This window comes from Akebia trifoliata, chromosome 10, assembly GCF_017979445.1.
Source record: "Akebia trifoliata isolate Shusen 1 chromosome 10, ASM1797944v1, whole genome shotgun sequence".
Lineage (NCBI taxonomy): Eukaryota > Viridiplantae > Streptophyta > Magnoliopsida > Ranunculales > Lardizabalaceae > Akebia > Akebia trifoliata.
The window spans coordinates 2,643,314-2,787,492 of record NC_141384.1 but is presented as its reverse complement, the minus strand read 5'-3'; the positions used below and the strand labels follow the sequence as shown (position 1 = coordinate 2,787,492).

The window sequence follows — 144,179 nt, the reverse complement described above, 5'->3', positions numbered from 1 at the left end:
CTCAAAACGAACATGCTCCCCCCACAACCTGGCCGAATCTAGAAATATCTTTCCAAACCCCACATCCAAAAGAAAGCCTACTTGGTTTGCACTCCCACCCCAAAAGATCCTTCAACAATATAATGTGAATATTATACTGTGAATATTGTTGAAGGTTGATATATTATTACTAATATATGTTTCGTAATTTTGCAAACAGTAAATGTTATATTCGCTATAAATAAAAATTCAATTGGAAAAGATAAAATTCATGTCCACTGCAAAGAGGAATCCATAGCATAGTCTTCTCCAATGCGATAAAATGCCAATCAAAGTCTTGTTATATGGGAATGGAAAGAAATTCAGACATAAAACTAGAATCCTGTGAAAATGAAGCAATAAAGAGAACAGAAATCACACACAAAAAACACAAGAATTTACGTGGTTCGGCACGGCAGTGTGCCTACGTCCATGGATCAGATCAAGAACAATTACTATTTTCTTGTCCCACAGTTTACATCTCTAGACATCTCTATTTATAAAACCAAGAGTTGCTAAATACATCTATAGTCCCAAATATAAAAAAAAACCCAGAAAATAGAAAACCCTTAAGAAAATATTACATAATTTCATTTTTTAGTAACCCTAACAAAATTCAGACCAGCAACTCAGCGTTCCACCAGTAGAATACAAGACATTTACACAAAAAAATCCTAGAGTGTCAAAATCCAACATAGGTACTTCACCCTTATAGAAATGCCCATGAGCCATAGATTCTTGCCATAACCGAGTTACTGATCTCGTTAAAAATTCAATAAAAAAAGGTCTCATGGTTTAAAATTCAGTACCATCTCAGAATGTTTCAGCCAATACAAGACCGTTTTTGAAATATCTCAGAATTTTCAGAACAGTTGAAAAAGTATTGATTTTTCTCTTGACCAAAATAGTGCCTCAAGACGAGATTTTAAACCTTGACAGCTACATTTGTACAAGTGGCTGCCAAAACCCTGTTATAGACACTAAGGGTCCTGATTATGCTAAGAGCTCTTCGCCTAGGTAAAGCTTTGACTGAACTATCAAAATTATAAAACAAAGAACGTAAAGCATACCATGAACCAGTTATTCAAGACTTCAAGTGTAGATCTATCCATTAAAAACATCAGGACTCCAAAAACCATCCAATTATCCTATATTCTCCATAAAACATCAATCAAGGTTCGAAATTTCTTCAAATATGTACCCGGTAACTAAATCTTCTCAATTAATACAAAAACAATAGATCCTAAAATTCACAACACATGAAATTCCATTAAATCAACAAACACAACAGCTAATACATATAGATCTTAATGAAATCGACCATTAGAAACTAAATTTACACATAATTAGAAGCTAAAATGGAAACTTTCTAAGATCTATGACGTAACCAACAGGATTTGAGGAAACAAACAAAATATCATCAAAATCAATGAGATCTAATGGTAGAGAGAACCAAATTGATTGATAAAAATAAAAAATTGATTCCAGAAAAGAGATTGAGAAGTACTAACCTTTAAAAAATCCTCGGGTGCAACGCCGGGGAGGTAGAAACAATCTCCATGGATGAAGACTAGAAGAAGCGTTGAGAATAAGACATGATATGCTGGAGATCGATGGATCGCCATGGATATACAGAAGAAAACCTAGAGAGAAAGAGAAAATTAGGGGTTTTCAGGTGTAGATCTATATCAGGAGAGATTTCTGCCTCTCTCTCATCGACATCCAAATCAGGACTCTCTCTCTCTCTCCCTCTCCGCGCACCAAATAAAGTGGATTAAAAATTCTCGATTTCGCTGTTTCGGACTCTCGGTTGCTTCATTTCGACACTTAGCTAATATTTAACCCCACATCGGCCAATCAAATTACCATCTTGCCACTTCTGTGATTTGATTAATAAATGAGAACTCCTATTGCCACACCACTTTTTCTTTGTAACATTCCAGCTTTTACACATAACTCATTCCACCCTACTAAAGATAAAAAGGAGTTATTTACAGATACTCCTCCACGTATTGATTAATGTTAGAGATACCCCATTGGTTTTCAAGCTAATGACATGATCTCATAGACCTTGGATTTGCCTGAGTGACTATCACAAAATGACCTAAATACCCTTATCTACAGCCTCTAGTGGACCTCTTCGATCTTGGATATTGTGACGTATGTCTTGTGGAAAACCCTAGATTTATCCACCCAAAAAAGAACCTTTTTTTAACTTAAAAATTATGTATTGTTCTTGGGATTTTAAACAAAATGAAATCTTAGGATTGAAGACAAGTTTACCTTAGAAATCATTGTCTTTCATACGATCCTAGATCGCAACATGATGATCAAATTACCAAAATAATAGAGTGAAAAAGAACAGATATTGATTTAACTAGAGGCAGATCGAACATCAACCAATTCGAAATGGTCAATCTCCTAAATCGAAAAGGATTTTAATTAATTTTCTCATTCCTCGTAAACATAAAATATATGAGGTTTTTATAGATAAAACAAGCTAATCTTAATTATATTCAATTTCAAACCAATCCCTTCTCCAATTCTAATCGTATCCCTGTTCCTAATTCAAATCTAAACTAGCAATACTACTATGTAACATGACCCATCTTATTATTGTACTTCCTACTCCTGATATCTAGGTACCTATTATTCCACCCCTCTTGAAATCGACCTTGCCCTCAAGGTAAAGTCCCCCAAAATCCGAAATCACATAGGATGCAATCACATTCATCTTAAAAAAATTCTTGTAAGTTACTCGGCTCCTGAACTTGATGATGTCCTCACCAACAATATCCTAGATCTTCAAATCTTGGCATTTCTTCAAAATAGTTGACTTTTTGATCACACATACCTCAAATATGGTTGGAAACACCAAATTGACTGTCATCCAATCTTCAAAAATATCAATTGCATCAATGTTTCCTTTATTCACACTAGATCTGTCTTGTCTTATTACTTCAATATGTTCAATGATGTTGGCATCTTTTTTCTACTCCTAGGATGAGGATTGTAAGGAATGATCTTAAGTCCAATCCTTTAATATTTGATTCAAACCCCTTTACTATGTGATCCTCGTAAATTGCATCTGAATATAGATCTAAGGTAAGACACATGGTTTGATTTCTTTAGATCATTTCTTCGATTAGATGACTACTTCTTTCAAGTCATCATGCATTGACTCCAATATTTCAGTGCACCTTACATTTGACTCCATGATCTTCATCAAAGTGTAGATTCTCTGTAAATATGAGAGATTGATGAACAACTTAAGGCTCTGTTTCGCCGCAGTAAAAATTATTTTATATAACTTGAATTGGATTTTCCTTGATCTTGTGGTAGAAACCCTTAACCAATTAACTTCCACACTGTTTGTCTGACATTTATCTTGACATAGGGTTAGTCTACATGTTTTTCGATATGTATTACAAAATGGAATCTTAAATACTAATTAAAAATAATAAATATATCATTGTCATACTTTGTCAAATCATATTCATTGTCATAACAAAGATTTTTCATAATTTTAAAAATAATAAATATCCTTTTAAAAAATTGATTTTTGATTGATCTACATCTTAATTTGTTTATGTCCAATCTTTGTTGGGACATTTAATTAATTTAGCTTGTCTCACCAACGGAGAGCATAGGCAAGAAAATCTGGAAAGTGGAATCCCACCAAAAGGCTAGGATTCCTCTGTCCCACATCTATCCTTTTCTCATTTAATTGAGAAAACACTTTCCTTACTAACTTAGTAAGATTTGAAATCTTACTAAGGGTCGTTAGGTCCACCTTTGCTTATCACATTGGCCATCCAGCACCATAGCCTAGTAGATTTCATGGAAAAATTCATATTCAAATTAATAATAGTAATAAAATCTATTTTGAGCATCAATGGTGTTGAAAAATGGAAGGCTAACGAACTCTCAAATTTAAAAACAAAATTCAACTGTGAAAAAAAAATATATATATATATATATATTATTTTTTTCAAACTTCCTAAAATTTCGTCCTCTACATCTTAGTGGCATCCGAACATGTTTTTGGATGCCATGATATGAGCTCATGATCCTTAAGAAGATTTAAAATCTTACTGGGTGAAAAGATTGTTCTCACCTTACTTCCTCCAAATTTAAAGAATCCAATGTACAAAGTTTATTTAATAACATATTTCTTCTACTCAACAAAAATCGAATATGAAGAATTAAAATATAAATCAATTTTTAAGGATAATAATTATTTTTAAAATTATAAAAAATATTTATTATGACAATGTAATATAAAATTGGAAAACTATGATAATGAGATATTTGTTATTTTTAAATAGTATTTAAGATTTTGTATTACGATTGCATTTTGTAATACATATTGAAAAGTGTCGTAATAAAACGACACGCTAAAAGGTACGTGATCTATACACGAGTGACGTGGCAAGGGCACAAATCCATAGATCTTTCTTCGGGATACACAAGGAAAAAAATCTACAACATGTCCTTGCCACATCAGTCTTGTACAGACTGCTTATGTTCTAGTGTGTCATTTTATCATTAGTCTATTGAAAAACTTGTAGACTAAACCTATTTTTGGATAATTGTCAAATAAACAGTGTGGAAGTTAATCTAGATAAAGGTTTCCACCACAAAATCAAAGAAAATCCAATTCAAGATACGTAAAACAATTTTTATTGAGGCCAAACAGACCCTTTGGTGGGATTCCATTTTTGAGTTTTCTTGGCTATGCAATTCATGTGTGAGTCCCGCTAAATTAATTAAATACTAATTATGTGCGACACAAACACATAATATTTGGATAATGTATCTTATATCGTGATTTGGATATAGTAATAAAGGAAACAAACACGGCCTAAAGGTCAATTTTGGAGAGTTGTTTGGGTGTCGGGACAAGGGTACTTGGGCTGCGAAGGTCAGAAGGTGTTGTTTGGACTTATTGGAATTATATATGACAAAGGTTTGGATTCTATTATGAGGGCTGGATTTGAGTCTAGATTTGATAGGGCTAAAAGAGTTGGAAGGGATATGGGCTATTTTAGAATGGTGGACTATGGGTTATATAGGTAGATGGGTGGGCTGATTGTACGTTGGTATGTTGTGGTCTTACGTTAGGTGAACTTGAACTTAATTGTATAGGGCCTAACTGGTGAATGGGCTTGATGGTTGTCTTAACAAATGGGTTTGGTACTGTTTCAATGGGTCATTAATTCACACTTCAAGTATTATAAATGAAAGACATAGAGATTGATGATTCGGTACATTTGTCTCTCTATGTTTCAAATGATGGGGGAATCTATATATAGACACATTTATTTCCTCTGTGTTGGTTGATGCTTAGTTGAGGATCTATGTTTCTTTGAAACTACTATTGGGCTAGGAATTGTAGGCCCAATTAGTATGGTCATTTACAGCCCATATGCACTAAATATGGAAAATTTAAAGCCCAATACTTGTATACTATGTTTTTTTTTTCCTGTGGGAATCCCTAGAGAAGACCAGCCCAATAGCATATGATTTGATTCATTTGGTTATAATATTAGGCATGCTTAGTTACCGGGCTGGGCCAGGTTAGGCTCAGATGGCCCCAACTGGATCATAATGTATGTTTTTGTGGCAACCCAGCCCAACACGATAACTTTTATAACTACAGGGCCGAATAATTGTCGGTCGGGCCAGGCTAGGACGTAGAGCTTTCAATTTGGCTCAGCAAGGCCATTTAATGGGCCGGGTTTGGGATAGCTTAGTTGCAGTTGTTGCCTGGCAATCGATAAAGCTATTATTCTTAGTGAGCCAATTATTGGGCCACATGGATGAGCACCCTTTTCTTTCCACATGGATAGCTGAGGTGGCTAACCTAAAATATATTTATTGGACAAGTGGAAAGTATTTTTCCATGTCAGTTCTATACATGGTTTTAAATCTCTTCCGAGATCGAGACGACTCATCCGAGTTGTCTCGGTATCATCCACCAACGAGATGAATTAACAAGTCGACTCAAGGACATGAATCGTTCTAATTCTAAGGCATTTTTTAAAATCTCATCCGAGACAACTCAAATAAATCAGACATCCAGTCTGAGACGACTCGGTCTCGTTCGTGGACGAGGCAAGATGGCAAACCGAGTTGTAAAACCATGGCTCTATATCTTACTATGGATTGCTACTTTTTTTTCCCATTTATTTTTCAAGTGGAAGCCTTGGGCCAATGATTTCAGCATTAAAGTATGGCCCAACCCAAGAACGCAAAATTCCTGAAATCCAAGCCCTTACACCCCCAAACAAGCCGAAAAAACAGACCAAACTGAATACCTTAAAATTGATTGATTATAGGATGAATTATCATTTCGTGAGCTGAATTTGATGAATTTACAATTCTGGCTCACTGTTCATTTTAATTACCAAAATGTAAATGATAATGAATTCGGATGTTTTATAGTGACAATTTCGCTAAAAATAGAGAAACCTGCCAATTTTTTACCGTTCACATTTTGGTAATTAAAATGAACAATGAACCCAAATCGTAAAATCGTCAAAAGTTGATCATGTTTTCATAAATATCTCAAAATTATAATGCTCTCTAAAAGAACAATAATCAAACCCTGAGAAATTTTTATTTCAACAATAAATTTGATCTCAAAATTTAATAAATGCAATTTCATTTCATTTCATTTTAAGCTTGTAAAAAAAAAAAAAATTTATAACATCCACAATAAGTTCCACCAAGAACATTATTGTGTAGTCATAATGGTTGGACCTACCCACTGTTTTTTGTTTGTTTGGTAAAAAGCTGGAACTTCTGTAACATTCGATTTAATATGTAGAAAAACTAATAAGAATTAAGCCAACGTGATCAATATTTTTCTTCGTGATCAAAAGCTTTGAGAATAGATAATTTTTGTATCCCATATTTAAAATTCAAATCCAATGATAAAAAATTTGAATGTACCTCATATCGCACATTCTATATTTAGAAAACATAGATATATTTCATCGAGATACGAGAAAAAAGCATCTATGGCTCTTACACACTTTCACGTCACGATGTGTGATATGAGGTACAATCTTGGATTTGTAGGAATTTGTCATACTTTTGACGACACCAATGTAATTCTATTATTATTATTATTAAGACACACTCCGCCAAGTTTAGTGAATCATAAGATGGTCACTATGTTTTCAAATTGATGACATACCCCCTTTACCTTGTTCTATTCAGGAAGATTTCTTTAAAAATGACCTAATTATACCCTTATTTTTCAACTTTTAGGATAAATTTTTCTCCCCCCAAACCAGTCATCTTCGACTTTTGTAGTAACTTTTTTCCCCGCTCGTTTAACCTTAATATTATATCTCCCAATGCCAAGAACAAGATAAGATATATCTATACAATATGTTCTACTTGCCAATAATCAAGGATTTTCTACATGACTATGGATCAAAGACGAGATTGACTAGTTTGAAAAAAATAAATTAACCTAAAGGTTTAAGAACTTGAAGTCACAGACTTTTGAGGGAAAAATAAAAGATTTTGACTAGAGGTTGAATACGAAGGCATTTAGTTCATTTTTATTAGTTCTTCAATGTAGACGAAGGTCATTAAGGGATTAAGTCGTGGTTAGATTTTATATTCACACAATCGAGATTTCGTATTACTATTAGTAGTAGTAGTAGCAGCAGTGGTAGTAGTAGAAGAAGAAGAAGAAAGAAGAGATTTTATTTTTTATTTTTTTAGTCGTGTTGGAGTGACCTCAAGCTGGAATCTCATATCGCACTTCTTGACATGAAAGTGGATAGGAACCATATGAGGTGCAGTATGAGGTTTGTCATTACAACATTATTATTATTATTATTATTATTATTATTATTATTATTATATTATTATTATTATTATTATTATTATTATTATTTATTTTTTATTTTTTGTCAATCCATTAACCTCAACCTTATAATTAGAGTTGTGATAAATTGACGTGAAAAAACATACGAGGTTAGTGTGACAAGTGCTCAAAACCATAGATCATTTTCTTCGGGATGCACAAGAAAAAAGATCTATGGTTCTATGCGCATGCCATGTCAACTGCGTATAGACCACATCATTTTATCATTTTATTATGATTATTATTATTATTATTATTATTATTAGTGGTAGTAGTAGTAGGGAATTGTTGATAAAACAATCATATGTGGAACTTAAAAGAACATGGAACATAGAAAAAAAAAATTAAAAAGAGAGAATCTTGTTGAACTTTTAACTAAGATAACATGACCACCACAATCACCCTAATTTGGGGCAATGACTTGTAATGTGGGTACAATCATGTCCAACTTTAGGACCATATAACCTGGAGAAATAGAATCTTGGTCAGCTGTTAAATAGGGGATAACATGTCCTCCACACCATTTTTAATCAAAATTAACAGAACCAATGTGTAAACCTATTTAATAAAGATGGTGTGAGACGTGGGGCTAACTGGTCCCCTCACTCTTCCCTCCTAACCTAACCTTAACCCTAACCCTAACTCTAACCCTAACCCTAAGCTAGCTAACCCAATAGAGAAGCAAATCAATTACTAGCATCATAACAAGGTGACCATCATCATTTATTTATGATAGATTATGGTCACGCTTGATATTAATGATTGTCCCCTCAGAGCCACACATGGGGATCATTGACTTCGATACATCTTTGATGAGTGTCGTTTTTCGTTGTCAAGCAGAAACAGGCCTCAAAGCTATTAGGGAATGAATCTATTTAGTCTTACTATACAACGTGAAAAAAACCTATATTTGATAGTCCAAAGTCGTCGAATTTCATAAAATTTGATAAGTCTAGACGTCAAATTTTTCATTGTCAATTTTTTTTTACGGATCGAAATCGTTAAATTAATAGAGGATGGGAGAAATTTGATGGGTATGAGCCATCGAATTGAGGATCATAAAAAATTTCAACGATCAAATGCCATCAAAATTCACTTTCTAAAATTTGTGGGCTTTGACCCCCATCGAATTTTCTTGTTAAAATTTTCAGTTTTTATATAATGTTATAACAAATCTCGAGGTCTTATTTTACACATCTCAAGGTCTTTTTGATGGTGGATGAGACTTAGTAACGTCTCTTTCCCTTACTATCATAGTAAGGAAGGGATTTCTCTTCAGAAATCTACAAATGGACACCTTCACATATAAATTTAGAATAATGATTTTCTAACGCCCTCTTCTAACTTACACCTCTATTAGAAAACCATAGATCATTGCCTCGGGATATGTAGAATCACAAATATTTTTCTTGTGTATCCCAAGGCAAATGATCTACAATTCTCTGACGAGGGTGTATGTCAAAGGAGGGTGACAAATTATCACAACTCATAAATTTAAGGCTCATTTTTTTTTTTTTTGTTGTTGTGAGGATGTTATCCAAGATATAGACAACTCATGTATGATTCAATTATCCAACATAATAATTCATGTGGATTCTACGACCCGGGATAGGGGTATACGGTGACAATATTTGATTATGGATAGGACTATAGTTTAAATTTGCATACCATGTCAAAATATTTTGGTAAAGATATATGATTTGAGTAAGATCGAAATATTAAATATTAATGTTTTCAGAATGTTTTGGAATGTCTCGATTGAGATAGACTTGATATTTATCTCAATCAAATCATTTCCTTTAAAGAAAATTTTAAATCTTGACTACAACAATAGGAAAAAGGGATACGATTATCCTTACGTATGGATAAGTATATTCCTTTTAACAAAAAGTTTTCTACTTATCCAACCTAAGAATTGTTATGTTCAATAAAGTCCCTTCACATCCAAATATAATGGTCCATAGTCATTAAAACCCTAACATGTAGGATTTGGTAAAGCACATAAAGGATATTAATTCTCTAGGTATGTCCTTGAAAAGCTTGAAAACAACTTACTTGATGCCAACAACCAAGAAAAGTTATGAAGATAAGAAGAGCCAACAAATTTGGTGGATTGAAAAGGGCATTTAATCAGTCAGTCAGTTTTCCCCCATTCCATCTACCTCACTAGACGCACAGAAACACGCCCACGCGCGAGCGCGCGCACACATGCAACTTAGGGACCAAAAAGGTAATATAAAGATAAGACGATAATACGGATTATTAATCTTTCGTTACAAACTTCCCAAATATTGTAAAGTTGATAGTGAAAGTGGACTCGTTAAGAATCCATGTGATTTTACCATGTAGGGAGGAGGGTGAGTATTGTTGATCGAAATTTAAAATAAATAAATTTTAAATAACAATAATAAACTTGGATGGATTTATTAATGCTTTTAAAATATCTATATTAGTATAAAATAATAAATTAATTTTTTTTTCACTTTTTAAAAGAGTAACAAAATATAGTACATCAAGATTTTACGGAAGTCTCTAATGTATCGTAAAAAATATTTTATCTAATCTTCAATCAGATGTTTCTAACCTTGCCTTAACCTCTTGTAGAAAATCCTTAACTTTTTCTATCTAAAATTCTATTGTCTTTTACTTCTTCAAAAACCCTATTTTTATAGGTTTGAAGTTTAAAGTAGATAGAATCTAAAGATTGAAGATGAGCGAAAAATATTTTCACTCAAGATGTTGAAGATGATTTTGAGAAGAAAATCAATGATTTGCTATATGTGAAGACAAGCGTTCTTATTTCATTTTTCATTAGTAACGGAGGTTAAGGGACATGTCATAGCTTGAAAACATAAGGAGTATCGTAAATATTAGCCAAAACATGATGAACATTTATGACATGCCCCTCTTGACCTCAATCTTGTCCAGTGTCTGACAAAAAAATGTCCTAAATACCCCATCTTCACTGGCCAAAATTTCATAACATTTCTCCCCAAAACATATCATTTCTAACTTGTCAGATTTTATTTCCTTCTACATTCAAAGCTCAATATGATGAATTTTTGAGTAGAAAAATATAAGGCCTTTAGCAAGAACTTGAAGATGAATTTTAATCAATAATAAATGAAAACTTATCTAAGTTGTTGAAGATCATGGATTTATAGGAGGGAGAAATAATTTTTCTCTAACAGTTGAAGATGAGGGCATTTAGGTCATTTTACTAGCTTCTCATACAAAAAAGAGGTCAAGGAGGTATATCATCATTTTAAAAACATGTATAAAAAAGACCACAAAAAGACCTACAATTGTCACACTAACTGTTACTAATGCCACTCCAATTCCTATATAAATTAGGGATAATGAGCACAAAAGACCTATATTTTTGAAAATATGTATCAAAAAGTTATTTCTAAAAAAATATGGACCTTTAGTACTCAATTTATCAAATATTAGTCTAAAAAGAATTTTTGAAGCGAAAATACCATAAGTACCCTTTCAATGAGTTTTAAAATTTTAAAAAATATGTTTATGACTACAATAATGATGATGATGGAGATGAGTATGATCAACATCAAATTGATTTGGTCTATGTGTATTAAATTTATTCAAATACATAAATAATTTTAAACAATTAAAACATAATTATAAAATTGGACTCAAATGTTCATCGAATTGATTCAACTTAAAAATTAGCAAGTCGACACAAATGAGTCAAATAAAATTATATTGAATTTATGAATAATTTTTAATAAATAAAATATTTATTTTTTATTTTTCACAAAAATATTAATAACTAAATAAATTGGTTAAGTTTTTAATTTTAGCTCCCTATACTTTTATATCAAACACTCTATAGAGTTATTAAAAAGGTATTTCAAGTATTTTTCTTTGAAAAAATCTTCAAAAGATCCTTAATAGACTCATATTTTATTAAGTGGGGCTTAAATAGTTCATATTCTTTAGTAGGAGACTAGTTGGTAGGGGTGCAACTTAATTTGATTTGGTTCAATTTTAGCTCAAATTAAAATCGAACTGACCTACATAGGTCGATTCTCTAAATAAGAACCAGAACCGAATCAAATTCCATTGGAACCAAACCAGACTAAAGTCAATTTGATTCAATTTGGTTCTATAACTTGCCAATATTCAATAAATTGTAATTAACATTTTTTAATGAACAAACAAATGTATAATAAACATAAAATTTCATACAAATAAACCGTTAATCTATCCATAAAAAATCATTAGTTTATCCATAAAAGATCATTAATCTATGTCCTAACTCCTAAAATAATTCATAATATTTATTATATACATATATATTTATTTATTGCATAAGGATTCAGTTCTTGATTTGGTTCGATTCTATACAAGCTTGATCTGATAACCGAATCAAATTGATCGTCTCAATTTTTGTAACTCAAAACTGAATTGCTATTTGTTCCAAACCATTCCAAACCTATTGGTTTGATTTGAATCTTGGTTTGAACTGAACCAAATTGCACTCCTACTAGTTGGTACATATTCTCAATAAAGAGTCCTTCAGAGTCATTTTCCCTATAAATTATTAAAGAATTGTTGATAATTGGTGTGGCAATATTAACTCTCTAATACATAGGCAGGTATCATAAACTATTCATTGACTAATCAGCCCTTGGTCCCAATAGGTCATCAATGCTAGGTCCACACTACCTTTTGTAGAATCTACACCGAGAAAGTGAAGCCAACTCAATGTGGGTCAGTGGGCCCGATACGTGGCATTTCGTTGTTCTTCGGCTGTTCGCATTAGTGTCCTTCGAGAAATCGCCATGATTTCTAAGAGAATGTTGGTGGTCCGTATAAGGGAGTGAGAGAGACTCAAGGTGGGGGTGAACGGTGGGCCCCACATGGAATGAAAAAGAAAACCACCATCTTTAAACACCATCATTATTTCTGTGACTAAGGAAAGAAGGAAGAGAAGCTACAGGACTCAACCCGGCCACGCCCGCGACCACAGGTAGTGACCATGGAAGGATTTAAAATGTCCAAAATATCCTTTTCATTAAAATCAATGTTTTTCAACTCGGATCGTTCTCTTAGCTTATATGGTAATAAGACCGAGTCAACTCGGATCGTTCTCTTAGCTCATCGTACTTTCACTTCTGATAAGTAAAACCCTAGTTACGTTTCTTTGGGGTAATATATTTAGATTAATGATAAAATGACGCGGTTGACATGATAAATGCACAGAATCGTAAATCTTTTTATTTTTGTGTATCTCAAAAAAAAGATCTATGATTTTTTTGCACTTGTCACGCCAATCATGTACGTGTCAGCGTGTAATTTTATCATGACTCATATATTTATCTTTCTTCGATGAGATAATATTATCTGTGCATAAAATCATAGATGTTTCTTACTCGTGTCTTAATGAAAGCATCTATGGTTTTATAGACACATCCACGTCAGTAATGTCTGAAATGATGTCAATTTCAATGTTACTTCAGCATTTTCCTATTTTTTTATATTTATTATTATCAACTTCTAAAACTTTGCAAGATATCATGAAATTCTCTTGGCATTTTTTTGAAATCATGCAAGTCAAATTCAATTCTCTGGACATGACAATTTTTGCAAATAACACTTTTATTCATATGAGTTGATTTTATCTGAATCATTTATATTGATAAAGATTCATTCTAAACTGACTTCTTTTGACACTGCACTCAACATTATACTAACGTAGTAGAGGATAGAGAGCCATAGATTTCCTCGAGATATGAGACAAAAATCTATGGGAGCAATGTCCAAGGAAGTCTTCCATTGAGAAAAGATGTAACTTTAGATAAAATTGAAGACTCGTGCTGTTAGTGACCTTAAGATTGGACCTCATATTACACATCTTGACGTGAAAGTGGATAGGAACTATAAATTTTTATCTCTTGTATCTCTAGGAAAGTATCTATGTTCTCATACACTTTCACGTCAAGGTGTGCGATGTGAGGTCCCATCTTGAGATTACTTCAACATTATTCAAAATTGAATATCTTATGGGATTTGTTTAGACAACCTCTGACTCTTGCAAAAAAAATTGAACATCGGGACGATGGATTTATTAAATCTTAGGGTATGTTTGATTACATGAAAAGTGACTTTCCATGCAATTTAAAATCTATGGAAAAATAGTGGTGGAAAATAGTTAGGGTTGGAAAATCAAATTCCATTGTTTGATTTTACTTGGATAAAATCATAGAAAAAATATAAGAAAAAATAAGAAGAGGGAGAGGAGGAGGAGGGGGAGAGGAAGAAGAAAATGAGGAGGAAGAAGAGAGGGGAGGATGTGGCGGTGGCAGCGACAACAGTGGCGACAAAAATAATTGAGGAAGAAAAAGGGAGAACGTGGTGGTGGTGGTGGCGGTGACGACAGAGGTAAGTAAGGAAGAAGAAGATGATGAAAATGAGGGGAGAACGTGATAGTGGTGGTAGCGGCAGAGGTGAGAGATGGAAGAGGAGAAGAAGAAGAGAGAGAGAGAGAGAGAGAAAGAGAGAAGGTGACAGGAGATAGTAATGACAGAAACGACGATGACGACAAGTGACGACGAGGTTAGTGTGATGATGGTGGTGGTAGGGAAGAAAAATATATGAATGAAAAATAATTGGGGATGAAAAATATGGGTGGATTTCACTTTCTCACTTATATGGGTGGGAAAGTAAAATCTATATTTTTGTGGACTTTTTGATTGGGATGGAAAATGAATTTCCGTTTCCATGTGTGATAGCACTTGAAAAATGTCATTTTTCATGGAAATTGATTTTCCACCCTATTTTCCATGTGCAATCAAACATACCCTTATAGTAATTTAGGTATATATATCCAATCCTTCCATGTTATGGTGAATATTTGAGATATCTATCATTACATACCCATTGACCATGGTCTTCTACGGGATGCTAATAGAAATGATTGGAAATCATTATGATGGAGCTTATTCTACTTTTCAGAATTATTGGTACCAAAAATAATTGTAATAAAGATATTTTTAAAAAAATGTTAATCAAAATAATTAAAGATAAATTAATCCTTTATATTGATAAAACACTGGGCCGACTCCTTCTAAGCATTTTGGACAACATGAGAGATAATCAGTTTTGGGACCAATAATGAAAAATGGAAACCAAATGGTCCCTCTAGGCTTGTGGGGCCAAATGGAAGGTTCTACCATCGGGAAGTGGACCATTTTTATGGACGGTTAGGATCATTTCCTAGTAAAACTGTTTGAATTATTGATTGATCAAGCATGAAATGAGGTGGTTCATGAGTAATGGGGCCAGATCCATGATTGAGTGAATCCCATCTAAGGAACTTAACTAATACGCTTGGAAAAAAGTTGGTTAATGGGGGATAAATAAATATATTTTCTAGGGATTCCAAAATCATAATTATCAACATCTTATAATAGAAAACCCAATTACTAACACAATCATATAGCCTTCTTTTCTGGTTATGAGTGTTTGTGCCATGGTTTAAAAATCTTGATCACGTGGTAGGCATGCGTTCGAAACCTGAACCGTCGGTTTCTTGTTCTCCTCGTGATTTGTGTAAAATGGAATGACAAAGGGTTGAGATTGGTTCAAAGCTTAACTACACTATTGGAGCTTTTTTAATATTTTTTTTCTTCTTTCTAATAAGTACTTTCTACATTGTTTAGGGCCCATCGAAGTGCTTCCAATCGTTAATCTTTCAATCAATTTTGCAAGAATCACGATTACAAGATAAACATTTTGTTAAGCGTTTAGAAAATATTTTTTGATCTAGAGAAGCATTGAGACATTTGGTAGCCTTAAGGAACATAATCAATTTTCAACTTCCCGTTATTTTAATCTCCAAGGGTGGGTGAGATGACCAAGACTATGCCTTAGGAAACAGAGGTCTTGAGTTCAATTCCTCTTAAGAGGGTCACCCTTAAGGATTTATACCAGAAATTACGTAGTGCTTGTGAGGGGAGGGAATTGCACGTGCCTCGAGAATTAGTTGGGTGCTCTAAGAGACCAGATACCTTAGTTTCATAAAAAAGTTAAAAAAATATGTTTCTTCCATTCATAGAAGTTGGAAACATTTCTAGCTGGAAACCCCTTATCATTTAAATACCATTTTTCGCTTTTGCATTGCTTCTCATAAAAGTTGGAATCCCATCAACGAGAAATGTCCTAGGACTGCTTCCAACCACCGTAGAAAGTGAAAGACCGTCAAACTTATGTTCGCAATTTACATTTTTAGCCTCATGTTTTGCAATTTAGGGACCCGAAACGCTTTTAACATCTTTTTTTTTTTAAATACATTTTTAATCTCTTTGAACATTTTAATCTCATTTATATACATTGGTAATTATATTGAAAGACTTGGATAATTTGATAGTTACGATCAAAATCAACAATTACTTTAAGATTTTTTACTAATCTACTTAAGAGATCAAATACATTTTCATAAAAAGTAACGTAACATAAAGTTTCGTTTGATTCCGATAGAAGTTGGAATTCAAAAGCAAGAAAGGAAAACTTTTGTTTCTGTCCCATTTTCAGCTTCTAATTCCTACAAGAAGCAGAAATCCAAACACAACTTATCATTTTGTGGAAAGATAGTTGGAGGAAAGTGAGCCCTAGCATCCAAACTACATTATAAGGACAAGGACTCAACATTTTTCCCTTATTATAGCTCTCATGGAATGTTGGATGGAGGGATAGCTCTTAGGGTTAACAAATTGACAGGAATTGGAACTATTCATCCACTACACCTAATTGAAATTGGAATAATACAAATACATTGAGGACCACAAATAAATTGACTAAACTTATTATTGGGTCTATTAATCTAATGGACCTACATAGAAAATGTCCTAACTTAAGTGACCATGAGACAGTCATGATCAGTCATTGTTGGAGTTCTTGGTATGAAATTGATTGGAAATAAATCCAATCCAAATTTTTATTTCTAACATGAATTCAATCAGTTATCTCTTATTCAATAAGATGAACCCGACTTATGATGAATACATCTGGTGTTGATAAGTCGAAGACATCGACTTGTAAAGTCATGTATTTTTTAATTTTTCTTTTTTTGAAATTGGGGTATTCAGGCCTCTTAGAACACCTGACTAATCCTTGAGGCACATGTAGTCCTCTCCCCCCATGTGCACCAAGTAATTTCTATCTCAAAACCTTTGTTTCCCGAGACGTGATCCTGACCATCTTATTGACCCTTAGTAGGAGAGTTTTTGAATTTGATTAGAGTTTCTTAGAGAATTTTATACTTGTAGAGATTATGATAACTTCTAGAAACATTTGATATCATTCGATCATTGTCATGTGATTCAATCTAGGGGTGCAACTTGATTCAGTTTGATTCGGTTTGAGGTCAAATTGGAATCTAACCGACATAGGTCGGTTCCACTAAATAAGAACCAGAACTGAACCAAATTCCATTGGAATCAAACCAAATTAAAGTTGGTTTGGTTTGGTTTGGTTCCACGGATTGCAAATATTTTATAAATTATAAGAAAATTTTTTTAATGAAAAAATAAATAAAAAATTTCATATAATAAATCACAAATCTATCTATAAAAAACCATTAGTTTATTCATAAAAGATTACTAATCTATGTACTAACTCTTAAAATAATTCATTATAATTATTATATACATACATATATATTTATTTATTTATGGCATAGGGGTCGATTCTCAGTTTGGTTCGGTTCTATACAAACTTGATCTGAGAACCGAACCAAATTGATCGGTTCTCCATTTTTGAAACTCGGAACCGAACTGCAACTTATTCCAAACCAAACCACCCCAAAGCTATCAGTTTGGTTCAGTTCTCGATTTGAACCAGACCAAGATGCGCCCTTAGTTCAATCTACATCACTCATTCCACTTCTCCTAAATTAATATTAAATGAAGTAATGCAAGTTTTCTATCCAATCATTTTATGTTATTTTTTAGTGTTCTTAGAAGTTAGTGGCTTTAATGAGTTGAGGAAACTCTTACAAATGGTTCACAAATTATTTATGAATAATGTTGAAGCGACCTCAAGATTGGACCTCACATCACACACCCTAAAGTGAAAGTATATGGGAACCATAGATGTTTCCTCGAGATACAAGTGAAAAAGCATCCATGGTTCCTATAAACTTTCACGTCAAGATGTGCGATATGAAGTCCAATCTTTAAGTCACTCCAGCACGACTTGTTATTTATTTATTTGGATATAAGTGTAGTAGTATCCTCTAGTATCCAAAGACTATTTAGAGGATCATGGTCCTAACTAAGCTGGCCTTTATTTATTTATTTATTAGAATATAGGTGTAGTTGCATACTTGGTTTAAAATATTGTATCGATAGAATATTTCGGTTAATGAAAAAATCGATATGGTAACGGTCGATATATTCGATACAAACTGATACATTTTTAAATCATTCAATGTTTCATATTGATCTTGACAGATACCAACACATATCGACTGATACATTCCGATATTTTAAACCATGGTAACATCCTCTAGTGTCAAAAGACTGTTTAGAAGCTCCTGGTTCTAACTAAGAAAGGCCAATTTCATGGAGTGTGTAGCAAAGCATTTTGCACTTCATATAGAAAGTATCAAAAAATTTATATAATAAGGTCATCTTACAAGTCCAATTTTATTGTGGTACTCATATATGCTTTTTTACAATGATAATGAGTATAGAATTCTATGAGGATGCTACTACACCTATATGGCTATATCTTAATAAATAAATAATTCTTTCATTATTAGATCCCAAATGGCTAGAACTTTAATCGAGTTCCAATCATAAGTAAATTATAATGGATTTAATCTAATTCTAATACAATCCAATTTTTATTGTAATCTTCATAAGAAGTTGATTCGTTGTATCATGATACAATTTATTACAATCAATCATATATTTCTTTGAGTTACGAAGGTTTGATCTATTACATCTAATACCATCTTCTGGTTTTATTGATTGATAGATGTTGTAAAAAAAATCCATATATAGATATGGTGGTTCACTGCATGTCTATGAAGTCCATCAACGTCGACACGAAATTTTGGATCCCCCAAATGCCCTCACCTTTTTACATTTAAACTTCATATAAACAAGGACATTTTAGTCAAAAATTAAGAAATTTGCAAACCCACATTCCTAAATTTAGGTTGGTTAATTTTTCAAATTTTCAAAATTATCATTTTTATATGTAATCTTCAAATTGCCCTTAATTTAATATATTAAATTACATATTAACTATTTTTACACATGTGTTTGTACATGTCAAGGAAGTCAGCAACGGATTAACTCAGTATCGGATCAGTACCACACCAATACCCATCTGAATTTTTTTAAACATCTACCTGATTCGATCAAATTAATGAATATGTGAATCAAATCCGATCCGTTGCATTTCATCATCAATCCGAAATCATTCCAAACACATGCCTTATTTTTAATTTGTCAATGTTTGAAAAATGTTAAAAATATAAAATCATATAAAATTTAAAAAACTTACTTTCCAACTACAAATATAGAGGAAAATAAAAAAGACTACAATATTTTATCAGGGTGTATTTATATGAAATTAAGAATAATATAAATAATATGTTTGGATCGGATTTTTTTTTTTTGAGGCAGATTGGATACATCCAAATCTGACTCGAAATTTTGAATTCTATCCAAAAATCTGATTTTTCATATTTTTTCAGATTGAATCAATTTGGACATCAGGTATATTTCGCATTATTGCCAACCTACCCTCTAGTTGAGTATAATAGGTGTTGATTATATAGATTTGTGATTCATTTCATATCTTACTATTATATATCACTTGGTTGTGATGAGGATATTTTGATGCATGGAAGAGTATTAAAAGGGATGATTATTCAAATCAATGGTCAGATGACTTGAGTCCAAAAAATTAACAGTTGATGAGGGTCAACTCCATCAACCTGTGTAGTTGGAGAAACACTATAAACTTCCCCAAGAAGAGTAAAAAAGTCAAAATTAAAAATTAAAGAAATAAGACGAGTCAGTCAAACACGAGAGCACAGAACACATGGGCGGAATTAAATAGACAAGGGATGGGATATCTTGGACAATAGGAATCTATACTAGGGTTATTATCGTCATTTAAGGTACGTGGCGTGCTTTAACGGCATAAAACTCCTTAAAGATCTCTGGCACTCTCTGTATACAGTCCCCTACTCTGTATACAGTAATTCACACACACACACACAGACTCTCTCTCTCTCCTTTTCTTTTTTCTGCAAATCGCACAGAAGAGAGAGAGAGAGAAGAGAGAGAAAGAGTGTTTCTGAGACTCTCTGAGCAAACGAAGATAGAGTTAGAGATAGAGAGAGAAGGAAGAAGAGATCTCGAGAATTACTACAAGAGATCTTCTCAGATCAAGAGATTTAAAGCAAAGGCGGCGAGAATTAAAGACAAATACAGAGAAGAGAGAGAGAGAGAGAGAGAGGTGGTGGTCGTCATCATCGTGGAAATCTCAGAAACTAAGGGAGGTACAGAGCAGAGATTATCCATCGCACTAAGACAAATGTATCAGAGCCTCGTTATCTGAGGCAAAACCGGTTTTGGCGAAAACTGCTTTTTTCAGTGTGGTTTTATTAAGGATGGTCAGGCGGTTTTGTAAATTTATCTGTCACACTAGTATTAAAAGAGGGGCAATCAGGACGGCGCGATTGATGGGTAGAACTGATGAGTGTTGTCGTTGGATCGTTTTGAAGGCTTGAGAGTTCTCAAAGAGAAAGAAAGAAAGCGGTTTTGGAGGTTGAAAAGCGGTTCTTCTCCTAGTGTTTGTTGTGGTTTTTTGGGTTTTGGGTTGTTGGAGATGAAGTTTATGAAGTTGGGTTCGAAGCCTGATGCGTTTCAAGCTGATGGCAATTGTATCAGGTCAGATTTCTCTCTCTATATATATGTCCTTGGCTTGGTAGGTAAGTTTCCTCTATGTTTGTTTGTTTGTTTGTGTGTTTTTTGTTTGTTGTTCTAGAGTCTGTTTGGAACATTGGATTGCCATTTTTGCACCAAAGACTCGATTTTTAAGAGTTATTATTGAGCAAAAAATTACCTTTCGTGTTTAAAAATGGTAAAACAAACAAATCTTTAATTTCCCCCTGTTTTGCTAGCTGTTATTGTTAAATTTTTACTACAGTGAACAAAAACAAAAATCATGTTTTTTGGCTTTTAATGTACCTGTTTGTTTTTATTCTTTTAATTTTTTGTTGGTTCTCTGAGTTTGTTAGAGAAAATATGTAGTATTTAGAATTATTTTGGAGAAATTAACGTCAAGATCTAAACTTTGGGTACCTAAGAGAGGGTGATTAACATATTAGGAAGTAAATCTGTGAATTTGATTAAACCCATCTGAGAACCTGGTCAAAATGTTGAGCTGTAACCATCTGTAGTGTTGACTTTTTGGTCCAATTGTATGACTGACTGGATTGATGCTCTGGTGGGGCCTTGGATCTGTAATGTCATGTTAAAGCAGGATATAAATTTTTGTTTGAATCATAGAGATCAAACACCTTCCATAACCTCAAACATTTTTTGCTTATTAAGGAATAGTTATAATATCTGATCCTCATTTCAAGGTTTTGGGCTAGAACTCATAAGGATTTGATTCGTCACATTCTTTGTGGTGATTTAAGAAAATACCCCAAACCCATAATCATCCAGTTGAGTTGGTTTACATTGGAAAACAGTTACGTGTGAGACCCATTTAAAGACATTTTATGGGTGATCTGTGTATGGGTATTATTAGAATTGTCAAGCTTCTTTCTTTATAGAAATTCAAAGGTGTTCGATGTTTCGGGACGAGGGACGAGTGTTAGGTATGATGCCTTGCATTCTTTGTTAGGGCTTAGTCTTCAAGAGTCAAAATCAAAGGGGGTCTTTTCAGAAGCGGGGTGGACCCACGGGGTTGGGGGCAGCACCCCCTAGGAGAATATTTTTGAGGTATATATGTATACTTTTGGGAAAGTTGTCTAGGGTTTTCTGTTTTGGGTGAAAGAAACGTTTTTTTTTTTTTTTCCTTCTCTGCTCTCGGTTTTCTAGAGATCTCTAGGGCTGTAAACTTAAAGGAATATAGTGTGTTTGGAACATAGGTACACTGTTGAACCACATAAATCCTTGTGTTCTGTGTGCATTTTTTGTTCTTGTTGCTGCTTCACTTTTTTCACAGTGAGAACTGTTCTAAATTTGGGCCTGGGTTTGGGTTTTCCTTTAAACGTTGATGAGCGCCGAGGTGAATTTTTTGTTGGTTATAGGTTGTTGATATTTCACTACGGCTGAATTCACTAAATGGGTAATTGTTTGTGTGCAACAGAAAATGACTCCACTTGTCATCGAGGAGTGTTTCGTTTTTTTTACTTTTAAAAGCACCATATGTACCTGGCAAGTGTCTTCTAGGGTAGAGATTGCATTGTATTGGTATCCGTCGTGCATTTAGTGCTAGAAGACCTTTTTGTCTTCCATTAAGAGGATGCTTTCTTAACTTGCAGCATTGAACCCCAGAACCATGTTTAATTTTTGCATAAGAACATGTTATCCATCTACAAATGAAGCATATGCAATTAATTGCAGAAACAAGGATGTCAATTCTATTTACCCGTGATTTCCTTCTTTGCAATGTAAAATTTTCAGTTTATGTTGTGCACCCCAACTTTTTTCTGTTTCCTTTGTCAAGTGAAATTGTCTACCACTATATGCTTGACATAATTTATCTCTACTCATATAGGTACGTGGCATCTGATCTTGCAACAGATGTTGTCATACATATTGAAGAAGTGAAATTTTATCTACATAAGGTATGATTCTTGTTTTAATAGCTCTTCTAAAGAATACAAAATCTGTTTTTCTGAAATGAAAAAATATAATAAATAATCAGCTTGCATGATTTTGAGTTGGTGTCAACTGCTTCCATTTTTTACATGCATGATTTGGATAATGTGCACTTTGCCATCATAAATTGCAGCATTTGCAAATGAGTGGTGTTTTCAAACTTGGCCAAATGACTTTTTGTCTCATCCACTTTTTTTATGCCAATTTTTTGTTGCACCATTTAATTTTGAACCCATCCATCATTAACACATTATTTCTGGTTTTCATCTGATTAGGGAATGATGAATGTAATTTGAATCTGATTTGCAAAAGCCGACCACCAAAAAACTTTGATCAGGGTTATTTTTTATTATCGTTTTTGTCCCTCTAATTCATTTTGTGATTGACGCAAGAAAACTAGGATAGGGTCATTAACTAGCTGAACGTTAGCTGAGACCCAACCAGAAAGCATAATTGTTACTATTCTCGTGGAACGTAGGACCTGCTTTGTGTCAAGGCTGTTCCTATCACTCATGGGTTTGTTAACTTGTACCCCTATAAGATGCATTAAATACACCTCCAAACTTTATTTTCCTACTAAAAACGACGTGAAAAGTTTTTTTTTTTCCTACTGAAAATACCCTGAAGCTGCAAAAGGAGTATACTGTACTTCCTGCTTCTAACTCGGATAGATTTTATTTTCTATTTTTCTAGTATTTAAAATGGGGGTCGTGGATTCCACCCTCTCCAAACGTTCCAAATAAACCATTCGATCTTTGTACTATTATGTTGAGAAGATCCTTTTTATCTAAATCTCGTGCAAACAACTACACCACTACATAATCACAGCTTCTTGCATGTTAACAAAACCCACTCTTATTTATGAATATTGATTGATTTCATAACATGTTCTTATCTTCAAACCTATGTATGTAACTTAAACTGTTGAACCATGCGACCTGTCATTGCAGTTTCCTCTCCTGTCCAAGAGCAACCACTTACAAAAGCTGGTTTTGAAAGCCAAGGAGGACAACACCGATGAAGTTCACATGCTTGGTTTTCCAGGCGGACCAAAAGCCTTTGAGATATGTGCTAAGTTCTGCTATGGTATGACTGTCACCCTCAATGCTTACAATGTTGTTGCTGCTCGATGTGCAGCACAATACCTCGAGATGACTGAGGATGTTGATCATGGAAACCTAATTTATAAAATTGAGGTTTTTCTAAATTCTAGTATTTTCCGAAGCTGGAAAGATTCTATAATTGTTCTTCAGACCACAAAGTCTCTTCTACCTTGGTCAGAGGATCTAAAGGTGGTTGGAAGATGCATAGATTCTATTGCTTCGAAAACCTCTGTCGAGCCATCAAATATAAACTGGTCGTACACTTATAACAAGAAATTAACCACCACAGATCAAATCATTGAGAATGCTGTGAGATTCCAACAGAAAATCCAATCCGTTCCAAAGGATTGGTGGGTTGAAGATATATGTGAGTTGGAGATTGATATTTATAAGAGAGTGATGTTTGCCATCAAAGCTAAAGGTCGAATGTCGGGTGATGTGATAGGAGAGGCTCTTGAGGCTTACGCTAACAGGTGGTTTCCAAACCCCATTGATGCCTTGGGTTCTACTGACGATATCAAACATAAGAAAGTTTTAGTGGAAACAATAATCTGGTTGTTGCCACCAAAGGGTTTCGGCTGTTCTTCTAGTTTCCTTCTGAAATTATTAAAGGTTTCGATCTTGGTTGGAGTTGGTGATGTTCCAAGGGAAGAGTTGGTGAAGAGGATTAGTTTTCAGTTGGATGAAGCTTGTGTAAAAGATTTACTGATTCCTGTGAGATCAGATGAGCCTACTGTTTATGATTCTGCATTGGTGCTAAGCCTTGTGAATCAATTTGTGATTCAACGCACCAAGGATCTTGACTATGTTGAGAAAAACAAGAGTACCGATGATTTTGTTTTAGGGCGTGGGCCATGGCTTAAGGTAGGCAAGTTGATTGATGGGTATCTTGCTGAGATTGCCCACGATTCGAATCTTCCTTTATCCAGCTTTTTGGATCTTTCGCAAATAATTCCCGAATCAGCTCGACCAATTCATGATGGGTTGTACACGGCCATTGACATTTACTTGAAGGTATGTGTTATGACAAGTGCATCACTTATGTTATGTTATTTTATTGTTATGGAAGTTTGACTGTTTAGAGCAGACATCTATATGCTTGCATGAAAGCATTGATACATCTGACCACCACATAGCTCTCTTAGCACATGAGTGGTGTTAAACTGTGGTTGATTGACACCCTCTAGAACACCTCTGCGGCCTAACATAGCCTGAGTTTATATTTAACTCAAATCATTCCATTATGTTTGTATGTTGTTTATCCATGGTTTCAAATCTTGGTTTGACATCTCGTCTAGGCCATGGACAAGACCTACTGGTCTCGGACGAGTTAAACTTGTCTTGGATGGGATAAACCATTTAACTTGTTTATCTTGTGAGATTATGCAGATGTGAGAAAAGCTATGTATATTATTGGACTTGGCCTATAAAATATAAAACCATGAGTTTATGATAAATTTCTTTATTTTATCTATATAATAAACACACTTTATTACCTTTCCTCTTCAACCCCTCTAACTATATTATCTCTTTAATCAACTTCATAATTTTTCATCCTTTTAAACTTTAACCTGACAAAATTTCAATAATACCTAAACTTTTTTTTTTTTTGCTTTTACCCCCTTAATCCCTAAGGACGATACACCAGAGCTAACTATATAGTACTATATAAGGGAGCTTAAATGTTATTAAATTTGCAGGAGCATCCAAATTTAACAAAAATCGAGAAAAAGAATATATGTGCACTAATGGATGTCAAGAAGTTGACGATGGAAGCATGCATGCATGCGGCACAAAACGAGCGGCTCCCACTCCGAGTGGTTGTCCAAGTTCTCTTCTTTGAGCAGGTCAGGGCAGGTGCTGCCAATGCTGTAAATGCCCCTGTAAACATCTCTTGTGATAGTTCTCGTTCAACTACTAACACAGAAGATTGGGAGAAAACCGTCCCTGAAGACTACAAATCTCTCAATAAACAAATGAGTAATTTGAAGGTTAACGACGAGGATTGTCAAAAAAAAGGTAAAAAGAAAAACAAAAAGAGCAGTAAAAGTAAAGGTGGTAGTAGTGTGTTATTATTGCGATCACGTTCAAGGAGGATCTTCGATAAGTTGTGGGTTGGGGCGAAGGGACATAATGGAGAGAATAGGAGCTCAGAGACTTCTGGGAGTTCTCTTAGCCCAACTTCAATGAATCCTGGGAGGGTCAAGTCTTCTGGGTCTTCTTCAAGGCACAGAAGGCATTCTATTTCTTAAGTATTTTGTATTAAAAGCTTAAAAGTGTAAAATAACAAGGATGGGTTGGGGGGGGTTTGTTCAAGCTGATGTATGTATGATGTATGCATGTAAGCCAAAAAGGGTTTAGCTGCAGAGAGAGAGATGTAATTAGCTGCTTTGGTGCCTTTGATGTATTTGGTGGTTATTGTAACATTTGTCTTCTGTAAGTCTTATTTTATTAGATTAGAAAAAACAATCTTCTTTGTTAATTTTGCTTGTGAGAAGAAATGTTGGGGGTTGTTTGTCTCAATCATTATGTTAGAAGTGATAATGTTTGTTGGAATTGGTTATGTTGAAAATAATTTTGATAGAAGTATTTTTCTGAAAAAAGTTTAAGAAACTATTGAAGTTGGAGAGCTGCTATTGGCACCCCCAACTTTATCTCACTACGCTCAAATTTCTTAAATCAGTTACCACACCCCAATTAAAAATTAAAACACACTTCAAACGTTAGAAAGATTTGGCTCAAATTATAATCTCAACATTACAACATGCGATCAAACAATTTCATATAAAATCCTAAAATCTAAAAAATAGAAATCTAATAGAAAGAAAACGATTGAACTTCTATTGGCTCCCAACTTTACTTACTCTCAACCATTTAGTTATATTGTTTATTTTTAATTAGGGTGAAATAAGTTAAAGTAGGGATGCCAATAGAAGCTCTCTAAAGTTAGATTAATCTTTATTATTTTAAAATTTTGAAATAATCTATTTTTATATTTACGAAGTAATTGATTGCATAAGTAATCAAATGCATTATGACAATGATCCGGAGTGGTTGGGCCTTCAAATTTCGCGAGAGGAAATCCCAACCCAATAATTAAGCCCAGGAATGATTTATTGGGCTAATTAATGGAGTAATGTGGAAATACAGTTTAAAAGTCCATGGGCTAAGCCAGCTACATATGCAGTAGCTGTTATGGTAAATATAGGGCCATGGATCGAATCAGATCCAGAACATGATCCATTACATTTGAATCACCCCAGGTCCATATTAAGGTTTTGGAGTTCCAACGAGGACCCAATTTCACAACTTATTGGATCGATTTTGGATCAACCATATAACATTCCATTCGCGTTTGAAAATATACAAATGATGTATATGTTTTTATTACATAACAATTATACTATATTTTGTATGTATTTTTATCAAGTTGTATCTAATTGCTTTTATTTTTCTTTTAACGTTCTTCTTCAAAGAAAAACCTCTCTAATGGAAGACTCTTCATGTAACATGACGGTAACATCGACTAAGGCAACACACAGATGTGCCTTTGCTCCCTTGAGACTAAATTCTCTAAGGAGAGGATGCAAATCTCAAGAGTGCATCAAACCAATGAGCAAAGAAAGAGCCCAGTCGAGACGGGACTATCCCATGAAAACTGGACAAGTCATAATTCCACACACGCATACTAGCAATAGTGGTTAACTTGACCTAACATATAGAAAATTGTATAAAATTAGAGTCGCGATCCATTACGGTGTCTATGTGGCGCTTTTGGATAAGAGAATATACATTTTGAGATGTGCGCACGGCTTGGTTAAGAGTCTGGGGTGTTTAAAACTCCAATTGAAGCGTGCCACATAGACACTGTTCCTATTTAACCTACCAAGGTAGGTAACTTAAGCAAGGCAAGCGTCATCAGACATGCCTATGGTCATGATGACGCTTGCCATGTCACATAAATATGCATACATCACTTATCCTCTTATATCAAGTATTCTAAATTAATTCTATAAACATAGATTTGTTTCAAGGCAAAGATATACGATTCTCTTAATCTTAAATCTAAATTCTGGCAAGTTTTCGACTGACTTGATTACTGAAGTATTTTCACATTTCCCCTGTTCATGAGACGAAGAGAAACCAATTCTAATTTAGATCATGGATTCTATAGAAATTAAAGATTGGATCATATATTTTTTTTTTTTTTGAAATTTGAGAACTTGTCTTTCCACTCGTAAGCTTCCCAAAGAGAAACTTTTCCACATCCATTGAAGGTGGTCGTTTAAAGATCCATGTGAAAAGCTGAGAAAGGGGTGTGTGTCAATCAAGAAAAAGGACCGTAGATGTGTATCCACATATAAATCAGTGACCCATTAAGAGTGGTTCACCACCAAAGAGACAAGTATCCTTGGAGGCATACTAAGTAGTGCAGAAGACAAAGTTCAAATGTGGAAAATATAGTCTTTCCATTTTTAAGTCTCTAATTGAGTGGAAGAGGCCATTTGGGTCTTTTCAATCCTATCATTTAGGTTTAGTCGATCCTATTTGTGTGGCCATGAAACTAATTTCCAAAGTCCACTAAGAAATCAACAAATAACAAAGGTATGGCATTTTAACACACAAATCATCCTAAAAAAGAAAAAAAAAAAAAGTTATGAAACAAGAGAGAAGTTCAATGAACAAAGGTCACGGCCTCACCTAACACACACATATCAATGAAGTATCCTTTAATGATTTAAATGCCACATTTTAAACTTCAATCTATTTGAAATAATAACATTGAAGAAAATACAGTTTATTCTTGTCTCTAGACATCAGATCATAATTGTGAAAGGTTGCTAGTCATGGTATTTGGAGTACTTGGTTGAAGTGGAAATTGACAAAGAATATGGGGTGGGGTATTTATATATACAAGAAATCTGATTTTTAATAATTAAAATTATTATTATTTAATTAGAAATAATTAAAATTCATAAATAAAAAAAAGTAAAGAATTGTCATAAATCTCAAAAAGAAAAGGCGAGTATTAGGGGTGCAACTTGGTCCAGTTCAAACCGAGAACTGAACTAAACCAAATCGATGACTTTGGGTTGGTTTGGAATAAGTTGTAGTTCGATTCCAGGTTAAGAAAATGGATAACTGATCAATTTGGTTCGGTTATGGGTGGAAATTACTCATAGTGAGAAATGAGGCTTATGATAAGCATCTATTTGAGTTGAGCACATAGATTAATGATTTTATTTTATGGATAAATGAATGATATTTTTTTATGGATCAATTAATGATTACTTATTATATGAAATTTCATATTCATTACTTATTTATTTTTGTTTTCATTCAAAATATGTTGTTTCCAAGCAGAACTATTGAATATTTCCACATAGGCTCACTTGTAGGTTGGTGGGACAAATGTCTAGTAAAATCGCATTTTTTGCATAAAATTTTTTTAGTTCTTTTGTTTCCTTGTAATTTTTAGAATTTTTTTTATCATTAAGCATATTTTTGATGAGTTTAGTAACTCGGCAACAGGCGGGATTTGAACCTAGGTCTCTGGTATTGTTGTGCCTAGATCCTAAGTCATACACAGAAACCTGATTATTGAAATTAATCCCTTCTAATACCAAAGCCACTAATTCCAACAACAAACCTCAAAATATCTTGCGAAGCAAATGCAAGTAATAACAAAGAAAATAGAGATACAACCACAACACAAAATATACATATGGTTCACCCACAATGAGATTACGTCCATGAGCAAGTCGACAAGTGAAAATTCACTATTCAAGGAAGAAATTACAAGAATTGAGGTTTATACTTACATCTAACTCTCCGGTGAAACCCATCAAATCTCTACACTCAACTATTGTAAAAAAACCCAACGAGAAATCGATCTCACTCCTATTGTCACAAACCCGCAATAACAATATGTAGATCACCCAAAAAAATCTTGAACATCTAGACTTTACAAGAAAAGAAAAATACTCACATAGAGAGTCAATGTTTTCTCACCTTCTTTACAAAGAGAAAATCTCATTTTAAAGAAATCCCCTTTTATGGACAATAACAACCATCTAAGGACCCTCTTTTGTTTCCCACAAATTAATGACAAGGAAAGTACCTCACATAAGTAGAAAAGCCTATCAACCCTTAGAAATAAAAGAAAGATGATTTTATATCACCAAACCCAACAGGTATCACCACACAAAGACTTTGCCAACTAAGCTAACTGACACTTGCGAATTTCTAGAATTATTACCATGCATTTGCAAAAGAGTCTGGATCCTATGCACCCATGATATTGTTAAGAATCAAAATACAAGATGAAGAGTAATCAGCAATTCTGGGAATGACTTACCTCTTATTGAACAATCTTAGGCTTATAAATAGCCTTTTACAATCTTAACAGAATGAGAAAAATTAGCTCACATTTCCAACTACTCAACGTGATGAGTGCAACTAGAAAAATTAGGAAACACTAAACAAGTATCTTAAAGACTAGGACTTATTCAAACAGAAAAACTTAACTGAATCCCTAAACTTTCTTTTCAAATATCAAGTAGAATATTATATGAAAAAAAAAAAAAATCACCATATAGTAAACATTTCTGTGAATAAAATCCAGGGCAGTGCTCTTATTTTACATTCTAGAGCCGAAAAGATGTGTGACCATCTAAAATGGATTAAATGAAAAGCATTTGATAAGGTGGTAGGATCGTGTAAACATATGTTTATTCCAGTTTTTGAATCTTGACTCCAAGTGAAATCAAAGATTTAAAAACCTACTTTTGTTCACTACCCGATATTCCTATTTTTCCACGTGTATTGAATGTATCCCAATATCATTATAAAATGAGTGATTTTGTAAATTTGAGATATCCTTCCATCCATGTGAACTGATAGAAATGTGGGGTCTCCCCACCTAATCAATTAGGTGATGTTGTTCAATACGCATGGCATCTTGGCACAGATATCAATTCATATTTCGATCTTCAAACTTCAATAATAAGATAGGCACTTAATTTGGTGGCAAAGTGATCATTTTTTTTTCAAAATCATGTGTAGACCGACAAGCTAGTTCCATCGAGTTTTGGGACTGAATCACCTCAAAATCAAATTGAATAGATTTAACTCATTTAATATTCGAGTCAACTCAACGAGTTTTAAAACTAAGGCTGAACGTGAAAAAGAGAAAGAAAGAGAAATGGTGTGGTGTGGTGTGCGGCAGTGCGACTCATAGGTAACACGTGGCTATCAAATAAAACTATTTATCTTTTTTATGTTACTTTTATTGTTCGCTTGGCCGAAAGGATTGGAGACTTTTCGTCCTTTCTAGGTGTGGACTAAATAAGATAATGACACGTGGACAATCTCGAGAATTTTTAAATCTGGTGTTGGTACAAGTGGTCCATACCCTAGCTTCCAACACATGGGTGAGAGTGATATGAACAGAACAACTTTGTTTAGAACCGGAATACTAAATAGAATATTTTTCTAATAATTCGTTTTAAAAATAGCTGACTATATAAAAAGATTTGCCTGAACTTATCATTATCGTTAATATTAAGGTGGCTAATAAGTGAGTGCCACTTGGAGGTATTTAAGAAGAAAAAAAAAGGGGAAACTTTGATTCAGCTAGTTTTTAGCTAAATTCCTTTATTAGATAACCATCAGTTTCATCAAATTTGGAGGGACATTTGAGGGTAATTTGGTAATTTTGCATATGGGATCTAGCTTTGGAACCTTTCATGCTAAGTGAAAAATCAAGTAGATCACAACCATCCATTTTAATAAAGTCTTGGGATTGATTTGACCTTAGTCAATTATTTATCAAATTATTGTAATACGTCAGAATTTATTAGTCCATCCCAAATATTTGGGATAAGGTTTTGTAATGTTAGGATCGAATGGCTCAAGAAACATTGTAATTAGAAAAAACACATAATTTGGATCATTAAATTATAAAATTGTACGGTTGAGATTTATATGTATCTTATTAATGGATATTCAAATAATATCTATATAATAAAACACAATGGTTGACCCCATTCTGTTATAATTTTATATAATATAAAAATTGAAAAAAAGAAGTGAGGTCTACACAATTTTATTATCTTTCCTCTCCTTTTTAATAATACCCTCTTTAATTTTATTATATTTCATCTTTTACCCTTTTAATACCAAATAGGATGCCTATACTGTACACATAAGCAAACTCTCTCTCTCTCCCTCTCTCTCTCTCTCTCTCTCTCTCTCTCTATATATATATATAGGGTGGCGTTCAGAGACTCTCAAGAGAGCCAAACATTTTTTTTCAATGTCTGGGTTAGAGGTTTCAGAATGGGCTGATTTTTTGTGAGGATGATCTCGTTCTCTATGATGAGGAGATCGTCCTCACCAAATATCAACCCATTCTGAAACTTCTAACCTCATCAAAGTGATTTTTAAAAATTTGACAGTCCACAATTCTTCAACTTGTAAATTAGGGTTAGAAGTTTCAGAATGAGTTGACTTTTGGTAAGAATAATTTCTTCACTACAGAGACCATCCTCACAAAAAATTAGTCCATTCTAAAACCTCTAACCCTAACTTGACTATTGCATGTTGTATTGTAATGATCGAGTTATTTATTTTGCACGGGCAATTTTCATGAGTCTTGATGTTGACCCATATTTAATTGAGTTAAATAATTCAACCTAAATTTATACCAAGATACTCGAAACATTATCATCATTGTCTACTTATCCCATGTATTTCTTTGTCAAGATCTTATTCAAAATATAGAGATTGTGACGTAAACCTTTTTTCTCCCTTCAAGTTAAGTTGGAGTAATAACTTTTGTTGTTGTCTCCCGACATAAGACTTCAAATCAATTCTTATGATTTATATTGCTGAGTTGTGATGGAGTGACTTCAATATTGTACCTCATATCACACATCTTGACTTAAAAGTGTATAGAAATTACATATACTTTTTCACTCGCAACTCAATAAAAAGCATCTATGATTCGTGTACACTTTCATTTCAGGATATGTGATGTAAGGTACAATCTTGAGGTCACTTCAGCATTATTTTTATTGTTTCTATCTATTGTTTTAAAACACGTTTAGCCAACTTGATTTGATTGAATTGCAAGTAGACTCGATCTTAACCCGAATAAATCAACTTGAAAACATACCGAGATGGATTAATTAAAAACTCGATTGGATATTATAAGATGAACAGTCACGATTAAAATCCTTTGATCAAAGAAGTATGCTAAACACTTTTTTTGGTTTTTGTTTTTGTGTAAAACAACATTTGAAATGAGTTCATCTCCATTTTACATCAAAAATCACGAGGATCAACAAAAACCACTGGACCCGACGGTCCTGATCTGATCCAATCAGTGACCCCAGCTTTTTCCTCATCTTCCTGCATCGCAGTTGTAAGCTTCTTCATACACCACACATCCTCAGCCCATGAAAACCTTCTCCAATGTGGGATTGCCTCTCTAACTGGGTCCCACCTACCCACCTCAGTCACCACAGCCCCACAACCAACATCATCTCTCGCCATATTATGAGCGAAGGCGCACAGACTCTTCATAAGGCGCGAAGCACCCTTTCCTTCCATGTGTAAACCGTACAAGAAATACACGCCAAAGGGCCTAAACACGTCTGGTATCGAAGGTATCCTAAGCCAAGGCATCCAAACATCCAATACTCGACTTCCTACGCAACAGGCGTATTTTAGCGCTGAGACACCCTTAACTTGAAGCTTAAACACTTCTTTAGTGTTCCATATGCTCAAGATAGCAAAGTTCGTTGGGGGATCACCCTTTTGTGGGTCCCACAAAGAGAGGGATTTTTTGGGCAAAGCCATGAAAGTACCCAAGTTGAGTTTATTTGACAAAATGACATCTATGTCCTTTGTGAAGAACTCTGAGTTGGCAAAGAGTCGGCGGTAGATTGACTCAGCGAGTTGTGGGGCGAGTCGTATTACTTCGACTCCGGAGCTTAAAGGCTTGTAATGAGCGTGTACTGGGTGGACCAGGATTGTAAGTGTGCGAAGTTTAGCAAATGCGCATTTTAGCGTAAAGAGGTTGATGGAGGGCTCGTTTGCGCAGTCTGTAGCCATATATGCGTACTCCGCACCTTTCTGCTTACACCAGTCTTCTAGCTTGGCTACCAGCTTCGTACCGAGACCTAACCTCCTGAGAACAAATTCTGTAACGTTAGTGTGAAGTTTACGCATTTGGTGCATGTTAGCTTATAGAAGTGAATTATTCTAACGTGCGCATACACCTATTTGTTGAACTTTTCTCGATATGACGAACAATATCCTTTCTTTATGGTCGAATCTATCTTATCGTTATATTCAGCACTTCAAATGTTATTGAACGAGAAAAAGATGGTATCTTAGAGAGAGAGCTTTATCTCCATTTACTTTTTCAGGGAATTACGGCCAATTAGAAGAAAAACCGACATTTACTAAACTGAAATAAAGCTGAGAGAAGGCAAAAAGAATCTGGAGAAATAACGGAAGAAGAACAAAAGAAACAGTTGCAAAAACTACAAACCCCATTTAAAAAAACCTTCTTTTTTGATAGATTTCAGCTCGAATTGTCTCAAAAGAGAACAAAAGTTACATTTTTACAAGTGTTTCTTACGTGTTTCTGAATATTAAAAAAAAAAACCCAACAACAGAAACGTAGAAGAGAATGAGATTTAATAAACAAACCTGTAATCAGGCAAGACCCTTAACCCCAAAATGTAAGCAACCTTCACATAGATTGGAAAAACACTCATGGGTTTCTTCCCTTTTGTCACAGTTTTTATACATCCCCTTATCATCCCAACAATCTCTTTCTCTTCTCCATACTCTGCAACCTGCCAAGAAACTGAAAAGTTTTTAAAAAACTGTAATTCGGCGCACGTTAGTTTTTCCCAAAGAAACTCACTAAAATGAGCTCAGGTGCACGTTAGTTATTTATTTGTTTGTTCTATAATTAAAATTAAAATAAAAAAAATTTGAGGTTTACTATTGTACCAGCATGATGTACGAGGGAGAGTGACGGACTCGACAAATCGGGTCGCCCATAAGATCCGTTAAGAGCGAAGGTTTACCACTTGACCCGACTTCGCACTGCCTTTCAACTTCTTCCACAGCTTCTTTGTCTCTCTCCTCATCGTATTCTCTCACTACTACTAACATCTCCGCTATATTTAGCGGAACTTCTGCTATTTTTGGAGATAACTTCGTCATCGAGATTAGGCTTGAGATGATTGGGATTGCGATTGGGATTAATCTCTATTAATGGTTTCTTACACTCTACAAACCTCAAACTCTCTCTCTATATATACATATATCTTGGTACGATTTGTGGGGTTGCTGACGTGGCACGCCCACAATTTTATTAGACTTTATGGATACTATGTCATCAGTCATCCACAAAAACCTTGATCTATAATATGTGGTGTGTACTATTGTAACTTTATGTACTCCAATCCTTATCACTGTCCATCAAACTTGATTTGATGTAAGGCCCACAAATATTGTTAAGGATCACTGAGGATTTAATCTTAAGCCATGGTTATATTTAGCTTTCGAGGATTTAATGTGATATAAGTATATGATATGTGGGGGCCCACCTTGGATTACCACTCTCATCATGTGGCCCACCACATAGAATGTGATGCAACAGATAAAACTGATTGATCAGTAGGTACATCATATATCCGTTATAAATGATTGGTAAGGTTGGCAATATATTCTTGTTTAAAATTTATACGAGAGCTGTTATTAGCACACCAACTTTTACTTATAACACACTGATCTATATGTAAATAGTAAACAAAAGGATTGATGTATTGTAAGTAAAAATTGGTGTGGCAATAGAATTTCTCAATTTTAAAGCATAGCTTTAAAATTAGTTGAGTCGGTTGAGTCGAATTGAATAGATTTTGAGCTGACTTGACCCAAAAAACTCAAAGGGATTAACTCATCACTGAGTTGAGCTGTTGAGTAAAATTGTCTGAGTTGGGCAGTTATCAAATTATAATTTATTTTACAACAAAAATTATTTTTTAAATATTTATAAATTTATATTTAAACATAAATTAGCAAAAATTAAGATTAATTTTGTAATTTTTTTTTAGTAGTAAAGTTTTGTAATTTTAATAGTAGAGTAGAATGAGAAGAGAGAAGGGTGAGTATTATTGAGGCAAATCCACATTACTTTATATTTTCTTAAATTATAAAAACATCCTTAAATACATTTATTAACGGTCGGGATTAGTTGGCTAAGCAATAGTGAAGCAAAACTACAAAAGTGACAGATAAAAATATGAAATACTGTCTATTAAACACAAAATGTTACATGGTATGTCAAGTCGCTCGATTCGAATTTAGGTTCAAGGTTCGTGGTTCGCCACATTAGAATGAGCCCGATTCGTAAGGGTAGGTAGAGATAATTCGTTTCTTGATTCGTGAGTTCATATATATTATTTAAGTATAAAAGCTATAAGTACAATTATAATGTTAAAATGGTCTAAGTTAAAAAAAAAAAAAAAGAGAATAATTCAAAATTTAAATATAAACAATAAAAAAAATATAATAAATTGGTTTGGTCCATCGAACCGATTAAAAATTATTTAGTTCGTTGGACTAAATAGTTGGATTCATGGAATTTAATATTTTGATTTTCTAAACCTACTGAGAACCTAACTAAAATTCGATGGGTTCATTAATTTTACAAATTAAATTCGCTTCGTACCAATCGTGGATCGGACTAGTAGCAATTAATTGGGTAACACATGTTGACAATAAGCATCACAAAAAATATGTGGTCACATTAACGAATTTAATATTTTTTAGGAAAAATTACTTAAAGAACCCTGGCAAAGGGACTCTTTATAAATAGTTCCTAAGTTTTGGACCTTTGACTTTCGATTAATAACATTGGCTATGACACATGAAGAGGTAACCTTACTCTGAAAATTTTAACGGTAGTATAGTATTTGTGTAGCCAATTGTCAACCAAGTCAAAAGTCAAAAAGATAACATCAAATTTAGAAAGTAGAGGGGCTTGTTTACTAATTATCCATTTTCTCAAGGTCAAAGGGGAGTAACTGAATAAATGGGAAAGTGAAAAGTTTGTATTGTAAATAAGGTGGAAAATAGTTTTTCAAAAAAAAAAAAGAGAGAGATTTACCGAGCAAACCCAACTGTTGCAATTTTATTACAAAAACTACGTCGCTGTATCAAGTTGGTTACCTGACCAAACCTTACTTTATAAAATCAGACTAGAATGACTAACTTAGTAAGATTTTAAATCTTACTAAGAGTATTTGGGCCCACATACATTATCAAATTAACAATCCAACACTGCAGACTTCTAGACTTCATGGAAAAACTCATAATAGAAAGAAAACATTCAGAAAAAAAAACCTTTTTGAACTTGATCGTAAGTGTTGAAAATGTATAATTATCGAACCCCTAAATTAAAAATTAAAAATCAAGAGTGAAAATTAATTCTTTTTATTTTATTTTAAAGTTTTTAAAATTTTGTTCTTTTATAACCCAATGTCTTCAGATCATATTTTTGGGTGCCATAAATTGATGCAAATCCACTCCTAAATTTGAATTTTATGATGTAGATATGATCTCCAAGGTTTGCTGGGTAACAAACTTCATAAAGCTAGGTTCCTATGGAGTTGTCAGAAGAACTCCAAAGGAGTTTTTGTAATAAAAGTACAACAGTTGGATCTGCCCAATAAATCTCTCAACAAAAATATTGCAATTATTAGATTAATAATTATACATTTTCCTTGAAAATCGAATTTTAACCTAAAGAGATTTTTTTACCCATTTGGAGAAAAATGTTTTTAAGAAATCTTTTTAAAGTGGCTTTGCCATCCCAACTTTTACTTATTACACCCTACTTTCTTAAATTATTTATCCCACCCCAATTAATGATTAAAATACACTCTTCAAACATTGTGAAGGTTTGGATCAAATTATAATATCTACGTTATAACACTAGCTCAAACAATTTCATTAGATGTTTACAATTATGATTAGGCTCATATAAAATCATAAAAATCTAATCAATAGAAATCTAGAAGAAGAAGAAAAACCCCAACTTTTACTTATTCTCAACTTGGGGTGTCAATGGGTACCCATTTAACTGAAATAGAATAATAAAAAAAAACCCGGTTCCGATTCTCTTTTTATTGGAATCGATTAGAGTCTGGTCCAAAATGGAATCGAATCAATAGGAATCAGTACCATTAAGTTCTATCTAATGGGTACCATGGGTACCTGAATCAATTTATGTTGTCATTTTTTTTTATACTATAGATGATTTAAGATATTTTTTATTTAAAAATTAATGCATGTTCTATGAAAAAAATTCAATTTTTCATAAAAAAAAAATATCGATAGGAGCCTAAAATGAGCTATCTTTTTTAAAATTTATTACTTTTAAATAAGACAAATGTTTATTTTTGAAAAAAAAATAAAAAATCATTTACTGAAGTCTTTAATATAACTAAGTTAATAATTTTGTGAATAATATGCTAATTTTTTTAAAGGAAAGAAGTTTTATAATGATTTGAAATACTTTTTTTCACATTCGATTCTTGAGAATTGAAACTAATGGATACCCTTGGTTTTTGGTAATTTTAGTTCCATTTATTTTGGAATCATACTCAGACCCAACAAGAACCAAAAACAAGATAAATATAATAGTTATGGTTCTAAGTTCAACCGAACCGGAACTGACACTCCACTCTCAATCATTCACTTATCTTTTTTTCATTTTTAATTGTGGGTGTAATAAGTAATAGTTGGAGTGCCAAAAGCACCTCTCATTATGACCTTTTTCTTAGACGAATCGTATTTCAGAAAAAACACATTTTCTACAATCACACAGATATGCCGTTTGATTTCAATTTTCGTCATGGAACTGGCTGGTCCCACCATATTGATAAACGATAGCTAGCCATTTGATTTAAAAAAAAAAAGAAACAATCGCAGTTGTTAAGTATTTGTGAGCAACACTTGAGGTTTTCTCTCTTTCTTTATATATATATAATAATACGTGTAAGGCATCTACACGTCTGATCAATGGCAGATATGATTCGATCATGCTTCCTTTTGATTTTCCCTTTTTGAGATTTCTTTCATTTAAATTTTCCATCTTGTAGTGCCCTTTAAGAGGGCATCATGCCTTGCGTAATCTCTTCTCTCATGCTAATCCATATGAAATATGCAAGAATGGAAAATGTTTTCTAGAAAATCAATTTTCTATTTATTTTATTTTATTTTTTTGTATCTAGAATGTAACAATAGATACTTTTTTCTTTATGTAGGGTTCTGTGGAAAACCTACTCTTTTATGAAATCCTCCTAGGTTCAATCAAACACTGTTTGATTCATTTTTCGAAAGAATTTATTTTACTCTGATTGTTTTTCCAAAGAATTCATATTCCCTTGACCACGAATTACCTGCAAGCATAGCCCTAGGGCTTTTTCTTAAGGATTGTGGGGAAAAATGATTTTCCATAAAATGGCAATTTAGCACAAATTTAATTGAGCATTGCTTTATGAAAAAAAAAAAAAGCTTTCCTTGCATTAAAATTTCCCACCCAAATAGGAAAATATTCATCTATATAACCCTTGAATAAATATTTGGGGAAATTATAAAATATATATATATATATTATATATATATATTTTTTTTTTTTTTTTTTCAAAAAACATAAAAACTTTACGAAATTTATCAAAAGGTCGAATTTTTTTTTATTTAAAAAAAAAACTTAAAGTCAACGATTGCGGTTGGAAAAAAAAAATTTAAATAAAAGTTTTGAAAATTTTCTTTCTCCTTGATTCTCACGCCGCCATCTCTTCTTCCTTTTCTTCTCATTCCTCAAGATCAAGTTTTCTTCTTGTTTCTACCAATTGATCCCAAGGTAAATGCTTTCGTTTATCTTGATCAAGATCATGATTAAGAATGCATCATCTAATCCTACAATTAGTAAATATTCATTTTTAAAACTATCTATACATGCTTTAAAAAAAATATAAAAATACATTGAAAATAATTATTTAAATTAATTTTAAGAAAACAAAAACTTTTCGAATTTGTTTTTAAAATAGTTTGACAATGATATTCAATATTTTTATATGCCTCAACTTCATAATTATGTATTTCACGATTGACTTTTTTCTTTTTTTCTAAGTTTTTATATATGTGATAGATATATTATATTCATTTCTAATATCAACTAATATACATTAGGTCTAAATTAATTATTCCTTACGCGAGTTAATATTTTATCTTTTATCCAATTACTACTAGTTTGAGGATGAGGTTATGAGTCCATTCTATCAATACATGTGTGGGTTGTGTTAAATTTGCATATAGTAAATAAATCACCAATTACAATTTTTTGCATATATACGTCAATCATTGTTTTGAACATCGCATTTAACTATAACTTTTTATTTATTATTTATAATATATTTTCTTGAAAAATCATTTGTAATAGTTAAATAAATTATTTTTTCTTTTAATTCAATTACATTATTAAAAATTTTATCAATATAGATATCGAATATATTTTCATCATCGTCGGATGACTAACTCAAATTGTTATCAACAAATTCATCTACATTCTTATCAGAATCATTTTGTATTACAACATTAGGTTGAGTTGTACCGTAAGCAACATTATGGTCTATATCAATATTTTGATATTGATTTAATAAGTTAGGCCTACCTTGACCATAATTTAATTGATTCGATGAGTTAAGCCCCACCTTAACCATAATTTGATTGATACGTTATAAAATTTTCATGTTGTATTACAAAAATAATTATACTTTGAGAATTTTGATTATAATTTAATATATATTTCCAAGTTCCTTGGTCAAAAATATCAATTAAAAATTTTTCATTATCTAAATTAATAACTGGCCTTATTAAAAATCATCGCTCAATATTTTATATTGAAAGAATAAGAGCTTTTAACTCTACATATGTAATTTCTGATGAAGTTGATAAAAATCGCGTATTTCTACCAATATACGTGATAATTTCAACATAACCTCCATATCGACAAATAATTACTCTTAAAGACATCTTCGATGTAACTGTGAGAGAATGAAAATAATGAGAATTATGAGATAAGCAAAATTGTGAAAATTGTGAAAAAAAAATAAATATAATAGTGTGAGATATGTATATATATACATATAGTCCAACGGTTAAATAACGATAAAATAAAATAAAAAACAAAAAATTTAAATTTATTTTTTTATTTTTTTAATCAATTATTGGTGGTCATAATTATTAATTTTTATAGATAAATAAATAAAATTTGATGACTGCAATCTTTGATTTTTTTTTTAATTTAAATATAAAAAAATTCGACCCTTAAAAGGACTGATTTTGATTCCTGCTAATAAATTTTGTATAATTGTTACTTTTTTTAAAATAATTTTTTTAATTGATTTTTTTTATATAATTTTTCCCAAATATTTTCTCTTAAGATAAGAAATTTCTCTATTTTTTTTGTCTTTTTCTTTTTCTTTTTGGCACTCACACCCTAAATAGCAAAACTAAAATCTACTCTCTTCTGAAATTACTTATTTCAAAAAAATGATTTTCTGAAATCATACCCACCCTAATAATTACTAAAAATACATTGGGTTTTAATGTAATAATATAACATATATATACGTTATATAAGAGTCAATGGTGACCTTTATTAACTATTATTATCTTTGTAGTTTGTCATGTGTATCCCGAGGCATAAAGTCTATGATTCTAACACATGCCACATCAGGAGAGTATTTTGAGTTTGCCATGTCAGGGAGTCTGATTATCATGACTCTTTTATAAAACACTCTTGTTAATTATTCTAAAACTAAATATTAGATAATAATTAAGTAAGGTCGGGGATCCGTAAGCTCATGAAAAGTGAACTCATACGTTCACACACAATCCTGATCGTGTATGTGTGAAATCCAATGATCGGGATGAAATATATATGTCAAGAATATATTACGGATCTCTAAGATAAATCCCAAGCGTTGGATCTCACATATACATGATCAAGATTATGAGTCTACGAATCCAAACCCAGTAAGTAAAATAATAAAATTTTAGTCAAAGTAAATATATTATGAGGGCTAGTAGAAAAAACATACTACCAATAAATTGGGATGGACGACGAATTAGAGATGGACATGTGTTGCATTAAGTTGGGATTAATTATATAATTTGAATTCAAACCTATCTTTGACCAAGAGAATCAAGACTAATCTTTTTGGTTCCAAAAACTTTACTACAACATGGTAGATTTTAGAACCTTAGAAAAGATAAAATAATGTGACCTCACAAATTACTTTATTCTTTCAAATCAAATCCATGCTTTTTGGTTACTCAAACAGGTAAAAGATGCTAATATCAGAACAATTGACTCAAGCATTAGGTCACCTAACAGTAAAAGTAGTAATGTTTTCTAAGAATAATTTTTTTCTCCAAACTTTTTTAGATATATCATCTCACTTTTAGTATACTTTCAAAATTTATAATATCCTCTAATCAGATCTAATCATTCTTAATTTAAATTAAAATATGATTTACATTTTGTACTAGATTTTAATGTTGTCGAAGAATAATAAAAAGAGATATCTTTTAACCCTATTATTACTAATAGGCACATGATACAAGGGACATTCCATGGACAATTGGATTTTACTAAACTTAGGGTTTCAAGGTTTATGAGGTTTGAGAACTTTTGGGGAAAATCCCATATTATAATGTATTTTTCTCAGAATTTCTGAATTTCTTTCATCCCATCTGTAGATGTAGGCGCCATCGAACCACGTGATTCTTGCTTATTTTGTGTGTGTGTGTGTGTGTTCTTTTTGTTTTTAATACCTTTGCATTCTTTTATCGATTTTTGAATTTGTTCATGTTAAATATTTTGTTATTTGTAGATGATATACTAGTAGTTGATGAAACTAAAGAGGAAGTCATCGCAAAATTAGAGTAATAGATAAAGATACTGGAGTTTAAGGGTTTTAGAATAAATATAACTACGACCGAGTATGTCGAGTATATAGTTAGCATAGACACCCATGAAGAAGAACATCCAATAAAAATTGATGGTCTAAAAATCCTCTGAATCAACTGTTTTCGTCAATTTGATAGTCGGGGTGATGGAAATTTTTTTATGGAGTGCTATATGAATAATGGATACCAATCATATTAAAAGGATAGTTTTATAAAGCGATAATAAAACCAATTATAAATGCTTTTATGTAATTGAATGTTTGATTGTCAATAAGGATCATGTTAATAGATCGGGCATAGTATAGCTCTAGATGCAGAGATGGATGAGCGAAAAATTTGAAAAGATAAAATTAGAAATAAACACATTCCAAAAGATGCAGGAATAACTCTAATAGACGATATATGTTATATTTATATGTCTCTAATCATAACTGTTGGATTAGGTTTCAATCAAACACTTAGGATAAGTTCAGGATAGGATTGTGTTTTCTTGTGGAAGTGATTTTTCAGTTATATTAGAACTCCATTCCACATCTAATTTGAATCCTAGTTGATCTCTCCCCCCTCCCCCCTCCCCCCTCCCCCTCTCTTATATATTTGGGTATTTGTTATTTATTGTATTGTTCTCCTTTGATTTCTTGGTAAAAAAGATTGGATCCGTTCGTGGGTGTAGGCATCGTTGTCGAATCACGTAAATTTTGATGTTTTTTGGTTTGCTTCTTAATTTTTTTCATAATCGTATTGAATAAGAATCTCCAAATTTTCAATAATATACAAAGAGAAAGTTGATGAAAATGGTTTGGACACACTCAACGAAGGTTAATTACGACTCGAATTAGAGCAAATAAACCATTTGAAAATTCTAAAAGAACGAGAGGACTTGAAGACCCAACAGAACATAGATTGAGGCATTCAAAGCAGATACGAAAACTCTTTCAGTAATAAAAAAACATAGTTCTAGATAAAATTAAATGGAGGAATAGGATTCATTTAGCCTACTTGAAATCTTTCTAAGTAAAGCTTTGATATTGATAATTATCAAGCACTTGGCGGGTAAGAGAGGAACAAACCCACGACTTTGTCGCGAAAGATAAACATGGAGCACTGTTGATGACATATAGATAAACATTGTAATGCTATTATTACTTAGTGAAGTTAATATTCTCTAAAAAAGGCAATCCATTACCCTACTAAGAGTATACAAAAGGAAGGAAGCTAGAAGAAGATGCTTCTAAAAGTATTTTGTCTAGAGGATGAGAATGAATTTTGATATCTTGGGACCATTTAAAGAAAGAAAGAAAAAAAAAAGAGAAAAAGAAAGGATTTGATGCAAATTCTCATCAACAAACGTACTTTATATTATAATTATAATATAGTTTAAGAATGATTGGGGTGGAGAATGTAATAAAATCTTTAGCCAAAAGATGGAAATAGACCTTATGGGACTCAAGAAAATATATTAAATTAATTACTGGCAATCTTCGCGTTATTCTGAGATATATATGAATCTACTTTGTGCTTAATTAAAATTGTTAAAGTAACTTGTAATATTATTAGTTTGAAAGGACCAAGAATGATGACTAGAGGCAAAGAACTAAGGAATGAATAAATGAAACAAAGGATCCCTCAATTATGTAGATTCCTTGAAGTTCCAAATTTAGTGAGTTTTTTCTCTCCCTTGTATGAACATTTCCAATAAAATTTTATTCTTCAAGAAAATTAAAAGTTTGGTTTATTTGATCTTATTCCAAGATTGGAAAAAAATGGGGGATATAGGTCGCACCATGATTTTGAAATCAGACGTAGGGCTGGCAATGGGTCAGAGAATATCTGTTTACCTGACTCATTAAACTTGAGTTATTCGATATGAATATAAATTTTTTTATCCAATTCGAGTAGAAGTATTTGTAATTATTTCATCCAAAAAATTTTAGGGTTGGATATGAATATGCGTCCTATTCGATCCGAATATTTGTTTAGTTGAGCTAATATGATAAATTCGCAATAAGATATATGTATAACCCAAAATTAAGGTATTTTCATCTTCACAATGAGATATCCATTTGATATTGAGGTACAAGTCAAATATGGATATCCTTTTAAAAAAAATGTGTAATGATTTTTTAATGCCCCCCTCAGACACTCGCCCCCATCACAAAATCGTACATCATCTACATCGGGATACACATAATCATAAATCTTTTTCTTGTGTATCCTGAGGCAAATGATCTACAATTTTGTGATGGAGGCGCAAGAGGACACGTGTCAAAGGGAAGTGTTATATTATCACGAGTAAAAAAAAATTGGATAAATAGTCGGATATGGATATCCTTAGCAAAAGTAGGTAAAAAACCATATACAGATACCTGATATAGAGTTGGATAAGGATACAAATATCTAGAACCAATAAAGGATTAACCCTTTTTATTGATTCCTACTTGTTGGATCAAAACATTTATTGAATGAGGTATTCAACTTGACGTACGAATTCAAAAATAATTCTTTATTGGTTCAACCTCCTATGACTATGAAGAGAATAAATCTTATAATAGAAGGGTAGGAAAAAAAAAATGAAAATCAGTCCAAGTCCTTTGACTTAGGTCCCATATGATTGTTCAAAAAAATCAACAAAAAAAAAATTAAAAAATTGATTTGTTGGTTTACGATTGTGCATTTCACAACAAAACCATTCCTTGAGACAAATCTGTTAGAAATATTCAGTGATTTTAAAGTCTGCCAACTCTATTTTTGACAATTTCCTAGAGGCAAACATTTTATGAGAAAATCCATTTTCGCTGTAAGACCGATTAAATGAGGAATAATAATCACTTTTAACCTTAAAATTGGTTTTTTATATTTAGAGCTGGTATGGACCCTTGAAAATTTTCTCCTTTCCCACTCATGGAAATAGGATAATTTTCGACGAAAAATTGCTTTCACACAGAATCTTACACTGGGTGGCAAACATTTGATGTGCATTGTACTTGATTATTATGAAGGCAATCAAAATATTTAAGCTAATTGTACATTTAAAAGCATCTGAGATCCACAATAATGGCAGTATTACCACCTCTAATACATTTGCGACATTTATGAATTTGAAGGAAAAAATAGGCTCTAAAATCAGGCTAAATCTGTCTTCGAGGCCATCTAAGTTACAAGAACAATTGAGATTTGTTGAACATTCCGAGACAATAAAAAACCTCAACATTTCATTTGAGACCAAAACCAAACTGTATTGGCCAAAATATCTGAGAGACAAAATGAAAATTAAAATCATGATTACACGAGTACGTTGACCACGACAATAACCAAGTCAGATCACCTTGATCAATGGTAGAAACATATCCAATTTAATTGAGATACACAACCATCATTGAAGCATTTGACTTGAAAAGCAAATAAACCTCAAAACCAAACAATGTATTTCTCCCTTCAATCTCATTTTATTAAAATTATAATTGGATCTTAATGCACCACATTATCCAATTGAGCTTTCTTTCACCCTGTGTTCCTGCGAACGTCATTGCACCTAAATCAGTAAATTTCTAATTGAGCTAGGAAGAGTTCTTCAGAACCCACTCCACCAGGGTTGAGACACCAAATCCTGTTGCCGCGCGTTTCTTATCATTCCAAACAGGGCCCGCCATGTCTATATGCATCCATTGAACCTTCTGATCAACAAACTGCAAAAAGAGGCATTTTGACCTTCAGAATCAAATCAACATTATCATACATCCTACACATCCTACAATGAACATGATGAAGTTTGTTTTTGGAAGTTTGGCAGATCAATGGACAATACCGAAGGTGTATGGACCGGTCCATACTCCATTGTTTTAATTTCCATGGGGCAAGTTGCCCCCTCCCCCCAATACACTCACATCCACACCAATATTCAGAGTCAAAGCTCGATGGCATACAACATATTCAAGTCAAATGGATTCACTCAAGTGAATCAAGACTTAGGAGTGCAACTTGGTCCGGTTCAAACTGAGAACCGAACCAAACTGATAGCTTTGGGCTGGTTTGGTTCGGTTTGAAACAAGTTGTGGTTCAGTTCTTGGCTATGAAAATGTAGAACCGGTCAACTCAGTTCAGTTCTCAATTCAAGGTTTGTATAGAACCAAACCAAACCAAGAATCGAACCCTTATAAAATAAGAAAACATATATATTAATCTATAATGGATTGGAGCATGAAGGAAGGCGGAGGATGATTTTTTTTTTATCATGCTTACTGCTTAGGATAACGGACATAGATTAATGACTTATTATATGAAATATTTCATGTTTATTATCATTTTTTTCATTAAAATATATGTTGCTCCCAAAGCATCTTTATAGGATATATTGGCAACCCATAGAACCGAACAAAACCGACCATTAGTTTGGTTTGGTTGTTCAATGGGTAATTTGGTTCGGTTCGGTTTTGGTTCTTATTAGTGGAGCTGACCTAGGTTGGTTCGGTTTCGATTTGGACCCAAACCGAACCAATCCGATCCAAGTTGCACCCCACAAGACTCATCATCATCAAGTTGTTGAACTTCCCAAAAAACATGCAGAAATTGAAATATAATTCATAGAGGAATCAACCAGGAATGGATCCTAATGATCTCTAGCTAAGAAGTCATCCCAGTCTAATCATAAAAGGAATATGATAGTAGGACGGTTAAAGTCATTCAATTTAAGTCAAGTTTTGCATTAGAGATCTTGTTGCGGGAACCATGTGGTGGCGGTTGACGGATATGAATCATGTGATCAGACAGATGTAGGACATGCAAGTACTAACTTACGATCCCAGTAAAATATAGTGTTTTTTTTTTTTAATTTTATTTGTGTGGGTGGGTGGGGGGGGGGGGGGGGGGTAGCAAAATAATATTGTGAGTTTAAATATGCTTGCACAACAGTCAAAATGTAAAAGAAAAGAAAAGAAAATAAAAATCCCAACCTGTTTCAAGAATAAAGCTGCCGTGATAGCACCACCTTGACGACCGCCTGTGTTCACCATATCAGCAACCCCTGATTTCATGGACTCCCAATAGCTTTCCTCCATTGGCATCCTCCAAAACTTCTCTCCAGTAATCTCCGAAGCCGCAAAAAATTCCTTGGCTAGGTCATCACTGGGTGTAAAGACTCCTGAATAAATAGAGGTTTTTCGACATTAATAAATTCAGTATATTTAACAGAACTCAGCCCTTAATTGTATCAGATTGTGTCACTGTTCTAAAACTACAGAGTTCAAACATTGGGCAGGTCACTTGCTGGAAAAACAGTATGCAATGAAGAATGGAGAGTTAAAACCATAGTAACAAAAAACTCCGTTGTTTTTTTCGGAAAAAGTCTCGTTAAAAACGCATATTCTACCTCTAACTAAAATAAATAAAAACTCGACTTTATAAAATAAAAAAACACACATTTTTACATTTTTAAACATGTTTTTTCAAAAGGAAAAAAAAAAAAAAAAAAACTTTTTTCAATATCTTGTTGTTATGGTTTTTAAGTTTTTTCAATAGTAAGTTATTTTGCTCAAAAGACACATTGATGGTTAGACTTCTTTTCATCATAAAATATAAAATTATGTGTGGAAACATGTTATCATGCATACATATTCAGTACTCAGTAGTATATATATATATATGGAAATGTTCAGCACCCAACCATTTTTGTCTTACATGGGTTAGAAGTTTTGGAATGGGCTGATTTTTGGTGAAGGCCAATCACAAATACCAGAAAATAAGGAACCAGAATCCATAATCCAATATCCAGATGGAAATATAGAAATAAATTTTCCTTCATTTAAAAGATCAGTCATACTTACGGATGAAACAAATTCTATAATTACAATACCATTAACAGAAAACCTGACCCCAGGAAGAACATCCATAAGTAGAGCCTCTACAAGTAGAGATTTGAAACTCAAAGGAATCAAAGATGAAACAATCCCAGTAGCATATTACCATGATCCCAAAAAATTAAATACCCAATCTCCTAATTCTTCACCAACCCAGTCACAGATGCATGATGACTTACCTCAAATACACGTAATAGAAAAAATAGAATTTAAACCAAACATTCCTCTTATAAAACTAGAATACATCATTTCCAAAGAAAAAGAAGAATTTGAAGAAAAATCAGAAAATTATCAAGAACAAGTTTGGAAGTTCTATTATGAACATCTAAAAAAAGTCAAAAAACAAATTTCATTTTTTGAATGGTATAACAAATATTTTAAAATCCCTATACAAAAAAAAATTTACGTGATCAAATCAAATCTTTGGGATGTACCGAGAATAGGACAGATAGAATCTGTCCATCCTCCACCAATAAATGAAATAGTAATACCGGTAAACAAAAACACAGTAATAGGATCACCTTATAAATCATTAGAACTTAGGGAAGCAGAACAAGAAAGACTACCTACAAGCAGAGATATAAATAATATAATGAAACAAAATAATTACACTAATAGATATCTCAATTCTATTGGAGAACAATTAACAAGAATAGAAGACATTTATTCAAAACCACAAGAAAAGGAAAAGGTAAAAACCAAATTCCACCAAGAAAATAAAACTCCAATATTCACCCCTTATGAGATACCAGAAAAACTACGAATGACAATTCCAGATAAACAAGAGATGTTACAAGAAATAAATGAAAAACTAGCCAAATTAAGTATAGGAAAAGGAAAAGAAATCATAGTAGTAAACAAAATAGAAGAATTAAACAAAACAGAGTCAAAAACAAGTTCCACAGAGGACGAAGATGAAGACTATACTGAAAAAGATTTACAACAAATCTCTAACCAATTTCATGAAGAAGTCAATATGGCTACTACCATACACAAATCAAGACTTAGGCCAACCATGCCTAATTATTATAGTAGACCCACACCAATTGATATACAATACGAAGAAAGAAGCATGATGACCCAATCAGTATATGATGGGAAATCCTTACATGAATGGAATATGGATGGATTAACAGAATACAATATTTTATCATTATTACAAGAAATGACTATGGTATCTACAGCAGCACAACCATATGCATCAGACCACCAAATAGCCCAAAGGTTAGTTTCAGGATTTACAGGTCAATTAAAAAGATGGTGGGACCATTATGTCACAGCAGACCAAAGAAACTTTATTCTTATCAAAAACAAAACAACTGAAAATGGAGTACTTATAAAAAAAAAAACAAGGACAAGACATAGGAGACGCGGTCAATACTCTTATACATGCCATAGCAAAACATTTTATAGGAGATCCAGATCCATATAGAGATAGATCCTCAGAATTATTAACAAATCTCAGATGTCCAAAACTCCATGACTTTAGATGGTACAAAGATGTCTTCTTTACCAAAGTTATGCTTAGAACAGACTGTGGTCAAAACTTTGGGAAAGAAAAATTCATTTCAGGATTACCCACGTTATTTGCAGAAAAAGTAAGAACAAAAATCATATCACAAAACAATGGAAATATTCCATATGATGACCTAACTTATGGACAATTAATTTGTTTTATCCACTCAGAAGGTCTCAAACTCTGTAATGACCTCAGACTCCAACATAAACTAAAACAAGATCGGTTTTCCACAAGAAAAGAACTAGGACAATTCTGTGAACAGTGTGGACTACCTCCCCCTTTTCAATCCTCTCCTTCAAAACTCTCCAAACGTTCAAAAAAATTTCGCCCCCGATATGGTAGGAATAGTAGAGATAGTGAGAACAAAATCTCTAGACCAAAACAATCTTATTATAAGAAAGTTCCTAAACAACAAAAGAAACCTTTTGAACGTTTAAAACAGACAAAACAAAAAAGAAAAATACCTACATGCTACAAGTGTGGAAAGATAGGACATTATAAAAACCAATGCAAAGTAAAGCAGAAGATAAATGAATTAGAGATAGATAAAGATTTAAAAGAGCAATTGACAAACTTAATGATAAACTCTGACTACACTAGCAGCAGCCAAGAAGATAACGTAAAAAATGAAGCCCAAGATTCCAGTGAACCAGAAGAAACAGAAAAATTTCTTCAATTTTGTAATACAACCTGTAGGTGCAAATCAATAAATACCCTGACAAGAGAACAAAAAGTATTATTTGATTATATAGACAAAATAGAAGACCCAGAATTACAAAAGGGGTATCTATTACAATTGAGAGAAACAATAAAAAGGAAGAAACAAAAGAAAAAGATTTTCAAGGATACAATCTCCAAGAAATATTTAAAAGATTTAAAACACCAGAAAGAGAAGTAACAATTCAAGATTTACAAAGAGAAGTAAATCAAATAAAAGAAGAAATCAAAAGGTTGCACATAATCAATAAAGGACAACAAGAACAAATAGATCTATTAAACTTTAATAAACTAAAACAGAAAGAAGTAATAGAAGAGGAAGAACAAACAGAAGAAAATTTTGTCTAAATAATTAACAAGATCCAATTCCAAAAATGGTTTGTCAATATACAGTTAGTAATAAACAAAGAATTTATGGTAACAATTGTTGCTTTAATAGACTCAAGAGCAGATTTAAATTGCATACAAGAAGGGATAATCCCAACAAAGTATTTCGAGAAAACCACAGAAGGAATATCAACTGCAGATGGTTCAAGCTTAAAAATAAAATACAAACTCTCCAATGTCCATGTTTGTAATCAAGGAATCTGTATAAATACCCATTTTATCTTAGTAAAAAATCTAACCAAATTTGTGATTCTAGGAACACCCTTTTTGGCCCTGATTCAACCCTTTACAGTAGATTCAAAAGGAATAAAATGTAGACTATTAGACCAAGAAGTACAATTCAAATTCATACAAGAACCTCAAGATAAAGAGCTAGATATAATAAAAGATAAAGCCATCACAAAAACAATCAACTTGATAAATAAAAAGAAAAAACAATTAAAGTTTTTAAAACAAGAGGTAAATTTCTTAAAAACTCAAGAACAATTAGACAGTCCTGAATTGAAAATAAAAATCCAAAATTTCAAAGAAAATCTTGAGAAGGAAGTATGCTCTAGTTTACCTAATGCCTTCTGGCATAGGAAACAACATGAAGTCACTTTACCATATGAACCAGACTTCATTGAAAGAGAAATCAAAACTAAAGCAAGGCCCATTCAAATGAAAAAGGAGGATTTAGAATACTGCAAAAGGGAAATACAAGATTTATTAAACAAGAAACTAATAAAACCAAGTAATTCCCCCTAGAGTTGTCCTGCATTCTATGTTCGAAAACATTCAGAAATAAAAAGAGGAGTACCCAGATTAGTAATAAATTATAAGCTTCTAAACAAGGCGCTTAGATGGATAACGTATCCTATACCCAATAAAAAAGATTTATTAAATAGATTGTATGAAGCCACTATTTTCTCAAAATTTGACATGAAATCAGGCTTTTGGCAAATAAAAATAGCAAATCAAGATAGGTACAAAACAACTTTCACAGTACCATTCGGATACTATGAATGGAATGTAATGTCATTTGGATTAAAAAATGCACCCAGTGAATTTCAAAAAATTATGAATGATATTTTCAACTAATTTTCAAAATTTATTATAGTATACATAGATGATGTCCTTATATACTCAAAATCAATAGAACAACATTGGAAACATTTAGATGCCTTTATTAATACTATAAAATTTAATGGATTAGTAATATCAACCCCAAAAATAGTTTTGTTTCAAACTCAAATTAAATTCTTATGACACAATATCAAGAATGGAACAATAATCCCAATAGAAAGATCATTACAATTCGCAAATAAATTTCCTGATGAAATAAAAGACAAAAAACAATTACAAAGATTCCTAGGAAGCTTAAATTATATAAGAGACTTCTACCACAATCTTCATATTATAACAAAACCTTTATTTCAAAGACTAAGAAAGAAAGTTCCAGAATGGACTAAAGAACACGCAGAAGCTGTCAAGCAATTAAAGTTAAGATTACAAGAAATACCCTATTTAAATATTCCAAACCCCCAACTACTGAAGGTAGTAGAAACTGACGCAAGTGATATAGGATATGGAGGAATATTAAAACAAGAGACAAACAAAAAACAAGAACAATTAGTAAGATATACTTCAGGAATTTGGAACCCTACACAACAAAAATATTCTACAGTTAAAAAAGAGATTTTATCCATTGTTTTATGTATTTCCAAATTTCAAGAAGATTTACTCAATCAAGAATTTATTTTAAGAATAGATTGCAAATCAGCAAAATTTATTTTAGAAAAAGACGTCAAAAATATTGCTTCAAAACACATTTTTGCCCGATGGCAAGCCATATTATCTATTTTTGATTTCAAAATAGAATATATAAAAGGAGAAGTTAACTCTATACCAGATTTTCTTACCAGAGAATTTTTACAGGGTAAGCAAGATGAGTGAAAATCCAATAAAACCAAAATCCAAAAGTTCTTATGCCATGGGAACAGCCACTCCAGCAAAAATAACTCCAATAAACCCCTTCAATTTGGCTCCCCTAGTAATCTGTCCAACAAGTTCCAAGTTTTAGGTACCACAAGTCCAATAAAGTCTTACTCCCAGACAACGACAACTTCTTCAAGTCAAGAACAAGAACCCACCTCTCCATTTTCCTTAAGACCACAATATATTTACAAGTCTAACCTAACTCCGATCATGACAATAGAACCTGAGTTAGAAAAATCTTGTCCAAAAACAATTGCCCAGTCAATTTTCATCAAACCAAATCATTTTATCTCATCAATCCACACCAAAACCCAAAAATTCTATGAGTTCATTCTCGTAGATTCAGACTCTGCACTCATCACCCATACTCCAGACAAGAATGACCCTAATAGAATTTCCCATTCAAAATGTCAAATCCTAAAAATCCTTACCCTCACTACCTGGGGACAGAACCCCAATACTATGAAAAGACTATTCCAACCTTTCAATCCCCAATATTACAATTACTGGGACTGTCAAAAGGCCTGGTTTAATATTTTCACCTTCCAAAATGATCAATATAACCATTCCTGATTTTTCCTATTCAATGATCAAATCAAGATCCAGTTCCCAAATTGGTTCGCAGAATGGTGGAATCAATATGGACCCATACCAGCCATTCTCCCTGCACCAGTACAGGAAGGATTCCAATATTTCATGGCTCCAGAGCACCTGAGTCAAACTCCAAATCTTTTAACCTTTTTTGCACAATTTTCCCTAGCATGGATCTGCTGTTGGGAATACTGTACAGGTTCAATATCTCAATTTCATCCAATTCCAGCATTCTCTAGAAAATTTAAAGTCAAATGGTGGGCAAATCTGAGATTCGATAAAGCCACTAAAGCAAGAGTAACAACATAGTTGCATAGTCATCCTCAACAATCAAGAATAACTGCACCAAGTTCCTAAGAATTTCCACTATCCAAGTCGCAATTACAATCCAAATTGGCAGGAGCATCTTCAAAGGCAGAAATGGGCAAGCACTTACTTGAAGCACTATCTCAAGTTGATGAAGATGAAGACCCTTTTGAAGACTTCACTCCTCTTAACGAAGATGATTGTGAAGGAATACTTCCTCCATGCCATTATTCAAATATATGAAGTCAAGAAAAGTCAAGTCAAGAAGATCAAGAAAAGTCAAGTCAAGAAATAGAATATCCAAGAATGATCTAGAATAGAAATAATAAAATATTATTATCTTTAGTGGGAAACCACCCAAAGACAGCCGCCCATGTGCTGTTAGAGATAAAAGAGAATATCTAAATAGTATCTTCTTTGGAACCTGATAGCCACCTGTCCTAAATCTTACCCATCAACTTGTTCATCTATTTCAATTTACCCCACTTTATTCTTTCAAAAGTCGCACCTGATATTCTTATCTCCTCAAAAGCAAACCCCATTATCAAAAAGCAAACCCCACTATGATCCTTATCTCCTCAAAAGCAATCCCCATTATCAAGATTCCAATAATTAAAGACAAGTGTCAAGATCCCTGTTCGGACTCAAAATAACTTATTTCAAGTCCTAGCTCTATAAAAGAGGAGAAAAACTTCATTTGCAAGTATTCGGAAAAACCTTCAGAGAAAAGAAAACCCTTGATTTCCCATCTACTCAACCAATCAAACTTCTTAGCCAACTTTCTTTTAGCCAATTTCTTTCCATCACCAAGGATCCAGAAAAGAAACTATTTAGGTAATCTTTCTTTCCATTAAGTAATTTTCTTTAAAGAAATATTTTGTATTAAGTTGTTATTTTACTTTGTCCTTTGTAAACAAGTTTGTTATAAACTATTTTGCTTTAACTGTTTTTGTTATACTTATGCCTCGTTATAATTTTAATATAGAAGAAATGTATGAATTATTAAGAATGTATTTCGAAGAATTACTTGTCAAAGAATTATCTTATTCAAGAGAAAACAGACCAAGAGACGAAGAATACTGGGAAAACCATAAAAAATTAGTCGAAATCAGAGAAGAATATTTCATAATGTCCAGATTAAGATTTGAGGAAAGGAACCCCTGGATTAAGTTCTTACCAGCCCAAGACAGAGTAAGATTTAGGTTTATCGGACCACATAATTAAGCCTAGACTGTTAAATCTATTTTGAATTTACTTCTGTAATAAAGATCCTGAGTGAAGTGGTATCAGAGCCATATTCTTTCAAGAAATTAGTTTGATTAAATAATTCTTAGTAAGTTCATTTCGAAAATTTTCGTCTGACCCAAGTCGCGTATCCCTCTTGTTGGCCAACTGAGCTGTTTCCTCGGGAATAAATCGTTGACAGTCCGGAAAATTTAACTCTTGAACTAACTATGAATACCTTAGTCAAATTTATTTCTGGAAAATATAGTTCAGATCCAGAAAACCCAGATGTCTTAAATATGGAAGAAAATTCTATTACAGAGATTGAAACAAGTTTACACAATTAGAATATACCAAAAGTTCCAATTAAAAATATTTACACAAAAGGAAACTTTCTTACAAAAACAGATTACACTATAAAGACATATGAACAAACAGTACCTCTATTAGCAGATCACCAAACAATAGAATTATTTTCAAAAGAATCAATACTAAGACATCAACAGAAACACAAATTTTTACATATTGGATTAATTCAAGTGGGGATAAAACCCTTAACAAGAATAGGATTAAAAGCTTCAGTATTATTATGTCTAAGAGACAAAAGACACCTCAATTTCACAGATTCCTTATTAGGTTTAGTAGAATCAAGTCTTTGTGATGGACCAATATACTTTGACAGTTTTCCAAATTTCACAGTAGCCCTAACAGATCCAAGAATAATTAAAGTTTTAAGCCTTAACACACAAACTTCAGGATATAGTATGATACCAGGATCCCAACCATTAGCATTAGTATTTAGAATAGTATACAAAACAATGACTACTACAATAAACCCAGGAGCCCTGACAAGACCATCTTTAGAAGGAGAAACCCTTTTATTACAAAGCAATATATACAAGTCAAACAAATTAGTTCCCAAAAGAATTTCCTGGAACGATGTCCAGTTACCATCAACATGGAACTTAGCAGGAGAAGGCCAATCACAAATACCAGAAAATAAGGAACCAGAATCCATAATCCAATATCCAGACGGAAATATAGAAATAAATTTTCCTTCATTTAAAAGATCAGTCATACTTAGGCTTAATTATGTGGTCCGATAAACCTAAATCCTACTCTGTCTTGGGCTGGTAAGAACTTAATCCAGGGGTTCCTTTCCTCAAATCTTAATCTGGACATTATGAAATATTCTTCTCTGATTTCGACTAATTTTTTATGGTTTTCCCAGTATTCTTCGTCTCTTGGTCTGTTTTCTCTTGAATAAGATAATTCTTTGACAAGTAATTCTTCGAAATACATTCTTAATAATTCATACATTTCTTCTAATATTAAAATTATAACGAGGCATAAGTATAACAAAAACAGTTAAAGCAAAACAGTTTATAACAAACTTGTTTACAAAGGACAAAGTAAAATAACAATTTAATACAAAATATTTCTTTAAAGAAAATTACTTAATGGAAAGAAAGATTACCTAAATAGTTTCTTTTCTGGATCCTTGGTGATGGAAAGAAATTGGCTAAAAGAAAGTTGGCTAAGAAGTTTGATTGGTTGAGTAGATGGGAAATCAAGGGTTTTCTTTTCTCTGAAGGTTTTTTCGAATACTTGCAAATGAAGTTTTTCTCCTCTTTTATAGAGGTAGGACTTGAAATAAGTTATTTTGAGTCCGAACAGGGATCTTGACACTTGTCTTTAATTATTGGAATCTTGATAATGGGGTTTGCTTTTGAGGAGATAAGGATCATAGTGGGGTTTGCTTTTTGATAATGGAGTTTGCTTTTGAGAAGATAAGAATATCAGGTGCGACTTTTGAAAGAATAAAGTGGGGTAAATTGAAATAGATGGACAGGTTGATGGGTAAAATTTAAGACAAGTGGCTATCAGGTTCCAAAGAAGATACTATTTAGATATTCTCTTTTATCTCTAACAGCACATGGGCGGCTGCCTTTGGGTGGTTTCCCACTAGAGATAATAATATTTTATTATTTCTATTCTAGATCATTCTTTGGATATTCTACTTCTTGACATGACTTTTCTTGATCTTCTTGACTTGACTTTTCTTGACTTCATATATTTGGATAATGACATGGAGGAAGTATTCCTTCACAATCATCTTCCAAAATCAGCCCATTCCAAAACTTCTAACCCATGTAAGACAAAAATTGTTGGGTAAATGGTTGGGTGCCGAATAGGACCCATATATATATATATATATATATATATTATATATATATATATATATATAGATTGTTTTTTTCCCATTTCTTTCCCCTTTTTCCGTTTTTTCCTTGCTATTTTAAACCCACATTCTGACTTGGTGACTATGGTTAAAACAACTAAAAATGGAACATACCTGCAATTGAGGGTCCAAGGGCTACTATACATGCCCCAGTTAATGTTGCCAGATCAACTATCTGCAGATATCAATTTAGAAAGATCTAAGCAAGAATCGAAACCGAGGTACAATACATAAGAATATCAAGCAATGGAACAATAGAAAATAGCAAAATATCGAGCATAAAGTCTTTTAAGGTGTGGAATGTTGGATACTTGGATCCACGCATCCGGCAAACACTATAAATTTGTGAATTGATTACATGTAACCCACATCATTTCCTTACCTATATGGAGCAAATAATGTTCATTGAACAATATTCACGTAGGGTACAATCTTGCAAAGCTATTGTAAGATGTTCTTTGTTTATTAAAATATACTATTTGTTCACCTAAGTTTTCTCAATTTAGCAAGGCTGATATTTACAAATTTCCTTCCAACTTTAAGTACCCATTAATGTGAAACACAACCAATGTATCTTGTAATCCTCATAATTTGCTGGAAATACTAACAAGAACCATCTTTGTCTATTACCTTCTCCACACCTTGGTTGCAAGCATATACCAAAGCATCTGCAAGTGTAAGTCTGCCTTCAGCATCAGTGTTATTGACCTGCGAAAAACAAAAAAGCAATGCCACAAATCATTCTTAATAGGAGCCCGTTTGAATGAACATAAAAAAGTAACTTTTTTTTTTAACTTTTGAAAGTTACAAAGCTCGTTTGGATTCATTTTACAAAAACTACTTTTAAAAAGTAAAAATCTTAACTTTTTAAAAAGCAAAAGGAAATTGCTTTCTTCTTTTTAAAAGTTACTTTCTCCCAAAGCTACTTTTTTCCTAGCTACTTTCTATTTTCTATCCAAACGGACTCTAGGAAATATCTAACTTGCAATTTTTTTTTCTCCATAAAAAACAATAGTTTAAAATTTTAACCACTTGTAAGGCATGCAAGTTTAGTTGCAAGGCACTCATCCACCTAAAATCCTATACGATCCACAACTGTGTGAATGTGGGTGGTGGGAACCATAAAACGTTTTTATTTTTATTTCATGGATTAATAAATAATTAAAAAAAAAAAACTAGAAGAATTACCTCTATAGTTTTCCCATTTGAAGCTGTAACAACATCTCCAGGTCTCATGCCTGTACCACTTATCATGTTCTCACAAGCCGCAACAATGAAGTGGACCTGGAAATGCAAAACTCAGATATGTTCAAAAGCATGTCCATCATCACATTTAAATGCTACAAAATAAAGCTCTATATCTATGATCCAAGAGGCCTTTTTTTTTTACAAGTATAATTCAACCCAACAAGAATAAAACTACACAACTTGCCTCTACTCCCGGAGGTTTGATTTGCCCAATGGCTTTTGCTGCACCTAGAACTGCTGCAGAGCCTCCCATGTCAAATTTCATGAGCTCAATTGAACAGCCTGGTCCTGTCTTGATGTTGTAGCCACCACTAGTAACACGGAGAACAACATAAATATTTAAGAAGCCAAAGAAAATGCTAAATATCAGTTATCGAAAAAAAAAGGCTAAATATCAAATATAAAAGATTTACTATACATATATGTTTTTTTTTTAAAAAGGAACAAGAACCATCACCCCACCGCCTCCTTTTCAAAAATTATCAGAAGGAGAATAATTGCACTAAAATTGGAAGAAATCCCCTTGTATGTGCCATAGACATGACACACATGTATGAGGCAATCGGATGGTGGATGAGGGATTCGGGGGAGGACCCACCAATTGATGAATAACACCTAATAGATAAACTATGCGAAAAAAATGAAAAAATCATATGATCCTGGCCAATCGATCTATTGCACTATTTCAAACATTTAGAAATAATATAACAAACATGCTAGACAGTCAAATTTTGACCTAGAAGATTTTTGAGGTCGAGCAGTCTTAATTTCACTATAAGTATAGGGTATGTGAATGAACGCTGGCTGGGCCACCTCGAAGGCATAAAAATAGGAAGAACGGAACATGTCATCTTCTTGTCCTTCCCTTTTGAGACAATAATTCCAAGGGAAGTGTTAATTTTCATGAACTTCTATGTTACCAAGGACATCAAATGCATCTGCAGTCCGAAATGCATTAACTGGTGATATAAATAAGAGTCCATGTTTTATTGAGCCTCAAGAGATCATAATCAATATCATGGGCCTCATGTTTTATTGGGATAAGCGCTTATGGAATTTATGGGTTCTTTGGGGATTTTTTATTTCGATGTATAGCTCCCTTGGTTGCTTTTCTTGTTTGTAAGTAGGTCTCTCGACCTCCTCCAGTATCTTTGCCTTTTTCTTAATTATAAATAAATTTCTTTATCTATCAAAAAATAGTAGTTCCTTAATTACTAATTAGTGACATTTTTCCTTTTCTAATAAAATGAACATATATATATAATAACAAATATGAAAAGGGAATCGCTCAAAAAACTTAAAAATTAAAAATACCTGTCAAACGTTAATCCCTTCCCAACTAACCCCAACTTGATTTTAACAGGCCCACTAAGAGGCTTGTAACATAAATGGATGAAATGAGGTGAATTTGAAGAGGCGGCAGCGACACCCAAATAAGATCCCATTTTCAGTTCTTTGCATTGTTCCTCATCCAATATTGTTGCTGTAAGAACATCACTGTACATGGAAGCAATTTGTGAAGCCTCTTCGGCTAGTACACCTGAGAGATGAGAATCAAAAAACCCAAACCACAATCAAACATTTCATTACCATCACTCTAAATACCAATGGAAACACCAACAGAAAGTTCTATCAAATTTTTCGTATGCCTTGTCAAAAAGATCAATATGCCAATTGAATGGCCCAAAGCAAAGAGTATATGGGCAACATGCATAACAATAGGTGATAAGCCACATTAGCTATAATGCAGGTCATGGTTTTAAATTTCGTCCAAGACAGATGACTAGCCAGAGTCTAGGTATCGTCCATGAACGAGACAGATAGACATGGCCTCTCAGATCTGCAGAATCTCACAAGATAAACGAGTCGACTCAGATGATATTTTAAAAATCTCAGCCGAGTCAGTAAAATTCATCAGAGTCAACCGGGATTTTGTATATTATAATGAAAATAATTAATCACTTTTTAGAATTTAAACATTTATTATCTAAATGAATATGATTTCTTAAAAAAACATCTTCTAATCTACCTTATTTCATAAAATAAAAAAATTATCATTATCATTATATATCTATATCTATATATATAACTATAAACTGAGTTAGATGGTTTATCTCATCCGAGATGAGTTGACTCGTCTGAGACAACTCGGTCTCACCCATGGACGAGACAAGACAAGAAATCAAACCATGATTTGAGACCATGATGCAGATAGGAGTGTATGCATTTTCTCATATTACATAGATGTAATCTAAATTAGAGAAATATGAAAGAGAACTCTTACGAACCAGGGGTGAGCACATTGGGCGGCGCATTTACAAGCTCTTTCCCAAAAATCACTCCCGAGCAAACATCACCAGCATATTTGAGCTTATTATTCAGTTCAGGTCCCACCCCAAAACCAATAATATCCACCGAACTAAGCCATGACTTCTTTGACTCCGACTTAAACCTATTATCTTCGTAAATCCCCAGCACAGTTCCTGGACCAATTAAACAATCCCACAAGTTTCAGTAAAAAAACATAACAAAACTCTCATACTCGAAAATTCATCAAATCCATACCAGATGCTATGGCCGAAGCTGTACTAAGCTTCGACTCGGACGGGAGTCCCTCAGGAGAAGCCAATGCAATAGCCACATTGCTTGCTTGGGCAGCCTTCGCTGCTGATGCAACGGCCTCACCAAGGCCCTTATAAGCATTTGTAGGTGAGGGCAATTGTCCAAGCCCAATCAAACCAATCCTTTTCAAGCCTAAACCCGAAAGCCTAAGCACGGTTGACTGCCCAGCCTTCCCCGTAAAATCCTCCTCCGAGGACACTTCGGCCAATAGACCACCCAAATGGGTATCTAATTTTTGCAAAATCGAGTTCTCAAACTTCAAGTTCTCATCCTTGGCCATGTCTTTTTCAGTTACACCAAGAGCAAGTATGTCTCCTTTCCATTCTACCAAATCAATCTCTTTCGCCGAAAAATCAATCTTCGGGTAATTTTCACAAACATATAACAAACATTTTAAAATCCAAAACAGAAAATACCCACCAACAGAAAATGCACAACAACTTGGATAAAATCTTAATCACATATTTATCGATTAAAACACGAAAAATAAATAAATTGAAAATCCATCTTTGGGAACTTTTCACAAACACATAACAAACATTTCAAAATCCAAAATAAAAAAATACCCACTAACAGAAAATGTATAACAACTTGGATAAAATCTTAATAACATATTTTTATAGATCTAAAATACCAAAAAAAAAAAAATTGAATCTTAATAACATATTTTTATAGATCTAAAATACCAAAAAAAAAAAAAATTGATTTTTTTTTTTTGTTGGGAAGATTACATATAGAGAAAGAAAGAGAAATGGACCTTGGGGACGTCAATGGTTGCAGGTTTGGTGAGGCCAAGAGTGGCACGAGTGAGAGTAGTGTGTGCCATGCGAACGTGTCTTCGAGAATAGATAGGAGAAGGGAGGGAAGTGCGCAGGATATGATAGGGGCGTAGTTTAGCAAGAAATGAAGAGGTGGAGGAAGTAAATAGAGAGGAGGGTAGAGAAGCAACAACAGCAGCACAAGCCATCTTCCACAATGGAAATTGTTTCTATTTATTGAGAAATTAAAGTGGGTGCGGATGATGGGGACATTGACGTCATCAACATCATCCACTCCCAAGTCCCAATGAGATTTATCTGAATAGATTTTGATAAAGATATTAGATATGCTTGTAAGATTCTTTTCTTGGATAGGCAACTATTCTTATACTCCTTTTTGTTTTTTTGAGTTTTATCTTTATAAGGAGAACTTGTTATACTTAAGGACATGTTATTAATCTAAAATGTTTTCAACCCCAAAATCCTAATTGATCTAGAAAAAAGATCTTGAAAGAATGTAAATTTATTCGGATTTTGTAATAAAATTGATTTAGTTTTCGTGAATGTTGGGTTTTTATATATGATAAAAATAAATAATTAAGAAAAAAATTTAGATCTATGATTTTGTGTCCTTGCCAAGTCAAATGTGGATGATTTATTACGTGCATTCATCACAACTCAATTGAAAAGAGTGTTCGTGTTTTGAAATTTATGTGTTAAGCTGATGAACCAATGGCATGACATCACGTGTATCGAAAAAACAAGTAAAATCATGTACTATAAGGGTCCAAAATTTTCTCTCCAATAATCAATCAGTCTTGTTTTTTATTTTTTGTTATTAAATACACATGGTGTCATGCCGTTGGTTCATCAACCTAGCACATAAAATTCAGTGAATCGGTGTTAGAGTGACCTCAAGAATGGAGGAATATGATTCGTCCTTACCCCAAATCCAAGTAAATAAGACATTCTTTTATTGTGTTATTAATCCTAATGTTTAAGATTTTGGGCCATTGGAGCTTTTTGTTATATTGCACGACGCACTCTTTTGAACTCATTGATCCCATGAAAGTTTTGTCCCTCTACGGTGGATTTGTCCGTTGAAAGTTGGTCTAATAATCGATTTTACCTATTGGATTTGAAATTTTTTTTATTAATGATTTTGGGCCATAATGAAAAATGCCCAATTCCAATGCCAAAATTACCAGTCAGACATTTTAATCTGTCGGTCCAGCAAAGATTAGGCTAAAACTTTAAATTTAAATTTTTTTTATTTTTTTATGTGTCCATTATACTTGCAGCTAACCCAATTGTCTAACTATTATATAGATTTTATATATACACAACCAGGTGTGTCTGACTAGATATACAATGTGTATAGACAAGATAATGCATACTCACCACATGGTGCCATGACCTAAGCATTTTGTGCACCAAAAGAGAACAAAAGAGAGAAAAAAAATGATTGATTGCAGAGTATACTAGTGTGGATCCAATTGAAGTGATTGTACACTTGGGGCCTGATTGGAAGCAAGGATCGTCATCACCACATTTGGAAGATGTCTGATTGGGGTTTGGGATAACCCTTTCAGGTGTTGTTCCACTTGAATCTATTTGATGTCAAGTTTGATTTGCATAAACCCTAAAAATGATAGAGAAAGTGTTAAGGAGTGTCCTTTCAGATCTGTTTGGATTTCCATTTTTGTCATTTTGTTATAAATGAAAAAAAAAAGAGTTTTGATAATATGATTCTCTTTTTCTATACACTCCCTTCATAGAACCATGCAAAACCATAAAGATATATCCTTATGTATCCCGAAGCAAATTATTCACCGTTCTGTGAAGGAGAGTACAGAAAAGGGAGTCAGATTATCATGACTGAAAAAAAAAAAAAAGACGAATTGACTCACTAAAAGTGATGCATGTGGCTTGTGCATAGAACCACAAATCTTTTTCTTTGTGTATCCCGAAGAAAACGATTTGTAATTCTGTGCACATGCCACATCAACGGCCTTAATATATCGCGACTCAAACAACAACAAAAAATGGTTAAACACAAACTTACTTCCATTTGATATGGGAAGATGAAATTCAATAACCACACAAGCATCTTTGTCGATTACATAAGCTTCTATATCATCAGGCAGGGGCGGAGCCAGGATTTTGCCCATGTGGGGGCAACTAAAATTGGAAAAGAAAAAAAAGAAGAAATCAAGGGGGTAATAGTGGCCCATTTTTTTTATCTGTCGTTAAAATCCATCGCAATAGCTCACTAATTCATAGACTTTGAAAATTCTTGTGGGAATAAGTGCCCCTACTCGAAATCCACCCCTGTCATCAGGAAAAAAAAAAAGAATATTTGTGCCTTTAGATTAGGGTCCATAGCTCAAATTAAAACCATGAAACGATTAATTAGCAAATCAAAGTTGGAATTGGCTCAAAAAGTCGAGTCATCTCTCCCTTAATTGTGCGTTCAAAGGCAATCATTAATCTCACTAGCAATTGTTCCATTTTTGACATTGGAAAGTTGATCTCAAAATTAGAAGCTAAACTTCCTTATGATCTCGATGAAGTTACTTATAATCAATTTTCAAAATGTCAATGATTATGGATGGATGTATGATTTTATAATAAAAAGATAATTAAAAGATACTATAAATAACAAGTTTATTTTCATTTCTGATTATATTTTCAATCAGTTTAGGTATCCAAACCCTAATAAATAATATCAAACAGCTTCCAATGATTTTAAAAAAGAGTCATGTTGGGGTGACACAGGATTTACTATGATTCTCACAATTCTGACGGACATGCATACATAACCGTATATGATTTTTACTCATATCGCGAGGAAACACATCTATGATTATTTGCACATTCCTAGTCAGACTTGTGAGAATCGCAATAAATAACCTGTGTCATTCCAGCATTTTTCTTTTAAAAAAATGCATGAATTTAATTTTATATGGAACCTGAGAATCAACCAAGTCCAACCCGACCCCATTAAGGTCAGATTTGGGCATAGTCATGTTAGGCCTGATAGAGTATAAGGCTAATTTAAAGTATAGTCCACCTCTTCAGGGCCGAAGCCACTGGTTGACCCAATAACAAATGGAGTCTTTGTAAATGATGACAAACATAATTAATGAGAAAATAAAAACAAATGAATTTATATTTGTCCTTGATTGGCGCCTTGTTATCAAGTCCAAAAGTAAAATAAACAATTAAAATTAAATTATACATATGGATGCAAGAGAGAAATATGGGAGTGTCAAATTAAATAAATAAATAAATAACTTTGAATAAGAAATAAGGCGGAGGTGGGGATCAACAATCCACTCCACACGCCTTTACCAACTTAGTTAAGTTACATTTCCTCTTTGGACAATCTTTCTTTTGATGATGTGGTGTCCAGACCCGTAGACCCGACTGGCAGGGGTGTGAATGTTGCTATACTTAAGGACATGTTATTAATCTAAATGTTTTCGACCCAAGATCCTAATTGATCTAGAAAAAAGATCTAAAAAAATGTAAATTGAATTGGATTTTGTAATAAAATTGATTTTAGTTTTTGTGAATGTTGTGTTACTATATATGATAAAAAAAAATTATTTAGAAAAAAAATTAGATCTATGGTTTTGTGCCCTTGCCAAGTTAAATGTGTATGATTTACCACGTGCATTCACTACAACTCAATTGAAAAAGCCGTTCATGTTTTGAAATTTATGTGTTAAGCTGATGAACCAATGGCATGATGTCGTGTGTATCGAAAAAACAAGTAAAATCATGTACTATAATGATTTCGAAATTTTCTCTCCACTGACCAATCAGTCCTGTTTCTTATTTTTTGTTTTTTGTTTTTTAAATACACATAGCGTCATGTCATTAGTTCATCAACTTAACACATAAAATTCAGAGAGTCAATGTTTGGAGTGATCTCATGATTGTACCTCATATCTCGTTTTCCTGACATAGAAGTGTGTAGGAACCATAAATGTTTTTCATCAAGATATGAGGTACTGCTCTAAATTAAGTAGAATGAAAGAATATGATTCGTTACCCCAAATCCAAGTAGATAAGACATTATTTTATTGTGTTTAAGATTTTGGGCCATTGGAGCTTTTTGTTCTATTGCACGACACACTCTTCTGGACTCATTGATCCCATGAAAGTTTCGTCCCTCTACGGTGGATTTTTCGTTGAAAGTTGGTCTAATAATTGATTTTAGCTATTGGATTTGAATGTTTTTTGTTAATGATTTTGGGCCATGATGAAAAATGCCCAATTCCAATGCCAAAATTACCAGTCAGACATTTTAATGTTTTTTTATTGATTTTTTTTAATTTTTTTATATGTGTCCATTATACTTGCAGCTAACCCCATTGTCTAACTATTATATAGATTTTATATATACACAACCAGGTGTGTCTGACTAGATATACAATGTGTATAGACAAGATAATACCTACTATACATGGCCCCACATGGTGCCATGACCTAAGTATTTTGTGCACCGAAAGAGAACAAAAGAGGGAACAAAAATGATTGATGGTAGAGTAAACTAGTGTGGATCCAATTGAAGTGATTGTACACTTGGGGCCTGATTGGAAGCAAGGATCGTCCTGATCGGGTTATCACCACATTTGGAACAAGTCTGATTGGGGTTTGGGATAACCCTTTTAGGTGTTGTTTGTTCCACTTGAATCCATTTTATGTCAAGTTTGATTTGCATAAACCCTAAAAAGTTATAGAGAAAGTGTAAAGGAGTGTCCTTTGAGATCTGTTTGGATTTCCATTTTTGTCATTTTGTTATAAATGAAAAAAAAAAGAGTTCCGAAGAAAATGATCTACGGTTCTATGAAGGGAGAGTACAGAAAAGAGAGTATATTATCACGATTCAAAAAAAAAAAGGGACGAATTGACTCACCAAAAGTGACGCATGTGGCTGTGCACAGAACCACAAATCTTTTTCCTTTTGTATCCCGAAGAAAAAGATTTGAAGTTCTATGCACGTGCCACATCATCGGCCTCAGATTATCGCGACTCAAACAAAAAAATATAAAAATAAAAAGATGGTTAAACACAAACTTACTTAGAATGAACCCATTTGATATGGGAAGATGAAATTCAATAACCACAAAAGCATCTTTGTCGATTACATAAACTTCTATATCATTAGGAACAAAAAAATGAATATTTGTACCTTTAGATTAGGGTCCATAGCTCAAATTAAAACCATGAAACGATTAATTAGCAAATCAAAGTTGGAGTTGGCTTAAAAAGCCGATTCATCTCTCCCTTAATTGTGTGTTCAAAGGCAATCATTAATCTTGTTGGCAATCGTTCCGTTTTTGACATTGGAAAGTTAATCTCGAAATTAAAAGCTAAACTTTCTTATGATCTCATAATCAATTTTCAAAATGTCAATGATTATGGATGGATGTATGATTTTATAACAAAAAGATTATTAAAATATATCATAAATAACAAATTTACTTTCATTTCTAGTAATATTTTCAATCAGTTTAGTTCTCGAACCCTAATAAAAATTATAAAAAAGCTTTCAATGATTTAAAAAAATGCATGAATTTAATTTTATATAGAACCTGAGAATCAACCCAAGTCCAAACCAAGCCCATTAAGGTCAGATTTGAGCATAGTCAACTTAGGCCCGATATAGTATAAGGCTAATCTAAAGTACAGTCCACCTCTTCAGGGCCGAGGCCGCTGGTTGACCCAATCACAAATGGAGTCTTTGTAAATGATGACAAACGTAATTAATGAGAACATAAAAACAAAAAAATTGATATTTGTCCTTGATTGGCGCCTTGTTATCAAGTCCAAAAGTAAAATAAGCAATTAAAATTAAATTATACATATGGATGCAAGAGAGAAATAAGGGAGTGTCAAACTCAAAAACAAAACAAAAAAAGAAAAAAACTTTGAATAAGCACGGGGTGGGGTGGGGGCATGTGGATTCAACAAGTTTGGAACCTAGATCACATGATCAACACTCCACATGTCTTTACCAACTTAGTTAAGTTGGCACTTTCGATACATTTCATCTTTGAACAATATTTTTTATTATGACAGGGTGTCTAGACACGGTAGGCCAGACTAGCAGGGGTGTGGCAACTGACCTCGATTATGTCACATTATCATAAGCCTTCTTAACCACTCCAATATCAAACGAGCAATCACCGATCTCCATGCGCTCCACATGTTCCAAAAGAGCAAATCTTTAACAATAAAACATTGATAACTTGGATTAAAAATCTATTTTATTTTATTTTATTGAATTGTGCCTCAAAACAATTATGGTCTACATTTAATGAGTTTTATTGTCTATTTGACTAGAGAAAAAATGTTAAGACTAGCATAAATGGGGTTTGAACCCATTGCTTAGTGGGACAAATTGCAATTCAACTTTGAGGTTGTGGGTTAAATCCTTATATGTTAGAGTCGTGATAATATGACTTGCTAGGTGGCATACTCAAAATGACTCCATGACGTGACAAGTTCGGGTATCGTAGATTTGAACGCTTGGGATACATGACTGCACTTTCCCATAAAATATGTATCCTCAATGTAAATGTGTATCATGATGCATATAGATATACGATTCCCAAACTTGTCTACGTCATGGAGTAATTTGAGTATGCCACTTGACGAGTCATATTATCAGGATTATATATTATGAACGTGACAAAAGCACAGTGAAGCTCAACATCTACACAATCTTACATGTGTATCTATCTGCTTCAACAACTAAGGTGGCACAATGTACACAAGACTTGTGGGAGAGGCCAATGTTACACCTTGGGTGCCCAAGGTCGCAACATGGCATTATCCTATTTAAGGTTTGTAGGCTATGTTGAACTTATACCTTATACCATAGAGGTGGTTGTACCTCTCCGAACATTTGCCACATTTCCCATAACGATGTTACGGTATTCGTGCAAATTGCTCTTTAACTATGACAATTGAACTTGAACTATTAATTGTTTTTTTATTATCGGTAAACCTGTTTTTTATGAGTTCAGTAACTTGGTGACGATGAGTTTTCACCTTAGGTCACTATTATCATCAACTGAAGATTTTACCAACTAAGCTACTTGATACCTACAAACTCTATATAGTTCGTTTAGGTAGAAAATGACCTTAGTCTAGTAGGATTCTTTCGAGGTGAGGTCTTATTGGTAGGAGGGCTTTGAGAAGACACCAAGAATTCCTGATGGGACGTCTTTGACAAACATCCCCCAATGTGCCAGATGTATGATTGATAAGAATTGATCCTACAAACACGATGGATATTTTAAAAGAAAAACCACAGAAAAAACAAATAAATAAAGGGCGATGGATATTTTTAAAGAAAAACCATAGAAAAAACAAATAAATAAAGGACTTCTAATAAGGAGTACGCATTTGATTTTGACAAATTTCTGTGCTAAGCTGATGGACAATGGTATGACACCACATGTATTGAAAAAGCAAGCGTGATTGTTTGGTGTAGAGAAAATTTAAGGGCATATTTGAATGCACATAAACTACTGCCTAGAAAATCATTTGCCAAGGAAATCATTTTCTACTATTTAAGCACAACATGAAAAAATTCATGAAAAAATATTTTTATTGTTTAAATTGCATTTAAAACAATAAAAACCATTATTTTAATTTGTTTTTTGTGTTATATAAAAAAATCATGTTAAAATCATTTTTGTGAAAAAATTGAAATAATCTCTTTTATAAAATAGGATAACAAATTCCTCCCAATATAAAAGTATTGAGAGTATCTATATGTATAATATTTAAGGGTCCTTGGGCTCAACTTTTGGCATTCAAAACCATGATAAGATGCTTTAGGGTTGTAGAGCACAAAGTTCTATGAACTTAGAAAAGAAAATTTAAAAAAAAAATTACTTTTCACTATTGGAACGTTTAAAATTGGGAGTTAGGTAGCCGTCCATTTTCAAAACCTTTGATCAAGCACCAAGGAAATTGTCTTTTGAATAAATATTATGAGTTTTTCTATGAAATATAGAGAGTAGTGGTGTTTGATTGTCAATGTGATTATCCATTTGAGCAAAATAACCCTTAGTAAGGCTTAAATCTTTACTAAGTTAGTAAATAATTTTTTTCTCATGAAAGGTATCTACATTATACCACTAGTTCAAAGTTCAAACAATGTAGAACTTGTTTAAAATACGTAAAAAAATAAGTTCAATAGGCACCCTATAGTTACAACTACTATAACTCTTCAATTAGTAGTTGCTACTCACTACTCACTACTCACTAAACTATTAGTTAGACTCATATAATATCTTATTCTAAAGCTTAAAAAATTTGAAATCTAATAAGAAACGAGAATGCAATTGGATTTGCTGTGTGTGCCGACAAATTGATTTTGGGGGGAGGGGGGGGGGGGGGTAAGAATTGGATTTACAAATTGATTTCCTTGTATATTTTTTTTTGGTGCATCAAACATGTGAAAATACCCTTTTGCCATGGCAAATCGTTTTTTACATAATTTTCCTCGTAATCAAACGTACCCCAAGGGGAAAATTTTCTGAACACTTAGGAGTTTCAATTTTAAATAATTTTCAATACTCGTGGCAACATCTTATTGGCTCATCAGCTTAGCACAGAATATTTTAACAGCAAATGTGTGCTCTCTTATAAGAAGTTAAAAGTATTTATCGTAGAGATTGAAAAAGTTCAAGGGAAGACAATCAGTTTTGGAAGATAAGGGTATTTTAGTCATTTTATATAGTCTCTCATACAGATCGAAGTCAAGCGGCATACCATTAATTCATTACTTTGAAAACACAAGGTCCATATTCCATGCTCCATACTAAGGACCCAAGGTGGCCTCAACTTTTTACAACAATTGCATTCTTTACGAAAGCCAATAAAACTAAGACACGTAACCACCTATCAAATGTGATGTTTTGAACTCCTATCCTAACTATTTCCTCCCAAGGACACCTGGAAAAAGTAGCTACACCACCGGCACGAGGATAACCTGCTCGAATTCTGACCGACAGTAGCCGGTAGTCACCTTCTTTGTTCAATTTCTTCCGGTCACCTCCATATAAAACACCCAATCCTCACTTTAATTTTCTATCATTCGCTTGTTCTACGATGTTTCCCACTTTCTCGAGTCTTAGTCCATGGAAAAATCACTAGATCTTCGATCCGCAAATCTTTTCATGTGAACTGATAGGCTTAGATTTGTTCTTCGTGATTAGGTCAGATTCGAAGGTGTATTTTTTTTCTTTTTTTTTTAAATTGTGTTTTCAGCTCTTTCTTTTGAGTCTTTTAGGGTAATTTGAGGATTTGGGATTGAAAATGGGTACTTAAGATGATTTTGAGGTTCAGATCTTTGGATTCGGCAATGTAGCATGGAATATGTGGGTTTGAAGCTTTTTCTGTAGTGGATTTGAAGGATTCATTGATAATCAAGACTCTTAGTGGTTGAATCAACCCTAGATTTAGTAGTTTCGTGGATTTTCTGTGTCAATGAGTTTTCTAGGGTTTTAGTTGAGTGGGTTTGAGTGGTAGTTGGTAATGGAGCTTAGATAACAGTTGGATTAACTCCAGATTCTTCGAGGAGGATGTATTATATTGATTTCTAGAATCTGGAATCTATGTGTTTTTGTAGATTTGTAGTGTAGATTATTGATGGTGCTTTTGATCTGTTAAAATTGGAGAGGCCCTCGGAAGGAAAAGCTGCGATTTAAGGGAAATTGAGGGATTGTTCATGTCTGGAGCTCCTAGAATTAGGTCGATAAATGTGGCAGATTCAGAGGAGGTGAGACCTGTCCTTGGTCCTGCTGGAAACAAGGCAAGATCGATAGTCAAGTCGAAACCTAAACCTGCTGTGAAGCCTTTGAGAAAGGCAGAGAAAATGCAGGACGACTTGGAAGAAAAAAAGGCTAAATCTCCATCAATTCCTGCTTCGCCGCGGCTGATGCATTATATCAATGTTCCATCAGTTTTACGAAGGCAGCACTCTAATTTGTCCCTCGATGATGCATCTTGTTCATCGGATGCTTCTACTGATTCGTTTCACAGTAGAGCTTCTACTGGAAGGTTAACTCGATCAAGTAGTACCGCAAGTTGGAGGAAGCAATCTTTTTCGAAGCCAGAAAAGCTTGTTAGTGATACTGGTTCGACGTCTCCAACTGATAACTTACACGTCAAAAAGAGGTGTGCTTGGGTGACGCCAAATACCGGTAAATTTGTGCTTCTGATTTTAGATTAATTATTTACACTAGTGCAGAGTCCAAATTATGTAGTATTTCAATATCTAGTGGCATACATATGCAGTTCTGTTGACTGTTCAAGAAGATATGTATCTATTAATGTACATTTATCCGTCAATTCTTTACAACAATGCGAAAATAATACTTAGGCTTTCACGCAACATTTTTGCTCCGAAATAGGAATTGGGTTTAGTTATTATCAAATTTTGTTTATTTGATATAAGTATTTGTGGATTTTCTTTGTTGTAGTTTCTGAAGTCTAGGATACACAACTGATCAAAAAAAACATCTAGGAGACACCAGTACACAAAAAAGTTGTCGTTTTCATCTCAAGTGTGTTCCATGTTTTATTTGGATTAAAAGACTTGAGAGTATCATTAGATTCACAAGAAAATTTTGGGTATTTAAGTAAAATGATTTAAGCATGAGATTAAAATTGTTTGGGTTAAGAATTATTTTGAATAATAGGATTTAAATTGTAACTTGTAGGATTTTAGAAATACCATCTATGTACACACACATCGACATACTCACAAATATATTTTTGAGCAGATAATATATGCAAAAAAAGAATCTGATCCTTACATGTATTTGGTTGCCCCTTGTTGGACCCTGGCCCAAAAATCATGCCACCTGTTGATCCACCCTATTTGTCAATAACATTTCTTTGGCAAGTCGTTAAAAATTTGGCCACCCTATCTAGCAAAAACACTTATGCGGTATAGACTATATGCTTATGACTGGGTGCCGCTCTGTGCATTTTTAAATGATGGTCTCGTATTGATCTTGGGGTATATTCAGCCATAATGGTGTACTTATGTGCCATTCCTTGGGTTTATGGAATCCTAATTATTTGATCTAATCATTATTCATCAATTGATGTTAACATGATTAAACTCAGTAGGAATTTATGCACCAGTGCACAAACTATTTTGAACTGTTCAACAGAAAGCTCTTGAATGAATGTTTTTATATATATAAAGAGTGGTGGCTTATTTGAGATATGATACACCAATTGGAGTATTGTACCACATAGAAGTTTTAACTTGAAGGCAAGCGTTCATCCATGTCAAGCATATGAAATTTGTATGCGTCTTTCCGATGAATTATATCATATGCCTGGCCTCTTATGTATGTAGCAGAATTTTGAGAACTGAAAGATAGATGCCTCCCAGTGGGTTGATTTGAAGTTTGAACTCAACTACCCCTTATTATCTTTGTAGTCTGACTTGCACACTACTTGCAGGGTTGATTAGAATATATATTTTTTATTGTTAAGCAGTTTTGATTAGAATATATAAATTAGAAAGGTAGAAAATCTTATCTACTGAATTATATTATGATAGAGTGAGCATGTTTGTAATATTGGTTTTTCTGATGAGTGGGTATACAGAATTGTATCAGGTTCTTTAATGTTTTTTTGAACATTAATTTTTTTTTCCAGGCTGTTTTCCTATACTTTTTATAACCACAGCTTAACTGACATTGGTGTTCTCTTGCTGTTATAATATCCATTTAACAAAAAAACCCATAGTCTTATCTGCTCATTGGTTTCCATTTGTTACAAACAGATCTGTGTTATGCTTCTTTCCACGACGAAGAATGGGGAGTTCCAGTCCACGATGATAGGTATGAGATCACAACCTTCTTTGTGTTTTTCCCTCCCCAGTGAGTTTTGGATCTGAAGATAGAAAAACTTCAATACAGCAGAGTTCATAGGGTGCGTGATATTATTGACAACATGCAGGAAACTGTTCGAGTTGCTCATCCTTTCTGGGGCTTTAGCTGAACTTACTTGGCCTGTCATTCTCAACAAGAGACACTTATTTAGGTATTGGTCCTACTTCTAGCTGATGAAAAAAATCTCACGATCAGTTGACTACGTTCCTTAAAGTATTTGTTATGTCAATTTTTTGCCATCCAAAAAAATTCCATAAAATGAATTGTGACCTATTTGAATAGGTTTGATTCTAATTTAGAAGATCTAGAGTGACCCCGCAAGTTGTGGGCCTTGCTCTGGCTCCCCTTCTTCATATTTACTCTCTTGGCACATGGTTTTACACAGGGAAGTCTTTGCAGATTTTGATCCAGTTGCCGTCTCAAAATTGAATGAGAAGAAGATCACGGCACCAGGAAGCAGTGCTAGCTCCCTACTATCAGAGATAAAGTTGCGTGGTATCATTGAAAATGCCCGTCAAATATGCAAGGTAGCTATCCCTTATTTTTTCTTTCAACTTTTTTTAAGAAATTGTTATCCTTACAATCCAAAATTATAGCAGCAAGATATGGCTTTGATCATGTTAGATCATACATTGTTTTTTTAAAAACATAATAGTTAGATTTAGACAGCCTGGTTGGTGGTATGGTGCACTTAACCACCATCTTGTTTACGTGAAGCATCTAATCCCCTAGCCCCAAAATCAAAGTTCTTGTGTGATTGTAAACATCTGATATATAGATGCTTTCGAATCTGTTTGCTGTATGTTTCTTCCTTTCGTTCCTTTTTTTTTCAGTGACCAATCAATAGAGCTCTATTTATTGGTTTTTATGATATTCCTTCGAGTTGATTCTTAGCCACTAGATCTCCAATGCGGGGAGGCACGTGAATGGTCCAGGTCGCATATGTAGTCTCCTTATCTCTCTCTTTGAAAAGTGGCAGGAATTCAGTTATTGTATGGTTGATGCTGCAATTAACTTTACAGGAGACTTGGAGGTGGCATGTGCAAACACACATGCATCAAAAGGGCTTATTTGTAATTTAAAATATTGATTAAAGGGTTTTTGAAGATTACAAAATATAAAAAAAGATACTTCTCTAATTTTGAGAACTAAGCAACAAGAGCCTTCTCTCCTTATAATAGTAAAGATTTGCTTTGCAGATAATGGACGAGTTTGGGTCATTTGACAAGTACATTTGGAGCTTTGTGAACCACAAGCCGATTATAAGCAGATTCCGATATCCCCGACAAGTACCCGTGAAGACTCCAAAGGCAGACGTGTTAAGCAAAGACCTGGTGAGAAGAGGGTTCCGGAGCGTGGGTCCAACTGTCATCTATTCATTCATGCAGGTTGTTGGAATAACAAACGATCACCTCATCAATTGCTTCAGATTCCAAGAATGTTTATCTGCAGAAGCAGGGGACGACAAGGAGGATGACAAGGCCAAAGCTAAAGAGAAGAAGACGGAGGATACATTGGACTTGGGATTAGCAAGAACTATGAATGAGTTGAGTATCGCATCCGAGTAATCAATCCTCTGACACCAAAAAAAAAAAAAAAAGGTTCTTTCGTCCAAGTTCACGTTAACGGGATCTGGGAGAGGTGGTGGTGTATAAAAATTCTGAATTCTTATGCATTTTGGTTTGTAGAATTTAAAGAGAATTTGTTTGTAGGTTGGTGGGAATGTTGCAACAAGAAAGGGCCTTGTAGATGTGCAAATTTTTGTACAGTGAAAATGTCTAGGTAGCATTTGGAGAGCGCTTTTCTTGCGGTTTTGGGGTTCAAAAATTATGTTTGGTAGTAATAGACCTAAGAAGCAAGAAGTTGAAATCGACAGAAATGTCAAGTGGATCACTTTCAGCTTTCAGCTTTTGCTAGAAGTTGACGGAAATGGATCTTAAAGTTGCAACTTTTGTTCTCCCTAAAATATCGTTCACTTCTTGCCTACTAACTTGATACTCAAGTTTGTTGATGGCCCTTTACATCCTTTTCCTCATCGTTCTTATATCAATGATTGAAGCATTGACCGCAACGATTTGGATATAATTATGGTTAATCTTGACTATTTTCTCATTTAAAATAGTTGATCTTGATTTGCAAGCTGTAACATCTAATTGTCAAGATTGACCTTTTTCACAAGTGTTTATCGTTATGATTTCAATAATTGATATATTACAAGTGGTTGATCTTGATAATTTAAGTCATTGATATAGGTATGGGAAAAGTGATCTAGGGTTACAAATCATTGATCATGACTATTTCTTTTTTTGTGGTTCAAAATAGTTGATCTCAACCATTAATTTTCTCTTATATCGATCTTTATAATAAGAGAAGGGGTTGAGTGGACATTAAGAATGAAAAGTGTTTAATAATTGGTTATGGAATTACCTCCAGTATTTTTTTTTTCCTTCCTCTATTGTGCAACCTGATTCAGACTATAGAATTGGATACCACTTATCGGATCAGACCCGCTACCTGATCTATAAGCATTGCTTTGGTTTTGAATCCAATTCAATTCTATTTGGACCAAACTCAAGTCTATCATGACCCGATCCATTGACAGTCCTCCCATGTTCCAATTCTAGAATCCAATGGTACTTTGATTCAATGTGATCATCCTATGATCATTATCATAATCGTAATTAAAATCAATCAAGAACCAGCCATGGCCTATCTGCTGTATGTCTACAATATATTACTTGTATGTTTGTGCACTTAAGCTACTTTTTAGTAATACTTTTAAAGTTGAAAGTCTGAAAACATCTAAATCTGAAAAATAAAAAACTGGACTTCAGAAGTTTCATTCAACGTTGATTTAAAATTTTTGAATTTTGATTTTGAAATCTGAAATGAAACAAACAAGAATTAAATTTTAAAATCTTAATTTTAAAAGTGGACCATTTCTGTTCAGACTTTAAAAGTAGTACGAAACACACTTAATTATGTAATAATGTAATAATTTACTACTAAAAAAAAATGAGCATTAATTAGTATTACAATTATACAAAAACGGTGGGAAAAATAAGATGACGATTCTAATCGTTTGAATTGAAATCAATTTCTAAAAACCAGGTAGTCATATAAGATTCTAGAGTTTAAAAATCTATTCTCATATCCGATTCTGAGAATCCAAAATCAGAATCAAACAATCCAAAACAGCCGCCATAGTGGGCTTTAAGGAGATTTGCTCCTTAAAACAAGTGAAAGTCAGACACTAGACAGGTCTCCTTGCTACTGGGTTTTACGGGTTTAGGGTTTAATCAAGTTTCGAACCAAAGACATGACCATAGTTCTCTCCATAGAGAGAGAACAACAGTTAATCAGAAATGGCTTCCAGAGCAATTCTCAAAAGGAAAAGTTTCCTCTTAGATTACGCCCACAACAACTCTCGCTTGATTCAATCTCTTTCGAGCTTCCGACATGGCGGATCATCTCACCTTTTCGATTCTAGGGATACTCATTCTGTTTCGAATCTCCCTTCCAGCAAGGAATCACTAAACCTTTCAACAAAAGGATTCTTTAATCTAAATTCTCGTGGATTCTTGATTCCAGGTTTGAAAAATGGAAGATCTGAGTTCATTTCTCCTTCAATTGGAATCCAATGGATGTCACAATCCATACGTAATGCTTCGACTGCTACTGCGAGAGAACGACAACCTGAATTGGGTCCTGAAAATGAAAGAAATGACGAAGAGTCTGATTCTAGTCAGATAAAAGAGGCATCGGCCGAGGATTGCGATCAAGCAGTTGAAGGCTTGAGTACAGCGAAAGCTAAAGCGAAGGCCAAACAATTGCAAGAATCTCAAAAGATTGAGAAATCGATTCTACAGAAGTTATGGTCGACGCTTTTGGGAATCGGTCCAGCTTTGAGCTATATTGCTGCTATGAGTAGAGAAGATTGGGCGAAAAAATTACGACATTGGAAAGACGAATTCTTGGAAACTATGCAGCATTATTGGTTCGGTACGAAGTTATTGTGGGCTGATGTTAGGATTAGCTCGAGATTATTGTTAAGGCTTGCAGGCGGAAAGAGTCTTTCGAGGAGAGAGAGGCAACAATTGACTCGAACTACTGCGGATATTTTCAGGCTAGTTCCTGTTGCGGTTTTTATCATAGTTCCTTTCATGGAGTTCTTACTTCCGGTGTTTTTGAAATTGTTTCCGAATATGTTGCCGTCTACGTTCCAGGACAAGATGAAAGAGCAGGTAAAGATTCTACATTGTTGTTGTTGTTGTTGATAATTGACATTTGACACAATCACTTGATAATTATGTTATTGGATGGTTGACATTTGATACGTAACGGTTTAGTAGTTGTATTGAGAACAATGAGATAATCGAAAGTAATTAAATATTCATATATCAATGGGAAAAGATAATAACATATAATAATAAATTTGGGTTACGAATGGAAGTACCTGACAAGAAAGGAGAATATAATTACCCTTTTTTATTAAGTAGGAAAACTGGGCAAGAGATGGTGATTCTAGGTTCCTATTGTTAACCAACCAACTACTCCAAAAGACCAAACTGTTGGAGAGGGGGAGAACTATGAATATAAAAGGGTCACAGGGCTTAACTGGGGTATGGCACACTCAAGAGTGGAGGAAAATATACACTCAACACTCACCCTCACCCATAAGGGTGGATAGAATCGAACCTTTGAGCTATACAAACCTAGCGCTCTAATACCATGTTAACCAATCAACTACTCCAAAAGACCAATCTGTTGGAGAGGGGGAGAATTATGAATATAAGAGGGTCACGGGGCTTAATTTGGGTATGACACTCCCGTGAGTGGAGGAAAATATACACTCAACACCTATCAAATGAGAGGAAATAGATTTTTTGAATCATATCCATTTAGGACTTTTAAGAGTACCAAAATAGTGAAAAAAAATTATTATTTAATTGTTTGGCTTGTTTTAAGTATGATTAGTAAATCTTGTAGCTCATTCTCTATTTGCCTCACCTTTAGGTGTATGCTTCATGGTACTTCCTTAAAACATTGTAATTTTGTATATAGATGTACATATGTGTATCTCCTTTTAAGATCTTTTACAACCCGCTTTCTTGACTAGAACGCATCACACTTCAAATGCTCAATTTGTAGGAAGCATTGAAAAGGAGGCTTAATGCAAGAATAGAATACGCTAAGTTTTTGCAAGACACAGTCAAAGAAATGGCAAAGGAAGTTCAAAACTCACGGAGTGGAGAAATAAAGAAGACAGCAGAAGATCTGGATAAATTTTTGAACAAGGTACATAGTTTTTCTGTATTGTTACATTAGTCCCACGTCCTCTATGGGATTGATTTTTATATCTAATGGTAAAGGTTTCACAATTAATAGTGAACTGGTATGTTTAAATAGGTTAGGACTGGTGCACGTGTTTCTAACGAGGAGATTTTAGGATTTGCAAAATTGTTCAACGATGAGCTTACTCTTGACAATATCAACAGGTCAGCATTATTGTGATCACTTCACTATTTAATGTCTTCCTTCCAATTCAATTTTTATTTATTTTACTTTTTATTTGTGCCAATTCAATTTGTATTGGCAGCCTCTTTGCTTGTTGTGATTCTAAATTTTTCTTTTTTGCAATTTGTTATGGACAATTTTATATTTTGTTGCTTACAGGCCTCGATTAGTAAATATGTGCAAATATATGGGAATCAGCCCTTATGGAACGGATACATATTTACGTTATATGCTTCGTAAAAGACTACAATGGTAAGATTTATTGTTTTTTTTTTTCATCTTCTAATTTGAAGAACTATTATGCTTCTTTGAGGGGCAACATATACAGTTGTAACAATCATTTTTCTTAAGGACTGGTTTATATGTTGCAATGATACACCTGGTTCTTTTATTAAGCTGGTACTTCTAAGGAGAATTGGACAAATTGTGACTATGCCTGTAGTGATACTTCTTTGATATTATTGGTTTATATGATCTAAAATACCACATCAATTGGAATGTGTTAACTCATTACTTATGTGCGAATTTTCCTGGTTTAGGATCAAGAATGACGATAGGATGATTCAAACGGAGGGGGTGGAGTCCCTTTCAGAAGCTGAGCTTCGTCAAGCTTGTAGGGAACGAGGCATACTTGGATCACTCTCAATTGAAGAAATGCGCCAACAGGTCTTGTGCTAAACTTGAACTTTATTTAGCTGTCGGTGGTTGACTTTGACTGTCAATCGTCGTGCAAAAGAAGAGCATCTGCTTTGTAGGGTTGGCCATGAATGGATTATCATAACATATAGCTAACTACTTTGAATTTAACTGTAGATGCAGAGAAAATAATTTTTTATTTGATATTTGTCTTAAAACCTGTATACCTTTTGCTCTATTTTCAAATATTAATTTTAATTTGTGATATTTTTGGAATGGTCTTCTATTGAATTTGTTTCCAAAGTTGGTTAATTAGTAACTATAGTTATAATTAGAAGGCTGCTACTAATGGCATAAAAATATTAGTAGATTAAGGTCAAATGTGTCTATTTCATATAAATTGGAATTTCTTCTTGCAGCTTCGTGATTGGTTGGATTTGTCTCTCAATCACGCATTGCCCTCTTCTCTTCTGATTCTTTCAAGGTATTAAAACCTCAACACTTCCTACGTACTTCAAAACCTTAGACTATATCTGACTTTCTTCTTTCTGGTATAGAGCATTCTCTGTGTCTGGAAAGCTAAGGCCAGAAGAGGCTGTTATGAATACAATGTCCTCTTTGCCAGACGAAGTTGTGGATACTGTTGGAGTGACAGCTCTTCCATCTGAAGATTCTGTTTCAGAAAGGAGGAGGAAATTGGAGTTCCTAGAAATGCAAGAAGAACTTATCAAGGTATGAATAACATTTATGCCCTGGGGTTCTCTTGTCGAATTTATGTACCATTTGTCAAACCTCAGAATCCAGAATCTCAATGTGCCTCTAGCATGTTATTTCTGGACTTACTAATCAACCAAACTGCTATTTTTTTTATTTTTTATTTGTCTTGAAACTGATTTCCATTGCTTCAGTGAACATATAGTTTCAATCCTGTTGTATGTATTATCTTATGATTATGCGTCACTTTTGATTCTTGCAGTATGCTCTCTGATTATATAATTTTGATAAGATCATGAAAAATCTGACTCTTGCAATATGCCTTTCCTTGGATTTGTGTCGTGTTTTATCCAAGTTTAGTGCATTAACAGCATGAGAAACACGATAAGAGTATCTGCTTGCTTACTTATGGTTGTACATGAATTTTATATGATCATGACAAATCTTTTACATCCTTCCTCCATGCCATTCATGTGGTATGGGCCAGCATTGATACCCTTTTAGCATCATTTGAGCTCAGGACCAGGGATTTTTATGGAGTTGCTTGATGGTTTAAGCAACTTGGTTATTTAAAGGGAGTGTTTAGATGCCATGTTTAAACATGCTTTGGTACGTCAAGTGTAAGATATGTTTGGTGTGTGTTTTGTGCATAACACACTAAATTCAAACAATGGCCCCTCCTCCCAATATGCACATGCACGTTAAAAAATGGATGGAGTATCCCATGCTATGTTGAAGTGGACTTCAGCATAATACATTTTCAAAATGAAAAATGTTTCAGTCAGTTAACAAAATGAGGGGTATTTTTCTTAGACTTCATTGTAGAAAAAAAATTGTGGATGTGGACTTGAACTGAGCATAGCTTACAAGGAGTAAAAATCCCTACCGTGTATGAATTGGAAAATACATTTTCCTTTGATTATTTAGGAGGTGAGTCCTAGATCAACTTTAGCCATAGCCAAAATTCCATTCCACTCCATTTGGAGTTGCAATATATGATATATAACAAGATTTCACAAAATAACGTGTGAGCAGTGGGAAAAATAAATAAATTATTGCATCTTGAATTAGGCTCCAGATGCAATTTAATGTTCTACGAAGCATATCAAGGAGTGGGATACTGAACCGATAAAAAGAGGAGTGGGATACAGAAGTTTTCAGTAATGTGGCTCAAGATGGAAGGCTCTATCTTTAGAGGTAGAATTCAATAAGAACGAGGAGACGGCCCTGTTTTCTAGAAAGGATAAGGTGAAATAGAGGAGTTAAATAGGTAATTCTCTACATGTTCTAAGGAGGAAATCGGCTGGCAACAAAAGTTCAAAATCAATTAGTTGAAAGTGGGAGATAATAACAACAAATGTTTTCCATCTTGGGGAAAATATTAGAACATCAAACACAAATGGGGACAGGTGATGAAAGAGGTAATTGACATTAGTAGGAGAATATTGGAGTATTTAGACTATTCTGTGTTTTCTATTGGATTTTTTAGGGAAATTTAAGGAAGGAGTAATTTATGTTTAAAATATAAAATAGATCTTTTCATGAATTCTTTAGCAAAAACAAAAAAGTTCTCTTTTCTTTTCGGTCCTCAAGGAAGGATTGTAATTTTTTAATTTTTTTATTTTAAGTTGTTCAAATATATCTTAGCTGTTGTTCCAGAAAATTCTGGAGTTGGTCTTTTTCATTTTCTCTGCTTATATGATACTTGTAGACAATGTTTTTGTGCCTTGGATTCAAGCAGCTTCTTTCCAAAAACTTTGGGATGAGGTTTCAATATTAAATGGTTGTACAAAATTAATTGATTATAGGAGGAAGAAGAGAAAGAGGAAGAGGAGCAAGCTAGGATGAAAGAATCTGGAATTAGTCAGGAGGATATAGCTTTGAAAGAGATGACAATTCCAACAACAAGAGAAGCACAAGAGCAGGCAAAAGCGAAAACATTGGAGAAACAAGAGCAACTCTGTGAGCTCAGCCGTGCTTTGGCTGTTCTAGCTTCTGCATCTGTAAGGATTGGACTCTTATAACATTTCACTTTGTGAAGCTTCCGTCTTATGTTCATATGATTGAGTGATTCCATATGTTCTAAATCTCATGTTGCTTTTGTTGCTAATTATTGCAGTCAGTGAGTAGGGAGCGAGAAGAATTCATGAGGCTTGTTAATAAGGAGGTATGTGGAGCCGATTTAATTAATTCGTTATCGTTGACTTTTGATGTTTGACTCTGAAGTTATAGCACTAATGAATATCATTGTTTTCAGTAGTGACATATTTCTTTTCTATGATGGCGGATGTATGTTAATCCTTTTTTTTAAAGGATGTCAATTTTTTTTTTCCTTTTGGCATGTGATTCATAAAAAAAAGAATTAACATCATATATATATTTCTCATTTTTATATTTTTGTCTTTGTTTTCTGTTTTCCTTAAGGCAGATGTATACGTGATTTTGGTGTGATAATCTCCATGGAAGGAGATCATACTTACCAGAAACCATCCATCCATACATGCCCACTTACTTACATGTATGGATCAGAATCCAATGTCATTACTGTTAGGGCAGACATGGTGATGAGTCAAGGGCTGATTTTTGTTGAGGATGATCTACTCACCATAGTAATCATCCTCACCAAAAATTGGTCTATTCCCATCATCAGAAAAAAAAAGGGTCTATTCCGATAGTTCTAGCCTTATAAATCCATGGAGATCATCTTCACGGAAGTCAGCCCATTTATGCTTATTTTTCCTTGTATGGGTGTTATTAGGTGAAACTTGCCATATAGACGTTGTGATTGCAAAACCACGTGGGCCCCTTTTTGCTCCACCACCTTAGAAATTGCAAAGAAAACCCCTCTAATCCTGAGAAGAGAGTTGTGCAGATTAGCTCTAGAAAACCCAGCTCAAATAGATAATCGCAATCTTGTGTCGTATTCCTTTTTCCTGTTTGTTCTCCTCTCTGTAGATTATATTCTTGAATGTGTTAATTTTGCTCTTTGCAGATAGAACTGTATAATAGTATGGTAGAGAAAGAGGGCACAGAAGGTGAAGAAGAGGCTACCAAAGCATATAGAGCTGCCAGGGAGGACAGCGATGGTTTTGCTGAGAAGGCTGTGGGAGAAAAGATTTCTTCTGCACTGATAGACAGGGTAAGGAGTCACCTCTGGTTCCAATATATTTTTTAGAAAAAAAAAAAAAAAAAACACTACTGAATATATATGCATGATAACATGTTTCCACACATAATTATACATTCTATGAAACTAAAAAAGTTTAACCATCTTTCTAGCAGGATAAGATACTATTGAAAAAGTTAAAAAATCATAACATCAAGACGCTATCATCAAATCTCATACTAAACAACATTTATAAATCAAATCACAACCAACCATAAGGCTATAGAAATAAACTATAGGTGTACAAAAAATGGGGTTTTGTTATTTAAAAGAACTTATTTAAAACATAAAAAAACATGCGTTTTAAACGTATAAGGCGAGTTTAAAAAGCAAGAATGTGTTTTTTTTTATTTAAATTTATTGTTTTAATCGTTGAAGTTTCAAAACGCGTTTTAAACAAGACTTGGAAAGCCAGAATGGCCTTTCAAAGCCTCAATCCTTGCTGTTTTGGGGATCACTTGTTTGTTTGCCTTGTGATTGTGATACTTTATTTATGCACTTGGAAAGCTTTTTATGTTCAACCGTTTTGTCAAATTTCAGGTTGATGCTATGCTCCAAAAACTTGAAAAGGAAATTGATGATGTGGATGCCAAAATCGGTGACCGTTGGCGACTACTTGATAGGTGAATAATTTTGTTGTATATCTTGATTTGGATGTCAGTGATATTCCATATTCAGCAAATAAAATTCTGTTTTGAAATTATTGAAGAAAATTCCGTTAATCACTATGATATGTCATGGGCATAGACCCATAAGTTTGACCGCAAAACAACTTTGAGGTTGTGGGTTCAAGTCCAGCTTACCCATCTAAGGGAAAAAAAAAGGAATCTTATGTCAAATAGAAACTGGTATTATTTGACTATTACCTGTTAAATAGTTCCGGACCATCCAATCAAAAGATCCTCACTATCTAATCTTTGAACTTAAGTTTGACCATTTTCCACAGTTTAGTGGCTGCTCAAAACCAAGCAGCTGAACCAATTATTCGAGTCATCTATTAGGTGTAGCCTTTTTTTTCCTTATAAATTGCCGAGCTTCAATAAAGAAAACCATGAAGGTGACTAATAATGAGTAAACGTTAAAAAGAGCATAGCCACTTCTTTGGGTTACCATTCCCAAGGAGTTCAATGGGACTACTTCTGTGGATTTTATAAATAATTTGAGATTTTTAGTATTGTCCCCTAATCGCATTTCCTTTCTTATTAAATGAAATTTCTTTTACTTGTGAAAAATTGTTTGTCTTCGCATATGGCAAGTGCCTTCTTTTCTCTTTTAATGAAATCTCTCTGTTATTATTCTAAAATATCGAAATTAGTACACTGACGCATCATAGTTGCATTAGCGTGCTATATCAAGTGTATAAAATCTGTTTTGTAATGAAGGCGACTTTGTTATTGTAATCACTGAGGGATTCTGTTCAAAATAGAGATTCATATTATTTTAATCTGAAACCCTAATCAAGCACTTCTTGTCCTTTATTAAAAAAATATCAATATTCTATTTACTTACTATTATTTTCACAGACCAAAAAGATACAGTTTGATACTTTTCAAGCTCACATTAAGTTGGTTTTTCGTTAGAAATGGACGCCATAGTCAAGTCGTGCTTTGACCTTGTGTGTTAGAAACTATATGACATTCATTTAGGGGAAAAGCTTCAACCATAATTGATTATCGATGCCATATATTGCAGGGATTATGATGGGAAAGTCACTCCTGAGGAGGTAGCAGCTGCAGCAGCATACCTCAGGGACACTTTAGGCAAGGAGGGTGTCCAAGAACTTATCAGCAACCTTTCTAAAGATAAAGGTTGGTAACTTTAACTTTTGTTTTCAACTATTAGTAGTCCTACTCATTTTCTTCATGTGATGACTTCATATTTGTGTTGATCAATAAACTTCATAGGTGGGATACTTCCCAAGTAAAACCTGATTGGATCTATTTTTATTTTTTTGGATAGATAGAAGGAAAATACAAAAGACAAGAAGGGAAGGTCGAGATGACCAACCCCAGAAAAAGGAAAAAGCACAAAGCTAGGACTCTGATAAATTACACACTCTATCCCACCTGACTAGGAAGTCCTCAAAGAACACCCTTTTGATCTCTTTGTAGATCTTACACTAATAAAATAAAAGACCTAGGACTGAAATGAAGATTTCATTTCTCAAATGTGCCTTTCCTTCGAAAGTTATAGAGTTTCTTCCCTTCCAAATACCCCAAGTAATCGCAAACGGTGTAAGATTCCAAATCAACCTCTTCAAGAGACAGAAGCTCAACCCTAGATGAAACCAATTGCATTTTTTTTTTTTACTGTTTGGAAAAAAAAAAAAGAAAACAAAAAACATTTCCAATGCTTCAAGGAGAAAAAAAATCTAAATCATGTACTTTAGAGCATTGAACCCATAGTGAAAACATCAGTTCATCTTGGAATGTCTAGGCCAGGTGTCTATTTCTTGAAGGTAACTTAATGAGACGATTCATTGGGAAGCTATCATTTTGGTACCAAAAAATTATTTTGATAAAAGAACTTGTTTAATAGTATGTGTTATAAAAAGTAGTTTTTCTTTTAATCAAAATCATATTTAAGTTTATTTGATAAAACAAAATTAGGGTGACGTGTCTTTGTATAAAAAATAAAGCAGTATAGGTGAAAGTATTTCTCTTCAACTAAGTATGTCTTCTTATGCTTGTTGTTTTGCTCACTTGATGAAATATAACTACAACATTTGCCAAATTCCTTGGAACAGAAGGAAAGATTCTTGTCAAGGACATCGTCAAGTTGGGGAGTCGTACAGAAGACAGCAACACAGCTGAAGCATGACATATGTAGAGGGTAAAAAAATATCTTGGTTTTTGTATTCTACTTTTGCCATAATATTTGGTGGTATCCATTATAGTGAGATGTAGGATTATATCTACCAGAGCGACAATATATTTCATAAAAACAACAGAGTAGGGAACGTGCATTCACCGTAGCTGATACATCATTATCGTCTCATACACTGTTTGATTATTTATAACAGTAGATGGGAAACTTGCGGTGGTTGTTCCCACTGTAAAAATTAATGTGAGGAAAAGTACTCTATACGTATAGTACTTATTTTGTATCTGACAGTGATAATAAACATCCTTTTATTAGAAATGTTAAAGTCTTTACCTCCGCTAAAAATAAAAAGAAGACTCGCTTAGGAGCAAACATGCGATACATTTATTTATTTATTTTTAAATAATACTCTTATTAAAAACATTCTTCTTATTGTGTTCTTCTATCATACATTCCTCGACAACTGGGAGGTCATTCTTATAATCTTTCCCTCCTTTGTCCTCAAAACAGCTACTGCAGAAAATGTATTGCCTCCTCTACTTTTTCTCCAGTATAAAATGGCTTTCGTGCCTCTTAGTAGTTGTGGGGGAGAATATGAATTGTTGCGGTGCATGATATGGGTGGTTGTTAGCTTCAACAATATTAGAAATTCAAGATGACTACTCTGCAATAAAACTCCAAATGCTGTTTAGAATATTTCTGTTTTGGTATAACTTCTATCAATGGAGTTCTTGAAGAGAAAATGTTAGGATGACGATCACCTTTTTATTGAAAACAGGTTTGGCTTTTTGTTTTGTTTTGTTTTTTTTTTTGTTTTTTTTTTCTCCTTTTTAGGGGCATGGTTTGGCAACAAAATCAATGAAGTCGGGAAAACATCCGATAAATTAAAATAAAAATAATTTTTTAAGTTTAAAAAATATATGTATATTTATATATTAAATGATAAAATAACACTTAAAAAAATGCTAAAAATAAAACTAAGTTGTGATGGAGTGCCTGTCAAGGCTGTTAGTGCATACCCAGGGTGATCATCACCACCTGCACCTCACAACTCGGCACGGTGGAACTTTTTCTCAAAAACAGTGAAAAAATGATTAAATTATGATTAATCTTGTGTTTTTTTTTTTTTTTTTTTTTCTGAAAAGTCAAAGATTTTTTTTCAAAAACTTCACGAATCAACTGACAACATTTAAAATCGTTATTTGATCATGAATTTTTCAAGATATGTTTGGTAAATAGAAGATGAAGATCAGGGGGCATATGATCAGTTGGAAAGATGGGGATCTCCAAAATCAAGATATCTAAAATAACCCTTTTCGTTCGTATGTGTGTGTGTGTCTGTAAAAGAACTCTGAGTTGAGAGGAAGAAAACTTCTATGGGCACATCAACGTTGCTTACAACATAATTAAAACATCAAATATGGATTAAGATACACCATCTAAAATTATATAATTAATAGTGTCATAATAGAATATTTGTATAACGTCCAATGCATCACAATGGAAGAGGAAATTTATTTTAAAGGGACTACTGTTTTCGTCACCCCTTACAAAATCTGAAAAGATGAAAAGTTCTTCCCCAAAATGGAAAAAAAATACTTTCCATGAAATCAAAATTTGTCTTACCTCGTGTTAAATATGGGGCATTTGGTAAGAAAATAATCATGAGATTTTTTTTCCCTTTTTTAAATTTGTAGAATTTAAACATTTTCCATTGTTTGAAGTGTGATGATGCCAAATGTGTCAGTAGAATTCTCCACTTGAATGGCTATTCTTAGGCATGGTTTTTTTAGAAGCCCATGGGCCAAACTCATCCTCACAAAATTGGCTTATAAGGTGAGGATTGCCATAGGTTTATGTATAGCCCAAGATTATGATACTTAGGCAATGTGGGACTATTGCTTACACTTCCCCTCGCGACATGTAAAGTGTCTCCTACATCCCTGTAATTACTTACTTTGATACCATGTAAGGATTTTAGAGAGCGTATTTGTTAAACGCAGCGGAGATCCAAACCTATAGTAGTGTCACGTTGAGTTGATCATTGAAGATTGGAAAGTCCAAACATGCGTTGCGTCAACGCTACTCCACGTCTTAAATCCTAGGATCTTCAATGGAAACCCAGAAATCTGCTGAACTTACAGAAGAGAGTAAATAAAGAGAATATCTAATATTTTGGTTGTGTTTCACATAATTATCATTATTTATTTATAGGGATAAATTGATAAAGAGATTGTAGTCTCCTAATACAATATAGACTCAATCTCACTAGGATTCTGACTGCTAGAAGAATCCTAACACGTGATTTAATGAGTTGGGTCCACATGGACGCCCTACCAATAGTTTAAAATCTCATCCGAGATCGAGCCAAATCATTTGATACGCCTCGATATCGTCCACCAATGAGACGGATAGACAAGTCAAATGTATCGGACAAGATTTAAAACTATGGTTCATTTGCCTCATTGTTGAACAAGACTACTCGATCTCGTGCATGGACGACACAAGACGTCAAAACGAGTTTTAAAACCATGCTACCAGGTTGTAATTCTTTGCCATAGCTTTCTTCACCATATAATTTTCAAATGAATTGCAAAGAAATTTTGTGATCGTGGGTTCAAGTCCAACTCACCACCCATCCAAGAAAAATAAAAATAATTGAACTTATAAATGATAAGTACTATTAATATGATTGTAAAAATCATTTGTGACCGAGCAAGATTTTCCATATGAATCAATCTTCAAATCGATTCACCTAAGATCAAATATGATTCATGTGATATTTTGACAATCGTGACCGAGTCAATTAAATTTGATTGAGTTAAACCAGCTTTTTGTATTTTGGATAAAAATAAAGTGGGGAAATCACTAGAAAAACATGTTTTTGGGAATTAAAATGAATAGTGTAGCGGAACCAAAATTTTGCCCTGTTTAGCTCACAAAATAGTAACTCACCCATAATTAAAACCGATTTTTAGGAGATGACTCGTTCGAGGCGAGAAATAGATCTCAAAAGAGAGATTCTATTGACACACCAAATTTCTCTAAGAACACCCAATTCATTGAAGTCACCAAAGAACAAAGAGCTTGTAGTGCTCTTAGTAAAAGTTGGTGTGACACTAAAAGCTCTCTTCGACAACCACGCACTAGGGTTTTATGTTCTTCATCATCGTATATTAACGAAAGAAAACCGTCCATCACCCTCCAAGGTGAAGAAGAAACTTTTAGATTTAGGATTTTTCAGATTCAAATCTCTCCTCTAAAAGGTGTTGCAGAGATGGTGACTTTCAGGGTGAGATTCTCTCTCTATATCTTTGTTAGTTCTTAGATTTCATTGATCCGATGTTTTAGGTTTTTTTTTATTTTCAATCAAAGCTTTCTTCATCTGTTACATTTTAGGGGTTTTCTGGTTTTGACCAAAGTTTGGACCTTTGTTATGTTATCCATTCTATCAGAAACGCAGTGTGTATTCTAATGGTGTTCTCTCTCTCTTTGTTGCAGTTTCACCAATACCAGGTGGTGGGGAGAGCTCTCCCATCGGAAACAGATGAGCACCCAAAGATTTACAGGATGAAGCTTTGGGCCACGAACGAGGTTCGTGCCAAATCAAAGTTCTGGTAAGAAAGTTAAACCTTTGAACATAGTATTCGAATTCGATTGTTTCCTTTGTGTCTGTTTGATTATATGTTTTTGGGTTTTTCTTCGAATTTTGATTTATTGTCTTTGTTATTGATATAGGTATTTCTTGAGGAAGCTCAAGAAGGTGAAGAAGAGCAATGGACAAATGCTTGCAATCAATGAGGTTTTTGCCATTCTATCTGATCTCCATTTTTTTTGTTTATTTCGTTTTAGAATCAAAATTATGGAATTTTGTTTGTTCAATTAGATAACGAATCTGAACTAGATTGTTATAATATTTCTTGTTTTGGGTTTTTGGCCCTCCTTTTGGTTGTTTTTCTACAAATGAAAAATCAGCATAAAGGATGATTTCCAGCTTGCCATTGAGCTTGATTTTTCTATTTTATCTTGTAATAATGAACCAGGATCGTGCCTGAAAGCATTAGGTGGCATTGTGAAATATGTTCAAACCCATTTGGTTGAAATCCCCCATTAGAAAATAATTTTTAAAAAAATCTGGAACATTTTGGGGAATATTCAAAAAAAAAAAAAAAAAAATATATATATATATATATATATATATATAGGGTAGCGTTCAAGGGCAAACTTTTTAGCAAACTTTTTGGCAAAACATTTTTCAAAACATGGGTTAGAGGTTTTGGAATGGGCTGATTTTTGGTGAGGATGATCTCTACGGTGAGTAGATCATCCTCACCAAAAATCAGCCCATTCCAAAACTTTTAACCCATGTTTACCAGTTGAAAAATCGTGAACCGTCCATTTTTTGTAAACTGTTTTTGATGGGGTTAGAAGTTTTGGAATGGGCTGATTTTTGGTGATGATGATCTCCTCACCATAGAGATCATCCTCACCAAAAATCAGCCCATTTCAAAACTTCTAACTCATGTTTTGAAAAATGTTTTGCCAAAAAGTTGGCCATTGAACGCCCCCCATATATATATATATACATTGGGTTTCTTAGGAAAGTCCATCATCTTTGATCTCCCTAAAAATCCCATCTTGTTCTTGAGATTTGAATGTTGAAGAAAATAAAATTTTGGAAGTGAAAGGTAAAAGTGTTATTATATTCAGCTATTAATTGATAAATTAGCGATTAATTTGTCGATTTGCTGATTTAAACTGCTAGTCCCTATTCGTCCAATTTTATGAATTTTTGGAACAAATTTTATGAATTTTGGAGGGAATCCAGAGAATTCTGTGACTGTGTAGGTCTTCCAAAGAGTAGAAAAAATATTGGTGTGATTGATGGTCTCAAAAGAAATTCCGTGTGGCAATTTTGAGTTGTGAAGGTCACATGAGAATTACCTTTTTTGTTTCTGATTTTTTTTTCTTGCTGATATCAAGACAGAATAATTATAATTTTCTTGGCTTTAGTGACATTTTTGTGTGAATATCTCAATTCACAAATTATCTTTTATAATTCTTCTTAGAGTTTTCTCCCGATTTATTGCTGGTCGTTTCTGATAACAGATTTTTGAGAAGAACCCTACCAAGATCAAGAACTATGGTATTTGGTTGCGGTACCAAAGTCGAACAGGTTATCACAACATGTACAAGGAATATCGCGACACCACTCTTAATGGTGGTGTTGAACAAATGTACACTGAGATGGCTTCTCGTCACAGAGTGAGATCACCGTGCATCCAAATCATCAAAACGGCCACTATCCCTGCTAAGCTTTGCAAGAGGGAGAGCACCAAACAGTTCCATAAGAGGGACATCAAGTTCCCTCTTGTGTTCAAGAAGGTTAGGCCTCCTACTAGGAAGCTTAAAACCACTTACAAGGCATCAAGGCCTAACTTGTTCAAGTAGTCGTGGAACGTTGACATTTCTTGCTCTATGTTTCCGGGTTAGATTATAGATGAATGAACTTGAGAACGGTAAAATGGTGTTATAATTTTTTTTGGTTTCATGGTAGACCTTCAACTTCATTGTTTGTTTGTTTTGTGTTTAATGTTTGGTAGATTTGTTTGGTCTGAATCTTGAATATTTGAGGCTTCAACTTGGCTTGAGGAGCTTAAAAATCTCTGAATTTTCTATATAGGGTACGGTTGTGTTCAATGTCACTTTCTACCATTACAACCTTAGATTCTTTCCATGTTATAGTAGACTATTTGGAAGCATTTGCTAAGCAAGATTGGCTTGCTAAGAAGATTTTTTCCCCCACTGAGACTGGGAAGTAAAACTTATTTTGTAACATTTTATTATGGACTGATTTCAAGCATAACCTTCATTAGCCAATTCATGCCCTAGAAACATTGATGATGCAGCTGAGATTACTTGTTGAGCCTTGCCATTTCTGTCTGGTCATTGTAGTGTCATAAAAGGCCTATATAGCAATGTCACCAATTTAGATAGGTATATCTGTTGTCAGATAGATGCAGTTTACACACGTGAAGGAAACTATTGGGAATCGTTGCCTGGGTTTTTGGATCCATTATTTGAGTCTTCTGTATAGATTGATGGTAATGCGACATTTTCATGTAAGAATTGTCATTGTGGTGATGTTAATGGCTAGGGTAAGTGATGATCAGTAGCAGTCACTTCTTTTGACGTCTCGTCCATGAATGAGACTGAATCATCTAGGATGAGTTTTCCAATATGATTTGAGTTGTCTCTTTCAACAATGAGATAAATTAACCATGGTTTTAAATCTGGTTCGATACATTTCACTTGTCTATCCGGCTTGTTGGTGGAGGATACCAAGACAAATTGGACAAGTCATCTTGGTCTCCGATGAGATTTAAAACCATGGTGGCAGTAAGAGTAGTTGTGGAAATTGTGGGCACCATATTTTTCCTAGATCTGAAAAAGGTTTTAGCACAAAAAAATTCCTGTAAACAAAAAATGGATTTTTTTTAATGCAGGTAAAAAAAAATGAAAATCAAAAATCAAGTTTTCCATAAAAGAAATGAATTGACGAGTGGCATACAGAATCTAAAACAATGTTAAACACATTAAAATTAATTTTTGGGGCAAATGTCATGAAGAGCGCAAATCTTCTCTTTGAAAACACAAGCTCCTTTCCTTCGGCAAACCCACCTTTATAAATTGAGAGAGATTCAATTGCCACACCAACTTTTGCGAATGCCATCCAAGATGTGTAAAAGTTCTTTGGTGAATTGGGGTGGCATTAGCAAAAGTTAGTGTGGTATGGCAATATAATCTCTCTAAATTTAATATATTCTTATTTTGATCATATGAGTTGACTCGTTCCTAAAAATTACATTTTCCAAGGAAAATCATTTTTCTGCCTATTTTCCACGTACAATGAAACAGACCCTTAAGGATCATATGGTTTAAAATAGAGATTTTAAGTGGATTGGTTGATAATTATTCTTCACTTTATTTTCTTATCATTTATATCATCTTCGTTTACTTAATAGTTACTAGTTGAGACACAAGGAAGCTGTCTACTAGGAGAAGATAACACAAGATAATGGAAGCTGGAACAATTATTAAGTATGAAACAAGATTATAAAGGGCTTGTTTTTTACAGTTTTGTTGACTTTGTGTCAGAGAAGCATGTTGTTAGTAACGGCTTCTACTTCACTAGCTTTTGCGGGAAGGTCAAAACTGCATTTTTGAGAAGCCGTGCTAGCCCTGCTTTCGAACAGGAGCCACTATGAGAAGTCAAAACCGAAAAACGTATAGAGATGAAATGATGATTTCACTCATTGATTAAAAAAGAGTCAATTTGACCTCTCTACTACTGATTCTACTACTTCTTTGTCAGCTTTTGTAACAAATAAGATTCTCCTGGATGCAACTTAGACTTTGAACTTCTACTTCTCCTAGACACAGAATCCTGAAGCAAACAAACCCTAAGTGCTCATAAAAAAGCAAGAAGAAACGGAAAAAAAAAAAAAAGTAAATAGCCTCAATGATCAATCTTCTGTATAGGTAGTGTGGAATTTAAGTTTTCCTTCAAATAACAATGAAAGATAATAATTTAAAAAATAAAACATCGAAACAAAAGCTTAACAACGCTTTACATTTCCTCCCATGTTAACAACATAGAAAGATCTCGTAACAGAAAAACTAGAGCTCTCACTCACTCTCTTCCTCACTGATGGACAACAGGCTCAATGTCTTTGAGGAGCCCAACTATCTGATGCATACTTGGCCTCTTTGTTGGCAGGTCAGCCGTACATAGATACCCAATCCTCAAGGCCTCTTCAATTTGACTCTCGGACCCTGTCAACCCCCGAATCTTTGGATCAATTGCCATGGCACCCATGTTCATTCTGACTAGTCCTCTCACCCAGCTCACCAAATTTGATTCTTTCTCCTCCCCATAATCGTCTCCCACGGGTTTCTTCCCCGTAATCAGCTCAAATAGAACAACCCCAAACGCGTAAATGTCAGATTTCACTGTCAGGGAACCAATTTCTGACTCAATGAGCTCTGGAGGCACATACCCGGGCAACCCATGAGAGATGATGTCTTCTAGACCACAAGCCAATCCAAAATCGGCTAATCTAGGCTCCAAATTTGAATCAAAATAAACACTACTAGCTCTAACATCTCTATGAATTATCGAAGGAGAGCAACCGTGGTGAAGGAACGCTAGTGCCCGTGCCATGCCAAGTGCAACCTTGTGTCTAAAAGTCCACGTCGTTAGCATCCCTTCAGAACCAACACACTGAATTCCACGATTGTTATCCTCTTCAAATGTACTTATATCCCAATGTTCCGTCGTTTGGACCTCAATAGATTGATCATGGAGTAAATTCTCCAAATTCCCATTCTCCATGTAATCGTAGATTGCAATTCTTTGATCACCCGCTAAGCAGTATCCAATCAACGGAACGAGATTGGGATGTTTGATTCGACCAAGATATTCAAGCTCTCTCGCGACTTCTTGATCCGTCATGGTGGACACATGGACCAAAACCTTTACGGCTATATGGATTCCACCCGGTAAAAATCCTCTATAAACCGGCCCAAATCTTCCTTCCGCCAACAAGGTCCCTCGATCGAAATGTGAAGTTGCTGATAAGAGATCTGCAAACGTAATGTTCAACAAAGGTTTCTCGAAAATTACTACAGGAACTGCAGTGGCAAGCTTAACATCCGCAACCCAAGTCGTCGAATCCGTTTGGAATGAAAATGGACCTGAGATATTATGTTCTTCTTTGTATGAAATTTGCTTAACTGCCCACATTTTAGTTTTGGATTTACATCCAAAAGCAAGGCAAATCAACCCAACCATTAAACAAAAAACTGAGAGCGTTACGGCAAGAGCGAGCTTTACTACAATATGTTTGGTGGTATTTCTTTTGAAGAAATCCGGTTTAGCAGCGATGGGGCAGCTATTTAACAACCCAATGAAGGCTGTTGCAAAGGTTTCAGTGGATAAATCTGAAGGACAGAGGGTTAAGTTGTTGAAAGAGAAGTTGAATCTCTCTAATTGGAGTATTTTCTCTGTTAGTGATAATGGGATTTCTCCAGTTAAATTGTTCCACGACAGGTCCAGAACACGGAGATTTCTGGTTTCCATATAAGGAATTCGGCCGCTGAGATGGTTTTTTGAGAGGTCTAGTGTACTTAAGCTGCCCAATTGAGAGATTTTAGTGGGAATTTCTCCAACGAGACTAGTCTGAGAAAGGTTTAGATATTCTAGATTAGAAAGATATTCAATTTCGGGGAAGTTTTGTTCTGAAAATCTATTGTGGGCGAGATTAAGGTGTTTGAGATTCTCGGCCTCATTCAAATCACGGAAGAATTCTCCGCTGAGTTGGTTCGAGGACACATCAAGAAAGACCAAATGAGACCAATTGAAGATGGAACTTGAATGTACCTTAGAGATGTGACCTTGAAAATGATTTCGACTCAAGTCGATAACCTCCAACCGTCCCTGAAAAATTTCCATCACAGAACCATGAAACGAATTTCCAGAAATATTAAGATGAGTAATGGATTTTAGACCCAAAAAGTCCGAAGACCTTCCATGAATCTCATTCCCTGAAAGAATTAAAGTCTTAAGCTTTGGAAATGCGACACCAAACTGATCGGGAACAGACCCATTGAGCCAATTCAATGAAATGTCGATCGTTACAAGACTTTGGCAATTCAGAATTCCATCAGGAATGCTCCCTGAAAACTGATTTTGATTGAGTTTGAGAATTTGTAGGCTTAAAAGAGAGCTGAAAGACGCGGGAATGCTTCCCGAGAATCTATTGAAGGAAAGATCAAGGATTTCCAATAAATCAAAATTTCCAATATTATTGGAAAGAATCCCAGAAATTTTGTTATAAGAGAGGTTAAGGGTCTTGAGACTCTTCCCCAAATTCCAAAAATCCGACGGCAAACCAATAATATTGTTATTGCTGAGATCCAAGGATTGAAGATTGCTTAGCCTTCCAATGGTGTTATCAGGAATGGAACCAAAGAGGCCTAAACCAGAAACCACTAACCCAATAACATTTTCTTGTTGAGCATCACAGAACACACCTTGCCAGGAACAAACAGTAGTAGAAAAGTTGAAATCTTGTGAAGAGATGACACCCATTTTGTTGAAAAGATCAGAGATATAGAACTCATCTGTGTTGGGCTGTTGAGAATAAGAAGGACTGAAAAACAGTGTGAGAATCAAAATTGAACCAAAGAAACCAAAACCCATTGGAGTAAATGGTCTGAAACTCATAAGCAAGAGAAGAATAAACTTGAAACACAACCAACCCCCTCAGTGGTTCAAAACAAATTGTCTCCAAAACAACCCTTTTTTGTGCAAGTTGGGGTAACGGTGTTATATCCACAAAACCCAAGTCCCTGGATTAAAATATAATTGTTTTAAGTTGTGAGGACATAGTGAGAAGTGTTTCTGTTTTGGGGCCTTAAGAGAGAACGTGAGCTTACCTTGTCTGGCTTTGCAGGACCATGAAAGCAAACAAAGACAACACAACTGAAGCTCTTTTGTCTTTGTTTTAGAACATGAGAAGTTTTTAAACTGAATTCAAGGAGAAACAGACAGAGAGAGTATTGGTTAGGAAATTAAGATGGGCATTGAAGGTGGGGGGTGGTCAGAACTCAGAAGTTTGTTTTTTTTTATAAATGAAAAATATTGAAAGAAATGATTTGGGTTGGTGAATTTATTACTAATTAAGAACGTTTTAATTTGGACTTTAATGATTCCAAACGTCATATTTTCTCCAAATGAACATTTTTTTTTCTTTTAAAGATTAACTAAAGTGTCGAAGACTTCTTAGGAAAAATAAAAAAGAAAGTAAAAGAAGAAAGGATCAAATGCTTTGTCGAAAACGAAAAATTGAAAGTTTCTATGATGGGTCCATTTGTAAAGAAAAATGGGTTTGAAGCTAATGATGAAAAACAATGAAATTTAGTGGCTAAAGATCATGAATCAGATTGATGATCTCTTAAAGTAGATTGGAAAACCAGACACTAGTTTGGGTTAAAGTTGTTTGTTCATCTGAGAAACTCAGAGGTTTTTTTTTTTCAGTAAATTGAGCAGTTGTTCCTGTTGGATCCTCCTTTGTTAAGTTTCTCCAAAAGTCCAATTCTCAAGAACAGACCAAGTTTTACTTATAACACACCAATCCATATGTAAAAAACTGCTTAATTTCACAAGTATTGGTCATTGGTGTGCTGTAAGTAAAAGTTGATATGACAATAGAATTTCTCAAAAAATATTCATGATGGGAACTAGCTCATTATAAGTACAAATATGAGATGGACTCAAACCTATCTAACCATTGATTATGTGAGCCAATAAATCATCTGATCAAACATTAATGTTGTGTTTTGATTAATTGAAGAGAAGAGAAAATAAATGAGGTTCTCTCCATTTCTCTTGTTTGAATTGTTAATTGGGAAGAGAAGAGAAAGAAAAATTGGTGAATTTTCTCTCTTTAAAAATGGAGAGAAATCCTTTTAAAATATTTTATAATTTTAACTCTGCTCCTAAATCTTTTTTAAGGTATTTTAAAATTTTAAAATTGTCTAAATTTCTCTGCTGTCAATCTAAATATGGTGGAGAAAATTTGAGTCTCTACTCTTCTCTTATTGATTTTTTGTCAATCCAAATAGTTACGATACATTGATTAGGTACAAATTTTGAGCGCATCATCTAAGATATATCCATGGTGGGTTTTTAGAGTCAAAAAGTGTATTTGGTGGGTGGGTTGTTTAACTTTTTGGATTCTTGCAAAAATTCTGCCCAACCTAACATGGTAGCAAATTAAGATATGTTCCAATATTTTTAGTTAATAAAAAAACTTCTCAAACAATTTCAAGGGTTATATCCATCAAGTCTTGTCTTCATATTTCACACCATCACACATCAAGAAACTGTATTTTAGTTGAATTCACCAAATGCTTCTAGCACTCGTTGTACATTGTAATCAAACAATCAACATCGCAATTGTGATTTTTATAGAAATGATTCAAAGATAAATGATTATTTCCATTAAAATCAAAATTCAAAACTACGCGAAATAAGACCTTTGTGCAGTAATGTGAGCCTCATAAACCTTAGTGCTCTAAGGGAGACTCTCACATAGTGCTTTTTTTTTTAAATTTTACTAGTGTTTAGTGGGATTTATAATTAGGCTTATAAGTTAAGTTTTTCATGATTTGTACTCATTAAGATGGTGGAGTAACAATGAATCAATCCACATGAATATTAATTATCATTAAGATCATTGCTACCAAACTTCGATTTCACAATTAAAAATAAAAGAAAAAGGACATCATGATACAATGTTCGTGACGACAACAGTATTCGATGGTCCCCTTCATGATCAAACACAGACACAAATATGTTGTCATCATTATCAAAGCCATTATTCTAGGGTTGGAATCCATTATATTCATTAAAATTGAGGGATGAAAAAACCATGAAATCTCAACCATTAAAATATAGAAGAATAATGATTTTTTTACGAGCCCCTCTGACACACACCCCATGACTTAGTATGGGTTAGAACCATAGATCTGGATACACAAATGCACATATTTATGGGGATGTGCAGTTGTGTATCCTGAGGAAAAAGATTTATGCTTCTAATTCATGCTATGTGAGGGAGCGTATGTCAGAGCGGGTGTCAGAAAATCACGACTCAATATAAAAATCAAACTGTTGGGATAAAAAATAGTTCCTGAGATATATCACTTATCTTAAAGGTAAATGTCAATCGTTGGAATTTGTATTTAAATGGATCCCAACCCTTTATGGACTACCCTCCACCTTAATTTGGTGAATATTTGAGATAGCCACTATGTTTTCATATTAATACATGACCCCTTGACTTTGGTATTCTATTATAGATTATTGATTGCATAAATGCTCTCATCTTCATCCTCCAAAAATAACATTTCATTTTTCTTCCCAAAACCCTTTATTGTTCTTGATGTTTAAAGATTGAAGTAGCCAGACTATGATGTTTGAAGACTGAAGGTAAACAATTTCCTTTTGGTTTTCTAGAATATTTACCTAGGCATAGAACTATGTTACCTGATTCGTGGGTTCACTCGGTTCGAATTTGGATTTGTAATTCGTGGTTCACCAGTCAAGATTGAACTAGGGTTCATTGGGGTAGACAAAGATAAGGGTATTTGCAGGTTGTTGTGATGGGTAGGCTAAAAAGATGTTGAAGTTGGTAGATTATGGAAATAAAAAATCAGATTTTTTTATTTACAAGTTGAAGATGAGATTTATTAGTCATTTCTATTGGTCCATTAATAAAGACTAAGGTCAAAGGGGCATGCTACCAATTTAAAAATTCAGGGGATATCTTGAATATAATAATAAGTGGAGGGGAATGTAAAATATTAACATGAAAGAGTCCTTCTAAATTGACTTGCTACAGTAACACTAAACTGACAGTAGCAGTGGAAGTGAGTTCAGCATTTTCCAAAGTAAAATGAAGAGGTTTGTTAGGCTGACCGCATCTTACAAACCAAAACCCAACCATATCGAGAATTGGTTCGATTTGGCAAGAATAATACTGAAGTGACTGCAAGATTGTACCTTACATCACACTTTCCTGACGTGGAAGTGTGCAGGAACAAATCATATATGTTTTTTTCGTATCTCGATGAAGAGTATCTATGATTCTTACACCCTTCCACGTCTAGAAAGTGTGATGTGAGGTACAATCTTGACTCTTGAGGTCACTCCAGCAGGACTCTTTTGGCAATAGATACCTTGCAGCATAAAATTATTGTGGAGAAATATGAACCGTGACAGAGGGGATCTTAGTAGTGAATTTTTGGGCTGTGGAGAGTAGAAATGTATAATGGAAGTTCATGAAAAGAAATATACCGAATAGACAGTTTTTAAAATTGGAGCTCCTCAATCAAAATTTTACTATATGGATGAATGATGTTTGAATCTTACTATTATGGATTCAAAATGAGGATAAATAGTTGAGAAGTTCATCAGGTACATCTGAGATAACAGAACATTCTTAGAGATTCCCAAAGTATAGCAAAAAAAATACTTGATTTTTCTTCCCAAATCAGTCATCTTTAACTATTTGGTAAAATTTTATACCCTCATCAGTCATCACACAATTCTATATTACTTTCAAACTTTGAACTTCAAACCTAGAAATTAGAAGAAAATGGATTTTTAATTCAGAAAAATCAAAGATTTTTTTACAAGAGGTTTTGGATAATGGATTGAAGATGAGGTTGTATGGGCTAAAAATAATTCACCCTAGAAATTGAAGAGCTTTAAGATGACGGACTTTCAGAAGAAAAAATCAAAGTTTTTGGCTAGAGGATGGAATCCGAGGGCATTTTCAGTTAATCTTCCATGGTAGACTGCGGTCAAGGAGATATCATCTGCTTCATACAAGCAAACCACATCATATTTACCACTTAACAAAAATACATTTAGACAAAGTAATATTAACAAAAATAAATAAAAAAATCCAATCCATGTTTTTTTCCTGCTCACAATCTTCTTATTCTCTCACATTTTCACTATTTACTTTTGCAAACTATACTCCACAATGTGGCTTCACACACACACAAAAATAAAAATAAAAGGGTAATTTAGTAAAAACCCCTATTAAATTGGTGATATTAGGTTAGCCACCTACAAAATGCAAGATTAAGTTTACCCCCATTGACCGAATTTTTTTTTTTTTTTTTCTATCAAAATACCATTTAAAAAAAAAAAAAAAAAAAACCATTTTAAACATAAATTATTAAATCAAAATTTGAATAAAATAAGGCACGTTGACTTTCGGTCAAGGGTGGTAAACTTAACCTTGCATTTTGCATAGTGGTAAACATAATATCGCTCATTTAATACGGGGTCTTACTAAATTACCCAAAATAAAATAAAATTTTACAAATAACTTTAGATTGATGTACATGAAGGCTAGCAAGGCCTATAATCTTGTCTTGACTCTTGAGGCAATGCTTCAGTCACTGTCTCGACCGAAACATTTTAATGTTTCAGGGTGAATATTACGATCTATTCTCTGCAGAAACCAGAATGTCTTAGCCGAAATATTTGAAATGGTACGAAACTTGAAACCATCAAGACTAGAAGCTTACCTAGACGGGTGAGGGCCGTCTAGAACATGTTGTGAAATGAGTTCTGCAATGTCCTTCCACCTAATAACCTCCATTTCTTTTTTATGAAGCTCGTGCTTAGCACACGACAAGGCAGTCTCCAACTCTTGTATCCGTTCTTTCTGTCTTGTTTCTAGTAACTCATGCAACTTCCTCTCGAGTTTGTTAGGAGAAACTCCGTAGTGCTCCTCATCATTTGCTTCTTGAGGCTTGTCGACTTCTCCAAAACTTGTTCCAAGATTTCTATCGTTCGCAGTGTTCTCGACAATCATCTGTGACGTTTGAACTTTAGAGATTTGAAATATGTGACTTGGAACAATGGAAGATGAATGAAAAGAAAACATCATAAAATTGTAATTGTGTTGAAGTCATTTGGATGGTAAATTAATTGTAAAATTGTAAAGATAATCTTTTGAATGTGAGGGAAAAAAATCAAAATCAAATAGTTTTACGAAACCTGTGATTTTTTTTTTATACAAAAGAATGATCCATCATAGATCAACATATGTTATCCACAGAACCAAAGATATGAGACCATTCAAAATCCACGATCAGGTTTGTCGTTTAAATGGGTGGAGGTGCAATGTACCTTATCCAATATTGTCACCATTTCTCTTTAAAATATATGATATATAGTTTCATCTTATTAAGTTTGGACAGAAGTTCATAAAAGTATGTCAATTAGCATCTGAGTGTGAAAAAAAATATATCCAACATAGAATTGTATATTTTCCATTTTTCACTCGAAACCTCGAAACTTATTGTAAACTTGAATTATTGGACCTGAGAAGATCTTATCAAAAGAGATTCAAATGTAGGAGTCAGACTGGACATGGAAGCTTTCTCATAAGAATTGAAATGTAATAGGAAACTAACAATATTAAGTAAATAAAGTTACGGTATAGGTAACAATTATTTCTTCTTTTGTCAGTTATTATCAACTATTATTCACAACAAGGAAACATGGAATATGCTTGTCTAGATAGGAATTCCCAACTTTCATCATAAATGTGGTATCGTTTGGCATTTACACGACAAGCATTGCCCCTCAGGATGGGGCTACCCCAAAATGCACTGCACCTTATTAATGATTTCTAAGAATATGTATCCCTATAAAATCTATACTGATTCATAGAAAAAAAGTACTTATCTTTAGAAACTTTGTCTTTCCTATTATCTCAATCATCTGTTTAATGGAGATATTATAAACAAGTTCACAACGTTAGAAACACAAAGCCAGGGGCAAATGAAAGGAAGGTTAATTGCCCTTGAGAGTGGGTCAAGAGCAACTATTGTATCATCAAGAAGGTTATTACTGTAAGCGACTATACATGATTCGATTTCCACACAGAAATAAAAAGAAAGAAAGGAAAAGAAAACTATAGATAAGATGCAAACTTGGTAAGTTGGTAAAGTTTGTGAGTGGCAATACACTCACCTGGGTTCAAAAATGACTAAAGCATTCAAGGAATCAAATAGATAAAAAAGAAAAACTCCAATTAAAGAAAATTTTGATGTTTGGGTATATTTCTTTATGCAAACTTTTAAAAGCCTAACTTCCTAAGATGCATGCTTGATGGTACTAACAACATTGTATATGAGCAACGACCATGAGTCAAAAACCCGAAGCCTAAGACCAGAAAAAACCAGGTTGGTGGGTTGGGGTTGGCTGGGTCCAAGGATTGTCACCTCTAGCCACAATAAAAACTACTTCTTCCCTTTTTTTCTTATTTTATCCCTAGCAGCAAGAATCTCCTACCCAGCACTACTCTCCCACTTATATTCATAAAATAGTTCAATTTCTAATGTTTTTTTTTTATTGTTACACTCCCGCTCCCTCCCAACACAGCAGTTTTGTGGCACGTCTGGCAACTAAGATTTCATCTACTCACATACATCAAAGATCTGAGATGACATGCTTAACAATGCACTACAGATTTTTTTCAGTTTCTAGAGACCATATAAGGATCAATCGATCTCGATTTTACTTCTAAATCAAACTATTGACTTTGGGCAATCATATAGAAGTCATGCAAATGTTTCCATAGAGATGTGTTAATCAGTAATGAGAGTAAAATCATCCGGAAGTAATTGATTAATGGAGATAGTGTTACCAGCATCCCATAGAAAATAATGGATTCTCCAACAATGAGGATACATTATAATAAAGAAAAGAAAAAGGAAACAAAAGAAAAGGTCTCACCTTGCCATTTACTTCCATCTGTTGTTGGTGTGAATTTTCTGACGGATCTTCAGAATCCAAGGTGAGCTGCAAATGTTCTAATTCAGCTTCAAGTTCTGCCTCCAGCTGATCAAATCCTAGTGTACATTCTTCTCTTCTAAGAGCATCACATTCCAAATGCAGACCACTTTCCATTGGGACCTCTACCAAATTGTGAGACAATGCACAACTTTGAATGATAGGATGGTAGTTTGTGCTCTCCACTTCAGGGGAATTCGTAGTAGAGAAACTAAGAATATTATTTGACTCTGAAGGCATAGAGATTACATCTTTGCTTTCCATTTCATTATTAACTTCTTTAATATAATTTGTCCTCCTGACTTCAGGGGAATTCATAGTGGAGAGACCAAGATTATCATTCGACACAAAAGGCTTAGAGAGTACATATTTCCTTTGCATTTCATGTTTAACTTCTTTAATAAGTGCTTCCATTTGTGTCTGCAGCTCCGTCATCTTGTTGAATTCTCTCTTACTTGCAGAAATAAGAAAACCCAGCCCAACTCCAATACCCAAATTGACAGAGAGATCCTTGATACATCTTCCTGGGAAAAGAAAAAGAATTTAATTTTTAAAGCTTAAAAATTAAATCTCAAACATGGTTAACCGAAAGAAAATCTAAGGAGGCTGTGAGATATATAAATGATAAATAATCATTTCCATATTCTCAAATCTTTCAAACTTGGAAACTTATGTAAGTGTTCTATAAACATATGGAGTACCTGTGCTGCAAATTCAATTTGCATATGAAATGATTTATACAAGAAATAGGGGATCAAAGAACCACTCTCAATAACTGTTGGAAGTCAAAAACAATAAACTAAACTAACAAAATAATTATAGCTGTTCAATGTGTGAAAATTATACAAACTTCCACGTGTATGAATTCTGTCCTTGAACCTTGATTTTACAGATACAACCCTATCTTACAGGAAAAATAAAAAATAAAAATGTACAACTTTCAGAAATGCTTTGAGACTGGATTTAGAATCAACATTTCCATATGCACGAAAGTTATCTTTGTGGGAAACATCATTACTCAGGCCTGTACTGTTGTTGTATAGCAAAAAATGGACAGATCATTACAATCTGAGATGGAAAATAAAGTGAGGTTTAAATTATCAGTATTGTTCGTTGTATCAGTAAGCTGATAAACTGGTGTAGATTCTAATACCTATTTATACAATACAAATAATTGGGCAAATAACTGATACTCTTTGATATGCAAGATACACTGGTACAGATCCATACATTACTCTGCACTGGGTTGGGTGAATAAAGAACCTAAGGTTGTGATATATGGAAGGTTGAGGTGGAGATTTGGAAAAATAGTAAGGACATTATTACCATTAGTATTTTCTAAACTAGGAAAGTCAAGGTTATATATGATTTTTCCAATTTTTGGTTCGTGTAATTTTCTACACAAAGTCACCAACTTTTTTTTTTTTTTTGGTAAATGACAGCCAATTAGTAGAAGCTAGTTCATTCACATGATATCAAATCATAAGCTCTACTAAGAGTACAAAGAGTACAATCTTGATATGCCATTTTCAATGATAGTGTCATTGCCATTGCAAACCTGTTTCATTGTTCTTCCATGACTAACGTTTTACTTTCTTTCACGTTATTATCCATCTTCTGTTCATAATCCACACACTCATCCTTCATAATCTTGTCTTTTATTTTATCCAACACCTCTTCAACGAGAGTTTATTTATTTATTATTATTATTAAAGCTACATCATTCTATTTGGTATGCTTATGGGAGAGATCACAACGAACTTGATCTAATGGCCCACCAACTCTGACAATCATAAAAATGAGAGGGATGCGACAATGATGAACTTCGTAGACAGGTGGTGACCATAAACAAACACGACTTGACGTTTTTGGCTTGATATAAACAACTCATTTCACAATATCAAACGCCATTAACCAATTGCATATTTCTTCTTTAAAGGACCATGCAATTGTGAGAGGGTAATAGAGTATATGATGCAATATGATATGAAACATGAGATACATGGAATCATATTCAATGTATCTCACAAATGGCAGGTTAGGATGTAGGAAAGGTTGTGTTAGAGATTAGGAAAAATATTTAGAAGGTTAGTATTATCAATAGTATTTCCTAAACTAGCAAAGTCAAGATTAAGTATGATTTCAAACTCATTAAGCTTGAGACTGATCAACCACAATTGTTCGATCCACTCAATTTGTACATGCAAAGTGCAAAGTCTGCATCCCTTAGGGAATTGGGATATACCCTATGTGGAGGCTATTTTTCAGAAAAAAGTAACACGTGACAATCTCGAGGAAACATAGCCCAACGTCCAAAGTATAAGATAAATTAGTCGAACGACCAAATTATTGGAGAAGGAGAAGAAAGACCAGATTTCCTTTAACCGAGCTCCGAGGGTGTATAGTTGAAGTTTGGGAGTCACAAATCCCATAAATAAGGAGTACAACTGTATTCGCCGAAATCAAGGCAAATCCCTAAAAGGATGTAACCGTTCAAACGGAAATCAAAGAAAAAATCTAGGAAGATCTAAGGGAGGAATCCCCTATAAATACGTAGGTGCTAAGCGCTAAAAAGGTATACAATTTCTCTTTGAAGAGACCCTACTCTACTTCTTATACTAAAAATCCTGATTTGGGCGTCGGAGTGGTGTTGTTGCAGGCACACCCAGGAGAACAAGAAGGCAAGAGTTCTTTATCAACGAGAATCACGAGGTAATGCAAGTTTTTGCATCTACACCCTACGTTATCAAAAAAAAAGATTAAGTATGATTTTCTTATTCTTTTTTGGTTCTTGCAATTTTCTAAACCAAGTCACTAAGGTTCTTGCCATGACATCCACCAGTAGAACTTATTTCCTTCGCAATGGTGTTAAAGAAATTAAATTAACCCAAACCCATATATACTAAAAAAAAAAGTTAGTTTGATTCAATGATACAATAATATATGTTAAAAAAATAAATTATACTAAATGATATTTAATGCTTAGATCAGCTAGTATATGATGTTTAGTGAAATTATACATTTTCTTGTTGTAGAATACATATCAATACTTCGAGCTACCGTATGGAAAGAAGGGAAAATATTTATAGGAATTGAATCTCGTATTACAGATGATTTGCCATTATCGAGCAGTATTTTGATTTCAAACAAAATTTCAAAGATTGCAGAGAAAAAAAAAACTTAATAAATCAATGAAAATTTTGAAGTTTGAGCTGAAAATTAAAAACTTGAAAAGTGAAATTAAAGAGGAAAAGTGAATCAACTCCTATGCACAATCAAATCAAGTTGAAACAAATTTAACAACAAAATGTAGCAAAAATGACATCATTAAACCTACTCGCAAATCATCTTACACCACCTGAAAAACCCCAAATATATGCAGATACTAAGAAATCCATCAAAGAATCAAAGATTCACCTGAAGAGTCAACCATTTTAGAAACTGATTTTGATTTCTCAGAGATGATCGGTGAAGATTGTCCATCTAATCCATCATCATCTCTGCTCTTTTCAAACCTTGACGAAGCTAATCTTCGACTAGAAGTACTTTGCTCTCTTGAACGCTTGAACGAAGAGAGACATCGAGACAGAATAGATCTTGGAGGAGAAGAAGAAGAACTCGAGATTGAATCTCTACTCATATTGATGAAATCGTCTTCAGCTTTTAAGAAATCTGCGATTCTCATCTTCTTCTTCTGCTTCTGCTTCTGCTTCTGCTTCTGCTTCTGTTCTTCGGCAGAGGTTTGGAGTCCAAACCTCGAAGAGTTCATTTTCACGTTTATTTTTTTTTTTTTGTGGTGGTGCTCATTCAATTTAATTTAATTTTTCTTTATATACAGAGAGAAAGAAGAGTGGGGACCGATTGGAGAATATTATTTAAATAAATTGGAGGTTGGGGGTTGTGGAGGGAAAATTTTTAAACATCAAATCAGACATTCGATTGGTACAAATCACGTAACTGAGCCAGATAATTTTGGTTCTTAATAATAAGGGTGATTTAGAGATACCCCCTATTTTTTACTGAATATTAGAGATACCTTCTTTATTTTGAAAATTATAGCATGCATCCCTTGACCTCAGTCTTCTAAATAGACTAAGGATAAAAGATTCAAATACCCTCATCTTTAATCTCTATCTATAAACTTAGATTTTTCTTCTCCAAAGCTAATTATCTTCAAACTCTTCAACCTCCAAGATAACTTTAATCTATTCAATTTTATTTTTATCCATTATTTTCTATCTTGCCTCCTTTTGTAAAGAGTAGTGTTGGGGGTGACACAAACAGAGACAAAGGTGATAAAATGATGTGGTGTCGCGCATATTATCGTAGATGTTTTTTCTACAAGATATGAATAAAAAGCATCTACAGTTATGTGCGCGCTATCACATCCTTTTTGTCACCTTTGTGTCATTTAAGCATTTTTCTTTTGTGAAGCATCCTAGATTTTTCTATCCAAAATTTTATTATTTTATACTTTCTAAAAAATTATATCTTACCTTGAGATCTGAATGTTGAAGATTTGAAGTAGATACAATCTTAAAATAGATGATGAGGGTTACATTTTTTATCTAAGGTTGAAGAAAATAGATTTGGAGAAGAAAAGCCTGAGTTTTTTACTAGAGATTAAATATGAGGGTATTTGAGTCTTTTCTGTTAAATCTATTTAAAAGATCAAGGTCAAGGGATGTATGTCATCAATTTCAAAACATAGGAGCATCTCTAATAGTCAATAAAACATAGGAGTATTTCTAAATCACCTTAATAATAATTAGGAAAATATTACAGTCAACGCATTGGTGGGGTTCTCCATCAAACACACGGTGGTGATATGGAATAAACCCTCTCCTTTGAGTTACACTTCGAATTTTTAAGGAGTTATTTCAAATATTAATGATAAAGGTAGGGGTGTGAAATAAATACATGTCATGTGTCTTGTAACCAAGAGGGCTGCTTCAAAATGGACTCATTATGATGCTGGCAATCTCTTAAAAGAAATGTAGTTTTACAAAAATAATCCTGATAATATGACTTGCCAGGTGACATACTCAAATGACTCTATAACGTGGACAAGTTTAGGTACTGTAGATCTGTATGTTGCGGGATACACGATTGTACTTCCCCATAAAAAAGTGTATCTTGAGAGAACTGTGTATCTCAAGGTGCATAGGTCTACTATACTTGAACTTGTCATGTTATTGAGTATGCCACCGGGCAAGTCCTATTATCACGACTCTTAGAAAAATTGTACTAATCCATACAATATCATATATGATCTTTAGGAAGTTTTAGTCTCATGAGGTGAACCCATGTGAATCAAAGTGCAACAAAATATTATAAATTACAATAATAAAATCTAATATGATGAACTTGCAAAAATACCCAAAGTTGAACATGATAAGAAAGAAAAGTAATGAATTACGGAGGCCAATTAACTAAGTTGGTAAAGTCTTTAGGTGGTGATATCAGAGACTTAGTTTCAAATCTCACTTGCACCGAGTCACTGAACTCATTAAAAAATAGGTTTATCGATAAAAAGAAAAAAAAGATAAATGAATTTAATGTAATGTATTAAAAATCGGAGATTTTTTTTTTTTTTCGGTTTAATTGATTTAGTCTAATTCATTTTATTAGGACCTATTTATGTTTATTAAAAAACTTGAATGTTAGGGGGGCAATGAAAGGAGATTTCTACCCTTCCAACTGATTTGTCTAAACTTGGGTCATTTGACCGATACTTTAGTAAAATCTCTATCAATCTCTCAACATAGTCGTGTTGATATAAAATCAATTTTAATATTTTTTACATATAAATGTAAATAATTTTTGTGATCTATATATAATGGCATTTTGTAATTGAATCTCTTAAACAATTTAAAAAAGAAAATAATAATAATTTGATATATTTGCCAAGTCATCATAAATGGATGTCAGAGAATCTGATTTTATCCAAGACAAGATGACTCATTGGTGTCGAGCCATTTTTTAGTCTCAACCCACGGTTGAAGCTCCCCATCAAACAACAAGTGTGATGTTAAGGAATAAGGATATCTCAGAACTTTTCTAGAGCCAGCTACTGTTGAGGATCTCCATTAAATGGACGATTGAGATGAGAGAAAAAATTGTAGATTTCTTTGAGATTTGTAGTTTGAGACTCCATCAAAAACCAAACAGACAGTTGAGAAATGAGAAAAAATGTAGATTAATACAATTATTTAGGGATACACTTTATGGGGAATCCCAAGCACCTCAACCATCCGAATTGATGGAGAGCTTCAACCATGAGTTGAGAAATATGAATCCTTATAAAAGATTGTACTCATTTATAGGAGGCCAGTACTGATTCCTAGGAAATCTACTAGGGAGTTCTAAGAAAACTGAATCCATAGAAAAGATTGTAATAATTTATAGGTGAGAGCCTATGTAATCTGATTTGTGGGTTCATTCAATTCGAATTCAGGTTCACGGTTCGTGATTCACCAATAAAAATGAATTCCAATGGTAAGGTATAGATGAGGGTATTTGAAGGTTGAAGCGGTGAATATGATAAAAAAGAAATTGAAGATAGTAGATTTTGGAAAGAAAAAAATCAGATTTTTTTTTAAATATTCCATCAATCTATTAATAAAAACTAGAGTCAAAGAGAGCCTGCTATCAATTTAAAATTTTAAGAGGATATTTCAAATATTATCAATACGTAGAGGGGTGGAAAAAAATTAAGTTAAATTGTGAAGTATGTTTGATTCGCTACACTTCAAAAACCATAAGCGAACCATACCAAAAACTGGTTCAGTAGCCACTCAAACATCAAGGTCAAAAATGATTTTTTTTTATTCAATCTGAGTTTTTCAATGAAATATAGAAGGTTATGGTGCTGGATTGAAAATTTGTTCATCGATGTGGCCCAACAACTCTTAATAAAATTTAAAATCTCATTAAGTTAGTCATGCTAGTTTGATTCATAAAATAAAACTTGTTTATCTAACCAACATAAAGGGGGTTTTTGTTATAAAATTGCAATAGACAGGGCAGCCCAATAAATCTCTCTTAAAAAAAAAAAAAAAAAAAAATCATTTGCTTATGATTTCAGTTTTGCAAATATTTTTCCAGCTGGACAAAAAATAAAAACCACGGTCTTTAAATAATACTAATGATTTTCTGATTTGAAAATTTTCACTAAGTTTGTACTCAACTGACATGAAAAAGGCACAAAATCAGTGATCTTTTGTCGTTGTGTATCCCAAAAAATAAAAGATCTATGATTTTTTCCCTTGCCACATCAGCCCTGTATAGATTGAGTAAAAAATTTCGAGTCAGCACATCATGACTCTTTAAATAATTAATTTTACAATCAAGGACGCAAACAATCATTTTGAATTGCATTTGAGTGAAAATGCACACTCTGATAGGAGTTCAGATCAACCACTAGAGAGACTTAATCGATGGGTAACCTATCCCGAGGTGTTGGGGTTCCTTAAGAGGAGTCATCATCATGGAAGCCCTACTCAAAAAATTTGGAATCAGTGATGAATGAATAATTTCCTTTATGTTCATTTCTATCTAATTCTTTACACTCCAAGTGCATCTATGATGTAAGCTCAAGGAGATAAAACTTTTATTTTGAAAATTAGGACCCAAAACTGACTAGTACTTCATATAAAATAACAAATTAATGGAGAGAAATTGATTTTATTTCATCAAAGTTTTATTTCAAAAATTTGAATCAGTTTAATGAGCCATGCCCATCCCTTCAAATCTTTATTTTCATTTACGTCCCTTTGACTCTTTCATTCTTTTTCATATATTTAACTTGAATATTTTTTCAATTTATGGTAAATTGTTTTTTTATACCTACTCAACCTTACTTCAACCCATGGTTTTTAACTTTATCTTAATCTTTTTATGAAGAAAAAAAACTTTGATCTTTTTACTCAAAATTTTATCATTTTCTATAATCTCAAAAATTATAATCTAATTTTTAAAATTTGAAGTCGGATTTAAAATCTAAAGTTCAGGGTAAATTTTTTTTACATGAGAGGTTGAAGATGGCGTTTTAGTTATAAATTAACCATTTAAGGGTTGGTGCAATGGCCTAGTCTAGGTCTTGAATTCAAATCCCCTCCCCTTATTGGCCACCCTAACGTATTTATCCTAAAAATTACTTGATTGTGTGTGGGGGTGCACTTTGAGGATTAGTCGGGTGCCTTAAGAGATTCGGATACTTCTATTTCAAAATAAAATTAATAATCAGAAGTTGAAGAAGATGGAATTTAGTAATTGTATAAGTTTTATTTATTTATTTTTATTTTTGGGTGTGTAGAAGACTGAGGTCAAGAGATAAGTCCTCTCTTTGAACACACAGGGAGGTATCTCAAAAATTCCCCAAAACCAAAACATGGAGGGGAAGGTAGAACACACAAAATGGAGCAATTGAATAGTTGACCTTGACTTGACTTCGGCCTTACTTCTTTGAAAACGTTGACTGAACATGGGCTCCACTATGTAGCTAAGCGAGTTGACTGCCGTGTCCGCAGGCTGCGGGGGAAATGTCAGTCAACAGATTAAAGACATCTATGGACGACACGTGTCTGTCCTAACTGCCACTAATTAAATAGCTAAAGTTGTGGAAGATCAATTTACATGAAACATGTATCGTCCTTCTTATCTCGAACAATTCTTTCTTTCTGACATAACTCGCAACTTGTTGTTTCCTCTTTTTACGTGCCGCATACATACTGAGTACGGGCTGGCTGTTGACACGTGAGTTGCCAAGCTGTTAAATCTAAAAAAGTCTGCCACGTATCTAATAAAAAAAATAAAGCTGTTGACTAAATAAACAAAAGTACTATTGCCACACCAACTGTGTGCAATCTACCTTGAGTTTTACATTGTTGTGGACACATGGCAATCTACTATTGATTCAATAGCAAATCCCTTGAGGATGGAGTAGACTGATAGATAAGACCAACTTATCAAGACAAGAAAAGGCTTGTAATAGTTGTGTTGAGTGAAATTTTTGTTATTTGGAGTAGAAGGAAGTGTTGCTTAAAATATTAGATATGCATGTATTGTACTTTTTACACTTCTATGAAACTGGCACATGTTAAAAGGTGTTATTAAAAAAAAGTAAAAAATCATAAAATAGTAATTAGGGTGTGTTTGGAAATGATAGTTGGTTTGGAGTTAAAAGAGTTGTAACTCCCAACCTTAAATTCTAATTTGTTGTTTGGTTCATCAATTATATAGAATTGCAATTCCAAGAATGTCCTCAACTCCAATTTTCAAAGGAGTTACAGCTTCCACCTATACAGATGGGAGTTACAATTTTATAAAAAAATCTTTAATTCCAAAAATCAAGTTAACTCACCTAAGTCATCTAGTATATGAATCATTCTATTCACTTTACATTATTTATAATCTATATTCTTATTTAAATAATTATGATTTTTTTAATAAAATAAGATGATTGGAAATATATCATAAATGAGTCAGATTTTATCTGAATTTAGTGGGTTTAGACCTCTTGGAGTAGATCCAAATAAAAATATGGGTTGGATATAGGTTGATGTCCCTTAATTTGAGTTGAATTCGGGTCAGATATGGATCCATCCCTATATCCGTCTAGATCCGAATGATATATTAATTTGAATTTTTTTTTTTTTACTTTTTAAAATATCTTTTATCTACGACTTTAATATAACATGAATTCTTAGAAAATAAATAAATTATCATAGTAAAATTAAATGATATAGTAAATGTAGACACTCCAATTTACACAAACCTATTAGAAAATGTTTAAATTTTCAAAATCTCAAGTTGATTTCAATTAAAAGCTTAAAACCCTTCAACATGCCCACATTGCATAATAATTGTCATTCAGCATTTTTTTTCATGCATCATCTCATATTGTTTTGCATGCCAAAATCTTATCCCAAATCCAATCTAATTTCATACCCATTTCATTAACATATTACTTCAAATTCATAAATCGATCCAAGTTCATGTTCACTCTCTAACCCGAACTCAATCTTTATTATTCATGTCTTGACGCAATACTAAGTCCTTATTCAAACCTAATTCAAATACACAAACCTAAACCATCTCAAACCCATAACTCAAGTTCATTCTAAGCTCATGGTCTTACACCTTACCTAAGAGGATATGTGGTGGTCTTTCATAAGCCCCAACACCCAATGCTACAACCTAATTGGAGGGTCAACTCTCTTGAGAAAATCCAATAATGCCCTCATCAAAAAGTGTGATCAAATCAAAAATATATTTTGATATTTGGTAAAATTTTCTAAAGTTGGGAGAACTTCCAATCCTACCCTCAAAAGATAGAACTCTTCAAGTATATAAATAGAGCTCTCCTATTAATCCATTTCAAAAATATGTATTCACCATTGATTTATAAATTATTAAAAATGAATCAATGTCTATTTTTTACCTATCACTCTACATTTACACATATCACTCCCCTACTTACCTTCTTAAAAACATTTTTGTTTTATCACCTCTATTTATCAAAAATTCAAAAGATCAAAAATATTTTTAGGGTTTCTTCTTAGCAATTCTACCTTTACCCTCATAAAAATAAAAAAAAATCTATAAATAAATAATCTAAAACTTATGTCATTTCTCTTTATTTTTAGGTTTGAACCACTTTACCCTTAAAAGTTCTCGAAGAATTCTATAAATAGTCTTATTTTCTATTAGCAATACATGCTCTTAAGCCTTCATCTCTCAACCTAAAACTCTACTAAAATCCATATTCTACTTCTTTAATCTTCTCTCAACTCAACCAACAACATTTATTTTCTCTAACCTTTTACCTTCAACTAAACTTTCAACCTTAAAGTTATTTCAATATTTAACATCACTCAAGAACATCAAGGGACAGGGTAGGTGTAGATTAGATTTTTGTTTTCAAACACTTGTATCTTCTACTTCTAATCATCCATTTATTTTTATATTGTAGAAAGTTTTTATGATGGAATACACACCCTCTCCCACATGCGGTAGGTTAGACTTTAGTTCAATCGAAAGGGTGGAAGTTGAAGTTTCTTTTCCCTTATGATATATCTCATGTATCATATTGTATACCATGCACCCACTCACATATGCTTGACAATGATGAAGAAATGTAATACCCTCTTGTTCGAATTGAAACACTAAGTTTCTAACCTTGCATACATGCATTAATGTTATAACACCAAAGTAACTCTACCATGGAGTCTCTTTAAAGATCCTAAACCAACATTCCTACTCATGAAAAATAATGTGGACTAGATGAACTATCATTTTTCATAGGATGTTTCCAATGTCACATTTGATATCAAAACCTTTTTCTAAGATAACATTTTCACATATCACATACACCACATCTAAGCGTGTTATCTTCGTGCATTTTTTATATTGTTAAGTTTTTTAAAAGATTGGCCAAATTTTGAAGGTGGTTGGTGGAGAGGATAGGGTGCCTAACACCTTCCATATCTTCTAATCGGACCTCCTTACTTAAATATTATGTAGACTATACCCTTATCTATATATAAGAGTTACTACAATGATAAAATCAATTTCAAAATCATTTGAGGTGTCCATTAACACCTATTTAAAAAAAGAATAGTGGCGACTCAAAATAATATAGCATTGAAGTTCCTTAACAAACATCTCATGTCTATAGCAAATAGAAAAGAAATATAACAAAAAATGTTGAACAGTCTAAAAATTATTCGACCTGAATCAAGTAATTCGATTAGGCGGTTCTAAATCTAAATTTAGCGTAATCAATAAGGTTCAGATATGATTTAGCTAATAAGATCCAACTTGAATTTGGATTTGAATAAAAATTCAGATATGAATATGGATGTACTCATATTCGACCCTAACCCAACTCATTTTAAACTCTATATTAAAATATGTTTCATCACAAAATCATATTTATTTTAGATAATAAAGATTTAAACTATCAAAATTAATTATTTGATCAAAATATATAAATCCAACTGATTCGGTTAAATTTTATTGACTATAACAATATTTTCTAAGTAATAGAAGAGTCATATCAGATCTCAATCAAATGCAAACAATTCATTGATTGAAATCTTACATGAAACCAAACATTGGGGGTTTATTCAAGGAGTTAGAACGAACTCCAACTAACTCCAAATCTAATTGACTACTGCTTCCAAACATACTTGAAGATTGTTTACATTTTAATTTAATTTTGGTGGAATAATTTAAAGAGCTAAATGGAAATGTGCCCACGAGTCAATCCTAGGATAAAACTCACCTAGTGAACGAAAAAAACCAAAAGTTAACACCCTCAAAAATAGATTCTTACGTCAACTTTTCATAGATAAGATCTAGAGAAATTTCTCAAAACATGATCTAACTTTCAAGGAAATTCTCATTCCATCTCACTATTCATTTTAATTCTCAAAACATGAAATGCGAGATCACAGGTTTTTCAAAGTGACAACCTTACTAATATAAAGTAGATAGATCACTGATTTTTTTTCTTCTTCAAGGTGATAATCACGTTTGTTACAAAAGTGATGATCTCGTTTGTTATAAAAGTGGCAATCTCGTAGGTTTGCTACAAAATAGCGAGATCGTCGCTATATAAACTAGCGGGATTGTTACTTTAAAAAATATATATATCAGTAAGCTCACTACTTTATATCATTGAGATCATCACTTTAAAAATTCTACAATCTCAGACTTTCATGGTTTTCTTTTAAATAATTAAAATGAACAGTAAGTTGGAATCGGAATTTCATCATATTAAGCTTGTGAAACAATAATTTACCTTAATATCTATATTGAGTATTTTGTTTATATCGAATATAACATGAAGCTTCTCCTATCACTTATCTGAGACATTCGGATAATTAAATTTTAGTTCTTTGTTCAATTTCATTCTCCCGTGGAGTTAAAATAAATTTGGAAGATGTATATAAGGAAAATGTTGCATTGATTGGAACACTATGTATAGCCTAGATCAAGGATCTCATTTGGGACTTGTGGGCGTTCATCTAAATGATACCTCAACCCCTAGATTTCATGATTTAGGTAGGATTTGAAAAAAAAATTTGAAAGAAAAAAGGACTTTTTGTGGCTATATCATGAATTTGAAAGGAGACGATCAATAAACTCTCAAATCTAAAATTTAATTCAAACGCATGGAAAAAAAAATATTTTTATTTATTTATTTTTAAAATTGATAGTTCTTTTTACTTGAATTCCACAAAAACATGCAGTCCATATGACTTCGCAAACAGGTCCTTGTAAAAGTTCAACTGGAGCTGTTTTTCGCTTCTTTGTCCAGAGATGTCACGTGGTGCGTTTGCGTGTTTTTGTTGTCCCCGACAATGAGTGATCATTCATTCTCACGTTATCAGCCGAGCGGTTGTTAAGAGGCACGTAGTGGCCTAAGAAATCATTCTCCGTTAATTGGTTACCAAATCTCGAAGTATTAAAAAAAAAAAAAAAAATAAATTACATTTTCACCCCCTATAGTGGTATAATTCTACGTCCACTCCCTAATATTTTGAGATTTGCACTTATCTCCCCCCATAGTTTGTCTAACGAACTCACTAACCTCCCTTTTGTCTACTAATCGACTTGCCGGCAATCAAACAGTTAAAAATTAATTTTTACTTTTTGTAAAGTTAATTTTATCTATTTTTAAATATTATTTTTTATAAATAAAAATATCCTTGTAAATAAATAAGTTCAAACATGGGAAATAGATGCTTAGACACGTACAATTTAATTTTTTTTTCAAATTTAAGTTTTTCTATATAAAAAAATTAAGAGTAAAATAATAAAATAACATTTGAATTTTAACACCATATGTGAGAGGTAGGGGTTTAACTTTCTTCGATTTGGTTTGAATTGGGGTCAAATTGAAGGTGAACTAACATAAGTCGATTCCACCAAATAAGAATTAGAATTGAAATACTTATAGAACCAATTCAAATCAAATCGAATAAAGTTCGATTTGATTTGGATTAGTTCTATTTTACAGGTTGCCAATATTTAATAAACATGTTTGGAAACAACATATTTTTAATAAATAAATAAATAAATAATGACCATGAAATTGATGTCCTCCTAGATTAATGGATAGTCACTAATCTATCCATTAAGAAATGTCGTTAATTTATTCATAAAAAAATCATTAATCTATGTTTTAATTCATAAAAAATTAATATATATTTATTTATTATACAAGGGTTCGATTCTCGAATTGATTCGGTTCTATATAAGTCTTGAATTGAGAATCGAAACGAATTGATCAATTATCCATTTTCTTAACACAGAACCAAATCATAATTGTTTTAAACCGAATCAAACCAATCCAGAGCTATCGGTTTGGTTCGGTTCTCAATTTGAACTGAATCAAGTTGCACCCCTAATGAGAGGAGAGGTAAGTGGAATTGTAAAAATGTTAGGGGGGCAACATTGAACTATGCCAAATCACATGGGTCAAAGAGTAATTTACTCTTAAAAAATTATCAAATCGCCCATTTTTTTAAGGAAAATGTTGAAGTGATTGTGAAATTCAATGTGTTTCACATTGCATTGACGTGGATGTGTGTACGAAATTAGATATGCTTTTCATTGCAATACGAGTGCAAATCTTCGATGGTTCTGTGCGAACCTCCACATCAGCATAGTGTGAAACACAATGACTTTCGTTGTCATTCTAGCACAACTCTTATAAAAATGGTCTTATATCCTATTTGCTTACTAAGCATTTTTACCAACATTGCGAAAATGCACATTTCCTATTTACCTATATATCCTTCATGTGAACCTACATTCGACTCAAGGAGATACATGTAATTTTAAATTGACATATGCTGAAGTGACCTCAAGGTTGTACCTCATGTTGCATATCTTTAGGTAAAAGTGTGTAGAAACCACATATACTTTTCATCGGGATACAAGTCAAAAAACACCTAAGGTTCCTACACAATTCCACATCAAGATGTGTGATAAGAGATCCAATCTTGAAGTCACCCTAGCACAACTCTTTTAAATTATCTATACAGGGCAAATCAAAAACTTTTTTTTTTTTTTTTCAAAAATTAATTATAAAATCAGGGATGAGGCTATTGTTGTAAATACCATAAGTGTTGTCACCAGTAGTAGAAAAATAAGATTAGAATAAAAATCTACACTATAAGAGAATAGTCTAACAAAAAATTATCAAGTCCAAACCATAGCTAATCTAATTTTAAGCCAAAAAATTACATGTGGGATTTAAAAATGAGTTGTGATCTAAAGCAATGTCCTATTCCAATAACAACATATGGTGTCTACGTGGCAAGTTTCGGTTGAAGATTAAACACATCGGGATGTGTGTCACGTAAAAATGTCTTAATTAAGAGTCCGATGTCTTTTAAATTTCTAACAAAACGTCCCATGTTGACACAATTCCTCTTAAACAGAACACCTTACCTAATCTTGATTCTTTAAAATGTGGTTCGTTAAAACGTAATTGAATTGACGTTGCTTCGAATTTTAAATTTTCAACCAGGTATAATAGTTTGGTGAATTTAGACAATTTGATCACCAATCACAATTTTTAAATGAAATTATCAAATGCTCTCTTTGTGGGGTAATATTGCTCATTATAAATGATAGATATAAAACTTATATCTACCCCAACCCCAACACAAATAATAATATATTAGTCTAATCACTTAGGCAATAATATGTCAGTCTTTCTTTAAATAGAAGATAACTACTAATGATGATATCATGACGCTTAAGCAAACTAATTCCTTTTAGTAAGATACAAATATTAGTTTAAATGACCTTTATCTTTGACCAAAAAAATAAAATAAAATAAAAAATCCATAGAGAACTAATCTTTCCAATTAATCTCAAATCACATATATTTTTTTCTTTATTTGAAATCATTATTGAGTGTGATAGCCTTTTATAGATGGTAAATGATGGTCTATAAGATTTTCATTTGCTTGCAAAAAGTTACATTGAATGGACATTAGTTCAATAGCCATTGTAATGGTGATAATGACTAATGACCAAAGATTTTGATTTAAATACCATTATAATATAACTCGTGCTGGAGTGACATTGAAATTGACATCGTTTCACACATTGTTGTGCACTGAACCATAAAATGTTTCTCACTCGTATCTCGATGAAAACATCTAGAGTTCTGTTTACACATTCATGTCAACAATGCGGGAAACGATGTCAATTTCAATGTCGCTTGAGCATTTTCCTTATAACATTGATTATGAATCGTAACCACCCTTTCAATAGTTTGTTCCCCTTATTTTATTATTATTATTTTAAAATAATCAATTATCTATAATAACATTTAATAATGCTATAAATAGCATACTTATAAAAAGTGGAAAATATTCAAAGATATTATAACATGGGTCCAACATATAATGTTAGGATCGTTAATCATCTAAAAAAAAAATGAAATCTAATCGGTCTACTTTGTTCAAAACTACATTGATTCTATTTATGTTAGGGATTTTCCTTTTCTATTGATTCCTATAAATTGGATAATTTTTTTTTTTCTTTTTCTTGAGTGAGATATTCAACTCGGAATGTATCGAAAACTAAATCTTTATTGATTCTACCTCCTATTTTTTTATGAAGAGAACGAATCTTTGTTTTACCAAAGTTGTTTAGTTTTTTATATATATATTAATCAAAAGGGCTGTACAACTGTTTTGCTATTTATGTATTTTTATTAAAGCAAATAAAAATACTCAACCAAGGTAAATGCACTCAACTCTCTGATGCCCATTTTGGTCAAGTATTTTCCCCTACCATTGAATTTCATATATATTGATTGAGATTATTTGTTTGCTTATAAAGTACTTTTCATGATTCTACATTTGTCAACCTACACACATACATATACATATACATAATAATAATAAAACACGATAGTTGTCCCTTGCCCCATTTTTTTTCAATCTTTATCCCCCATGAAGAACGTATCTGGTGGAGAATTTTATTATATTTTCTTTTTTTTTTTTTTTTTCTCTCTAGGATTCTTCAATTTTATTGTTTTTCATCTTTTACATTTTTTCCAAGAATATTACTTCAATTCAATTTTATATATATTACCGTTCATCTTTTTTTCTTTTTTTTTTTCCCCTTTTTTTAATAATACTCCTCCAATTTTATTGTCTATCATATTTTACCCCCTTAACTTTGAAGAGGATGCTCGTGCCAGTACTCTTAATATGAAATTCTAACGTTCAAGGTTTTATGGGATATTAACATCTTCTACAATCATGTATTTTCTATAAATAATTTAAATGGTATTTCTATTTTACAATTCATTGTAAAAAAATAAGACTTTTGTCTTTTATTATTCAATGACATTTTTTTGTAAATAACTATTTGAGATCGACAAAATAAGAATAATTTTCCATGGGTATTTATGAAATAAACATGACCGTAAACAAGAGAAGGTGGAGTAGAAGAGGTTTGACAAATGACAATAAAATTTGGATCCCACCAATACTCCCATCTACATCTTACCTTAATACTATCAGGGTCATTTTTGTCAAAGACATGTAAATTTACAATCCTATGATGCATGTAATCACATTAGTAGATTTTAAAATTGACTAATGATTTTCGGACTTGATTTGCACTTAGTTGACATGGCAAAGGCACAAAATCATAGATCTTTTCCTTATGTATCTCGAAGAAAACAATCTATGATTTTGTGCCCTTGCCACGACAGCTGAGTGATAAAAATCGTGTCCGAAAATCACCATTCTTTAAAATTACTAAAAAAATCATTTCTTATATTAATAACAAAGTCCACTTAAGATAATATTTTAAATTACAAAAAGACCATTATAATAACACTTCTGGAATTGCACATGCAACCTACTAGTATATATAACAAAATAACATTATATACAATCAAAATGGTGCCATTAGGTTTTTTTTTTTTTTTTTTAAGACTCTTCATCTTCTCCAAATTTTATCTAGTTTTGGTGATTTTGTCCAAATTACATATACACCCTTACATTTATTAATGTATAATATGAAAAACACCCTTACATTTTTCTATTAAAGGCAAAATAAAAACTTTTCAAGGGTGATGATTGATGAGCAACATTTGGCAATGTTTAACCAATGCACCTTTGCAATCAACAAAAATAGCACGACCTCCCAAAAATATTAAATTCAGTTAAAATAACTTAAAATTGATAATGAGACAAAGAAGAGAAAACAGAGAGATCAAATTTGGTTTCATAAATGCATTAAAATATTTGAAATTGTATATATTTAGGAAATATTAATATTTATATTAGTAGTTAGGATAGTATTTGATTTAACAGGCAAATAATTAATTAATCTCTTTCAAAATTTCCTTATATTATACAAAATAAATAATTTAAAAAAATCCCACAAGACACGGTTTCTTTTGGGAGAAGAGAGAGCTGACTTTATTTAGATCCCTTAACTGCCCAGCAAAGACTCCATCGATCAATTTTAAAATGTCTGAACTGGTGGAAGACCAAAGGACAGGACTGGAAATTTACAAAAATGGAAGGAAAACTTAGAAAGAAAGGGAGAAAAAGACAGGAAGACTAAAAATGAGACATTTTTGAATCCTACCCGCTCCAATTCTCCAATTCCACAGCACCAAATTCCACAATAATGACAACCCATCTCTCAAATCCTTCCCTCTTCAATACCCATATCGCAGTTTTTTCGATTTCGTTCAGATTCTGTACTAATCTCATCGATCTACTCTGCTTTTTAAGGTGTCTCATAATGTCTGATATACGAAGTTGTTCTTAGATTTATACTCAATCTTCTTTTGTTTTGGCTATTTTAATTTCGTTAAATTCGGTTTCAGTTTTATCAATCTGTGTCTTTTATTTCTGGGTTCTTAATTTCAGATTTTCCTGTAACAGATTCCCTAAAGAAAAAAAAAAAAACATCTTTTCTTCTTTAAATTTTGGTTCTAAAGATCTTCATCTTCATATTTGATTCATTCCCAATTGGGGGTTTTCTCAAATTTCTTTCCAGCAATGGGAATCCAGAAAGACAGGGTGAGATTCAATGTTGGAGGTAAGATCTTTGAGACTAGCTCAACAACTCTTGCTAATGCTGGCCGCAATTCGATCTTTGGAGCGATGTTCGACGACAATTGGAATTTTCAATCTGGAAATGGCGACGAGTATTTCATCGACCGCAACCCATCGTGCTTCTCCGTCCTTATCGATCTCCTCCGAACCGGGGAACTTCACATCCCTGCCAAAGTACCCGAAAAACTACTCTACCGAGAGGCCTTGTACTATGGCCTCCTTGATCACGTCAGGGCAGCCAAGTGGGGCCAATTCGACGGAAACAGGCTTCGGTTGGCTGGTTCGATTATGGGTCAAGCCCCGGGCGATGGAACAGCGATCCGAGCCGGCCCCGAGGGTGGTTGTTGTGTTGCACATGGTAGTATTGTTCATGTCTATGATTGGATGCTTGAAGAACACCCTTCAATCAATCTTGATTATCAAAGAGTTAATGATATCGGTTGGATTGATTCGGAGAAAATTGTGGTTAGCGCTTGTGAGAGATTAGGGCGAGGAGATGGTGGTATGGGTCTCTTTAGCTCGTCGACGGGTGATCTTAATTACAAGTTCAATGTAAGCCATGATAATCAAATTAAGAGCTTCACAGCAGGGGCAATGAGTTTTAGTTCAGATGACAAGATTTTTGCTAGTTGTAAGGGAAGAAGCAATGAGTATGGAATTGGAGTTTGGGATCAAATCACAGGGAAACAAATCGATTTCTTTTACGAATCACCGGGTTGGTCTCTTGGTGATGCTGATAGACTTCAATGGCTTAATGGGAGTAATTGTTTGTTGGTTGCAACTTTGTTTCCTAGGAAAGATAACTGTTACATTAGTTTGTTGGATTTTAGAGAGAAGAGAATGGTTTGGTCTTGGTCAGACATTGGAGCTCCAATCACGATTGATGAGAAACGCGTTCGTGATGCTATAGCGATGGAGGGGACTAATTCCAATTTGTGTGGTGAATGAGTATGAGGACTTGGGTTTCATGGATTTGAGGAGAGCAGTTGGGAGTGTAAGATGGAGCTCGAGAAGTCGTTTGACGAAGGGAAAAATGTCGGATGAACCATGTTATCCGAAGCTAGCATTACATGAAGGCCAGCTTTTTTCATCCATGAATGATAGCGTATCGGTGTTTTGTGGACCTGATTGGGTATTGACATCTAGGCTTAGAAGAAGCTATGGGGGTTCAATTTGTGATTTTTCAATCGGAGGAGATCGATTATTTGCTCTTCATAGTGAGGAGAATGTGTTTGATGTGTGGGAGACTCCGCCTCCATCGATTATGTGATCTTAGTATAAGAGTGTTTCCTTATAATCTATAATTGGTTTTTTTTTTTTTTTGTTACTTAGCCTCATTGGGTAGTTTTTAATGTAGAAGATGATGAGTCCAACCTTACATTGGTTTAACATACCTTCACATTAGTATTGAGTTGTGAGTTTGTATACGGTTTGTTCTTATTGTTAGTGATAAATGAATGAAAAATTGATTGCTTAAGTTACCATTATCTTGAATTTTGGATTTAAACTCTTGAACTTGCTTTTGTCTATTCTTTTAAGGCTCTCCTTGGAAATTCAGATCTCTCTCTCTCTCCTCCTTTTGTTTTGGTGCCATTCCCATCTAGTCCAGATAAAAGATTCTATTGCAGCTTTGGTGCAGAGGAGATTGTTTCACAAGACTGCCTTTTTTTAGAGCTGCTATTGGCACCTCATGTAAAAGTTGGGGTGCCAATAGAATCTCTCTCTCTCTCATCTTCATTTAGTGCGTGAATATGACAAAATTCCGAGTTTGGTACATTGTTCAATCTACAAATTCATAAATATACCAGTGAATTTGTTGATTATAAAAGTGACAAATGCACTCGAAATGCATGTTTTGGGAATTAAAATGAAGAGTGCTTGGTTTAAGATTTTATTTGAGCCTAATTATAATTGTAAACAACTATTGAAATTCTTTGAACGAGTGTTATATTATTTTAGATTATTGAGATATTAATTTGAGCCGTAATGTTTGAATGATGTGTTTTCAATTTTAATTGGGGTGTGATAAATAATTTAAGAAATTGGAGTGTAATAAGTAAAAAAGTTAGGGTTCTAATAGCATCTCTCTTTTTTCCTTTTTTTGTTTTTTTCTTATCTTATATGTGAGCAGTTGCAACTGCCATGCTGGGTCTCATAGTGTGAACTTTGAAGTAGTTAATTTGAATAAAAGTTGGAAAAGAGGGTAGGGGATGCTTTATTTTCATATAGTTTTAGGTTCCATATTTTGAAAATTAGGTTATATAATTTAACTGTCAGAAACTTTCTTGGTGGAGCTAATCTGTTCCCCATCATAACAACATCACCTAGATCAGAGTTCTCTTTTTTTTTTTGTTTGCCATAAATTAAGCCTAGTTCAGACTAACCTTTGTTGATCTCTTTTGGTTCACATTCAATTTCAAAATATTAATAGAATTTGATTTCTCAAATTAAGAACTTTAAAGTTCTAAACTAATAAAAATCTGATTCCCATCAAAGCTTAAATCTCATTTCCATGGACAAATAAATAAATTAAAATTAGTTTGGGACTCAGACTTGAGCCTTGTGAGGACCAAAATAGGGTTTTCTTTCTCTCTTTTCGTTTTCTAAATTATAATCAGAAACAAGAACATCCAATTTTATTTTAAAATTTCCTTAGATCAATCAAAATTTAAGCATTAGCTAATGTTTTCGAAGGAAATCCATTTCTTCTGACTATTTTCTTGAGAAATATTGTTTGGGAAATATTTTATCTCAATCATACCACCCTTATAGTTTTAATTTTAAGCATAATATTTCTTGTTGGAAAATGTTGGAGTCCACCTTAAAAAACATCATCGTTAGGTTCTACACCATTGGGTGGACCTCTTCATTTGTGAAGCATGAATCTTGAGAAATATCTAGTGGCTTGAAATTATGGAGGACATCCTCCTAAGGCAAATGAAACAAATGAGAGATGACTGTTGGTGAGAACCCATCACCTTAGCTCACAACAATGGTGTGTTGGTGGGGCTGCCAATGGGTCGGGTTTACCCAGTCCTGTGTGGACTTGTTTTGGTATCTGTTGATGGGCCCGAATTATCATATTGGACAAGGCTGGGTCTGCTTCATGTTTAGGGCTGATCTCAGGCTTTTGATTTTGGTAACTTTAATTATAATATAGCATAATATTTATTGGAAAATTTTGGGGTTGGCCCGGCCCATAAATAGAAAGCTAGGTGGGGCTTGGGCTAGGATTTTGGAAGTGAACTAGAACCGGGTGGTTTACAGCATGGTCCAGTCCATTGCCAGCCCTAGTAACTAGTAAGTATGTATGTAGACGTATTTTGGTGTCGAAGATGAAAGATCGCATCTAAAACTAAATGCATGTGGCTTTTACTGCCACACCAACTGTTACTAAGATGTGTACCACTTATTTGCCGATTTCATATGAATTAGGGGTGCTCTTATCAAAAGTTGGTGTGAATGTGATCACCAAGACCATGCCTCAAGAAGCAGAGATCTTGAGTTCGAATCCCCTCTTAGGGGCAATTCTCAAGGATTTATCCCCAAAACTACCTTAGTGCGTATGGGGGAGGGGATGGCACATGCCCGAGGAATAGTTGGGTGCCCTAACAGATTTGTATTATTGGTTTTGGGGAAAATTGTTTTTCCCCAACCATATAAAATATATCTCCTATTTTCTAAATATTTAAAAAATACATATAATAAATTTATTTATTTATTTTTATAATCGAATATCCCTGTAGACAGTGGACCAGGCCCGTATTTCGGCTTTGCCCAATCCATAGATCATGATTTTGTCCAAGGACTAGTCTCGGGGCATGTGCATGCCTGAATGTCACAAACAAGTGAGGGTGTACCCTCGCGGGTGGTCCCTAAGGAATCAATGCTCATACTAGGTATCAAACTCACAACCTGCAGGCATTAATCACTTATTGGTCTGAAATTGCCATTGAGCCAACCCTCGGGGTTCATAAGATACAATTATTTTGCTTCTTATGTGCCCTAATTGGTATAATGCCACTCTATTATTCTTATAACATATAAAAAAACAGAAGGAAATGTTGGTGAAGATAGCTTAATAGGCATCCATGTGCCACAGTAGGCACAAAACCAACCACGACAAGAACGAAGCTATTTATTAGTTCCCTGTAGCTAATAGCAGGGTGATGTCCCCATGATCAAGTAATCTTAATCATTGATCCAATTCAATGAACGATTGTTTTGCTTTAATAATAAGAAAGAATTGGTTCATTAGAAAATCAAATTTTGCAATAAAATCGTTTTGTTAGTATTGAATATAAATAAGGGACATTTACGAAAAAGTGATCAACTTTTGATGAACTTACAATTCTGGCTCACTTTACATTTTACTTATCAAAACGTGAATGATAACGAATTCCAAGATTTTAAAGTGACTATTTCTCAGGTTTAAAGAGCCTATCTGGGAAATAGTAACTTTAAACCTGTGAAATAATCACTTTACAACCTCCGAATTTGGTAATTAAAATGAACAATGAGTTGGAATCGTAAATTCTTCAAATTCAGCTCATAAAATGATAATTCACCTTATAAATAAGGGTATTTTAGGCAAAATATATACATATTTTTAAGTATTTTAATAAATATACATTGATCAGACAAATTTGAAATTTTTTTGATCTCATCACCACTCCATTTTTAAAACATTGCTCAAGAGTTAAATTGGTGATTTGGGTTCTGATCCTATAGATTAAGATGGTTTATTGGGTGCACTTAGTGCATTAGATAGTAAAGGACGTTCACACAAAGGATGCATTGGTTAAAGTAATGCAGGCAATTGGTGTGACACAACACAATCATTCTTTTTGCGTGACTTCATCTTTTATATTAGTTGGAACAAATTAATTGGCATCAATTTCATAACTAAATTGGGAATCCAATCTCACCACGAGGTTAAGGCCTAAGGGTTGAATTCTGTCAATGCTACAATAAATAAACTAAATTGTTAATGCTATGTAGTAAAGATGAGGTTAAGGTTCAAGGGTTTAATTCTGTCACTACTACATTAAAGAGTAAAGATATTTGAGGAAATTAAATTGTCATAAAAGTATTACCAAAAATGCTTTTCAAGAGGTGGAAGAGTTGCTCAGTTTCAATTTGTAATTTTGAAATTTGAGGAGATCAAAACTTCAGGAGATAAATTATTTGCTCATGAAATATAAATTAAAATTGACTCGATATTTTCTTTCATTTTTTTAATTTAGAAATTAAAGAAAAATTTAGATAGAGAAGAAGAAGAAAGAGATAAGAAACAAGACGCAAATCCTTCAATTTGACTTAAAAGTGACTATTTATAGAATTATGTGCTACTAGAAACGATCTCAACATGTCAAATTAGATTTTTTGTTTCATTACCTGGGAAAAACTTCCGTCAATTTTTAGCTTCCATGTTGCAATGTATCTGTTGCGTTTACTTCAAAATTTTTTTTTTTTTTTTCTAAGCTTCTGTTTTAGCATCTGGATTGTAATTGGATGGATGAATTCTACCTTTGTCAAGGCAATGTTTTTGAACTGTGGCATACTTGACTTAATAAGAATAGCCAGAGTTAATAAGATATATCTTGTGATAATGCTGATTGATTTGACATAAGTAATGTTCACATGTGAGTTTCTTGTTATTTTGAGAACTGACTAAAAGTTAAACTACCATTATTTTGGATTGGTTTTTTTATTTTTTTAATTTTTAATTTTTTGTTTTGATGACATTTCCATACATGTTGCAAATTTTATTAGTGCGCCTTGGCTAGCCTTACCCGACAGGACAACTAAATGTACCTAAGAACACTAAACCTGCAAGTGCCCATTGACAGCCCTTTACAGACCAATTTTGTAAGCCTATTAATGTACAATTGTAAATTTTGCTGGTAAATCATTTTCCCTTAAAAAAAGCCTTCTCCATCCTGTTTAAGAAAAAAAAAATCTCTAACATAATCTCACTGAAAACTATTTTCTTATTTGGGAAGGGAAACCCATGTTTCTTGTTCTCTCACAGTTACCCCCCACACCCAAGTCATACAACCAGCTCACATTCATCCATCCATGGTGATAGAATCCTTAAACTCTTTGGAATCTATGTAGAATCATATTCTTGGAATGTTTTTGATAGAATCCTTAAACTCTTTAAATAAGTTAGATCTCTTCATCAGGGAATGAGATTGAGAAGCTCTGGAATTCCTTGGGAAGTGATGATTGACCTCTCAAACAAGCCGAACCAATTCATGTGTCGTACAATGTCATGTTTAACGCTATTTCTATAATGATCAAGATCAGGTAAGGTGTCTTGTTTACATGGCACATTTTGGTTGGAGTTTTAAACATCCCGGGCTTCTAACCAAGCCGTTTTCTACATCACACCCATAAAAAATGTATCACTTAGACACCATATGTGGTTATAGGAATGGGACACCGTTTTGGATTGTGACTCTTTCAATAATTTCTTCATTCATCCTTTTTTTCGTTTCTTGTCTCATGGAAGGGCTACTTGGACCTTAAAAAGGTACCATCATGAAAACCATTACAAAGTGAGCCATCACAAATGTCACTCTGGGAAGTGGTGGTATATTATAATCTTGATGTATTGGTTTGATACTTACCTAGTCGAGCATATTAGGGTTTTGATTTTTCAACTCTAATCTTGAATCGTAGAATCATTCATTGTGTAGTTAGAGTAGTGGTAAGTTGAGCATATTAGGATTTTGATTTTCTAACTCTAATCTTGAATCATAGAATTTCTTCCTTTGGAAGAAAAAAAAATAGTGTTAATTAACCAAAAAAATATGAAAATCATCTATGAGTTAAATAATTCCATTTAGTTCATTTCTTATTATTGTTTCTCCTTTTATTACCATTTACTATGAAATTAATTTGCTTTCCTCTCCTCTCTTTCATCTCATTTCTTCATTGGGACTTATTAGATAATACCAATTATACTTTATCACATAAAAAATCCTCCTTGCATATCATACGTATGATTGTATTCAACCAAAGAGAAAAGAAAAGAAAAAAGAGATTGCACTCTAGCAAAATCGTCATTTTTATGATTGGCTAAAGCCTAAAATTGTCTGCGAAGCTACATTCTTCTTCTTTGTCTTCATTATTGTTACCATCTTCTACTTCTACAAATTGCACTCTATAAGTATGGTTGCGATGTCAAGAAAATGTGCTTGCGACGGTTAACTGTGACATCATGAGATTATGATTCTCAAGAAAGGATGAAGGAGATCACAAAGACTCTTTCCATGAGGTGAGACTAGAAGGGCTAAGATAGAAAAAAAAATTGGATAGTTTTAGGTGGGGTGCAACTGGCAACCTATGATTTGTTTTCTATATCTTTTCTCTTCTCTCTCTCTTAAAAACAAACCAACCTGGCTTGTAACGTGGGTAGGGCTTGGGTATCTAAAGGCCGCCATCAACCAAATCTTCTGAATTGAACCTAGGGTTTTTGATGGATACTAGGTTTGGATCGTGTTATTTGGTTAATTTATTTATTATCTTTGATTGATAAGCTTGTTTTTAATGAGTTCGATAATTCGATGTTAGCAGAATTGGAACCTAGGTTTCTAATATCATCACCCAAAGACTTTACCCACTAAGCTTGCTTGCATTTGCTGGCATGTTTATTTATTGGACTGGGCTAGGGCTGATTCAGGTTTTAGGGTTGGGCTTGAAATTGGGATCCTGATCCATTGGGCAGCCCACTAATACATTATAGTTTTATTTTAATATAGTATAACTAAATTTATAATATATAAGAAAAGTTGTGGGCCTGTATGTCTGTAAATAGGTCCGAACACTTGCAAGATGGGCTTACGTTGTTTTATGGTCAGTCATGGCCCGAACTGACCGTTATGTAAGCTAGACTTGGGCTAGATTTGTGGTCCGATTAAGACCAGGCTGTAACCCAAACCCGGCCTATTGGCAGCCTTAGTTTAACCACTAGTTTTCATTTCTAAAAGGGTCCACTTACATGCAATGAAAATGCCACGTGGCACTATTCTTTTTAAGACCATTATCCCTATGAGTGTCTAGCCCATCCATTTCATTGCAGTGTGGGAGTTTCAATTGATATTGGTTAACATGTGTACTAGGGGCACACATTAAGTTGCATTGAATACACCTCCAAAATTTTCCTAAAAAGTTCTTTCCAAAAATGCCCTCATATGATTCTTACTAAGATGTACTTAATGCACCTAAACATTTGTTAACAAAACCAAATTCAATAAAATCCCCACCATCAAAAGAACCAACGAAAATAGTGGGTCCTACAAGACTATAATTTTATATTGACTAATGATAAATTGACGCTTTTTGTACTCTCTTTGATGTTGCATGTGAATAGAATCATAAATTTTTTTTCCTTATTTATCCCAAAGAAAAAGATCTATGGTTCTATGAATTACCAAGTCCAAGAGCGTATAAAGAGTATCAATTCAATTTAGCACAGTTATTTTGCATTAGAATAATGATTTTCTAACACTCCCCTCTAACATACTCTCCCATCACAGAATCATAAATCACTTGCCTCGGGATATGTAGAACCATAAGTCTTTTTCTTGTGTATCCCAAGACAAATGATTTACAGTTCTGTGATGGGGGTGTGTAGGGGCGTATGATAAAGGGGGATGTCATGTTATCACAACCCTTTATATTATCCCTAAGAGGTCGTATGGCATTCAGTTTTAGATCAAAATACTCTTTCTTGTGTCTTTGACTGGGCCCACATTAAAAAATGATAACTTGATTGATGCCTTTTAATCATTGATTTGAGTGTGGACACACAAGAAAAGAAAAAATTCCGAAAACAACGGTCATTGAAAAGTGCTAGAATCCAACCATTATAAATCAAGACAACTTGAAAGTGTAAGTCCACCAAGAATCTCAAACTCAATTTCGTCCTTGTTTACTACATCCATGTTATCTGGATTAGTTTGTTTGTTTTGTTCAAATTTGGGTTTGGGATTTAGATCATTTATGTTAGTCTCATATAAAATAAAATAAAAACTCAGGTTTCAAGATGACACATCATCAATTTTAAAACATAAAAAAGGATTTGTTGTTTTTCCAAAGACAAACTTAGTAGGGATTACACACTTACTAAGAGCCCTTGGGGTCATCTCTTGGCATCGTAAAATATGATCTGATGCTTAAAGGTCGTAGAAGACAAAATTCTATAAATTTTCAAAAAAAAAAAAAAAAACTAATTTTTCATTGTTGAATTTTAATTTTAAGTTTAGGGTAGCCACCCATCTTCAAAATCTTGAATCAAGTTCAAAACAAATTGGTTTTTGATAAAAAAAAATGCCAATAAGTTTTTCACCAAAACTTATATAGGGATGTAGTGTACTAGTGGCTGATTTGGTAATCCATTTGAGCAGATCGACCCTTACTAAGGCTTAAAATCCTTAACATGTTTCTCTTCTCCAAATGATGTGCCTCTAATTTGGATCAAACGTAGTTTATTTCTTTATTTTTAAATTAAAGAAAGTTAAGGAACAAATTATAGCCAAGGTTAAAGCACCAACCGTTATCTTTCTCGTATATCGAGCAAATCATGTGCCGTGGACGGAACTAAAGTTCCCAAACAGAGAATCCTATAATGGTGCACAAAAATCCCCATATATAATAATTTTCTTTTAATTCATAAATAATATTTTTGACTCAATACTCCAGGAGTTGGCTTACAAACCTTCTCCTTAAATGTGACCCACCACTGAAAATTTTAAGTGATCAACAATAATTTAAAAGAGTTTCTATTAACAGGACAACTTTTACTTAAACCACATCAATCTTAATCTTGACAACCATTTGATTTCAAAAGATTTGGTGCCTTATTAGTAAGAGTTGATGTGCCAATAGAATCTCTAAATTAATTATATATATTTTTTGATTTTCATTTTAATATTTTCAATTAGGGTCGGATTTTAAAGTGGGCAGGGCCGCATAAAAATTTGGTAAAACCCTCCTCATTATTAGACACGTGGTATTTTATATTTATTTCATACCTTATATATTTCTCAATATTTAAAATACCTCCTTAAAAATAACACATGTAATACAAAAACGGGGGCTCTATAAAAATTTTGAAAAAAAAAAATTTCCTTTTCAACCCTTTGTTTTTTATTGATACTTTTGCATTAATTATTATTTGCTCCTTTGGATTTTTGTGTCGGTGAGGAATATATAATACAGCTTTGGTATGGTTGTATGGCATCCCACACGTAAAGACCCACGTGGGTAAGTATCTAGTAGTGGGCATCTAGCGAAGAAAAATATTCTGAGAGATGATCTCAGCCGTTCATTAACATAAGATATGATCACGAACAAAAATACGACAATAATACTCCATCAACAACAATTTGTTTTTGTGGGACCAAGTACAGGTGGCACGGCACGTCAATCAATAACGGATATCCTTTTGTGGGCAAAGAAAAAAAAATCATCAAAGTAACGTAAGGGTAATTATGTTGGACACAACATATCCAACATCGTTAATATAATATTTTCTTTCATGAAAGGTAAAGGCAAAAGACACAAATGCCCTATTTTTTTATTAAATTTTATAATATATTTATTTTTACGTACACGTCACATACTTGAATCATGTACGGAAGATGATCTGTTGACAAAGAAGCTTGTGGGCCCTTGTGACAGTAGTAAACGTGGCAAATCTAGAGAATTATAAAGTCGGCCTTGATGTTACAGGGCAAACATCAAAGTATTTTCACTGTAAATTTAATGGTCCGTGAGTCATTTTGAACGCAGCAAAAGCAACCACGACAATACGTAAACCTTGCTGTCACTAACTGTAGCAACGCATACAAATTTCTTAAATAATAAATAAAATAAAAGTGATTTACAAATTAACCCTCCATGTTTAGGTGAATATTTATGATATGCCCACTTGACCTCGGTCTTCTCTCAGGAATTAATATTTAACGACCTAAATGCCCTCATCTTCAATATCTTGAAAAAGAAACCAGAAGAATTTCCTTCAAAAATCCATAATGTTCAAGTTGGTAAATTTCTTTTAATCTAATCAATCTCATCTTCAATCCATCGTCTCATCTTGCCCTAAACCCATTGATAAAATAAATTTCTCACCTCCTTTCCTATCTATTAATTCTATTCTTTCATAGTTACTCCCTCGTCCAAAACTATAAATCATAGTTTTAAAATTGAATAACTTGGCTCCATTCAACTTGAATAAGTCTAATATATCCCAAAACAAATCCTAGTATTTGTATACAAAATTTTATCATTTTCTTTTCAAAAGATCTTATCTTGCCTTGAGACTTGAGTGTTGAAGGTTGAAGGCCATAAAATCCTAAGGTGGAAGGTGAGGATTTAGAATTTCAAAAATTTCTCAAAAAATTATCAATATTTTCATAAATATCGAAATTATTCCAGATGTCGATAGAACTATTGCATATATGAAAGTTTTATCAACATTGTGATACTTTCAAATTTTAATAGTTACAATAATATCAATAAGAAAAATACTTTTCTTATCGATTTAGTGAGATTTTAAGTCTTAGTAAGAGTTGTTTTGCTCAAATAGATTATCAAATTGGCAATCCAACACCACAACCCCTTAAATTTCATTGAAAAACTCAGATACCAAAAAAACAAAAAAATCAATATTTATTTTTGAACTTCATCCAAGATCTTGAAAATGGATGGTTTTCAAACTTCCGTATAATTTTCAAATTTAAAATTAAAATTCTATGATGAAAATTATTATTTTTAAAAATTTATTTTAAAGTTCATAGAATTTTTTCCTCTACAATTCTGTGGGACCGAAAGTATTTAAGAACTTTTCCTTAAAATTTTAACTAAGATGTTGAAATTTGGTTTTGAGAAAGATGTGGCTATCCGGGTCATTTTCTATTAGTCTGGAAGGTAGGACTGAGATTGTAATTTTGGAAACACAGGGGCATCCCAACGTGGAGTTGTACTGTAAATGACCCAAAAATAAAATAAATAAATAAATAAGTAAAACAAAAGAAAACACAGTCCTGACGCCTGAGTCTCTCTCTGTTCTGCTAGATTCATCCTTCTGATCTGCATGTGAAGCACTCTTGACTTTTTATATTAGAAATAGAGAGAATAATAACCTAAGTTACATTCTCAAAAAAAAAAAAAAAAACAGAACTAATCTCCCAAACTCCACTAAATTTATCTCCTTTTTCTGATAAATTTAGAGCAAAAACTAGCTTCACCTTCCTCTCTCTGCGCATCTCTTTAGCTCCAAACTTCTCTTGTAATTGTTCTATCATGGAGGTTAGTAGAAGAAGAAGTACACCCAGAAATGTTGTTGCAGGTTCTGTTTGGGAGACTAGAATCCAAAACGACGAATTGGATGGAGGAATCAAAGTCTTCAATGGCGAAGAGAATCCCGAAGAAGGCATTGTTGATGGAGATGTAGGTGTCGAGTTACCAAATCTGGCAAATCAGAAATGTTCGAATGGAAATCAGAGTGAAAGTGGGGTTGCAAGGGAGAGGAGAAAGACATGGAAACCAGAACCTGTTGAGGTTATTGGGAGAAACATATTTCAGAGACGAAAGTCAAGATCTGATTCACGAAAATCATCGATTGAGTCATGTAAGGAGCTTAATGTGTCTGTTAATGGAGTTGAGAAGAGCCCCATTCATATAAAGAAGACTAATAGATCTGATTTTCGTAAAATTGTGGATGAAAATTGTAAGGAGTTTGAGAAGATTGTTGAGAAGAACCCAATTGAGTTAAAGAATAGTAGATCTGATTCTTGTAAAGTTTTGGGTGAAACTTGCGAGGAATTTTTTGATGGAAAAGATGAAGGAGAAGTAGAAGAAGAAGAAGAACAGATGATAGAGAAGAAGAGCTTTGATGTTAAAGTTGTGAAAGAAGAGAAGAAGCTTAATCAAATCCATGAAAAACCCTTACCCATCTCTCCAAATGTGAAAAAGCCACCATCTTTTGCACTAAATCATCTCAGAAAACAACCTACAAGTGAGTAATTTTAGCTGATTTTCACTTTGATTTTCTAGGGTTTTCTCTCTTTCTGTTTGTCTCACTGAACCAATTTGGGCTGTTTCTAATTAGTTTCAGTTTCTGAAGAATTTGAGAGATTCCCAAAAATGCAACACAAATTGCAAACAATTGGTGAGTTTTCGATTCCAATTTTCAATTTTAGCTGGTTTTCACTTTATAGTGTGTTTATCTCACTATTCCCCAATTTGGGCTGTTTCTAATTAGTTCCAGTTTCTGAAGAATTTGAGAGATTGCCAAAAACCCAACACAAATTGCAAAATATTGGTGAGTTTCTATTCCAATTTGCAAATTTATATGGTTTTCAACTTAACTTTCTAGGGTTTTCTCTCTCTGTTTTATCTCACTGTTCTCCCATTTGGGTGATTCTAATTAGTTCCTGTTTCAGAAGAATTTGAGAGATTTCCAAAAACCCAAGACAAGTTGCAGAACATTGGTAAGTTTTGATTCCAATTTGCAACTCCCCATTTGATAAATTGAATTCAAATTCCAAAATTTCTCATATCTCTCACTGTTTGATCTTCACTGGACCTATTGATGTGGAGAACTTAGATTTAATTTAGCTGGTTTTCACTTTGACTTTCTAGGGTTTTCTCTCACTGTCCCCCTAATCTGGGCTGTTTCTTATTAATTTCAGTTTCAGAAGAATTTGAGAGCTTCCCCAGAACCCAACACAAATTACAAAACATTGGTTAGTTTAGATTCCAATTTGCAACTCCCCATTTAATAAATTCAATCCAAACTCCAAAATTTCTCATATCTTTCACTGTTTGATCTTCAGTTGATCTAGTGATGTGGAGAAACGTAGCAAAATCAGCCTTAGTGTTTGGACTTGGAATATTTATCCTGATTTCTTCTTTTTACACTAAAGATCTCAACTTAAGGTACTTAAAAATCCCATTTTTCTTCAAATATTCCCTGTTTTGGACCGAGCTATTACTGAATTATCTTGTTCTTTTGCTTTAAACAGCTTGATTTCGGTAATTTCTTACATGGGTCTTCTATCTCTTTCTGCAATCTTCCTCTACAAATCAATTATTTGCAGGTAATCTTCAATAAAAACTGTGAATTTGTCTTTTGAAAGAGAACCCCTAATTTTAATCAAAATTTCCCTTTTAAATATGCTCAGGAGAGCTGTAGAATTGAATAATTCAAGTGAGATGCATTTGGTGGGAGAAGATGAAGCAATTTGGTTGGTAAAACTGGTTCTTCCTTACTTGAATGAGTTTCTCTTGAAGCTTAGGGCTCTTTTCCATGGAGATCCTGCTACTACAATGAAAGTAAATTTTCTTCTTCTTCTTTCTTCATTTTTCAATTTTCAAATTTCAATTTTAACCTTTTATTTAGGGTAATTTAGACATACCCCTTGACAACTCCTACGTTAGACACTAATACAAAATGACTTAAATGCCCTCATCTATCAACCTGTAGATGGTCACATGGACTTTGTTTTCAAAGGAATTGAATTTCTGTGAATTCCACTGTTGGATTGCACCTTGGAAAATGCCACAAAGAGAGTGGTTTTTTTCGCTTTTGGAAGAAGAGGTAATCATGAGAGTATAACATTAGGAGATTGGAAAATCATTTTCCCAGAAAGTGCATTGGGAAATTTTTTTTTTTTCCCAGGTTGAAGAATTGCTTTGAGTTGAAATATGAATTCCTTGGCAAAATGTGTAAATCATACACCTAAAAATTGAATTTTTATTTTATTTTTATTATAGAGGAAATCATTTCGCCTCCCATTTTCCATATTATATGGAACTTTTGTCGATCATTTTTAACTTGTCAAAACCCCTTGTTTTCCTTTTGAATGATCATTAGTTCCCTATGATTCTAATTTATTTTTGGTTTGAAAATAATAGTAGATATTTTTAACATTAGAGGTGATAACGATGGCAAAAGATTGAAGGCAAGTGCATTTAGGTCATTTTCTAAAGATCATTGTCAAGGGGTATGTCATCAGTTTGTAACATGGGGGCCTGTCTAATATATATCAAAATCCAAAGGGGTAATACCCAATTACTTTTTTTTTTTTTTTACCTTTGGTAAAAGTACTAAAAACAGAGAATATATGTGACAATGGCAGCTGGCAGCAATCTTGTTTGTTTTGGCACGCTTTGGAAGCTCTATAACCATGTGGAACACGGTCAAGTTGGGTAAGTTTTTTTTTTTTAACTTTTTATTGGGTTTATTTAATTAATTGAAAAATGTTTTTAATTCAATGGTTAGAAATTCTGGAAATGTTCTTACTGACATTTGGGTACGCTTCACTTCTTTCAGGCTTCTTTGGAGTTTTCACTATACCTAAAGCTTGTTCTTCCTATTCTACTCAATTATCCAGATACGGTAAAAAATAAAAAAATAAAATAAAACTTTAAAATTTAATTTTCTTTCTTGTGAATTTGATTTACCTGTTCGTATGATAACATGCTTTTCAAGTGTACTTAGTTAAAGTACGTAGGAAGTCAAAGATTGAAGATTCTGACTAGCCTTGCTTAGTTAGCAAGGTACTTGTTGTGGCATCCCAAATCATGATCCAATGCTTCAGGCCCATCAAATGATTGGCTGAAATAAGTACTTCGAAAATTGATATTTAACCCATAATAACAGGTGTTTTATGAAAAAAAGGCCATTCTTTGGAAAAAAAAAAATTCATACATGTTTTATTTGTTCAATCAAGTCACATTTATGTTTTGTTTTGTTTTTTTTTAAAGTGTCTCTGTCACTTTTTTATTTACTTATGATTCAGGTTAGCCTGAGTGACTTACTAAGATTTCAAATCTTACTAAGAATCGTGACCTCACATTGTGACTTCCAAAAACATGATCTGATGCCACAAGGAAAGGATGCAAAGGAGAAAATTTCAAGAACTTCATTAAAAAAAAAAGAAGTGTTTAACCTTTACATGAGATTTATAAGGCTGTGGTGTTGAATTTCCAATGTGATAATTACATTCCTTATTTGCCCAACGACCATTACTAAGATTTGTAATCTTTCGTTAAGTTTGCAAGTAAGTGTGTTCTTTATATTTATCCTTTTTTTTTTTTTTAATTCAAGTTGAGGGCAGAAATGCAAGTTCGTTAAATTGTCCATACAAAGGCTGTATAACTGTTTTCGTAAAAATAAATGTAATTACTAAATCGGATATATATATAACCTTTAGTAAAAAAATATTTGAAAAAAAGAAAGAAATAATTCTAATTTTGATATTATTAATAGCTGTTGTAGTAATTTTCCGCTTTGACTAATTCAATGGAACTGTTTCTTATATGATTATAATCGCTCTAATAATCGCGTGAGTGGTACTTTTTGCAGGCAAATTCTGGATGAGACGCATGCGGGACGCTTGGGATTCCTGTACTCACAAGAAAACAGTGGTTATTACCATTTTTACCCTCGTATATAATTTCTCCTCTCTGGAATCACGGATTTGGGCAGGTAAAATAACTTAATTGTCATTTTTTTTTAAGATTTTGAGGTTAATTTTAAGAGTTTGGATAAAATACATTAGCTGTCTATATTTTTTTTGGTTGCAGTATTCATGTTGATAGTAGCCGTTAGATATTATCAGCAATCTTTAACAAGGAGGGATTAAAAAGATGATAGATTACGTGGCAAGAAAACAGGGGATGATCATAGAGGGAGAAGTTGGTGGGCCCACTTTAGTTGGAAGTAATGAAAGAATTAAAGGGGCTCCTGAGAATGATGCGCTTGCAGCGCACGTTAGCTAGCTATCATTGCCCCTTCAATGCATCAATGCATTTCATGTGACGTCTTTTGATTCATAGGGGAGGACCACCAACGTGCATCACCAAGTTTAAGAGTTTTGTTGATAGAATAATCATGACCGTTGGATATAAAGAGTTTGGGTATTAAATGTAAGAGGAATGATTTAATTAAAACACCAACCCCTACCATTTCACCCATTACATGATGGATCCTTTTAAAGCATAAATTTTGATGGTTACCGTGTGATTATCTCCATTTATTTTCTTTTAACTTACGTTTTAGCTCTACAAATAGGTGTCCATACCATTGATCTAATCTATTTAATAAAAAAATAACAATGGGTTCTACTCTCTGGTCTCAAAATTTAAATTTTTTATAAGTTTTACCTTTTCTCTACTTCCTCTTCAAAAATACCTTAATTTTATTCTAATATTATCTCTCAAATTACTATATTGTCACATCAACTTTTACTAATGCCACACCACTTTTTATGTAAAATCACTACAGAATTGTAATTGGTGTGGTGTTAGTAACTCGCAAATTTTATTATCTTTCCTTAACTCTTCCTATCGTAATAATACTTCTCCAACTTTATTATTTTTTCTCGTTTACCCACTTAACCACAAACAGGATGCCCCGTAGGCATCGGCAAACTCTAGTTCATCCATACAACAAAAAGGTAGGAAAATGCTGAACTGACATCCTTCCACACTGAGTTGAACACTCCACCGATGTTGTGGTATGAATTTTTTTTACTTATATCTCGAGGAAAAAAATCTATGGTTCTCAATATAGTGTCACATCAGTAGAGTGTTGAGCTCAACACCTGCTTGAAATGTACTTATAGATTGCACTCGCATGTTCAAGTTCCTTTTCTAATTTAACAAAGTCCTAATCCATGTTAATCTTCAGGTCTTCAAACAAGAACTAAGGGGCTCGTTTAACCTAATGTTGATTAGACACGCGAGGTCAAACATATCTCACTTCGCCCTCTCGCATTTGTAGGGAATTCAATCAGAGAAACAAAAAAAAATAGAGAAAAAATATACGTTGAAAAAGAAAGTAATCACACGCACAAAACAACATTTATGTGGTTCGGCAATTTGCTTACGTCCACAGAGTTGCAGAGATTTCACTATTATTGAGAAGAATTACAAAGTGTGGCTCAAGTCCCAAAAACAACAACCAAGACCTTAAAAAAAAATCTTAATCACAAAAAATGACTTCTATATACTGCGCATAGGATTCACAATAGGTTACAAAATAGACCCAAATTTTTTTTTTTGGGGGCAAGTCCATGAGCGCTTCGGCTTGGGCCTATCGGCCCAAGCCTCCACTCCATAGACTAAGCCTAAGAAAGTCTTCTATTAAAATACCACACAAATATTATTTGGGTCGGATCAGGTCGTTAACCGGATCAAATATAACTAGGCTCCACAAAGTCCAACAACACTAATCTTTGTGTTCATATATTGTAGTGGGAAAAAGTCGCTTAGATGCACTTGCATCCTTATTACTGTATCCTACCCTATTAGTATGGGGTGAAGAGATGCATACGTAAACTATAGTGAAAGGGATGACATGATCAATAATCATCCCATCATTTTCGTTACGTTAAATGATTATGTAATAATTGTTTTGAATTTTTTGGAATGATTTCATAGGGATATTTCTAACAATTGCCTATCTTAGTCATATTTGGAGATACGATCTGTTTGTGGACAGTTATGCCCATGGTATGATACCCAAGTTTCAAGATAATTTGCACGACGACATGCCCCCTTAGAGAGGACATGTATCTCATCCTTATTCCTGATATCTTTTTCATGGTGTCTAGTTTGTGCTGACGAAATCATATTAGGGATAAGATATTATACCCATTTATTACTTACCTAGGTTTTCTTCAAATTATTTTCTAATCAACTAACTATAACGGCCATTAGAAGTACTATATGGGGGGGTTGTTTATTCCAGACCAAGGGCTTTTGGCACACCCGATTAAAATCATACAAAAGGGCCTATTGGGCTAAATAAACTATTCTCACCCTGCCCACAAGCCCAAATCCAACTCTACAGTGCAGCCTAGGCCATGATAGCCTTGTATTTACCAGCATATAAACAAGCATGGGCTATCATAGATTTAGAAGTTATTATCCTCATATGAGTTAACTTATCCGGGTCAGAAATAAAAGGAGCTCGGGAAGAAATCAAAGAAGCATTTTTTTTTTTTTTTGAATCTTGATAAACTGACGTGCTAAAACCTACACAATTGATGTGGCATCATAAATCTTTTTCTTTAGGATACACAAGAAAAAAGATCTTTGGTTCTGTGCACTTGCTATGTCAATCACGTACGTTTTAGTGCTTCATTTTATCATTAGTATTTTTAATTTAATTTAATTTAATTTTTATTGCTTCCATTATATTTTGTTTTATTTATTTATTTTCATGTTGGAGATATCCCTGTTGTATGAATGGAATTAGATTTGAATCGTTGATAAAAGGAGAGAAAATCAAGAGGGCACTAAATTAATTTAGGAGATTGTTTTAAAATTTTCAATAGAAAGTCTAGGTATACAAAGTATTGTGCCATTTAAGTTAATGCAAGGAGTATTCTCTCATTATAATGGTAATGGAGACATTATATATATAAGGGAGTTTTGGTAACTTAAATTTTATTTAATGTAACTTGTGTGAACAATACTCACCTTTCTCTCATTATAATATAAGGGCATCAATGCGTACCCATATAATCCTAATTGGAATCGAAAACTCTGATGTTATTTCTATTTTTATTGAAACTGATTAGAATTAGATCTCTTGGAACCAAACCCATATTTTTAATAATCAATAGGAATTGAGAACCAGAACCATTTTAGAAGAAAGTTTTCACAGTTCCAATTTCAGTTCCACTAAGTTGAGACTTGGAGTCGATACAATCTAAGGATTTTGATTTTGGTTCTTTATGTACCAATCTGAAACCGACCCATTGACACCCTTATTTAATATAGAAGGGACATGTTTGCATTGACTACTAGGGTGAAGACTCCTAAAAACCGCGGGATCTATTTTGTTCCAACCAAACTCGTAAGGTATAGTATTGAAACCTTCTCAAAATCAAAATCTTCGATCCAAAATCTGAAGTTATCCGATTTGAAAGGACTATCCACAACACTTGCTGATGTGGTGGTGGTGTGCACAGAATCATAGTTACCTTTCCTCAATATACAAGTGTCTACTAGAGCAAAATCAATGGTTGTTTGCGAGGGTGTAAAATGGGTTGGGGTCGAGTCGAATATGAGTATGCTCATATCCAAATTAAATTTTTTTATTTATTTGGATTCATTTCTAGATTTGAATCCAACTCTGATTCTTCTAATTAAAATCATATCCGAACCATTTTACTTTCATTAAATTCATATTCAAATCTGATTCGACTTAATTAATTGATTTGGATCAAATAATTTCAAATTGTTTAAGATTATTTCAAATAAAATTGTTTAAATATGGTCAAATAGTGACTTGAACTCAAGACCATGACACATGATTGATGAAAGACAACTTGAAAAAAATAAAAATATAAATTACAAAATAATATATCATTC

The 144,179-nt window shown here is 33.4% G+C and overlaps 10 protein-coding genes and 1 pseudogene across 21 annotated transcripts in view; 6 read left to right on the top strand and 5 right to left on the bottom strand.

Moving 5' to 3' along the window:
- LOC147392733 (transmembrane 9 superfamily member 9-like) overlaps positions 1 to 1,817 on the bottom strand; it is a 7,553-nt gene extending 5,736 nt beyond the window's left edge. The window contains exon 1 of the mRNA XM_086455445.1: positions 1,530 to 1,817. Within this exon, the coding sequence (XP_086311571.1) occupies positions 1,530 to 1,643 (114 nt within the window). The 5' untranslated portion in view covers positions 1,644 to 1,817. The remainder of the gene's footprint in view (positions 1 to 1,529) is intronic.
- Positions 1,818 to 20,125: 18,308 nt separating this feature from the next.
- On the top strand, positions 20,126 to 26,376 carry ENP (Phototropic-responsive NPH3 family protein). Of its 2 annotated transcripts, none has more exons than XM_086455897.1 (4): positions 20,126 to 20,844; positions 22,688 to 22,757; positions 23,742 to 24,908; positions 25,595 to 26,376. In XM_086455897.1, the coding sequence occupies exons 1-4, from the start codon at positions 20,783 to 20,785 to the stop codon at positions 26,144 to 26,146; spliced, it is 1,851 nt and encodes a 616-aa protein (XP_086312023.1). In that variant the 5' UTR covers positions 20,126 to 20,782; the 3' UTR covers positions 26,147 to 26,376. The 2 variants fall into 2 exon arrangements, with proteins under 2 accessions (XP_086312023.1, XP_086312024.1); XM_086455898.1 differs by lacking the exon at positions 20,126 to 20,844 and adding an exon at positions 22,222 to 22,580.
- Positions 26,377 to 33,104: 6,728 nt separating this feature from the next.
- On the bottom strand, positions 33,105 to 35,212 carry LOC147392731 (putative N-acetyltransferase HLS1). The gene is made up of 3 exons (XM_086456407.1): positions 34,926 to 35,212; positions 34,617 to 34,765; positions 33,105 to 34,089 (listed from the first exon to the last, which is right to left on the bottom strand). The coding sequence occupies exons 1-3, from the start codon at positions 35,139 to 35,141 to the stop codon at positions 33,222 to 33,224; spliced, it is 1,233 nt and encodes a 410-aa protein (XP_086312533.1). The 5' UTR covers positions 35,142 to 35,212; the 3' UTR covers positions 33,105 to 33,221.
- Positions 35,213 to 46,152: 10,940 nt separating this feature from the next.
- On the bottom strand, positions 46,153 to 62,785 carry LOC147392730 (leucine aminopeptidase 1-like). The gene is made up of 10 exons (XM_086455254.1): positions 62,405 to 62,785; positions 61,591 to 62,005; positions 61,314 to 61,508; positions 60,340 to 60,565; positions 59,210 to 59,336; positions 58,966 to 59,061; positions 58,408 to 58,485; positions 57,892 to 57,952; positions 47,912 to 48,099; positions 46,153 to 46,648 (listed from the first exon to the last, which is right to left on the bottom strand). The coding sequence occupies exons 1-10, from the start codon at positions 62,612 to 62,614 to the stop codon at positions 46,520 to 46,522; spliced, it is 1,725 nt and encodes a 574-aa protein (XP_086311380.1). The 5' UTR covers positions 62,615 to 62,785; the 3' UTR covers positions 46,153 to 46,519.
- Positions 62,786 to 71,520: 8,735 nt separating this feature from the next.
- On the top strand, positions 71,521 to 76,366 carry LOC147392729 (uncharacterized). Its single transcript, XM_086455262.1, has 5 exons — positions 71,521 to 72,640; positions 74,242 to 74,299; positions 74,418 to 74,501; positions 74,736 to 74,877; positions 75,550 to 76,366. Exons 1-5 carry the CDS (start codon positions 72,166 to 72,168, stop codon positions 75,916 to 75,918), a joined length of 1,128 nt encoding a protein of 375 aa, XP_086311388.1. The 5' UTR covers positions 71,521 to 72,165; the 3' UTR covers positions 75,919 to 76,366.
- A 1,180-nt stretch (positions 76,367 to 77,546) lies between these two features.
- LOC147392728 (uncharacterized) lies at positions 77,547 to 87,524 on the top strand. The gene is made up of 13 exons (XM_086455260.1): positions 77,547 to 78,594; positions 79,502 to 79,648; positions 79,760 to 79,848; positions 80,027 to 80,119; positions 80,407 to 80,533; positions 80,923 to 80,987; positions 81,061 to 81,235; positions 83,026 to 83,220; positions 83,337 to 83,384; positions 84,210 to 84,356; positions 84,924 to 85,006; positions 86,076 to 86,191; positions 87,130 to 87,524. The coding sequence occupies exons 1-13, from the start codon at positions 77,716 to 77,718 to the stop codon at positions 87,201 to 87,203; spliced, it is 2,238 nt and encodes a 745-aa protein (XP_086311386.1). The 5' UTR covers positions 77,547 to 77,715; the 3' UTR covers positions 87,204 to 87,524.
- Positions 87,525 to 90,338: 2,814 nt separating this feature from the next.
- Positions 90,339 to 92,884, top strand: LOC147392727 (large ribosomal subunit protein eL20-like). Its single transcript, XM_086456806.1, has 4 exons — positions 90,339 to 90,498; positions 90,708 to 90,823; positions 90,945 to 91,008; positions 92,316 to 92,884. The coding sequence occupies exons 1-4, from the start codon at positions 90,484 to 90,486 to the stop codon at positions 92,655 to 92,657; spliced, it is 537 nt and encodes a 178-aa protein (XP_086312932.1). The 5' UTR covers positions 90,339 to 90,483; the 3' UTR covers positions 92,658 to 92,884.
- A 1,823-nt stretch (positions 92,885 to 94,707) lies between these two features.
- On the bottom strand, positions 94,708 to 98,279 carry LOC147392726 (putative LRR receptor-like serine/threonine-protein kinase At2g24230 pseudogene; annotated as a pseudogene).
- A 3,718-nt stretch (positions 98,280 to 101,997) lies between these two features.
- LOC147392725 (uncharacterized) lies at positions 101,998 to 108,432 on the bottom strand. The gene is made up of 4 exons (XM_086457160.1): positions 108,073 to 108,432; positions 104,599 to 105,179; positions 102,378 to 102,667; positions 101,998 to 102,301 (listed from the first exon to the last, which is right to left on the bottom strand). The coding sequence occupies exons 1-4, from the start codon at positions 108,422 to 108,424 to the stop codon at positions 102,295 to 102,297; spliced, it is 1,230 nt and encodes a 409-aa protein (XP_086313286.1). The 5' UTR covers positions 108,425 to 108,432; the 3' UTR covers positions 101,998 to 102,294.
- Positions 108,433 to 123,191: 14,759 nt separating this feature from the next.
- On the top strand, positions 123,192 to 125,241 carry LOC147392724 (BTB/POZ domain-containing protein At2g24240-like). Its single transcript, XM_086456991.1, is given in 2 exon segments — positions 123,192 to 124,706; positions 124,708 to 125,241. Coding segments are annotated over 2 exon segments (1,326 nt in total). The 5' UTR covers positions 123,192 to 123,719; the 3' UTR covers positions 125,047 to 125,241.
- A 10,585-nt stretch (positions 125,242 to 135,826) lies between these two features.
- LOC147392723 (uncharacterized) lies at positions 135,827 to 140,829 on the top strand. Of its 11 annotated transcripts, none has more exons than XM_086456305.1 (12): positions 135,827 to 136,806; positions 136,906 to 136,959; positions 137,059 to 137,112; positions 137,234 to 137,281; positions 137,483 to 137,536; positions 137,627 to 137,729; positions 137,816 to 137,890; positions 137,975 to 138,125; positions 138,932 to 139,001; positions 139,126 to 139,191; positions 140,161 to 140,283; positions 140,382 to 140,829. In XM_086456305.1, exons 1-12 carry the CDS (start codon positions 136,092 to 136,094, stop codon positions 140,438 to 140,440), a joined length of 1,572 nt encoding a protein of 523 aa, XP_086312431.1. In that variant the 5' UTR covers positions 135,827 to 136,091; the 3' UTR covers positions 140,441 to 140,829. The 11 variants fall into 11 exon arrangements, with proteins under 11 accessions (XP_086312431.1, XP_086312425.1, XP_086312430.1 ...); XM_086456299.1 differs by having other exon boundaries at positions 137,222 to 137,281; XM_086456304.1 differs by having other exon boundaries at positions 137,053 to 137,112; positions 137,237 to 137,281.
- Positions 140,830 to 144,179: the final 3,350 nt, after the last annotated feature.

Excerpts from the sequence above, each read along its gene's own strand:
- ENP (XM_086455897.1), top strand. The coding sequence starts at position 20,783 with ATGAAGTTTATGAAGTTGGGTTCGAAGCCTGATGCGTTTCAAGCTGAT. Across the intron at positions 20,845-22,687 it reads GCTGATGGCAATTGTATCAG|GTACGTGGCATCTGATCTTG; the intron begins GTCAGATTTCTC and ends CTACTCATATAG. Across the intron at positions 22,758-23,741 it reads TGAAATTTTATCTACATAAG|TTTCCTCTCCTGTCCAAGAG; the intron begins GTATGATTCTTG and ends CTGTCATTGCAG.
- LOC147392731 (XM_086456407.1), bottom strand. The coding sequence starts at position 35,141 with ATGACGAAGTTATCTCCAAAAATAGCAGAAGTTCCGCTAAATATAGCG. Across the intron at positions 34,766-34,925 it reads CTCCCTCGTACATCATGCTG|GTTGCAGAGTATGGAGAAGA; the intron begins GTACAATAGTAA and ends GTTTCTTGGCAG. Across the intron at positions 34,090-34,616 it reads AGGGTCTTGCCTGATTACAG|GAGGTTAGGTCTCGGTACGA; the intron begins GTTTGTTTATTA and ends ATTTGTTCTCAG.
- LOC147392730 (XM_086455254.1), bottom strand. The coding sequence starts at position 62,614 with ATGGCTTGTGCTGCTGTTGTTGCTTCTCTACCCTCCTCTCTATTTACT. Across the intron at positions 59,062-59,209 it reads TCAAACCTCCGGGAGTAGAG|GTCCACTTCATTGTTGCGGC; the intron begins GCAAGTTGTGTA and ends TTGCATTTCCAG. Across the intron at positions 58,486-58,965 it reads CAAATGGGAAAACTATAGAG|GTCAATAACACTGATGCTGA; the intron begins GTAATTCTTCTA and ends TGTTTTTCGCAG.
- LOC147392729 (XM_086455262.1), top strand. The coding sequence starts at position 72,166 with ATGTCTGGAGCTCCTAGAATTAGGTCGATAAATGTGGCAGATTCAGAG. Across the intron at positions 74,502-74,735 it reads AACAAGAGACACTTATTTAG|GGAAGTCTTTGCAGATTTTG; the intron begins GTATTGGTCCTA and ends GGTTTTACACAG. Across the intron at positions 74,878-75,549 it reads ATGCCCGTCAAATATGCAAG|ATAATGGACGAGTTTGGGTC; the intron begins GTAGCTATCCCT and ends TTTGCTTTGCAG.
- LOC147392728 (XM_086455260.1), top strand. The coding sequence starts at position 77,716 with ATGGCTTCCAGAGCAATTCTCAAAAGGAAAAGTTTCCTCTTAGATTAC. Across the intron at positions 79,649-79,759 it reads TGGATAAATTTTTGAACAAG|GTTAGGACTGGTGCACGTGT; the intron begins GTACATAGTTTT and ends ATGTTTAAATAG. Across the intron at positions 83,385-84,209 it reads TGAGGCTTGTTAATAAGGAG|ATAGAACTGTATAATAGTAT; the intron begins GTATGTGGAGCC and ends TGCTCTTTGCAG.
- LOC147392727 (XM_086456806.1), top strand. Across the intron at positions 90,824-90,944 it reads CGTGCCAAATCAAAGTTCTG|GTATTTCTTGAGGAAGCTCA; the intron begins GTAAGAAAGTTA and ends TTATTGATATAG. Across the intron at positions 91,009-92,315 it reads AAATGCTTGCAATCAATGAG|ATTTTTGAGAAGAACCCTAC; the intron begins GTTTTTGCCATT and ends TTCTGATAACAG.
- LOC147392725 (XM_086457160.1), bottom strand. The coding sequence starts at position 108,424 with ATGAACTCTTCGAGGTTTGGACTCCAAACCTCTGCCGAAGAACAGAAG. Across the intron at positions 105,180-108,072 it reads TAAAATGGTTGACTCTTCAG|GAAGATGTATCAAGGATCTC; the intron begins GTGAATCTTTGA and ends TTCTTTTCCCAG. Across the intron at positions 102,668-104,598 it reads AGATGGAAGTAAATGGCAAG|ATGATTGTCGAGAACACTGC; the intron begins GTGAGACCTTTT and ends CAAACGTCACAG.
- LOC147392723 (XM_086456294.1), top strand. The coding sequence starts at position 136,092 with ATGGAGGTTAGTAGAAGAAGAAGTACACCCAGAAATGTTGTTGCAGGT. Across the intron at positions 136,960-137,052 it reads ACACAAATTGCAAACAATTG|TTCCAGTTTCTGAAGAATTT; the intron begins GTGAGTTTTCGA and ends GTTTCTAATTAG. Across the intron at positions 137,282-137,482 it reads AGACAAGTTGCAGAACATTG|TTTCAGAAGAATTTGAGAGC; the intron begins GTAAGTTTTGAT and ends TATTAATTTCAG.